General features: G+C 42.3%; 2 protein-coding genes across 8 annotated transcripts; one reads left to right on the top strand and one right to left on the bottom strand.

Annotated features, from left to right (window-relative positions):
• Positions 1–22,668: 22,668 nt before the first annotated feature.
• Positions 22,669–68,738, top strand: LOC106603308 (stAR-related lipid transfer protein 13). 5 transcript variants are annotated; one of them, XM_045717037.1, is made up of 13 exons: positions 22,670–22,976; positions 37,901–37,972; positions 48,222–48,285; positions 48,511–49,838; positions 56,303–56,476; positions 58,221–58,380; positions 60,196–60,394; positions 61,350–61,560; positions 62,078–62,192; positions 64,010–64,231; positions 65,504–65,721; positions 65,968–66,144; positions 66,393–68,738. In XM_045717037.1, the coding sequence occupies exons 3-13, from the start codon at positions 48,253–48,255 to the stop codon at positions 66,508–66,510; spliced, it is 2,955 nt and encodes a 984-aa protein (XP_045572993.1). In that variant the 5' UTR covers positions 22,670–22,976; positions 37,901–37,972; positions 48,222–48,252; the 3' UTR covers positions 66,511–68,738. The 5 variants fall into 5 exon arrangements, 2 of the variants coding, with proteins under 2 accessions (XP_045572994.1, XP_045572993.1); XR_006769628.1 differs by lacking the exon at positions 66,393–68,738 and having other exon boundaries at positions 22,669–22,976; positions 65,504–65,858; positions 65,968–66,099; XM_045717038.1 differs by lacking the exons at positions 65,968–66,144; positions 66,393–68,738 and having other exon boundaries at positions 22,669–22,976; positions 64,335–65,622.
• A 44-nt stretch (positions 68,739–68,782) lies between these two features.
• Positions 68,783–112,641, bottom strand: LOC106603307 (relaxin receptor 1). Of its 3 annotated transcripts, none has more exons than XM_045717039.1 (18): positions 112,465–112,641; positions 106,415–106,567; positions 105,029–105,100; positions 104,617–104,722; positions 85,729–85,800; positions 77,297–77,368; positions 75,298–75,369; positions 74,540–74,611; positions 74,364–74,438; positions 73,454–73,525; positions 72,466–72,537; positions 72,265–72,336; positions 71,906–71,977; positions 71,749–71,820; positions 70,854–71,035; positions 70,272–70,682; positions 69,853–70,065; positions 68,783–69,746 (listed from the first exon to the last, which is right to left on the bottom strand). In XM_045717039.1, the coding sequence occupies exons 1-18, from the start codon at positions 112,631–112,633 to the stop codon at positions 69,550–69,552; spliced, it is 2,226 nt and encodes a 741-aa protein (XP_045572995.1). In that variant the 5' UTR covers positions 112,634–112,641; the 3' UTR covers positions 68,783–69,549. The 3 variants fall into 3 exon arrangements, with proteins under 3 accessions (XP_045572995.1, XP_014052296.2, XP_014052297.1); XM_014196821.2 differs by having other exon boundaries at positions 68,786–69,746; positions 70,854–71,083; XM_014196822.2 differs by lacking the exons at positions 77,297–77,368; positions 85,729–85,800; positions 104,617–104,722; ... (1 more) ...; positions 106,415–106,567; positions 112,465–112,641 and adding an exon at positions 75,565–75,830 and having other exon boundaries at positions 68,794–69,746; positions 70,854–71,083.
• Between the last annotated feature and the right edge of the window lie 23,875 nt (positions 112,642–136,516).

Below are 136,516 nucleotides of genomic sequence, written 5' to 3'. Positions count from 1 at the left end.
ACAACAGCAGCAGTTTAGCTAAAAAGCATTTTTGCATATAATACAGGTAGTTAAATAACCTCTGTGAAACTTCTTACAGCAAACAGCATTTTCCACCACCATCAACAAAACACCAAATGATGGAAATTATCATGTAATAGTGGTATCGCATCCCTCCAATTGAGTTCCAGACACTTGTAGAATCTATGCCAAGGTGCAGTGAAGAAACTTTATGTTGGTGTTTCCTTTATTTGTCAGTTACCTGTAGCTTGTCTGCAAAAACAATCTTAAGCAATGCAAATGTTTCTGCCTGCATCATGAAGTTTGTACTTATATAAGACTGTAACTACACCTAAAATAAGTGAAGGGAAGAAAATGCATGTTCCCTTTTCTGTCAAATTAGTAGTTTTCCGGAAGCTACTTAGGCTACACGGTGCTGAGTTACACTGACTAATCACAGTATTGTACATTTTCATCCACTTGTATTTTGGTAATAAAGTGTGAGATATCCCTCAAGGAGTATTTTCTAAAGTTATCTCAATGACATATTGCATTCAGTGTAGTCTACAGAACATGTTTCAGTTAGATGGGTTTTTCTCTCCACAGTTACTGAAGTTCCCACAAATACCTGAGCCATCCTCTGTTATCTGACACTCATCTAAAGTCCTTGATGGGACTGAATACCATCACCAACAGAACAAAGACAACATAGATCCCACTAAAGTATTTTAATTAAAGTTATTTCCCATCACCATCTCACCACCATTATATAAGTCCACTAAAGCTTTAGAGGGATCTTTGTAAAATTAACTATACTGGCCCAGGAAGCGATAGTTGGATATTCTTGTAGAGGAGAAAAAAGCAGGTAAGATTGCCACTTCCCCTGAATCGAGAATTCAGGCTTAACTGCCTGCCTAGCAGACACTTTTTCTATAGTATCTGTCTATCAAATCACCCACTATGAATCATCATAACAACCTCAACAGTGTTCTAGAAATGTCACTCAAGCAGCACTGTCCTTTTGTTGAGTGGACATGTACATTTAGGCGTAAAGAGAGGTATGTTCAATTACCAATGGGCTTCTCTTATAGCAGACAACACATATACACATTGTATCATTTGTGTAATGGAAACAAAGACATGTAATGAATGCACATATTATAGAACATCTCCAAAAGGCACTGTGATGAATTTCAAGAGCACCTGAGAAATTCTAAGTATGACTGGCATGTAATCCCTACCAGGTCAAGTGTTTTCTGATGAATGACCATGAATATATTGACGATGAATATATCCCCACAATATAGAACAAATCCATTATTGTCATTGTTGACAGTTCATTATTTATTCTGCATTATGCTTGTCAGTCTGCAAGGTGATAGCTTCTCTTTGCGTTCATGATAATGCCACAAACAATAAACTTGTGTTATGTATTCTGTATGTAGTCAAGAGCGAAAACCATCTGATTGAAGGACATTACCAGCCAATTCAAATTCAATCAAATGTATTTTATAAAGCCTGTACATCAGCAGTTCAAGGATTCCATGCGGACTCTATTAAATTGGAACCAAGTTTATGTTATTGTTGTGGATGGAAACACCATATTAGGCAGTCTTTTGAGCTTTGTCGACTTAATATATTGGAAATCTTAAAATACAAAATATTCAGATCTTGTTACTTATCAGCCTGAGACACGTTGATCGGCATGCTTGTCTCCTCATGACAGGCCTTCATGACAATGTTAATTAAAATATGTTGTGTGCTATCCTGGAAAGTAGAAAGCACAGTATTGTTTATGACATGAGGAATAGAAATATAACAATATTCAGTTGTGCCAGCACAGAAGAAAAAAAAGTATGAAATGTATGCATTCACTACTGTAAGTCGCTCTGGATAAGAGCGTCTGCTAAATGACTAAAATGTAAATGTAATGTCAATCATCCCACAGTGTGTGGGTATAGCATGTTTTCAGAGGACATTCCTTGGTCAGCACACATTGGGACCATTGTGCATTCTACGTCAGTCAAGAGATGCTTATGTGTTCACCATCATTGAATTTAGTAAGTTTAGCCTTTTCCATTACTGGGGGCTGGGAGGATTATGGTCTTAAATTGCTTAGAACTGTCATGTAATCCCTTCAATATTTCCGATACACTGTGCTTCCCTTCTTGACCTACAGAGAGAGAGAGAGAGAGAGAGAGAGACATTATACTGTATGATGTTTTTTTGAGGGGCCCTTTTTTCCAGAGCCACTGTCCAGTGATTCAGTCCATTGGTATGCACCAACCATCATTTGGAACAGTGCTACTGCTGTGATTTACTGTCCCAAGCCCTGCCCACTTCCCTCAGCCTGCCTCTTGATATTCTGTCTCCCAGCTACAGCTCTAGAGCTGGCTGTGGTGGACACTGAACAGCCATGCAAGACCCAGCACATATGGCCCCCCTTTAACCCCGCATCCAGGACCTGTGGCCTTTCATAAGACACCTGAACATGGCCTTGTTCAGTTGTTTGTGCTCATTGTTTGGAAGGGCAAAAGTAAGATTTTTTTTTTTTTTTTTTTATGTAAACAATGTTTTGGAATATTGTTTGAAATACATGTACCGGTAAGGACAAGAATGAATGTGATAGAGAGCATCTGTTTTTAAATATACATTTAAGTGTTTATGATACTCCAACTGTGTTTTGTATTTAATGGATTCCTCTGCTCTTTAAGAAGTCATTGAAACATCACTTATTTGAAACATTAGGCAAGAGAATGGTTGTGGACAGGCAAAAAGGTCAAAACCATATCAGAGTCCAGGAGGTACAGAGTGGCAGAGAGGCTCGTGGTCAAGGCAGGCAGAATGGTCAGGCAGGCGGGTACAGAGTCCAGAAACAGGCAAGGGTCAAAACCAGGAGGACTAGAAAAAGGAGAACAGCAAAAAGGAGTATGGGAAAACCACACTGGTTGACTTGACTAAACATACAAGACCAACTGGCACAGAGAGACAGGAAACACAGGGATAAATACACTGGGGAAAATAAGCGACACCTGGAGGGGGTGGAGACAATCACCGGAACAGGTGAAACAGATCAGGGCGTGACAAGTGGTTCCTTTTGTTGAGTATAGATGTCACAGTCCAGTACCTTTCTCAAGTCTTACTTAATTTGTCTAATTTTACTTCAAGAATGTTGGCCCTATGACTAACATAACAAAGTTGTAACCTAAATAATGTTTTCTAGCAATGTATTCCTTTACAAAAAAAGATTGCAGTTTTGAAACTGCAGTAAAAGTGCAGTAATTGCAGTCGACTGTGGTATTTTGGACACAGTAATGGCAGAATAACTGCAGTGTAATGCAAAATTACTACAGTAAAAAAAAAAAACGGTTATTTTGGATGCAGTATCTGCAGCATACTGCACTTGTACTACATTCCGACTGCAATCTTTTTTCGTAAGGGTTTACACCACATTTCAAATGTCATATCATATGTTTGAAAATAAATAAGTAGTTACTGCATTTGATGCTGCAAAACATTACATCTTAACCCAAGTATGGAAAATTAGATGCACTATTTTCTTTCTTTCAGGTGATGTCCTCATCATGGGGCTACAAGAATGGAGGTAAAGATAAGAGACTGACTATCATTCAGATGAAATTGATTTAGGATCTGAGCATTGGGAGCAAAATATGTGCATCTCTTTTGTTGTTGTTGGCCATGTTGTCTAATAGGTTAGACCACACTATCTAGACGTGTATTACCATCAGCTGGTCTTCTGGAAGAAAAACATAGGTATCAATTGCAGGTAGTAGCACTACATATGGTCTCAGAGGAGCATTTCATTTGCACAGTAGTGTGCCCGAGAAAGAGGGGTTGCCACTTGATTTAGAAAGTGCCAGTGACGTGGAGTATAGAAGTATTTCAGAAGATCAATTGTTGTTCATCTTCAAAGTAAACCTACATTGCTGTTTTAAATCCGCTAGGCATCAGGATTTGCAGGACAATTATAGCCAAAAACTTCATATCCCACACTACACCAGAGAGTGGATGTAGGCTACGCATCGTGTGCCATGCCCTTCTTGGAAGGTGTGGGCCTTCATATGTACCTCAGCGGTGTAGGGACAAATTTAAATGTTCAGAGGGAGCGCTTTCGCAGCGGAAAAGAAAGATTGATGAATTTGATTTATCTTCGTTGAATACAGGACATAACTACAAATGACTTCACGGACTATGCCTACATCTCAAAAAGGGCCAAGGTCAAGATGTTTCAAAGTCAAAATAAAGTTGTCATGGACAATGGTTTCTGCTGAGAGTGTATAGTGAAGTTCCCCAACTTTTCCAACTCAAGACTACATGAATAAAGCGAATGCTTTATTGCGAAGGAATTAAGGAACACCTGCATGTTGCAGGTAAATCATAAAATAGGCTATGCCTAAATCTATAATATAATTAGGTTAATCTAGTATTAAAATAGACTACCACTGCAAACTGTGCTGTTTGTTATCCTTATTTAATATACACTATTTAATATATTTAAGCAATAACGCAGGATGGGGTGTGGTATATGGCCAATATATCACGGCTAAGGGCTGTTCTTAGGCACGACGCATCGTGCCCTTAACCGTGGTATATTGGCAATATACCACAAACCCCTTATTGGTATTATAAACTGGTTATCAACCTAATTAGAGCAGTAAAAATACATGTTTTGTCATACCTGTGGTATACAGTCTGATATACCACGGCTGTCAGCCAATCAGCATTCAGGGCTCTAACCACCCACTTTATAAAAATCTATATATAATAGACTCGAAATGTAATCTTTGAAAGGCCACTATGTGGATGATACTGGATGATATTATTTATGTAGCCAATATGTGGGTCATATAGACTCACTGATTTCTGACTTTAGTCTTAAAATGTAGGCTATCAATTGTGTGTTGTTTCAGTATCCTAGATATACTGAAATATGTGTAGAAAAAACATATTATGACTTTTTTTTACTGCCAAGCTCCACTCAACAAGTGGTTGCAAAGCCTGATCCAACCTATTCATTTTAGTTTACTTTAGTTCCTGCGAAGGGATTGTACACCACAGTGTAACCTACAACAGAGGGCTGTTGAAGACAGAGTTATAAACTATATTAAAATATGTTAACATAGTGAAATTGCCTATTAGGCTTCGGATTGAGAGCTTTAAGTTTCTTGGTGACCACATCACCAACAAACCATCATGGCCCAAACACACCAAGACAGCTGTGAAGAGGGCACGACAACGCCAATTCCCACTCAGGAGGAAAAGATTTGGCATGGGTCCTCAGATACTCAAAAAGTTATACAGCTGCACCATCGAGAGCATCCTGACTGGTTGCATTACCGCCTGGTATGGCAACTGCTCGGCCTCCGACCGCAAGGCACTACAGAGGGTAGTGCGTATGGCCCAGTACATCACTGGAGCCAAGATTCCTGCCATCCAGGATCTCTATACCAGGCGGTGTCAGAGGAAGGCCATAAAAATTGCTAAAGACTCCAGCCACCCTAGTCATAAACTGTTCTCTCTGCTACCACACGGCAAGCAGTACCGGAGCGCCAAGTCTTTGTCCAAAAGGCTTCTTAACAGCTTCTACACACAAGCCATATAACTGCTGAACAGCTAATCAAATGGCATTGTCCCCACACCTATTTTTACGCTGCTGCTACTCCCTGTTCATTATCCATGCATAGTCACTTTAACTCGACCTACAGTAAATGTACAGTTGAAGTCGGAAGTTTACATACACCTTAGTCAAATACATTTTAACTCAGTTTTTCACAATTCCTGACATTTAATCCTAGTAAAAATTCCCTGTCTTAGGTCAGTTAGGATCACCAATTTATTTTAAGAATGTGAAATGTCAGAATAATAGTAGAGAGAATTATTTATTTCAGCTTTTATTTCTTTCATCACATTCCCAGTAGGTAAGACGTTTACATACACTCAATTAGTATTTGGTAGCATTGCCTTTAACCTGTCTGGGCTAGGGGGCAGTATTTTCATGGCCAGATAAAAAACGTACCTGATTTAAACTGATTACTACTCTTGCCCAGAAACGAGAATCTGCATATTATTAGTAGATTTGGATAGAAATCACTCTGTAGTTTCCAAAAACTGTTTGAATGGTGTCTGTGAGTTTAACAGAACTCATATGGCAGGCAAAAACCTGAGAAAATTCCAAGCAGGAAGTGGCCTGTCTGAGAATTTGTAGTTCTTCTTTTGATTCTCTATCGAAACTACAGTATCTATGGGGTTACGTAGCACTTTCTAAGGCTTCCATTGGCTCTCTAAAGCCTTCAGAAAGCGGATTCAGGCGTCTCCTGTTCCTGGGCAGAGTATAGTAGCTCAGTTTCTCAGTGGTCTGCCTGGTGACAAAGAGATTGGATATGCACGTTCACGCGACCACGCTGTTTTTTCTTTTCCTCTTTGAATGAATACACTATTGTCCGGTTGGAATATTATCGATATTTTACAAGAAAAATACCATAAAAATTGATTTTAAACAGCGTTTGACATGCTTCTAAGTACGGTAATGGAACATTTGGATTTTTTTTGTCTCGAAATGCGCTCGCGCATTACCCTTTGGATAGTGACCTGAACGTACGAACAAAACGGAGGTATTTGGACATAACTATGGATTATTTGGAAGAAAAACAACATTTATTGTGGAAGTAGCAGCCCTGGGAGTGCATTCTGACGAAGATCAGCAAAGGTAATACAATCTTTCTAATACTAATTCTGAGTTTAGTGTGCTCCGAACTTGGCGGGTGTCAAAATAGCTAGCCGTGATGGCTGAGCTATGTACTCAGAATATTGCAAAATGTGCTTTCGCTGAAAAGCTATTTTAAAATCTGATATAGCGATTGCATAAAGGAGTTCTGTATCTATAATTCTTAAAATAATTGTTATGTATTTTGTCAACGTTTATGATGAGTAATTTAGTAAATTCACCGGAAGTTTTCGGTGGGAATACATTTTCTGAACATCACACGCCAATGTAAAAAGCCGTTTTTTTATATAAATATGAACTTGATTGAACAAAACATGCATGTATTGTATAACATAATGTCCTAGGAGTGTCATCTGATGAAGATCATCAAAGGTTAGTGCTTCATTTAGCTGTGTTTTGGGTTTTTGTGACATATATGCTTGCTTGGAAAATAGCTGGGTATTGTTGTTCCTGATTGGGAGTCATATATTAGGAGTGTGTTTTTCACCTGGGGTTTGTGGGTTGTTGTTTTAGCACTGCTTTATGTTAGCCTGCTAACTGTTCCTGTCGGTCTATTGTTTCTTTGTTTTTTGTGTTTATTTTATTCTAATTAAATAGAAAGATGAGCATTCACATCCCGTCTGCGTTTTGGTCATCCATTCACCACGACAGCCGTTACAGAACAACCCACCAAACAAAGACCAAGCAGCGGAGAAAGGAGCAGCAGACGGAATACATGGACTATAGTGAGAGATGGACTTGGGAGGAGATTCTGGACGGGGCAGGACCTTGGCACCAGGCTGGGGAATACCGTCGCCCAAGGGAAGAGATAGAGGAGGCCAAGGTGGAGAGGTGTCGATATGAGGCTATGTACGCGCTGGCGAGGAAGCCGGAGAGGCACCCCCAATAATTATTTTGGGGGGGCACACGGGTAGTTTGGCTAGGCCAAGGAAGAGCCATAAGCCAGCTACCCATGATTATATGGAGGAGCGTATGGAGTGGAGGGCGCCGTGTTTTTCTGAGGTGCGCACAATCTCGCCCATATGCACGCACAGTTCGGTGCGAGCTATTCCAGCCCCTCGCAGATGCCGTGCTAGAGTGGGCATTCAGCCTGGTAGGAGGATGCCTGCGCAGCGCGTCTGGTCGCCGGTACGCCTCCTAGGACCAGGATACCCTACGCCCGCTCTACGCACGGTAACCATCAAGCCCCTGCACAGCCCAGTTCGCCCTGTACTAGCACCCCGCTCATACAGGGCTGCTAGTTCCACCCAGCCAGGACGGGTTGTGCAGGAGGTGCGAGCAAGACCACCTGTGCACCTCCATGGCCCAGTCTGTCCGGTTTCCGCCTCTCGTGCTGACCCAGAAGTGAGTACCTCCAGTCTGGCACGACCACTACCAGCACCACGGATCAAGCTTCCCATGAGTCAGCCTAGTCCTATTCAGCCTGTTCCCGCTCCTCGCACTAGCCCTGAGGTGCGTGTCTCCAGGCTGGCACGTCCAGTACCAGCCCCACGCATCAGGCTTCTAGTGCGTCAGCCCAGCCTCACCAGTCTGGAGCCGCCAGAGCCGCCCTCCAGTCTGGAGCCGCCAGAGCCACCCGCCAGTCTGGAGCTGCCAGGGTCATCAGCCAGGCGAGCGCAGCAAGAGTCGCCCGCCAGCCGGGCGCAGCCAGGGTCGCCCGCCAGTCCTCCGACATGGCCAGGGGCGCCACCTAAGTGGGCGACGCCGAGGGTGGAGCGGGGTCCACGTCCCGCACCTGAGCCGCCTCCAATATAGGTGATTGGGGAGGGGGGTGTAGCACAGGTGCCGTCGTTGACGGCAGCCACCCTCCCTTCCCTCCCCTTTTTGTTTAGGGGGTATTTCTATTTATTTTTTGTAGTATTGGGGGATTTTTTTTCTTTTTTTCTTTTAAATTGCATTCCGGGGTCTGCACCTTTAGGGGGGGGGTGGTACTGTCACGTCCTGACCAGCAGAGGGAGTAGTTGTTTAGTATTTGGTCAGGAAGTGGCAGAAGTTGTGTGTTGTATGTAGTTTCTAGTTGTTCTGTTTCTGTGTTAGTCTTGTGACTCCTGATCAGGAACAGCTGGGTATTGTTGTTCCTGATTGGGAGTCATATATTAGGAGTGTGTTTTTCACCTGGGGTTTGTGGGTTGTTGTTTTAGCACTGCTTTATGTTAGCCTGCTAACTGTTCCTGTCGGTCTATTGTTTCTTTGTTTTTTGTGTTCATTTTATTCTAATTAAATAGAAAGATGAGCATTCACATCCCGTCTGCGTTTTGGTCATCCATTCACCACGACAGCCGTTACAAACACTCCTGCTGTTTTTCGCCCAGAGACAGGAGAGCTCTCATTCCACTTTCTGGCGCCTTCTTAGAGCCAATGGAAGCCTTAGAAAATGTCACGTTACAGCAGAGATGCTGTATTTTTGATAGAGATGCCCTAGAAGGACAACAAATTGTCAGACAGGGCACTTCCTGCATGGAATCTTCTCAGGTTTTGGCCTGCCATCTGAGAAACTACAGAGTGTTTTCTATCCAAATCTACTAATTATATGCATATTCTCGTTTCTGGGTAAGAGTAGTAACCAGTTTAAATCGGGTACGTTTTTTATCCGGCCGTGAAAATACTGCCCCCTAGCCCCAACAGGTTAAGAGTATGCATCCTAATCTCAGCGTCGTTACCTGTATAAAAGACACCTGGGAGCCAGAAATCTTTCTGATTGAGAGGGGGTCAAATACTTATTCCCTCATTAAAATACAAATCAATTTGTAACATTTTTTACATGCGTTTTCCGGATTTTTTGGTTGTTATTCTGTCTCTCACTGTTCAAATAAACCTACCTTTAAAATTATAGACTGATAATTTCTTTGTCAGTGGGCAAATGTACAAAATCAGCAGGCGATCAAATACTTTTTTCCCTCAATGTATCATCCTGGTTGTCACACCCTGATCTGTCTCACCTGTCTTTGTGATTGTCTCCACCCCCCCCAGGTGTCGCCATCTTCCCCATTATCTCCTGTGTATTTATACCTGTAATGATTTCGTTAGGAGAAGTATCGGAGTCAGGCGCAGGACACAGGGATGAGTGCAAACAAAACGTGTTTACTGAAAACCATAATAAAACTTCTCCCACAGCAATAATACATGGTTGGGAGAAACACCTCCAACAACCGCAAAACAGGAAACAATCACGGACAAGACAAACAGGAAAGCCAGAGGGTTAAATAATGAACAAAATCATGGAATCATAAACAGGTGTGTACAATTAAGACAAAACCAAACGAACAGGGAAACATAGATCGGTGGTGACTAGTAAACCGGTGACGTCGACCGCCGAACGCCGCCCAAACAAGGAGAGGGGCCGACTTCGGCAGAAGTCGTGACAGTACCCCACCTGACGCGCGGCTCCAGCAGCGCGCCGACACTGGCCTCGGGGACGACCCAGAGGACGGGAAGCAGGGCGATCCAGACGGAAGTGGTGAAACTCCTGGATTAATGATGGGTCCAGAATGTCATCCGCCGGTACCCAGCTTCGCTTCTCCGGACCATACCCCTCCCACTCCACGAGGTACTGAAGGCCCCTCGCCCGACGTCTGGAGTCCATAATGGCTCGTACTGTGCGGGATGGAGGAACCTCCTGCACCTCAGACTGCTGGAGCGGACCAGCCACCACCGGCCTGAGGAGAGAAACATGGAACGAGGGGTTAATATGATAATCAGGGGGGAGTTGTAACCTATAACAAACCTCGTTCAGTCTCCTCAGGACTTTGAATGGCCCCACAAACCGCGGGCCCAGCTTCCGGCAGGGCAGGTGAAGGGGCAGGTTTCGGGTCGAGAGCCAGACCCGATCCCCCGGTGCATAATCCAGGGCCTCACTGTGGTGGCTGTCGGCACTTGCCTTTTGCCGCCTGGTGGCTTGTTGAAGTCGTACATGGGCAGCGTTCCATGTCTCTTCCGAGTGCCGAAACCATTCATCCACCGCAGGAGCCTCATTCTGGCTCTGATGCCATGGTGCCAGGATCGGCTGATAACCTAGCACACACTGAAAAGGGGTAAGATTAGTAGACGAGTGGCGTAGGGAATTTTGGGCCATCTCCGCCCAGGGGATAAACGACGCCCACTCCCCCGGCCGGTCCTGGCAATAGGACCGCAGAAACCTACCCACCTCTTGGTTGACTCTTTCCACCTGACCGTTACTCTCAGGGTGAAAACCTGAGGTAAGGCTGACCGAGACCCCCAGGCGTTCCATAAACGCCTTCCAGACTCTAGACGTAAATTGGGGACCCCGATCAGAAACTATGTCCTCAGGCACCCCGTAGTGCCGGAATACATGGGTGAATAGAGCCTCCGCAGTCTGTAGAGCCGTAGGGAGACCGGGCAAAGGAAGGAGACAGCAGGACTTAGAAAACCGATCCACAACAACCAGGATCGTGGTGTTACCCCGTGACGGGGGAAGATCCGTCACGAAATCCACCGATAGGTGTGACCACGGTCGTTGTGCAACGGGAAGGGGTTGTAATTTCCCTCTGGGCAGATGTCTAGGTGCCTTGCACTGTGCGCATACCGAACAGGAAGAGACATAAACCCTCACGTCCTTAGCTAACGTGGGCCACCAGTACTTCCCCGCAAGACAGCGCACCGTCCAACCTATACCAGGATGACCAGAGGAGGGTGATGTGTGGGCCCAACAGATCAAACAATCGCGAACATCAAACGGAACGTACACGCGCCCAACGGGACACTGGGGAGGAGTGGGTTCTGCACGTGACGCCTGTTCGATGTCCGCGTCCACCTCCCATACCACCGGTGCCACCAGGCAAGAAGCTGGAATTATGGGAGTGGGCTCCGTGGACCGCTACTCTGTATCATACAGCCGGGACCGTGCGTCTGCCTTCACGTTCTGGGAACCTGGTTTGTAGGAATAGGGTGAAAACAAAGCGTGTGAAAAACAGGGCCCACCTTGCCTGGCGAGGGTTCAGTCTCCTCGCTGCACGAATGTACTCCAGATTTCGGTGGTCAGTCCAAATGAGGAAAGGGTGTCTAGCCCCCTCAAGCCAATGTCTCCATGCCTTCAGAGCCCCGACAACAGCCAACAACTCCCTATCCCCCACATCATAGTTTCGCTCCGCCGGGCTGAGCTTCTTCGAAAAGAAAGCACAGGGGCGGAGTTTTGGTGGCTTACCCGAGCGCTGAGATAGCACAGCCCCTATTCCAGCCTCGGACGCGTCCACCTCAACTATGAACGCTAAAGAGGGATCAGGATGCGCCAGCACTGGACCCGTGGTAAACAGAGCCTTCAGGTTACCAAAAGCCCTGTCCGCCTCAGCCGACCACCGCAATCGCACCGGTCCCCCCTTCAGCAATGAGGTAATGGGAGCCGCCACCTGGCCAAAACCCCGGATAAACCTCCAGTAGTAGTTGGCAAACCCTAAAAACCGCTGCGCCTCCTTTACCGTGGTTGGAGTCGGCCAATTACGCACGGCTGAAATGCGGTCAGTCTCCATCTCCACCCCTGACGCGGACAAACGGTACCCTAGGAAGGAGATGGATTGTTGAAAGAACAGACATTTCTCCGCCTTGACGTAAAGGTCATGCTCCAACAGTCGACCAAGCACCATGCGTACAAGAGACACATGCTCAGCGCGGGTAGTAGAGTATATTAGAATGTCATCTATATACACCACTACACCCCGCCCGTGCAGGTCCCTGAAGATCTCATCCACAAAGGATTGGAAGACAGATGGAGCATTCATTAACCCATACGGCATGACGAGGTACTCATAGTGCCCAGAAGTGGTGCTAAATGCCGTCTTCCACTCATCCCCTCCCCGGATACGCACCAGGTTGTATGTGCTCCTGAGGTCCAATTTTGTGAAGAAGCGCTCCCCGTGTAATGACTCTGTCATACTAGCGATGAGAGGCAGCCGGTAACTGTATTTTACAGTAATCTGGTTCAAACCTCGATAGTCAATGCACGGGCATAAACCTCCATCTTTCTTCTTCACAAAAAAGAAACTCGAGGAGACAGGTGAAATGGAGGGCCGAATGTATCCCTGTCCCAGAGATTCGGTGACATATGTCTCCATCCTGTGACAGAGGATACACATGACTCCTGGGAAGTGCAGCGCCCACCCGGAGATTTATCGCACAATCCCCAGGTCGATGGGTTGGTAATTGAGTCGCCTTCTTTTTACAGAAGGCGATTGCCAAATCGACATATTCGGGGGGAATGTGCATGGTGGAAACCTGGTTTGGACATTCCACCGTAGTGGCACCTAAGGACACACCTACACACCTCCCTGAACACTGACAGGACCATCCCTTGAGAGCCCTCTGTTTCCACGAAATAGTAGGATAATGAGAAGCCAAACAGGGAAGACCCAACACAACAGGAAACGCAGGAGAGTCGATCAGAAAGAGACTAATTCTCTCCTCATGGCTCCCCTGCGTTACCATAGCAATGGGAGCTGTGACCTCCCTAATTAGCCCCGACCCCAAAGGACGACTATCTAGGGCATGTACAGGGAAGGGAACATCAACGGAAACAATAGGAATCGCTAATCTATAGGCCAAGGACCGATCAATAAAGTTCCCAGCTGCGCCTGAATCTACTAGTGCCTTATGCTGGGAATGCGGGGAAAACCCCGGAAATCCTATCTGGTCTGGGTGAGTCGTGTGTCTACTCACCTGAGATGAACCACCAGTGTTCCGCCTACCACCTCGACTTCCTGGAGAACCTCCCCAGCACCGACCAGCAGTGTGCCCTCTGTGGCCACAGCTAGTGCATGGAATGGTTCCCCCTCCGGAATCCCTCGTACCAGCCCCTCCCAACTCCATCGGTGTTGGGTCTAAGGGGCTGGGGGATGGAACCAACGGACCCCGATCCGGACGTCCGAGGGAGGCCAACAGGTTATCCAGCCGGTTAGATAAGTCCACCAGCTGGTCCAGGTGGAGGGTGGTGTCCCTGCAGGCTAGCTCCCTACGAACGTCCTCTCGCAAACTACACCTGTAGTGGTCGATCAGGGTCCGCTCATTCCATCCCGCACCCGCCGCCAGAGTTCTAAAGTCCAGCGCAAACTCCTGAGCGCTCCTCATCCCCCGTCTTAAATGCAACAAGCGCTCCCCCGCCGCTCTCCCTTCCGGTGCATGATCAAATACTGCCCGAAAGCGGCGGGAGAAGTCCTCGTAGTTATCCAGAGTCGGGCCTTCCCCTCCCCAGATGGCGTTGGCCCACTCCAGGGCTTTACCAGTCAGACAGGAGATGAGGGCACTCACTCTCTCGCGTCCCGAAGGTGCCGGCTGGACAGCCGCCAGGTAGAGCTCCAACTGGAGTAGGAACCCCTGGCACCCGGCAGCTGTTCCGTCATATGCTCCCGGGAGCGAGAGCCGAATCCCACTGGATACTGATGACGGATGGGTGGGCATGGGTGTATGATGAGGTGCGGGAGGCGGTGGAATGGCTGGGTCGAAGGGAAATCCTCTTCTCTCAAATCTCTCCATAGTCTGCAGCAGGCGATCCATGGCTGTCCCGAGATTCTGTAACATTTTCGCGTGCTGCTGGACGCGCTCCTTTACTGGAAGAGGAGGGCTGGCTGCTCCTGCTGACTCCATTATAATGGTCTGTGATTCTGTAATGATTTCGTTAGGAGAAGTATCGGAGTCAGGTGCAGGACACAGGGATGAGTGCAAACAAAACGTGTTTACTGAAAACCATAATAAAACTTCTCCCAGAGCAATAATACATGGTTGGGAGAAACACCTCCAACAACCACAAAACAGGAAACAATCACGGACAAGACAAACAGGAAAGCCAGAGGGTTAAATAATGAACATAATCAGGGAATCATAAACAGGTGTGTACAATTAAGACAAAACCAAACGAACAGGGAAACATAGATCGGTGGTGACTAGTAAGCCGGTGACGTCGACCACCGAACGCCGCCCGAACAAGGAGAGGGGCCGACTTCGGCGGAAGTCGTGACAATACCTGTGTTCTCTGTTTGTCTGTTGCCAGTTTGTTTTGTTCATCCCTGAGCCTGCCTGACCATGTTCGATTGAATAAAATGTTGTTACTTCGACACTGTCTGCACCTGGGTCTTACCTTCAAACCTGATAGTACGAACTGGCCATGACTGACCCAGCAGACCCGGCCAGCGGTGCAACACCATCTCCTCCCAAGGAGCCACCATCGGTAGGCACGAGGAATTACTTCGTGGCCTTATGGAGGGGATCCAAAAGTTGGCTGAACGCCATGACCGGGCGTTGGACATTTTGCTGGAGCAATTTCACGGGTTGTCTGGAAGGCAGCCTACCACGGTGGTAACCTCACAGCCCTTCAGTGACTGAGCTGTTAGCAGCACCATCGCATTGGTCACTCCACCTTCTCGGGAGCCCCACTTACCTCCACGAAACGCTTCAATGGAGAGCCAAGCACCTGTCGTGCGTTTCTAGCTCAGTGTGCCCTCATCTTCGAGCTTCAGCCCTTATCCTTCCCCTCGGATCACTCCAAGATAGCCTACCTCATCACACTGATGTCCAGGAGGGCTCTCACCTGGAATACTGCTGTATGGGAACAACAGCCGGCCATATGCGTTAGCCTTTTAGGGGTTCGTGGGAGAGGTGAAGAAGGTTTTTGATGTCCCGTCCTCCAGGAGAGAAGCTGCCCGGAAGCTAATACAGCTTCGGCAGGGCTCCCGCAGTGTGGCAGACTATGTGATGTATTTCCGCACATTGGCAGCGGCGAGTGCTCGGAACCAGGAAGCGCTGTTCGATATGTTCCTGTCAGAGTGTCAGAGGAGGTCAAGGATGAGCTTGCTGCTCGGGAGTTAACTACGGATCTCGATTCTCTCATCGCTTTGACCATCTGAATCGATGGGCGATTACGGAAATGACAGAGGGAGAGGATAATTGATTTCACTCGCACGTACAGGGAATCCACCTTGCCTCCGAGTCATCCCTGAAGTCCCCGACGGTCCCGTTGCCGAGAGAACCAGAGGCTTCCCGACGTCCCCCGAGAGTCGCCAAAGACGGCTGAGTCACCGCTTCCCGAGCCTATGCAACTAGGCAGAGCTGGGTTGTCGCCAGCGGAACGGCAATACAGGACCAACATGAAGAGTTGTCTGTATTGCGGGACTCTTGGTCATTTTGTGTCCTCTTGTCCTTTAAAAGACCAGGCTCACCGGTTGGAGCGAGTACTCTGGTAGCCCATATGGAGAACTTTTCAGTTTCCCTTGCTCGCAACCCTTTTCATGCCATTCTGCTGTGGGGAAACCAGTCTAAATCTCTCTGGATCCTCATTGACTCTGGGTCCGATGAGAGTTTTTTGGGCGCCACACTGGCTTCCGAGCTGAACATCCCCACTTAGCCCCTCTCCATTCCCATGGATGTTAGAGCGCAGGACGTGCACGCTATAGCCCAGATCACTCATAATACCACTCCCATCAACCTACGGTGTCAGGGAATCACAGCGAGACTATTCAATTTCTGCTCACCAAGTCTCCTCAGATTCCCGTGGTTTTGGGATTCTCCTGGCTCCAGTGACACAATCCTCTCATCAACTGGTCTACTGGTGCAATCATGGGCTGGAGTCCGTTCTGCCACGCCCATTGTCTGAAGTCAGTGCAACCTGCCCCGGGATGTCTTCCTGGGGGCTCGGAAGGTACCCCAAACCTCTCTGCCATTCCCGCAGAGTACCAGGACCTTCGGGAGGTGTTCAACAAGTCCCGGGCCACTTCGCTTCCACTGCACCAACCATATGACTGCGGGATTGACCTTCTCCCTAGCACCACTCCGCCCGGGGACGACTATACTCGCTGTCGGGACTGGAGACCAAGGCTATGGAGACCTACATTGGGGACTCCCTAGCTGCGGGATTTATCTGTCCTTTATCCTCTCCCGCCAGTGCAGGGTTCTTCTTTGTGGAGAAGGACAAGACCCTACCGGGGACTCAATGACATAACGGTGAAGATCCGCAACCTGCTACCACTCATCTCCTCCGAGCTACTCCAGGGGGCCACCATATTTTACAAGGTGGATCTACAGAACGCCTACCACCTGGTGCAGATATGGGAGGGGGAGGAGTGGAAGACCGCCTTCAACATGGCCAGTGGCCACTACGAGTATTTGGTTATGCCATTTGGTCTCACCAATGCCCCTGCTGTGTTCCAGGCTCTGGTAAATGTTCTCCGCGACATGTTGAAACGGTTCGTCTTCGTCTACATTGATAACTTCCTCGTCTTCTCCTGCTCCACCCAAGAACATGTGCTCCATGTCCCACAGGTTCTTCAACACCTCCTGGAGAATCAGCTGTTTGTTAACTTCTCTAGGGGCAAAACATTAGATTATGTCAGCAGAGTACCCAGCCAGAAATAATCAGAATTTACAAAAAATGTACTAAATTACTCACGATAAACGTTCACAAAAAGCATAACAATTATTTTAAGAATTATAGATACAGAACTCCTCTATGCACTCGATATGTCCGATTTTTAAATAGCTTTTCGGTGAAAGCACATTTTGCAATATTCTAAGTAGATAGCCCGGCATCACAGGGCTAGCTATTTAGACACCCAGCAAGTTTAGCACTCACCAAAGTCAGATTTACTATAAGAAAAATATTATTACCTTTGCTGTTCTTCGTCAGAATGCACTCCCAGGGCTTCTACTTCAATAACAAATGTTGGTTTGGTCCCAAATAATCCATTGTTATATTCAAATAGCGGCATTTTGTTCGTGCGTTCAAGACACTATCCGAAAGGGTAAAGAAGGGTGACGAGCATGGCGCATTTCGTGACAAAAAAATTCTAAATATTCCATTACCGTACTTCGAAGCATGTCAACCGCTGTTTAAAATCAATTTTTATGCCATTTTTCTCATAAAAAAGCGATAATATTCCGACCGGGAATCTGCATTTAGGTAGACGAAAGAAAATAAAGCATGGGGTCGACTCGGGCACGCGCCTAAGCCCATTGTCCTCTGATCGGCCACTTGCCAAAAGCGATAATGTGTTTCAGCCTGGGGCTGCCTCGATATCATTCAGCTTTTTCCCGGGCTCTGAGAGCCTATGGGAGCCGTAGGAAGTGTCACGTTACAGCAAAGATCCTCAGTCTTCAATAAAGAGCCAAGATGAACAACAACTTGTCAGACAGGCCACTTCCTGTTCAGAATCCTCTCAGGTTTTTGCCTGCCATATGAGTTCTGTTATACTCACAGACACCATTCAAACAGTTTTAGAAACTTTAGGGTGTTTTCTATCCAAAGCCAATAATTATATGCATATTCTAGTTACTGGGCAGGAGTAGTAACCAGATTAAATCGGGTACGTTTTTTATCCGGCCGTGTCAATACTGCCCCCTACCCCCAACAGGTTAAGGCAGAGAAGTGTGAGTTCCGTCACTCCACCATCCCCTTTCTGGGGTATATCATCTCTGCTGTGAGTGTCCAGATGGATCCCGGGAAGGTGAGAGCGGTGGTGGATTGTCCCCAGCCTACATCCAGGGTGCAGCTGCAATGTTTACTGGGGTTCGCCAACTTTAATCACCGGGGTTACAGCACCCTGGCTTCCCCCCTGTCAGCACTCACCTCTCCCAAGGTTCCGTTCACATGGTCCCCTCTTGCTGACCGGGCATTCCGGGACCTCAAACACCGCTTCACCACTGCTCCCATCTTGGTTCATCCTGGTGGAGGCCGATGCTTCTGATGTAGGAGTGGGGGTGGTCCTGTCCTAGCATTCTGCCCTGGACCAGATAAACGGATGTTTGTGCCTGATGCAGTCTGCTCCTGAAGTGGGCCCGCTCCTCCAGACTGACCTGCCACCCGGGCTCCTGTCGGAGATTGACTTTTGTGCGACAGCGCTTTTGGTGGCCTACCATGGTCCCTGATGTCTCCGCATTCGTTGCTGTTTGCACGGTTTGTGCACAAAACAAGACTCCTCAACAAGCTCCGGCTGGTCTCCTCCAACCTCTGCCCATCCCTTACCGTCCCTGGTCTCACATCTCCCTGGACTTTGTCACGGGTCTTCCCCTATCTGATGGCAACACCGCCATCTTGACGGGTGGTGGATCGGTTTTCCAAAGCCACCACTTCATTCCTCTCCCCAAACTACCCTCTGCCAAAGATACAGCCCAGCTCATGGTGCAGCACGTCTTCTGGATCCATGGACTACCAGTCGACATGGTCTCTGACCGGGCCCTCAGTTCTTGTCCCGGTTCTGGAAGGCGTTCTCCACCCTCATTGGTTTGTCGGCCAGCCTGTCCTCCGGGTTCCACCCCCAGTCCAACGGCCAGTCGGAACGCACCAACTAGGACCTAGAGACTACTCTGCGCTGCCTGGTCTCTGCCAACCCCACCACCTGGAGCGAGCAGCTGGTGTGGGTCAAATATGCCCGCAACACCCTTCCCTGCTCTGTCATCTCCTTTTGAGTGATCCCTGGGGTATCAGCCCCAGCTCTTCCCTGAGCAGGAAGAAGATGTCAGCATACCTTCTGCCCAGATGTTTGTCTGCCGCTGTCGTTGTACCTGGAGGAGAGCCCAGTCGGCCCTCCTCAAGACCACCTCCAGGTATTAACGACAAGTTGATCGCCACTGGACCCCGGCTCCTCGGTATCGTCTCGGGGGAGAAGGTATGGCTGTCCACCCGGGATCTGTCCCTTGGGGTGGAATCCTGAAAACTCTCACCCCGGGTTATCGGCCCGTTTCCCATCTCCAAACTCATTAGCCCCATCTTCTGTTGCCCCGGACCCTTCGTATACATCCTACCTTTCAGGTGTCCAGAGTTAAACCCATGTCTCACAGCCCTTTGTCTCCTATTTCCAGGCCCACCCCGCTTCCCCGTCTCATCGACGGCCAACATGCTTACGCGGTGAGGCGTCTCCTGAAGGTTCGACCTCCGGGCAGGGGATTCCAGTACCTGGTTGACTGGGAGGGTTATGGCCCAGAGGAGAGGTGCTGGGTCCCCACCAGAGACATCCTGGACCCAGGCCTCATCGCAGATTTCCAATGCCGACACCCCGGTCAACCAGGTATGCGCCCAGGTAGGACGCCTTATGGCGCCCCTACTGGGGGGGTGGGGGGCCTTTGCCTGTTGCCAGTTCATTTTGTTCATCAAACCTACCAGCGTTTTTCCCCTTGTTCCTGTCTTGTCTATAGTTCTTGTTTTCTAGTTTTCCCGGTTTTGACCTTTCTGCCTGCTTTTACCCTGAGCCTGCCTGCCGTCCTGTACCTTTGCCCCACTAATCTGGATTACCGACCTCTGCCTGCCCTGACCCTGAGCCTGCCTGCCGTCCTGTACCTTTGCCCCACTAATCTGGATTACCGACCTCTGCCTGCCCTGACCCTGAGCCTGCCTACCTTCCTGTACCTTTGCCTGCCCGTGTTTAATTTAATAAGCATTTGTTACTTTGACACGGTCTGCACCTGGGGCTTACCTTCAAACCTGATACTGGTAGAGGAAGAGACTATAAATAGTGTGTGGTCTGGCGTTTTCTATGATTGATTTGTAGTTATTCATTCTGTTGCATTTATTTTCCAAAATTGAATTTGAGGTGCAGCTGCAGGTTTAGGACATGTGAGCAATGTGACAATTTGTGTGTTTTTTTTTGTGTTTGACTAGTACAGGGTAAAATAGCAGATTTATTTGCACCTATCTAACATATTATGCAATGAAAAAGATCAGTGAAGCAGACACGTGTTTAGGAGGATTATGACATGTTCTAGTCTCCCAGCCTCCACTAACAGCCCATTTCCTGAGAGATCAGCTCTTCTGTACCACACCTTTTCCCTTTGCTGTCTGTGTTACATATTCACTGTAGTTTCCCAGAAGCCCATACTTCCCTCTGAACTCATCTGCCTGTATGTAAGGAAATGTCTGTCATGGATTAATCATATAAATGGAAAATGAAGAGAAAGTTCCAAACTGCTTCTGAACTTTGATCTGATCATGAATATCAGGCACTAATGGCTTTACCTCGGCTAGAACTATCAGATCTGAAAATACTTATGAAGAGTATCCCATCATATAGTGTGCTATTGTGGAGCTTTATGTGGAAGGTTAAACTTTGTTGCTCTACAATATGGTAACAGCGAGGTCCGTTGGCCTTGAGAGCTTGAGCTCGACCGCGTTGCTGTACAGCTATTTTCAGGTCTCTCCAAAGATGTTCGATCGGGTTCAAGTCTGGGTTCTGGCTGGACCACTCAAAGACATTCAGAGTCTTGTCCCGAAGCCACTTCTGCATTGTCTTGGCTTTGTGCGTAGGGTCGTTATCCTGTTAGACGGTGAACCAGAAATGTTTTGGTTCCCTTCCCTAGATCTGTGCCTCGACACAATCTTGTCTCGGAGCTCTAGTGACAATTCCTTCGACCTCATGGCTTGGTTCTTGCTCTGACATGCACTGGCAACTGTGGGAAAGGAAAAGAAAGGGAAAGGGGGATACCTAGTCTATAGATAGGTGTGAAAAATCTTTTAAATCTATTTTAGAATAAGGCTGTAACATAACAAAATGTGGAAAAAGTACTTTCCAAAGGCACTGTATATGTATATGAATGTGTGTATAGACATCATGGACAGTATATGAAAAGAAAAGGTGTGTACAGCAGTAGCTATATAGGATGAGCCTTGACTAGAATACAGTATAGACATATGAAGTGGGTAAAACAGTATGTAAACAGTGTTCAATGACTATGTACATATAGGGCAGCAGTCGCTAAGGTGAGTACCGGATGGTAGCCGGCTAATAACAGTGACTAAAGTTCAGGGCAGGGTACTGGGCGGAGGCCGGCTAGTGGTGACTATTGGAGCCCGGCTAGTGGTGACTATTGGAGCCCGGCTAGTGGTGACTATTTAACAGTCTGATGGCCTGGAGATAAAAGCTGTTTCGGGTGCTTGTTGTGGCCCAACGTCATATTAATACACTTTATGTTGTTGTTTCTTTTATTTTGTCAGTTACCTGTATGTTGTTTACTCTCGTCAAGTTTGGCTTGTTGACTTGTTTCAAAAAGTTGGTTGTCTGAACAGAGGTCACACAGGCCTCTGTGTGACCTCTGTACATAATGTTTGGTTTGAGATAACATTTGTGACAGCTTCAGAGATACAATGAGTGTACAAAACATTAGGAACACCTGCTCTTTCCATAACATAGACTGACCAGGTGAATCCAAGTGATCTCTATATATGTCACTTGTTAAATCAATTTCAATCAGTGTAGATGAAGGGGAGGAGACAAGTTAAAGATGGATTTTTAAGCCTTGAAAATTGAGATATGGATAGTGTGTGTGTGTGTGTGTGTGTGTGTGTGTGTGTGTGTGTGTGTGTGTGTGTGTGTGTGTGTGTGTGTGTGTGTGTGTGTGTGTGTGTGTGTGTGTGTGTGTGTGTGTGTGTGTGTGTGTGTGTGTGTGTGTCATTCAGAGGGTGAATGGGCAAGACAAAAGATTTAAGTGCTTTTGAACAGGGCATGGTAGTTGGTGCCAGGTGCACCGGTTTGAGTGTGTCAAGAACTGCAACACTGCTGGGGTTTTCACACTAACAGTTTCCCGTGTGTATCAAGAATGGTCCACCACCCAAATGATATCCAGCCATACCTTGTAGTGTCCATTCCCTGACGGATTGAGGCTATTCTGAGGGCAAAAGGGGTGCAACGCAATATTAGGAAGGTATTCCTAATGCTTTGTACACTCAGTTTAGTGTTAATAGCTTTTTCAACAGTGTCATGGATTTTATAAGAAAGCTATTTACTGAAGCTCTGAAATCTTGTCGGTGAAGCAGTAGTAGGCCTAAATGTAGGCTAGTTATAACAAATATACAATTGCACCATCAGTTGTAGTTTGAAAGGTAGAAAGGAATTATCCTTCTGTATTAAAGTTGTGGTTGTTAAGGCCATTTTAAGAGTTTGTAATTCATCCCCTCACAAGCTCAAATGGTATGGCCCTCCTGGAAAGGGGTGGGGTGTTTGAGGTGGGACATTTGTTCAAGAGGAACCAGATGGTTTTCAGCATAAAAGGTGTCAGGAAGGCCAGGTTATTTTAGGCTGGTACGGTCGTTCACATATAGAAAAGTGGCCATAACTTTGGAGTTCATGGCTTCTGTTCCCTTAATTAATTTTATTTTGCCTGCTTGAAACGTATTTTTCTTGGATTTGTGTAACTCTAACTCTCAATCACTTCTGGAATCTGTACACTTTTGACCACTACAAGGCTACTGTTGAGTGTTTTGTGCTTCAATGCTCTTTTAATTTGTTAATGAGTGGTCGGATTAAGTTTCAACAACTGCTTGGAAAAAATGGTGCGTATGAGACTCCCCTCTGAATAGCTGATACTATTTTTAGCTAGTTTATTTACACAAGTATATTATGGAGTCCCACTGAGAGAAAAAGAGAGGGACAATTTAGACCATATGATTGATACATTTCTTCTTACAAAAGCTTATGATGTGCTTTGCAAACATCACATGTTCTGTCTTCTAAAGAAATTGTCTACTTTCGTCAGTACTTTCATTAATTTCTAAATAGATTGTATTTATTTTTAAAGCCAATTGTAGTGAATAATGAAACAGCTCTTTACCTTATGTTTGTGGTATATTATAATGCTATAGGCTTAACACTAATGTTAAAGCCATCCACTGCGTAGGGAGAATGAGACCTTTGAACTCTACGTTGTTCCTGATGTCACCACACACGCTCAAGCCTGCTGGAATTTTAATCAAATAGAAATGTACAGTAAGACTTGTTGGTCATGTGGGCTTTGAACCCTTGGTGATCAATGGCTCACATTGTAGTTGCTTGGCCTTCTATTGCAACATTTGGTTTGAAACAATGGCAGCCTTACAGCTCCTGTGAACAAAACAAATTATTTCGGTTTGAACGAGAAATGGGAACGCAGGGATTTGTGGTTACTTGCGAGAATATCCCCTCTCTATCTTGGGACCACAGTGTTATTCTTGTGTCTATGGTAAAGCACTGATTAAAACATTTGCATTAATTCAGTGAATTATTCAAGTTGTCCGAAATGGAAAGTTGGATTTGGTTTTAAAGAGAAGGCATTGTTATAAGTTGTATGAAAAAAGGCACAAGCATTCAATTCTTCTATTTGGAGATTTTGATGTAATATGTTGGGCTCCCGAGTGGCGCAGTGGTCTAAGGCACTGCATCTCAGTGCTAGAGGCGTCACTAGAGATCCTGGTTCAAACCTGGTCTGTATTACAACCGGCTGTGATCGGGAGTCCCATAGGGCAGCGCATAATTGGCCCAGCGTTGTCAGGTTAGGGGAGGGTTTGGCTGGGGTAGGCTGTCATTGTAAAATAACAATTTGTTCTTAACTGACTAAGGTTAAATAAAAACAAAAATGTGGAAATGGAACTTCAAGGCTTTTTAGGCCATACCATGGGCGCAACTTTCACTGGGGACAGGCAGGACATGACCCCCTCCCTCCCACCCCCCACATTCTGAAATTGACACCATAGAGCGTGTGGACAGGCTGTGTGAAGGCAAGCTTTGCTTATAGGACCAGCACGGGAGAGATGAACAGAGGCAGCTGCTTTCTGTGTTGCGTTTTTTCTCTGAGGTGTAAAAGCAAGCAGTGCAGAAACTTGTTACTCTTTAGTTGACGGATCTAGCTGGCAAGGGAACTGCTGTTTGACAGAAAAAGAAAAAAATATTCCCAGTGCTGAGCTAGTAGTGTAACTGACATGTTACGTTTGCTAATGTTTCATCCAATCTTGACTGAAGTTAATAAACTACTAGCAGCTAGCTAGTAGCTACCACAGCCAGGTCAGCTCTAGCTGGCCTCTAGCTGTCTGTCAGGTAGCAGTATCTAACAGCTGTTGTGTGTATGGAAATGTTATGTAGCCTTTGTTTTGTCCCGTTTCAACATAAGTACATTTGATTATGTACCATTAGCTAGAGCCAGCCAAAAGCTGGCTAACATTAGCTAGCTAGCTCAATAACTTTAGCTATTAATTTTCCCTCAATCACACTAGACTTGAATAAAACGATGAAACCAGCGTCCAGACAATTGAAGACCAATATTCTGACATTTTTCATCACAATGTGAGTTTTTATTAGTCAGTATAGCAATGTAACATTATTGATCTCTCAGTTTCCTTAGTTAATTCCCTACTTTTCACACCGACACACAGGGGCGGAAATCCCGGGGGGGACGGGGGGGACATGACCCCCCCATCCTGGGAAAAATATGATTTGTCCCCCCCAATATATCACTGAAACATAACTATGTAATTTAAATAATATTAATAATATGCAATGAAAGCAATTGTGCTGATTATAGACACTTAATAGCGCGTTTTTAAGTTTCAAAAGATTGCGACCCCCCCACCCTTTGCCTCACAATGGTTTGATCCACTGCCAGTTCCTTAGTTGGCAAGGTAACAGAGGGGTGGTATCCACTGTCTGAAAGGCACTCAATGAACGTAACTGACGTGAGGTTAATCCAGTCAATCGCGCACACACACTAGCTGAATATGCAGAGCTAGCGGGCAAATATTAACTATTAAGCTAGCTAGTACCTATTCCATTTATGTGGCCTCGTCAAAGATGGAATCTTTGCTATCGTCAATTTATTCCAAGATCAGCATGCAGATGATGTAAGTTAGGGCTTCAAAGTCCCTGTGATAATGTTAGCGATAAACTGAACAGAACTACACTCTCTTCTACCATTGTCTTAAATATATTTAATGGTCTCGTTGCAAAAGCTAAATTGTCGCAAGGGAACTTTTATTTATTTATTTTATTTCACCTTTATTTAACCCGGGTAGCAAAGATTATAGCAAACACCACTGAAACGGAATTGGTGCTCGCTAGCTTTGCAAATTCAGCTATTGTTGGAAGCCAGCCAATATGAAACAAACTATTAAAATTACAAAAGGTTGCAGCATATGTTGTGTAAATGGTGAACTCATACAGCTGTCAACTCTTGTCATTTTAATCCGTTTCACATTTGCTAGCTACCTTTTAGATCGAAGCCCAAATAGAATGATAAAAGATAAGATTATAGAAGCCCATCTCCTACTGTAAATAACCTACACACACTATGTGTGTGTGTAGCCAGCCAGCCAGGTAGAAAAATGGCAGAAAATTAAAAGACGGACATCAGAGTATTTTTCAGTACACCAAAACGCAAAGTAAGAACCCTAGTAGCCTAATATCTCAAAGACTAGTTGATAAAATGTTCATAAGAAAGAAATGAAATTCTAATGGAAATGTTTCACAATGATGTCATTAGGCAGAGCAGGCAACAGATGGCACACAGACAGCAGAGTTGGGGACAGATATGCAGGGACAGACTGGCAGAGACAGGGAGTCTCAGGTAAGTTTGTTGAGTCTTTGTTTGGCAACATGAAAGGTTCTCAATTTTTTTGACTTGTAAAATAGGAACATAATTGGAAAATGCCATGGATACCCCCACTCTCAACTTAAACTGGTGACTGAACTAAGATTTGTTAAAGGCAATGGTATTGCTGTTGTGATTAGTTGTGTAGTTTTGGGTACCGGTAGTTAGGAGTACGGCAAACACCTTATTTCTTTGGTTCCTCAATATACATTTACCATATTACAATGTAGGCTATGTGTTACAGCACTACTTTTGGTGTCCCCCTCAGGAATTGCTCTTGAGAAAATGTAATGTAATTGTCCCCTCCAAAGTTGATATCAGATTTTCGCCCCTGCCGACACAGTATAAACAGCTCGATAGGCTTCACTGTCATGGTGCACAGTAAGTACACAACACTATGTTCATCATGTCTTAGCAGGATCAGATGGTGACAGGTGTCCCTGCAGGGTCAGACAGCCAGGGAAGACCAGTCTATGGATCTCAGGTGAATTTTTTTATATATTATAACAATCAGTGAATGGATACAAAGTTCCATCTTGAGTTGATGGCTACAGTCTGGGATCTGGGAATAATGGTCATTTCAATTATTGAACCATTTCTATTCTTGGATAATATAATGTATAAATGTACACCAAGGTAATTCTTTGTCATGCATCATCTGAGTAGGATCAGGTGGTGACAGGGGTCTCATCAAGGTCAGGCAGCCAGGGAAGCCAGTCTGTGACAGCGCAGAGGTGAACTTTTTCCAGATACAACACTTCATTCTCTCTGTGCAGCAAACACTGGACAAGCAAGAAGCTTCAAAGATTGAAACTATTTTAAGGCAGTCTGACAAACCTCTAAAGTTGATTTTCAAACTGTATCAAGGGTTGATAGAAGCTTTCCCCACTGATACAAAACATGTAAAACAAAAATGTGAGGAAGACCTGGGAGACGCTATTGGTGATGATGATTATGATGATGATGATGAACGGATACAGATACTGTATGTTAGAATGCCCAGTCATGTGCATATAATCTCAGACATAAATTATTGCAGTTTAAGTGAAACTGAATATCATGCACTCAAAAATTGTCTTATTCTGCTGAAAAAACAAATGGGGACATATTTGCATATGTTATGGTCTTATGAAGGCTGGCTGAATTATGGCAAAGAGTGTGTTATTTTATCTCAGCATGTCATATTCTCCCTTCTCCCTGTTTTTGTTTGCTTGGAAATGTTGATACTGGAGACTGTTATCAGAAGAAACGGTGTATTCTAGCATTTACAGCAGCTAAGAAATGCATTGCCTTTAATTGGAAGGTAGGTTATCCTCCCACAATAGATAGAAGAAATGTCAAGTGATCTATCACTAGATTTGATTTATTACAAGATTAAGGGTATACTGTGCAACTTTCATAAGGTCTGGATGCCTTATGTGGAATACTGTTTAGCAAAAGGAGTCTTGAAAACATGCCCACATCAGGGGAGATACCTATTTAGGCAATCACTAGCTGCTGGGCTGCTCAGACCTGGCCCTGGGGGTCTGCCGATGTGTTGGTTGTCACTCTGACCTTGGCCTAACACACTTGTAACCAATAAAGTTCCCCTATCTGAGTGGGCTGTGTTTGGTTGGGGCGCTGCAGGGCGGTGGACCCCTAGGGGTAGGACGGGGTGACCCAGCTATATTGTGTGCAAGTAAAAAGAGCTCTACAGGGCTATTAGGCCTATGATAGGAACGATATGGAGGATCTACTGTTTCTGTGTGTTAATGTGGAGGTGTATGTGTTTTTATTCAACTTTTGTTTTCCAAAACGCTTCCTTGAGACATAACAAAACAAATAAAAAGATGGGAAGGAAGTTGTTGGGGAGAGAGCTGAGTTATTGGATACACTGGTGGGCGTGCAGGTGGCTCGGCCTGGCTGGGTGGTCTGGCTGAAATTTGACAAGAGGATGTCGAAATCAAATCAAAGTTTATTTGTCACGTGTTACAGTGAAATGCTTACTTATTAACCAATAGTGCAAAAAAGGTATTAGGTGAACAATAGGTAAGTAAAGAAATAAAACAACAGTAAAAAGACAGGCTATATACAGTAGCGAGGCTTTAAAAGTAGCGAGGCTACATACAGACACCGGTTAGTCAGGCTGATTGAGGTAGTATGTACATGTAGATATGGTTAAAGTGACTACGCATATATGATGAACAGAGAGTAGCAGTAGCATAAAAGAGGGGTTGGCGGGTGGTGGGTCTTAAAGATAATCAAAAGTTGTCTTTGTACTTTACTTGTAAGAGTTGTCCATTTGTTAGGCTATTGGTTAAATGTGCAACACAATATTGATAATTGAATTATCCTAGATCTAGTTCAGTCTTATCAATCGCTTAAACATTTTTAATACTGATCTCTTACCTAGCCTGATGCCAATAAGCGTTTTTGCTTACTTTTTGTTGTTCTAAATAGATACCGCTAGAAGGGCCATGGACCATATTAGATTGTGTAGAAATGCAGAAAATGAGCTTTAGATGCCCCCTAAATGGGAGGACCCCACACTTCTAAAACCAAAGGTGTGTCCCTGGGCCATACACAATGTTGTCTATTTTATTTTCTGGTTTCATGGTCCTCAGAAATTCCCTGTGAAGTACAACAGTCAGAGAAGAACATGATCATAAGATAGCACATAAATGATGGGTCATATAGTAATTGATGCTCTCAGCAGCACAGAGAACACACTATCATAAAATATGTAGATCCTCTTATGACACTGTGGTTTAAACGGATTTCCTATAGGCCATTAGCCTCACATCCATCCTACCCCACCCCATTCCACCATGGCTCTGTTTCTCCGTGGTGTCAAACATAGAAGCAACACCTCCAATACCAGAGACAGACACATTTCCTGATCAGTACTCTCTCCCCCAACCCAAAGCAGAACGGCCACCGACCGTTCTGACCATTTTCTCACCTCACACCCAGATGGGAAAACAGCATCTTGCTCTGTGGTTAACTTTCACTTCACTCTAGAAAAAATAAGACCACACTCTGCTCTCTCATAGAGACTCACATCTCCCATGTCTAACCTTCCAGTCAACTTGTGAAAGACAGGCAGGCAGGCCTCCTGCTCACCTCTCACGTCCAGAATGACAGTCCTCCCTTCTGTTCCCCCTGGACTCCTGAAGAGACAGCCACATATACATTCAGACAGTCATAAAATCTAATCAAGCATAGCAACAAGTCTCATAAAAATGCTCAATGACCCGATATATTGGATATTTTTAGATTACTTTGATTATGAAACACAGTTAGGCTAACATAAGCGAAAGCTCCATATGCTGGCAACTAAAAGGATTTGAGCCAGTAACGCCATGATTGACGTAAATTTGCTGATGAACGAAGACTGTGGTTGAAGTGTAATATGATTTATACGAATGCAGCGACCCGTATTTCTTTGTAAAGATCTGCTGCCAATTTAATTACTTCAATCATCACTTGTAGAATTACAATATGGCATCCATATTATACACTTAATTATTGTATGTGTGTAAAGCTTGTGCAATGTAGATAGCGGCAGTGAAGTACATAAGTCAGAGAAGAATATGATCAGTGTTCCCTTGTAAGGAGCTCTGAATGAAGATGTGTTAAGACTCCCCAAGTCTCAGCTGTTCTGGTGTCTGATGGTGTCAAGGTTCAGAAGGTGGTTTTAAGACTCAGCATGAGGGAAGGACTAGACTCCAATTGGCAGGCGGCTCAATTGAACACCGTAGGGAAGGAAAAACAGATGGTAGTGCTGGTCAGGATGCTGCACTTGCCTCAAGGCAAATCTGTTTGATGTTTCAACAGCCTTCCAGCTGCTTCTCGAACTGATCACAGGGAAGAGACAGTGGATGTTTAGAGATGAGAGGCGGGATATGGAATAGTGTACTATTTTGGTGAGGGAGCTTTCTGACATGCCAATGGGAGATTCCTGTAAACGTCAGTCACTGTAGTAATTGTTTTGTTTTTGGATGTCTTAGGTTTTAACTTTCCCTTTGGAAATGAATCATGTTGCTTATTGACTCCACAGCAGACACGATTCTGCTAGTTTGGCTTAAATATGTAATAGAAACCCATGAATCCATTATGAGGACATGAGGCTAACCAAGTCTCAATGGTGGAAGTGTATGTAATGTAGCTATTTTAGTTTCAGTGGGGGGTTTGTACTGGTTTAATCTGTTTCCAATGAGTGATCCCAATGAGTCTGCATTTACAGTACCCCAGACCTTTTCCTGGAGCCAGTTTGCTGTATGGCAGTAAGGAAAAGGAGATCTGCATGGGAAGGAAGCATGGCTTCCCCGGGGACCCACACAGCTAACTCTACAGGGCTTTCAGCTTGAAACTCATTAATTAACTACAGGTTCCTTTCAACTACTCTAATCATCTCAATGATGATATGGGCCACACAGATTTAGTTCATTTCTCCCTTGATATAAATGTTGATGTCCTGAATAACTGAGTAGACTGGTAATTTGGCAGTTGTTCAGATACAGCTCTATTCCTTCTGAAAGTTGGTGTTGTGAAGACGTATTTCACAATTTTCCTGTTACTGCTGGAGTTTCAGGCTTTCCCTGGTGGAGAGCACAGTGAAACAGTATTGGTGCTTGGGAACACAGGCCTCCAGTTATGATATTCAGTCTGAGCTTGGGGAGTAAGGGAGTTAAGGAATGTCGCAAAGAGGTGGAGTCCCTCCGAGAGGAAAAGAGAGGGCCAATTTAGACGACTTACAGTAGACTATAGTACAGTAAACTGATGCTAGAGGTCTTTGTGTGAAAGGCTCACTGGTTACCCATACGGAAATGTAATATATGGCCATATTTGGCCTTATATATAAAATAATGTGACTTAGATTTTAAAATACATTATCATATATTTCAATAATCTATATAAATCTCACAACCCCATACAAAAAATTCTAAAAAGGGTAAGTATTTCATCACGCAAAAGGAACTGAAAACATTCTTTTTTTTGTTCTATGCATTTATTGCTTTGAAATGCATTCCAGAAAATGTAGAGTTGCAAAGAAAAAGACATATCTCAGACTGGCCAATAAAAAGAAAAGATTAAGATGTAGAGGTCGACCGACTATGATTTTTCAGCGCCGATACCGATACCGATCATTGGAGGACCAAAAAAGCCGATGCCGATTAATCGGCCGATTTTTATTTTATTTATTTGTAATAATGACAATTACAACAATACTGAATGAACACTTATTTTAACTTAATATAATACATCAATAAAATCAATTTAGCCTCAAATAAATAATGAAACATGTTCAATTTGGTTTAAATAATGCAAAAACAAAGTGTTGGAGAAGAAAGTAAAAGTGCAACATGTGCCATGTAAGAAAGCTAACATTTAAGTGCCTTGCTCAGAACATGGGAACATATGAAAGCTGGTGGTTCCTTTTAACATGAGTCTTCAATATTCCCAGGTAAGAAGTTTTAGGTTGTAGTTATTATAGGAATTATAGGACTATTTCTCTCTATACGATTTGTATTTCATATACCTTTCACTATTGGATGTTCTTATAGGCATTTTAGTATTGCCAGTGTAACAGTATAGCTTCCGTCCCTTTCCTCGCTCCTACCTGGGCTCGAACCAGGAACACATCGACAACAGCCACCCTCGAAGCAGCGTTACCCATGTAGAGCAAGGGGAACAACTACTCCAAGTCTCAGAGCGAGTGACGTTGAAACGCTATTAGCGCTCACCCGCTAACTAGCTAGCCATTTCACATCAGTTACACCAGCCTAATCTTGGGAGTTGACAGGCTTGAAGTCATAAACAGCGCAATGCATTGCGAAGAGCTGCTGGCAAAACGCACGAAAGTGCTGTTTGAATGAATGCTTACGAGCCTGCTGGTGCCTACCACCGCTCAGTCAGACTGCTCTATCAAATCATAGACTTAATTATAATATAATAAACACACAGAAATACGAGCCTTAGGTCATTAATATGCTCGAATCCAGAAACTATCATCTCGAAAACAAAACTTTTTTTTCTTTCAGTGAAATACAGTACCGGTCTGTATTTTATCTAACGGGTGGCATCCCTAAGTCTAAATATTCCTGTTACATTGCACAACCTTCAATGGTATGTCATAATTACGTAAAATTCTGGCAAATTAGTTCGCAACGAGCCAGGCAATGAACGCAAGAGCAGTGACACAACTTCATGTTAGCAGGCAATATTAACTAAATATGCAGGTTTAAAAATATATACTTGTGTATTGATTTTAAAGAAAGGCATTGATGTTTATGGTTAGGTACATTGGTGCAACGACAGTCCTTTTTCCGCAAATGCGCTTGTTAAATCATCACCTGTTTGTCGAAGTAGGCTGTGATTCGATGAGAAATTAACAGGCACCGCTTCGATTACATGCAACGCAGGACACGTTAGATAAACTAGTAATATCATCAACCATGTGTAGTTAACTAGTGATTATGTTAAGATTGATAGTTTTTTATAAGATAAGTTTAATGCTAGCTATCAACTTACCTTGGCTTCTTGCTGCCCTCGCGTAACAGGTAGTCAGCATGCCATGCGGGCTCCTCGTGGAGTGCAATGTAAGGCAGGTGGTTAGAGCGTTGGACTAGTAACCAGAAGGTTGCAAAAACGAATCCCCGAATCTCCCCATAACAAGGCAGTTAACCCCCATTCCTAGGCCATCATTCAAAATAAGAATGTGTTCTTAATCTGACTTGCCTAGTTAAATAAAGGTGTAAAAAATACAAATAAAATAAAAAATAGGCAAATCGGTGGCCAAAAATAGCGATTACCGATTGATATGAAAACTTGAAATCGGCCCTAATTAATCTGCCATTCCGATTAATCGGTCGACCTCTATTAAGATGGGCAAAAGAACACGTTGAGACTGGTGTTTTGCGGGTACTATTTAATGAAGCTGCCAGTGGAGGACTTGTGAGGCGTCTGTTTCTCAAACTAGACGCTCTAATGTACTTGTCCTCTTGCTCAGTTGTTCACCGGAGCCTCCCACTCCTCTTTCTATTCTGGTTAGAGACATTTTGTGCTGTTCTGTGAAGGGAGTATTACACAGTGTTGTACCAGATCTTCCGTTTCTTGGCAATTTCTCGCATGGAATAGCCTTCATTTCTCAGAACAAGAATAGACAGACACGTTTCAGAAGAAGTTCTTTGTTTCTAGCCATTTTGAGCCTGTAATCGAACTCACAACTTCTGATGCTCCAGATACTCAACCAGACTAAGGAAGGTCAGTTTTATTGCTTTTTTAATCAGGGCAACAGTTTTCAGCTGTGCTAACATAATTGCAAAAGGGTTTTCTAATGATCAATTAGACTTTTAAAATGATAAACTTGGATTAGCTAACACAACGTGCCATTGGAACACAGGAGTGTTGGTTGCTGATAATGGGCCTCTATACGCCTATGTACTGTAGATATTCAATAGAAAATCTGCTGTTTCCAGCTACAAAAGTTATTTACAACATTATCAATGTCTGCACTGTATTTCTGAACAATTTTATGTTATTTTAATGGACCAAATGTGCTTTTCTTTCAAAAACAAGGACGTTTCTAAGTGACCCCAAACTTTTGAACGGTAGTGTATATACTTAAAATCAATGCGTAAATCTCACACGTAGGGATGAATTATTTTCTAGATGCATTTTGTGTTAGGCAACCTTAGGACTACTTAGTTGTTTCTTGTAGATGATACTTGCAATCTCATTTTGAGATTAGATTGAGATGACGTAGACTTGTGTAGGTTTATCATTTGTGATGGCAGGTAGTCTAGCGGTTTAGAGGTTGCTTGTTCTGAATCCCTGAGCCAATAAGGTGAAACATTTGTCAATTTGGCTTGAGCAAGGCACTTAACCCTAATTGCTCCTGTAAATCACTAGACAGAGTTTCTGCTAAGTGGCTAAAATGTGATGTACACATTTTGAGAATGCACAGAACGTATAAGGATGTTTATTTTCGTACACTATAGTTGTGACTGCCCATAAGGTTATGGAATCACATTGTATTCATAAAACATGGTTTAGATATTGTTTTGATCAATATCTGTAGATGGTCGTAATCCACTATTATTTTAGGTTGAGTCCTCCAAGAATTTACTTTGGGAATTCCTTATGCCTGTTGTCACCAGCAGGGGGCAGAGGAGCACAGCGGTTTGCGTCTCCCCTACCCTCAACAACTCTCGAGAAGAAGACGCCTGTGACAACTATAACCTTTTCTTATCCTGTCTCATTTTCTTTGTTCTCGTAAACAGGTATGTGGTGTACTCAAGCATATTAGCTATAGAACATTTTAGAATCAATACGGTTATCTGAGTGATTCTTACCTTTATGTTGAAATTGTCAAGTTTAAATGTGTAAATTGATCGAGTGAAAACTGTTAGCGATCTTGACATAGAGTAGAGATGACTGACTTTGTGGCTATACAAGGCTAGCCCATAGAATAACAAGAAAATATGGCGCCAGATAATTTTTTGTTTTGATCTTATTTATTTATAGCTCCTCTGAGGTAATATTGTGGTTTATTTTCTACGCGTTTACATTTTCTAGGCCCAGACATCTCCCCACACAAGTGTTATATGTTACAGATTTGTATATATATATTTTAAACTATATACGCTACCGCTAAGCTAATTGCGCTAACCCAAGCCTGTCAAGCCCATTGGTGTTGCTATTAGCTTAGCGGCTACCGTTAGGTGGTTTATGGATCATTTAGCTATGTAACGTTAAAGGTTTAAACAGGCGCATTTATATGTGTATTCCTTTTATTGAAACAGTACATGATTTTTAACTTTTATAACATGGTTGTTAACTTTTATATCATCTGCCATCATAACATTAATAATGAGAATGTATACTTTTTAAGTACAAGTCAATGTATTAGCTAATATGACTATTTTAAATACAAAGGATGTATTGTTACTGTACTTACAGTACTAACTTGTCTTATAGCATCTGAGGGAATTATTTATGTTTTGCAGATTGAAATTCACTCAGGCTCAACCGTTACTGTCCCAAAGAACATCTGGAGGGCAAAGTTGTCTTCGTGCTGGCAGGCCTTCTCCAGGAGAAAGAGCAGCTCTGTTTTGTCGCGATCATGGCTAGAAAGGGCTCAGCATTGGGGGTGAGGGAGTAGCTTTCTCAGGCTCAATAGAATTTAGTCTTCAAGTTCGAAGAAGATCCAATAACTTTGGATAATTTAGCACAATTACTGGAAGTCTCCTTCAGTAGCCTGCTCCTCTCAAAACAGGGAAGCAGTCCATCGAACTACTCCAAAGCTGGGTTGTTGGTCATTTATAGTCTTACAAAGCTATACATAGTGATCAATATTTATACATTTGTTAATTTGACTGATAATCATAAACAAGATTCTATCCACTTCCTCATTCTCTGTATAGAGATCGCAGCATTGTATCTGTCTCATCTGTCTCATCACCCATCCAACTACCTCATCCCCATACTGTATTTATTTATTCATCTTGCTCCTTTGCACCCCAGTATCTCTACTTGCACATTCATCTTCTGCACATCTACCATACCAGTGTTTAATTGCTATATTGTAATTACTTCGCCACCATGGCCTATTTATTGCCTTACCTCCCTTATCCTACCTCATATGCACATACTGTATATAGACCTTTTCTACTGTATTATTGACTGTATGTTTGTTTATTCCATGTGTAACTCTGTGTTGTTGTATGTGTCGAACTGCTTTGCTTTATCTTGGCCAGGTCGCAGTTGCAAATGAGAACTTGTTTTCAACCAGCCGACCTGGTTAAATAAATAAATAAAAATGATGGCATCTGTGAGCGCATGGGCAGTGCCATTGAGACAGATACAACATTGTGATCTTCTGGCTACTATACAAGGAGACTTCCAGCAATTGTGCTAAAATAACAATATGCTAACTTCAATAATCTCCAAACTGCACTCAGACATACACATTTTATTCATGAGTTCGTCTGACTGGGTAAGTAAAAAAATTAGCAAAATCTTGAGATCTCGCAGTATACCATTAAAAATTAAGACACCATAACAGGGTTGGGTTTAATTTCAATTCAATAAATTGAAGGATGTTAAAGGGATAGTTAACTTTTTTACACCTTATAGTCAGATGGCTAACCAAAAAACTATGAGGGTGATGGGGGCAATTAGTCTGTTAAATGTTTGTGGCCAAATCCCCTCACGTTAATATTGGCTATTTAAACAACTCTAAATCATGGATTACAGTTTCTCCTGGCCCATGCCCTACTTGCAGGGTAAGGAACCATCTGACTGACTAAGGTGTAAAAAGTGTCCCTTAACTGAATTTACAAATCAATCATTGAAAATATGTCATTACTGGTCAAGGATTTCTTCTTAAACTGAATCTGATAATGTTTTTCACATAAATATATATTTTTCATTATTTTATGACCCCAGCCCCTTACTGTTCTATGTGCTCTTTATCTTAAATGTGTTGCTTTCTCTCCACAGATTCCGTCATAAAGCTCTTCCCGGGCGCAACAAAGGGACAAGTGGGAATGGCTTAAAACAGTAAATTGGCTGAATTGAAAAGCGATGAAAGGAAACAATTAATTAAATTGTTTTGTGTGGTTTGTTCTATTGTTTTATTACTATGACTACACTTATCACTGAAATAATGCTCCAATAACATATACTTAAGCAATAATACATGAGACCATGTGTTATGACATTTTTATCATGGTTCTGGTGTGGTCATGGCCTCCAGTGTATTGTTGCTTGTATTGTTGCTTTTATACAACGGGTTACCAGCATTAAAAATCAAGATTATTTCTCAAACTATTTTTTCTTTTACAAAACATGACGCTACATTCACTAACACTGGTTGTCAAGTGACATTTTAGGGGCTCTTTGGTCGTTAGTTATTTTTGTATTGACTGCCATGTAAAGCAAAACTAAGCGCTGGTTGATAGTTCCAGAACCTTGATTTCTAGAGATGCGGTCCATGGTTCAGAAAACAGCACGTCTGGTCTATGCATAGGAAAATTGAGTGTCAGATCGAAACATTGTATAGAGGCGCTGTCCATGGATCTGAAAACAGCGTTGAAACATTGTAGCAAAGACATTGATAGAGCGGATCAGAATAGAAACCACAATGACAATTTTTTCAGATGGTCACAGAATCGACAGCTATTTGTGATGCACATTAAATTGCACATTTCCATTCAGTGTGCAATTAGTGAAGTAGCTGTCTAACGCCAAGGTCTCAAGAGCAGCTGGGCTCCATTTCTCACGAACAACTGCCTTGTCACACGCAGCTGTTAGGATGTTACTACTGTTTCGGTGGAAGACCATCTCCCATGAACTATTGTTTTTTAAAAGTGACGTTGAGATTCTGTATGAAAAGCGCTGTATAAAAATAAATATTATTTAAACTTTTTTTTGTTACCCGGTGGTTATCTGAACCAACCACATTGCTAAAAGGCCACATTGATAATCTTCCGGAGGAAGAAATGTCGGTTTCACCGCATATCCCACCCAGACTTATTTAGATTGTATGAATTTATTTTAGCTTGTGTCAAGCCAATGTCATGCACCAGCAGTGTCAGTACTGGAAAATGGTAAAGCCAAATAAAATGCTAAACCAACTTTCTAGATAAGCATCTGTATGTGCATTGTGGTTTTTCATTTGGCCGTCACCATTGCCTTCCACCAAGCTCTCCGAATCTGGTTGGAGAAATATGTAAAGCTAAAATTTTGCGGAATTTCTAGCTTTGTGTAACAAGTCAGGTTATAACCACCTAACTCTTAATTTAGAAGTCATTCGGTTGTAACAGTAGTACAATACATTTGTCTGCGTATCTTTGTGTTTTGTTTTTTCCTTTTCAGAACTGGAGGCTAAAGAAGCTTGTAATTGGCTGCGGGCAGCTGGATTTCCACAGTATGCCCAGGTCTATGAAGGTAATAAATAATTCAATAATGACTCAAAAAAATTAAGGCAATCATCCATTGTTATCGCCAGTAAGAAACTGCTAGCCACTGGCTGCTAACAGCTGAGAACTGCTAGCTAACTGTCAATCTCAAAAACGGTCAACAACTTTGGGAGTACAGACCCCCAGAAATCCTCAAACTGCCGAAAATACACAGGATAATAATTATGTCAAGGGACAGTGTTTTTATTTTTTAAATGGCATACTTAGACAAAATAAATGTGACAGAGTGTGTAAATGCTAACACATTAGTGCATGAAATGAAGTTAATTCAAATGCTGGAATGAACTATGCAAATGAGCAAAGGCTGTGTGCTTAAGGAAATGGACGCCTGTCTCTAATAAACTCCTGTTGTGTTAAGTGATTTTAAGCAAATAAACGCACAGGCTAATTATTGAAGTTTTACGAAATGTTCCACCAAGTTAATACGACCACTATGGTCCAGAGAGACTTGTTGTGTTTGGTTAGCTCCTACAGTACAGACAAAGGTTTCCATCATTGAACTTCTAGCTCATCAGTGCATGTACTATAGTGATATGAAACAATCCACATTTGCTGCTATATACATAATGTAATCATCTCCTTTCACCAATTGCTTCACTGGGGGGTTAGAGGGGTTAGAGCCGGTGGTGGAAAAAGTACTCAATTGTCATAGTTGAGTAAAAGTAAAGATACCTTAATAGAAAATGACTAAAGTGAATGTCACCCAGTAAAATACTACTTGAATAAAAGTCTAAAAGTATTTGGTTTTAAATATGTAAGTATCAAAAGTAAATGTAATTGCCAAAATATACTTAAGTATCAAAAGTTTCAAATTCCTTATATTAAGCAAATCAGACGGCACCATTTTCAATTTTTTTATTTATTTCCGAATAGTCAGGGGAACACTCCAACACAGACATCTTTACAAACGAAGCATTTGTGTTTAGTGAGTCCGCCAGATCAGAGGCAGTAGGGATGACCAGGGATGTTCTCTTGATAAGTGAGTGAATTTGAACATCTTCATGTCCTGCTAAGCATTACAAATGTATCTAGTACTTTAGGGTGTCAGGGAAAATGTATGGAGTAAAAAGTACATTCATTTCTTTAGGAATGTAGTGAAGTAAAAGTTGTCAAAAATATGAATAGTAAAGTAAAGTTCAGATACCCCAAAAAACGACTTAAGTAGTACTTTTGTATTTAATTTTTACTTAAGTAATTTACACCACTGGGTAGAGTTGTCTTAAATCGGGGTAGCAGAATATATACCTAATACATAATATAATATACTATACATAATGTTCCGGAACTCCAATTTGAGCAGCAGCAGCTGAAAAATGAGCTCCTACAAATATTGAAATTTACATGGTTTTTAGAGTGAAGTACATCGGAAAAAGCAAAAGAAAACTGCAAGACTGAAGAGGAGAAAAAACAAGCAACAAACAAAGAAGATAGGCTTTTGAAAAATAACTATTTTTCATAAAATTGTAGTTATCTTAGCTAGCTGAATTGTTTACCAGTTGCTAAGCAGTTGCTAGGGACTCTTTTGGAAGAAGCTAGCTAGCTAACGAAGAACAACAAAGAATATCTAGTTAACAGAAGAAAAGAAAGAGAAAATCAGGACAGAAGAAAAAGGATATCAAAGTGAAACAGTTCTCTAAAGACACAAGAGACAATAATACAAGAAACAACACTTCTGTAGCTTGTCAACTATGTGTCTGTCTATCCCTGTTCTCTCCCCTCTGCACAGGCCATACAAACGCTTCACACCGCGTGGCCGCTGCCACTCTAACCTGGTGGTCCCAGCGCGCACGACCCACGTGGAGTTCCAGGTCTCCGGCAGCCTCTGGAACTGCCGGTCTGCAGCCAACAAGGCTGAGTTCATCTCAGCCTATGCTACCCTCCAGTCCCTAGACTTCCTGGCGCTGACGGAAACATGGATTACCACAGATAACACTGCTACTCCTACTGCTCTCTCTTCGTCTGCCCACGTGTTCTCGCATACCCCTAGAGCATCGAGCCAGCGGGGTGGTGGCACTGGAATCCTCATCTCTCCCAAGTGGACATTCTCTCTTTCTCCCCTGACCCATCTGTCTATCTCCTCATTTGAATTCCATGCTGTCACAGTTACCAGCCCTTTCAAGCTTAACATCCTTATCATTTATCGCCCTCCAGGTTCCCTTGGAGAGTTCATCAATGAGCTTGATGCCTTGATAAGTTCCTTTCCTGAAGATGGCTCACCTCTCACAGTTCTGGGTGACTTTAACCTCCCCACGTCTACCTTTGACTCATTCCTCTCTGCCTCCTTCTTTCCACTCCTCTCCTCTTTTGACCTCACCCTCTCACCTTCCCCCCCTACTCACAAGGCAGGCAATACGCTTGACCTCATCTTTACTAGATGCTGTTCTTCCACTAATCTCATTGCAACTCCCCTCCAAATCTCCGACCACTACCTTGTATCCTTTTCCCTCTTGCTCTCATCCAACACTTCTCACTCTGCCCCTACTCGGATGGTATTGCGCCGTCCCAACCTTCGCTCTCTCTCTCCCGCTACTCTCTCCTCTTCCATCCTATCATCTCTTCCCTCTGCTCAAACCTTCTCCAACCTATCTCCTGATTCTGCCTCCTCAACCCTCCTCTCCTCCCTCTCTGCATCCTTTGATTTTCTCTGTCCCCTATCCTCCAGGCCGGCTCGGTCCTCCCCTCCTGCTCCGTGGCTCGACGACTCACTACGAGCTCACAGAACAGGGCTCCGGGCAGCCGAGCGGAAATGGAGGAAAACTCGCCTCCCTGCGGACCTGGCATCCTTTCACTCCCTCCTCTCTACATTCTCCTCTTCTGTCTCTGCTGCTAAAGCCACTTTCTACCACTCTAAATTCCAACATCTGCCTCTAACCCTAGGAATCTCTTTGCTACCTTCTCCTCCCTCCTGAATCCCCCCCCCCCTCCATTTTGAAAAGAAGGTTGACGATATCCGATCCTCGTTTGCTAAGTCAAACGACACCGCTGGTCCTGCTCACACTGCCCTACCCTGTGCTTTGACCTCTTTCTCCCCTCTCTCTCCAGATGAAATCTCGCGTCTTGTGATGGCCGGCCGCCCAACAACCTGCCCACTTGACCCTATCCCCTCCTCTCTTCTCCAGACCATTTCCGTAGACCTTCTCCCCTACCTCACCTCGCTCATCAACTCATCCTTGACCGCTGGCTACGTCCCTTCCGTCTTCAAGAGAGCGAGAGTTGCACCCCTTCTGAAATAACCTATACTCGACTCCCTCCGATGTCAACAACTACAGACCAGTATCCCTTCTTTCTTTTCTCTCCAAAACTCTTGAACGTGCCGTCCTTGGCCAGCTCTCCTGCTATCTCTCTCAGAATGACCTTCTTGATCCTAATCAGTCAGGTTTCAAGACTGGGCATTCAACTGAGACTGCTCTTCTCTGTGTCACGGAGGCTCTCCGCACTGCTAAAGCTAACTCTCTCTCCTCTGCTCTCATCCTTCTAGACCTATCTGCTGCCTTTGATACTGTGAACCATCAGATCCTCCTCTCCACCCTCTCCGAGTTGGGCATCTCCGGCGCGGCCCACGCTTGGATTGCGTCCTACCTGACAGGTCGCTCCTACCAGGTGGCGTGGCGAGAATCTGTCTCCGCACCATGCGCTCTCACCACTGGTGTCCCCCAGGGCTCTGTTCTAGGCCCTCTCCTATTCTCGCTATACACCAAGTCACTTGGCTCTGTCATATCCTCACATGGTCTCTCCTATCATTGCTATGCAGACGACACACAATTAATCTTCTCCTTTCCCCCTTCTGATAACCAGGTGGTGAATCGCATCTCTGCATGTCTGGCAGACATATCAGTGTGGATGACGGATCACCACCTCAAGCTGAACCTCGGCAAGACGGAGCTGCTCTTCCTCCCGGGGAAGGACTGCCCGTTCCATGATCTCGCCATCACGGTTGACAACTCCCTTGTGTCCTCCTCCCAGAGTGCTAAGAACCTTGGCGTGATCCTGGACAACACCCTGTCGTTCTCCACTAACATCAAGGCGGTGACCCGATCCTGTAGGTTCATGCTCTACAACATTCGCAGAGTACGACCCTGCCTCACACAGGAAGCGGCGCAGGTCCTAATCCTCATCTCCCGTCTGGATTACTGCAACTCGCTGTTGGCTGGGCTCCCTGCCTGTGCCATTAAACCCCTACAACTCATCCAGAACGCCGCAGCCCGTCTGGTGTTCAACCTTCCCAAGTTCTCTCACGTCACCCCGCTCCTCCGCTCTCTCCACTGGCTTCCAGTTGAAGCTCGCATCCGCTACAAGACCATGGTGATTGCCTACGGAGCTGTGAAGGGAACGGCACCTCCATACCTTCAGGCTCTGATCAGGCCCTACACCCAAACAAGGGCACTGCGTTCATCCACCTCTGGCCTGCTGGCCCCCCTACCTATGAGGAAGCACAGTTCCCGCTCAGCCCAGTCAAAACTGTTCGCTGCTCTGGCACCCCAATGGTGGAACAAGCTCCCTCACGACGCCAGGACAGCGGAGTCAATCACCACCTTCCAGAGACACCTGAAACCCCACCTCTTTAAGGAATACCTAGGATAGGATAAAGTAATCCTTCTAACCCCCCCCCTTAAAAGATTTAGATGCACTATTGTAAAGTGGTTGTTCCACTGGATATCATAAGGTGAATGCACCAATTTGTAAGTCGCTCTGGTTAAGAGCGTCTGCTAAATGACTTAAATGTAATGTAAATGTAATACCTGACTCTTAAGCTATTTGTCAGTTATGATGCAGAAGCTGCCAATGGGCAATGTTATTTCCCTCAGCTCAGTAGTCTTCTTATCAAGCTATCCCCATGCCTAGCAAACATGATTGAATATGCTGCTTTCATCAGGTTGAAAGCTAATTTAATTGCAATAACTGATTATACTTGTCTGCATCACTTTTAATTTGCTGGTTGTAGCTATTCCCATTCTATGGAGCATGAACTCAACATGTCAATCATAGATCAAAGTCTGGCAAATTTGAAAAGGCCCAATTAGTGATAATTCACATGAATTAGAAATGAAGAAGAAGAAGAAGCTATAGTGAAATAATTCTGATTGAAAGATTTAGTGTTGGTGGTATATGTTAACAAATAATCTCCTTTCGCTACTGAATTTTATTCTCAACCTATCTTAATCGTTTATGAACTTTGTTTAAAATGCTAGGAATTAGTACTCATCAGATGTAACGGGAAGCACCCTCACCTAACAGTATAGCCACTGCAAAGGGAAGTAGAGAGAAACAAAATCTTGAAATGAGAAGACTCAGGAATGTTGTGTGATAAACAGTTTTCTTTCTCTAATATCCCTATGCACACAAAATAACCCCTCGTAGAGCCACACAGAATTAACCAACCAATCACGTTCATTCAACATAACGCACTGCGGCACCGAACCTCCGAGCTCAAGCAGTCCCTCAGCCTAAGTCTCTCAGAAGCTTGCATTAAAGACCGGTTTCATCAAACTGTTGTCAAAAAGATTAGCCAACACCATCCAGAGTCATGGAATATATCTTGATCAGTAATGTGAAGGCTTGTCAAATGTTATTGTTTTGCTGATTTAGTCATAACTATTTAAAACTGTTCAAAATATACAGTTGAAGTTGGAAGTTTGCATACACTTATGTTGGAGTCATTAAAACACATTTTTCAACCACTCCACACATTTCTTGTTAACAAACTATAGTTTTGGCAAGTCGGTTAGGACATCTACTTTGTGCATGACACAAGTAATTTGTCCAACAATTGTTTACAGACAGATTACTTCACTTATAATTCACTGTATCACAATTCCAGTGGGTCAGAAGTTCACATACACTAAGTTGACTGTGCCTTTCAAGAGCTTGGAAAATTCCAGAAAAGGATGTCATGGCTTTGGAAGCTTCTGATAGGCTAATTGACATAATTAGAGTCAATTGGAGGTGTACCTGTGAATGTATTTCAAGGCCTACTTTCAAACTCTGTGCCTCTTTTTTTACTAGGATTAAATGTCAGGAATTGTGAAAAACTGAGTTTAAATGTATTTGACTAAGGTGTATGTAAACGTCCGACTTCAACTGTATGTATTTTTCAGCAAGGAAACAATGTTTCTGCCTTGTATAAATGCTATATAAACAAACAATGTAGCTAGAATAAACCGGGACTTAGGCCTACTAAATCTACCTTGTATTGTGTGGCCAACTGTTCCTATAGAGGCACAGTATACAAGATTTGTCTCCAGCCAAGCTTCAAAACAATTGATTCAAACTAATTAACTAATTATGATCTTCACTCTAGACTGGGGACTTCGTCATTAAGGGACAGTTGTCTACTAGCTGTCTCTTCTTCCTGACCGAGGTGTATAAGGCTTGGGTGAAAGAAAAGCAACATAAAATTGTTTATGCCTAATATGGCAATTATTATTATTTATTCTTTAATTAATTATTCTTAAAATACATTTCAAAGCCATGCATTTGAGATGCCTTGACCTGGTGCACACATATTTCTCTGTCCTCAGTTTGATTGAAGGCCTCAATCAGTGTTTTTGACTTGAAACTGAGTGCTTCTAGAAAGAGAGAAGGAACAAAACATGATCAAGATGAGCTAGTTTAAAACAATGAAAGATTGAATTGTTACAAACAAATAATTAATAGGCAACATTTATGAGAACAATATATGCATTTAATTACCTTATCAAGCTTGAAGATGACACACAAATGTATCACCCCAAAAAATATTGTGTGAGTGGTGCATCACAAATATCTTTCCAGGGTGTTGATGCCTCCTCTTCCCAATGCCTCCTCTTCCCAATGCCAATGCCAAGTCAGCTCATATTGTTGCTACCTTAGCTGTTGTGCTAGCTAATATGCTACTGAACAGTGACACAAGTGTAACCGATGTGAAATGGCTAGTAGTTAGCGGTGGTGTGCGCTAATAGCATTTCAATCAGTGACGTCACTCGCTCTGAGACCTGAAGTAGGGTTTCCCCTTGCGGCTTTTGTGGCGCGATGGGTAACGATGCTTCGTCGGGTGTCAGTTGTTGATGTGTGCAAGGGTCCCTGGTTTGAGCCCGGGTTGGGGCGAAGAGAGGGACGGAACCTACACTGTTACATTGGTGCCGTGACCCGGATCATTGGTTGCTGCGGAAAAGGAGGAGGTCAAAAGGGGGGGTGAGTGTAACCGATGTGAAATGGCTAGTTAGTTAGCGGTGGTGCGCGCTAATAGCATTTCAATCAGTGACGTCACTCGCTCTGAGACCTGAAGTAGGGTTTCCCCTTGCGTTGCAAGGGCCGTGGCTTTTGTGGCGCGATGGGTAACGATGCTTCGTGGGGTGTCAGTTGTTGATGTGTGCAAGGGTCCCTGGTTCGAGCCCGGGTTGGGGCGAAGAGAGGGACGGAACCTACACTGTTACACAAGCATATTGACATGCATATTATTGGTATTAGCTAAAGGACAGCAATGTATATACCTAAAAATATAAGTGTCTAGGCAAATCATTAGTAAGCTTGTGTAAAATCTGATGTTAGGTAGCTAGCTAATCACTAGCTAGCTAGCTAAGCACGTCAGTCAGTGGTTGACAGATTGAAACTGGTAACGTTATCAACAAAATGTGTGTCACTCTATGCCATAAAACATGACATTGCTAACTAGTAATCAATTAGCTAACACAATTTCAAAGTTTATTAAGAAGTTGAACAAGTTAGACACTCACCGGACAACTTCGGAAGGTAGCTAGCTAGATAGCTTGGTTTCCATTTTACAACAGATTTTTATTTTCCCCCAGACTGCTTGTCAATGGTTACTGGTCTTGGAACTCATGTGTCCGCCAGAAACGGCTTCTGGTAAACTGTTTGCCACTAGTGCCAATAAATACTGTTGCCACAGGTTTGCCACAGATTCAAATAGAATCTGGAGAGAAAAAAACCTCTGCCGAACTAGTTACTAGTGGCAATAAATATTATTGTGGCCAAAGGTTTGCCTCAGATTCACCACTAGTGGCAAACTTCTTGCAACATTTTGTGGTACACTATTTCGTTTGCAGCAAAAAAGAATATCCACATTTTTTAAATATATTTTTTTGATATGTTAACGAGTCTCAAAATTCTAAATCAAATTTAAAACAAAATCCTTGGTATGACCATCTTAAAACAATTTAATATGTTATCTTAGAACAGTCATTAACTCGATCATCAGTTGCACAAATCTATGAATAAATTAACTCTGTTGAACAGCATTCTGGTGTGTGGGCAAACAATAATTTCAGTTGATAGGATTTCTCTCTCTCTCTCTCTGTGTGTGTGTGTGTGTGTGTGTGTGTGTGTGTGTGTGTGTGTGTGTGTGTGTGTGTGTGTGTGTGTGTGTGTAAGAGCAGTAGAAATACATGACTGAATTGCCAATTAAATCCCACAATCGCTTAATAAGCTCTGAGAGCCACTACATGCTATCAGGTTCTCCTCAGAGGTGTAGCTATGAATCTATGTTCCCAGAATACAAATATACTTAAAAAAATATAGGACAGCTGGGCATTCTAAAGAATATTGAATTGCGAACATGGCATGTATGACTAATAAAACCGTTCTCAAGATAGCACATTTCTTATGAAAATAAAATGATTGAGTGATACTGTTACATTGATTACCATTAAGCAGCGACATGTTTAAGATAATTATTGGAAAAATATTGTGAATGTCATAGCTTGTCTTCGACACCAGCATAAATAATGAAGGTGAAGAGGGGCCCTTCGATATGATACCATACAATAACGATGAAAAAATAAGATAGACAAACTTTTTTACTGTCTTCAAGTTCCAACTATTGAAACTTTGAGCTGTGCGAGAAAAGTTGAACTGTTGTCTGTCTTCAGCAAAAAGTCATGAATCAAGCAAAATTAAGTTAATGGTATACTTTCTGACTCTTGACATTTTTTGACATATCATTTGACAATGTTTTTCTAAATAAACCTGTTAGTGAAATGCCTCACACATAGACTCATTTAAATCTGTGGTGCAGCAATTTACATGGTGTGAAATTCACTCTGGGGTGGAATGATGTAAAAATAGAACAGCCTGGCTACAAGGCCTTCATGTCTGCATAGTCTTGCACTGAATTATGTTCTGTTCCAAAGATAAGTCATGCATTTTGATCCGTCAAAGATGTTTGAGCCTCCTTGAATTCCAATTTTTGGGGGTGGTGGATTTGCATATGTGTTTTCATTCACTGTCAGGTCCCATCGCATGGGACCTAAAATAACCCCTTTAAAATAGAAATATATGCATGAGATGCAAACTGATCTGGAACACAATTACTAAGGGGAGCCAGGTATGTATGTGGTCCTTAAAAAATACCGGAAATATTATACATTATGTGAGATATGGCGGTAGAAATGCTTTAATGCGCAAATATTGATAGAATAACCCTCACATTGAAGTGTTTTTGGAGTCATGCGATGATATGCTGTGTGGTCCTCCCACTACGACTTGGGAAAGCATACAGTTTAATAGGCTACAGATGAAATGAGTAATATAATGAACTTCACAGGGTGGTGAAAGTGCATGATGATGAGGCTTGATGCTACTTTCCAATAAATATTGAGGGTCTTATTCTGGTGACATGATGATTGATGCTTGGCTGCTGTTTGACAAATAAAAATGATCTCACTCTTTTGTCCGTAATAATTTCATCATGTAGCAAATACCAGGCTGTATCTGTGAGCTGTTGGCTAGAGCGCATGTGCCAATACCAGATTGGGCACATTCGCTATATAACACAACATTTTTTTTAGACAAAACCATCAGCACATCAGCAGAGTTGAAAGTGTGATGGAAACCCATTTAACTTTCATGTGCGCTATGTCATCATGCAAAATTTGATGGAAAAACGTATCTGGTGGGGAAATGCGCATATTTTATTCATGCAGATTTTTTTTTATATTCACCTGAAAATCTGTTGCCAATTGGATGAAACCTAGCTACTGACATGAAAAACAGAATGATTTGTTTTTGTGAATTCAAATTTTTCTTATCAATACCTACGAGTTTAACTACCTATCTAACCAACGATATGTCTCTCTTTCAGGTTGACATTGTTAAGAAATTTGAAACACAAAACAGTTTTTATTGATGGCTAGCTTATTTGGATTGGCACTGCACTTGTAAACAACCCAGAAACATAGATATTTCCCATGTTTATTCATTTGATCTCTTTCTTTTCCACGTAGGAGGCTGTCAACCCTGAACAAATGTTCCTCTATGAGACTGGAGGTCCATTTTCAGTGCAAACGGGTGAATAGTCACTAGATCCACTGCTATTGTTACATGCGTCTGACTTTGACAGTATATCTGAGTTTGCTGGATGGCATTGTATATTATCATTGTTTTATATTCCATTTTACATGCTCAAGTAAGTCTATATTTACTTTGCACGTAGACATAGCCCTTGTCAATGTAAATTATCCATGCATAACCATATTAAAAAATGCACTCTAATTGTTCTCTCATCTGATGCAGAGTGAATATTCTGAGGGGGATGACCTGTGTGCCATCAGTGACCGCTGGGCTTTCCAACGAGAGAGTAAGACGTGGTCGCGACTGCGTACCCTTTCCCCGCACATCTCCCCCAGCGTGGAGGTCCTCTCCTCCACCACCCTGCTCCCCATGAGGGCCTCAGCCAGTAGCGAAAGCATCCTGAGTGACTTCAGTAACCTGGAGGTCACCTCCACCCACAGCAGCAGCAGCCTGAGTGTGGAGAGTGCCAGAGAAACCACGTCCAGCAGGGGAACCCCCTTCAGTCAGGTCACCAGCACGGCAGAGCCCTACACCCTCACCTCCCACCATGAATCCCGTGGCTCCCAATCTCTCAACGGACCCACTCTGAGCAGTGAGGACCAATCTGCATTTCCCAAAGACCTGGTTACTGTTCCTGTCTACAGAGAGAAGACCAAGAGGTGTTCCAAGACCTTCCTGAGGAGAATGGAGTTGTTCAAGAGAAAAGAGAAAGAGAGGGAAGTAACAGATGGCCAAGTTGTGACCACTCAGCTGCAGCTCCCACTAACCCCTGGCAGTATGCATTGCACTCCCAATGAAAGTCTACCTGGTTTAAAAAAGAACACTACAGATAATAGCAGTGTAAATTACAGCGGAAAGGCCCATACGATCTGTCGGATTACAGCCAGTAGGTTCCCAGTTGTGGACAGAGCTAAGGCGAAGAACAGTTGGCTCTATCTAGAGGACTATGAGATGGGAGGGTGGAAGGGATCTAAACAGGTTAGTCAGAAGAGTGGCTATGGAAATGGACTAGATTGTTTGGTTCATCTGCCAATGGACCACAAGTCAGGAACGTTCCCCAAATCCCTATCCATCGAGAGCCTGTGCACTACTTCCAACTTTCACGAGCTGGGTGGATGGCAGATGGAGGACGTCCTCTCCTTGGGCAGCAGTCAGGATTCCCAGGACTTGTTTCCGAGAAGAAGGAACTTGTGTTCCTCCATGGGGAGCATCTATGACAATATGCCTGAGGCTAGTGGCAGTTCAGATGAGTTGAGAGAAAAGGTATTTCAGCATCTGGATGATATCCTTCAACATGTCCATGGCCTTCAGCAGAATATAGACCAGTGGTGTCAGGAGCTCAATGACGGGCATGAGGAGGAGGACAATGGTGAGACCAGAGAAACAGCATGTTCCTCCAGCCTCCATTTTGAGGAGCAGTCTATGTCAGATGTAGGCACAATGGCCAGTGACTACGACAGCACAGGAAACTCATTGAATGAGGTGGAGGATGTTGAGATGAGAGAAAGGAGGGACTCAGGAGTGGGCGCTTCCTTAACCAGGCCAAGCAGGTAAACATACACTCAGCTGCCAGTTTATTAGGTACATAGTACCAGGTCAGACCCTGCTTTGCCTCCAAACAGCCTGAATTCTTTGCGGCATGGAAACGTTGCTTAATTGGTATCAAGGGACCTAACGTGTACCAGAAAAACATTCCCCATATCATTACAACACCAGGTTGACACAAGTCAGGATGGGCCATGGACTCATGGACTCATTCTACTTATGCCAAATCCTGACTCAAATCAATTGTTATTTGTCACATGCTTCATAAACAACAGGTGTAGACTCAGTGAAATGCTTACTTAGAGGCCCTTCCCAACAATGCAGAGAAAAAAGAGAAATAGTAGAAAACAGTAAAAAAAACATTTGAAAAAATTATAACACAAGGAATAAATAAATAGAAAAAGTACCCAATTGTCATACTTACGTAAAAGTAAAGATACCTTCATATAAAATGATTCAAGTAAAAGTCAACCAGTAAAATTCTACTGGAGTAAAAGTCTTAAAGTATTTGGCTTTAAATATACTTAAGTATCAAAAGTAAATGTAATTGCTAAAATATACTTAAGAATCAAAAGTAAAAGTATAAATCATTTTAAATACCTTATATTAAACATACCAGATGGCACCATTTTCTTGAAATTATTATTTATGCATAGCCAGGGGGCAAGCTCCAACACTCAGACATAATTTACAAAAGAAGCACTATGAGTGTGCAAAGCTTTTAATTTGTTTAACACTTTTTTAGTTACTACATGATTCCATATGTGTTATTTCATAGTTTTGATGTCTTCACTATTATTCTACAATGTAGAAAATATTAAAAATAAAGAAAAAACATTGATTCAGTAGGTGTATCCAAACTTTTGACTAGTACTGTAAATGTAGTGTCACTGTGGGGACGACGACGTCCTCAATGCACTTATTAATGAAGCCAGTGACTGATGTGGTAAACTCCTCAATGCCATCAGATGAATCACGGAACATTTTCCAGTTTGTGCTTGCGAAACAGGGCTGTATCTTCATTGGACCATTTCTGTATCGAGTGCGTCACTGGCACACCCTGTTTGAGTTTTTGCTTGTATGCCTGAATCAGGAGGATAGAGTTATGGTCAGATTTGCCAAATGGAGGTTGAGGGAGAGCTTTCTCTCTGTGTGTAGTAAAGGTGATAGAAATGAGGTAAAACGGATTTCAATTTTCATGCATTAATGTCACCGGCCGCTAGGAGTGCCGCCTCTGGGTGAGCATTTTCTTGTTGGCTTATGGTCTGATACAGCTCCTTAAGTGCGGTCTTAGTGCCAGCATTGGTTTGTGGTGATAAATAGACAGCTACAAAAAATATAGATGAAAACTCCATTGGTAAATAGTGTGGTCTACAGCTTATCATGAGGTATTCTAACATTACAGATCACACAGATCACACTTGTTGCTAACAAGGAGACACACACCCCCTCCTCTGAGCTTCCTCGATGCAGCCGTTCTGTCCTGCTGAAGTATAGAAAAAACAGCTAGATTTAAACTGAGTGTACAAAACATTATGGACACCCTCCTAATACACCCCCCCAACGGGAAATTTTTGAGTGTAAAAAAGCCAGCAGCATTGCAGTTTTTGACACAAACTGGTGTTTCCCACCATACCCCGTTGAAAGTCACTTAAATCTTTTGTCTTGCCCATTCACCCTCTGAATGGCACACATACACAATCCATGTATCAATTGTCTCTAGGCTTAGAAATCCTTCTTTAACCTGTCTCCTCCCCTTCATCTACACTGATTTGAAGTGAATTTAACAAGTGACATCAATAACAGATCATAGCTTTCAAGTGGTTTCACCTGGTTTGTCTATGAAATTGAAAAAGCAGGTGTCCTTAACTTCTTTGGGATAGGGGGCATGATAAACGGCCGGATAAAAAACGTACCCGATTTAATCTGGTTACTACTCCTGCCCAGAAACTAGAATATGCATATAATTAGTAGATTTGGATAGAAAACACTCTAACGTTTCTGAAACTGTTTGAATGGTGTCTGTGAGTATAACAGAACTCATATGGCAGGCCAAAACCTGAGAAGATTCCATACAGGAAGTGCCCTGTCTGACAATTTGTTGTCCTTCTGTTGCATCTCTATCAACATTACAGCATCTGTGCTATAACGTGACACTGTCTAAGGCTTCCATTGGCTCTCTAAAGCCGCCAGAAAGTGGAATGGGGTGTCTGCTGTCTCTGGGCAAAGTACAGCAGCAGAGTTTGTAAGTGGTCAGCTTGGGGACAGTGAGACTGAGATGCGCATTCACGAGACTTCTCAATTTTTTTCTTTCAGCCTTTGAATGAATACAACGTTGCCGGTTGGAATATTATCGCTACTTTACGAGAAAAATAGCATAAAAATGAATTTTAAACAGTGTTTGACATGCTTCGAAGTACGGTAATGGAATATTTTGAAATTCTTTGTCACGAAATGCGCTCGCGCGTTACCCTTTGGATAGTGACGTGAACGCACGAACAAAACGGAGGAATTTGGATATAACTATGGATTATTTGGAACCAAAACAACATTTGTTGTTGAAGTAGAAGTCCTGGGAGTGCATTCTGACGAAGAACAGCAAAGGTAATCCAATTTTTCTAATAGTAATTCTGAGTTTAGTGAGCCCCAAACTTGGTGGGTGCCAAATTAGCTAGCCTGTGATGGCCGAGCTATGTACTCAGAATATTGCAAAATGTGCTTTCGCCGAAAAGCTATTTTAAAATCGGACATAGCGATTGCATAAAGGAGTTCTGTATCTATAATTCTTAAAATAATTGTTATATATTTTGTCAACGTTTATCATGAGTAATTTAGTAAATTCACCGGAAGTTTTCGGTGGCTATACTAGTTCTGAACAACACATGCTAATGTAAAAAGCTGTTTTTTGATATAAATATGAACGTTCTTGAACAAAACATGCATGTATTGTATAACATAATGTCCTAGGAGTGTCATCTGATGAAGATCATCAAAGGTTAGTGCTGCATTTAGCTGTGGTTTGGGTTTATGTGACATATATGCTTGCTTGGAAAATGGCTGTGTGATTATTTGTGTCTATGTACTCTCCTAACATAATCTAATGTTTTGCTTTCGCTGTAAAGCCTTTTTGAAATCGGACAATGTGGTTAGATTAACGAGAGTCTTATCTTTAAAATGGTGTAAAATAGTTGATTGTTTGAGAAACTTTAGGGTGTTTTCTATCCAAAGCCAATAATTATATGCATATTCTAGTTACTGGGCAGAAGTAGTAACCAGATTAAATCGGGTACGTTTTTTATTCGGCTGTGCAAATACTGCCCCCTATCCCCAACAGGTTAATATACCATGTCCTTGTTCAGCCACGACTCTGAGAAACATAGGATTTTACAGTTCTTCAGATCACATTGATAGTCTCGAACAGAGCTCATCCAGTTTATTCTCCAGTGATTGCACGTTCGCCAATAGAACGGAGGGTAGAGGCGATTTATCCTCTATCCGATGTAGTCTCGCAAGGTCTCCCACACGTCAGCCTCTATAGCACAGTCTCCACCTTCGAGTGTCAGGGATTTGGGCCTGGTCCGCCATAATCATGTCTTTTAACCAACTCATTGACGTAGAAGTTCTCGTCCAAATGGAGGTTAATGATAGCTGTTCTGATGTCCAGAAGCTTTTTTCAGTCATAGGAAAAGATGGCAGAAACATTATGTACAAAAGAAGTTAAGATAAGCGGGAAAAAATACTCAAAATTTCACAATTGATCAGGAGCCTGTAAAACGTCCGTCATTCCCTCTGGTGCCATCAGCATAATGCAACAGGAACCAGGAATCGTCAGACCAGGCAATGTTTTTCCACTCCTCAATTGCCCAGTGTGTCACATCTGCTCCTGCTGCACCCTCTGGTGTTCGTCCTGTGTCTTCTTGACCTGCAGTTACTCCCCCTGTACACTCTCTCTCTCTCCCTCTCCCTCTCTGTGTGATTGTGTGGTTGGAGACAGGGGTACTGGAGTCAGAGCAGATCCCTACCAGCTGCAACTTGTTCCATAATCAAGACCTCTACAAATACTCAGTCCTGCCACTTCCGCTCTGCCAAATTGTAATCTCTGCTCATTACTGCTCTGTTGCTGGCTCCTGTTCCACATCTCACCACCCAACTACCTTGCTCCTGATTTTACTCACCACCAGTACCTTGGATGGACCTGTTTACCTTGTTCTACTCAGCTAACTCCAACCTCAGTCTCCATATCTGTTTTTTCTGCAACTCATCCGAACTTCCCCGGATCTGCACTCCATATCTCCCTGTGTAACAATAAATATTTGGTTCATTCATGTCACGCCCTGACCTGAGAGAGCTGTTTTTCTCTGTTTAGTTAGGTCAGGTGTGATATGGGGTGGGCATTCTATGTATTTTATTTCTATGTTTTGGCCAGGTATGGTTTCCAATCAGAGGCAGCTGTCTATCGTTGTCTCTGATTGGGAACCATACTTAGGTAGCCCTTTTTCCCTCCTTGAGTTGTGGGATCTTGTTTTTGTGTAGCTGCCTTTGAGCAGCCCCAGAACGTCACGTTTCTTTCTGTTTATCCTGTTTATTGTTTTGTTCGGTTTCACTTCTAAATAAAGGATGTGGAATTACCGGCACGCTGCGCCTTGGCTTATTTTTGACAGGGAGTTCGAGGACAGTGATCGTGACAGAAGATCCCACCACAAGAAAGCCAAGCAGCGTGCGCTTGCTGGGAAGACGAGCTGGACCGGGGAGAACCAACATCAAGGGAAGCACGAGAGGCATCCCCCAAAACATTTTTTGGGGGGGCACACAGGGAGTTTGGCAGAGTCAGGGTGGAGACCAGAGCCAACTCCCCGTGCCAGCTCCCACCGACGCTCTCCAGTCCGGAGCCTCCAGCGACGCTCTCCAGTCCGGAGCCTCCAGTGGCGCTCTCCAGTCCGGAGCCTCCAGCGACGCTCCCCAGTCCGGCGCCTCCAGCGACGCTCCCCAGTCCGGCGCCTCCAGCGACGCTCCCCAGTCCGGAGCCTCCAGCGACGCTCCCCAATCCGGAGACTCCAGCGACGGTCTGCAGCCCGGAGTCTTCAGCGGCGGCCTGCAGCCCGGAGTCTTCAGCGGCGGTCGGCAGTTCAGAGCCTCCGGCGATGATACGCGGTCTGGCTCCACCGGCGACACAGAAGCGGGGGGATCAGCGGGCGGTGTGGGGGCTACGCCTCGAACCAGAGCCGCCGCCAAGTATAGATGCCCAACCGGACCCTCCCCTATAGGTTCAGGTTTGCGGCCGGGAGGGGGGGGTACTGTCACGCCCTGACCTAAGAGAGACGTTTTTCTCTGTTTAGTTAGGTCAGGGTGTGATATGAGGTGGGCATTCTATGTATTTTATTTCTATGTTTTGGCCAGGTATGGTTTCCAATCAGAGGCAGCTGTCTATCGTTGTCTCTGATTGGGAACCATACTTAGGCAGCCCTTTTTCCCTCCTTGAGTTGTGGTATCTTGTTTTTGTGTAGCTGCCTTTGAGCAGCCCCAGAACGTCACGTTTCTTTCTGTTTATCCTGTTTATTGTTTTGTTCGGTTTCACTTCTAAATAAAGGATGTGGAATTACCGGCACGCTGCGCCTTGGATTATTAATGACAGGGAGTTCGAGGACAGTGATCGTGAAAATTCATCCCTGTTTCCTCATCTGAGTCTGCTCTTGGGTTCCACTGTGTCGCTCCGCTTAACACAGTGTTGGTGATCGAGTGCCCACTGCTTCTTCTTATTTTTAGCTAATACGAGTGGAACCCAGTGTGGTCATCTGCTGCAATAGCCCATCTGTGACCAGGACCGACGAGTTGTGCGTTCCGAGATGCAGTTCTACACACCACTGTTGTACTGTCTGTTTGTGCCCCACCTGTTCGCTTGCACAATTCTTGCCATTCTCCTTCGACCTGTCATCAAGAGCTGCTTTCGCCCACTGGACTGCTGCTGACTGAATGTTTTTTTGTTTGTCACGCCATTCTCGGTAAAACCTAGACACTGTCATGCGTGAAAAGCTCAGGAGGCTGGATGTTTCTGAGATACTGGAACCGGCGCGCCTGGCGCTGATGATCATGCCACACTCAAAGTCGCTTAGGTCGCTCATTTTCAATCGAACAGTAACTAAATGCCTCGATGCCTGCTTTATATAGCAAGCCACAACCACGTGACTCACTGTCTGCAGGAGTGAACCATTTTTGTGAACGGGGTGGTGTACCTTATAAACTGGTCACTGAGTATACATTATTATACATATTATGTTATAAACATGAAGATAACATGTTCAGGTTCATCCATATTTTACATTTTAAATAGCTCTTGAAGTTTAGACAGAGTATAATAGACACATGAATGAAACAATTTAACCGTCTCTAAGAAATACCACAAATGGATGCTCATAGCATCTCTATCAATCAACATTCATCTTTATTCCCATTACATTTCCCCTCTCTCTAGGAAGCTACGGTGGTATAGTTTCCAGAACTCTCACAAGCCGAGCCTGACTTCAGCCTCCCAGGAGATTAACCGGCAGTCAGCCGCTCAGCTTAACCTGCTGCAGAAGTTCTCTCTGCTCCGGCTCACTGCTATCGTGGAGAAGTACTGCGAACCCAACAAACATGGCTGGAGCTGGTGAGTGGAGGGCCCTTGGGAACTGGAGAGTGGAGACTGAAATTGAGATAAAGGCCAATACGTAGGGAAGTGCACTCTATGCACTCTATTATACTGACCTTTGATATGCATTTAACCAGGGAATGAAAGGTTCATTTCAAGAGATTCATGTTTCCAATTTCTCAGAAGCAAGTATTGCTTTGTTTGTGGTCAGGATGTTGCTTTTTAAAATTAATTGTATTCAGTGTTCCATATGGCAAAGCCTTTGATCTACATGTCTGCAGCTAATGTATAGTATTATAACAGTTAAATCTGCTTTTCATAAAGATGGCTGTTAAAAAGTTTGATTTGTACAATTTCACAATCATCTCTCGTTCAGGCTCTTATTTCCTATTCGGATGACTCATGCTTCTCCAAAATAAATCACATTTTCCAACATAAAGAAACTAGGTAGCCTGGCGGGTAGGAGCGTTGTGCAGTAACCAAAAGGTTACTGGATCGAATTCCTAAGCTGACAAGGTAAAAACCTGTCATTCTGCCCCTGAACAAGGCACTTAACCCACTGTTCCCCAGGCGCAGATGATGTGGATGTCGATTAAGCCAGCCCCCCACACCTCCCTGATTCAAATGCGGAAGACACATTTAAATTGAATGCATTCAGATGAACAACTGACTAGTTATCCCCCTTTTCTTTGCAATGGCCATTTTAGGACACGCTCAGTTGTCAGCAGTGAATTAGCAGGTTTTATTCTCCATACTAAAAGGTTCCAACTTTAATTTATCTCCCCTCTTGTACTGTCACCCAATTAAGCTTCATCCCTCAGCTGAAAAAGCATTTTTTGAATATTCATCAGACAAAATGGAAACCGTTAGACCAAACAGTTTTCATTAAAAAAAGACATCAGATGTCCAGGGAAAATATCTAATGTTACCTGTGGTCAGGCACGTGCACTGATAGTCTACCTGTGCTTGAGCACCTACCCCTTGCCCTCCCACTCGCCAAATGCAGTTTTGGGAGGGGATATAGTTTTTTGTATACAGTTTTTGTCGTTGTTGTTCTGATCCAACTGCCCGCAAGTTGACGTCACGTCATCAAGTTTGCCACCCCCGCCCCGGACCCCGTCCGTTGATTGCGCCTGTTGGTCTTGATAACACTTGATAACACTTGATTTAAATCATCATCAATATTCGTTCTGGTTGGCTGATATGTGCAGCAGAGAGAGGCAGAAAGACATAAAGAGGAGCTGCACCTATGACCCAACTCCCTCCTTTCTTCAGTTGGGAGTTGCACATGTGTGTCAGCAGCAGCCACAGAGGTAGTCGACTTTAGCTAACCACCATATACTAAAATATTCACACAGGCTACTAGCCAGCCAGCCATATATCAGGAGTTGAAATATTATGAATATTATATTATTAAGTTATTATTTAGGAGCACTGAAGATGAATCACAATCAATAAAAAAGTTATTGAGCTAGCTAACTAGCAGATGTACATCAATCATCAACATTATGATCAGCGATAGCCCACCCTTTTTGCCCGATGTCATTCATGTCTTTAGGAGGTAACTAGCTTGATTACAATTTGTGATGAGTGAGTGTGTTGTTGCGGAAATAAATAGGAATATGCAACAAAAAAATACATCGCTACAGTATGCTATGAATTTCGAGATATGAATTATTACATGTATTTCAGCTAACAACCTATATGCTGATATCTACATGAAAAGATTAAATCTAATCACCCCTTTCCTCCGTTTTGGCAGGTCAATTCCTAAGTTTATGAATAGAAGTAAGGTCCCTGACTACAGGGACAAGCAGGTTTTTGGTGTCCCACCAATCATCAATGTCAAAAGGAGTGGGCAACCCCTACCCCAGGGCATTCAGCAGGCCATGCGCTACCTCCGCAGCCAATGTCTGGAAAAGGTACAGTCACTCTCATCCCCTCAAAGTGATCATATGTTCCCTCATGCTACATTGTGTGTATGACCTTATAACTTTAGTATGTGTTCCACTCTAGATATATTATGTTATTTCCATTGTAGTGAGATTTCATGTAATTGGTGATACATTATATATACACTGCTCAAAAAAATAAAGGGAACACTTAAACAACACAATGTAACTCCAAGTCAATCACACTTCTGTGAAATCAAACTGTCCACTTAGGAAGCAACACTGATTGACAATACATTTCACATGCTGTTGTGCAAATGGAATAGACAACAGGTGGAAATTATAGGCAATTAGCAAGACACCCCCAATAAAGGAGTGGTTCTGCAGGTGGGGACCACAGACCACGTCTCAGTTCCTATGCTTCCTGGCTGATGTTTTGGTCACTTTTGAATGCTGGCGGTGCTTTCACTCTAGTGGTAGCATGAGACAGCGTCTACAACCCACACAAGTGGCTCAGGTAGTGCAGCTCATCCAGGATGGCACATCAATGCGAGCTGTGGCAAGAAGGTTTGCTGTGTCTGTCAGCGTAGTGTCCAGAGCATGGAGGCGCTACCAGGAGACAGGCCAGTACATCAGGAGACGTGGAGGAGGCCGTAGGAGGGCAACAACCCAGCAGCAGGACCGCTACCTCCGCCTTTGTGCAAGGAGGAGCAGGAGGAGCACTGCCAGAGCCCTCCACAATGACCTCCAGCAGGCCACAAATGTGCATCTGTCTGCTCAAACGGTCAGAAACAGACTCCATGAGGGTGGTATGAGGGCCCGACGTCCACAGGTGGGGGTTGTGCTTACAGCCCAACACCGTGCAGGACGTTTGGCATTTGCCAGAGAACACCAAGATTGGCAAATTCGCCACTGGCGCCCTGTGCTCTTCACAGAAGAAAGCAGGTTCACACTGAACACGTGACAGACGTGACAGAGTCTGGAGACGCCGTGGAGAACGTTCTGCTGCCTGCAACATCCTCCAGCATGACCGGTTTGGCGGTGGGTCAGTCATGGTGTTGGGTGGCATTTCTTTGGGGGGCCGCACAGCCCTCCATGTGCTCGCCAGAGGTAGCCTGACTGCCATTAGGTACCGAGATGAGATCCTCAGACCCCTTGTGAGACCATATGCTGGTGCGGTTGGCCCTGGGTTCCTCCTAATGCAAGACAATGCTAGACCTCATGTGGCTGGAGTGTGTCAGCAGTTCCTGCAAGAGGAAGGCATTGATGCTATGGACTGGCCCGCCCGTTCCCCAGACCTGAATCCAATTGAGCACATCTGGGACATCATGTCTCGCTCCATCCACCAACGCCACGTTGCACCACAGACTGTCCAGGAGTTGGCGGATGCTTTAGTCCAGGTCTGGGAGGAGATCCCTCAGGAGACCATCTGCCACCTCATCAGGAGCATGCCCAGGCGTTGTAGGGAGGTCATACAGGCACGTGGAGGCCACACACAATACTGAGCCTCATTTTGACTTGTTTTAAGGACATTACATCAAAGTTGGATCAGCCTGTAGTGTGGTTTTCCACTTTAATTTTGAGTGTGACTCCAAATCCAGACCTCCATGGGTTGATAAATTGGATTTCCATTGATTATTTTTGTGTGATTTTGTTGTCAGCACATTCACCTATGTAAAGAAAAAAGTATTTAATAAGATTATTTCATTCATTCAGATCTAGGATGTGTTATTTTAGTGTTCCCTTTATTTTTTTGAGCAGTGTATGATAATGCATTGAAGTTTATGAATTATGCTAATACACCAGTGACATTAATAACAGTTTTTCTCTACTTTTCCTGTCAAGGTTGGCATTTTCCGTAAGTCTGGGGTGAAGTCTAGGATCCAGACTCTGCGGAAGCTGAATGAAAATTCTCCAGACCATGTGAGCTACCAGGGCCAATCAGCCTATGACGTGGCTGACCTGCTGAAACAGTACTTCAGAGACCTGCCTGAGCCCGTCCTCACCACCAAGCTCACTGATACCTTCCTGCAGATCTACCATTGTGAGTCAGTGGCTCTAAGCCAGGGAGGGTAACTGGCGGCCTGTGGGCAACCCCCCCCCCCCCGTTTTGTAGGCCCATGGATAAATTTACAAAAACGCCCCCCCCACAAAAAAACCGTTACTCTTGAGAGTTAGAATAGTGCAATTTTGAAAGGTAGTTGTGCATCAGTAGTTTTTGTCTTGTTATGTCAGTCACTGAAAGTCACTGGGGCCCCTCATGAGGAGTTCAAATTTTTTGTAGTCCCTAAGTTGCCCATCCCTGCACTAAGCGCTCCCCACCCACTCTGGAAAGCACTGAACTCCTGTGTCTACTTCAGATTACCCCTCAGCACATAATTCTCAGATTTAAATCATTGACTAGATAGTCTCCTCTGAGAAGTCAATCAGCTTATTGAGAGGCATAATAATGATACAGTACTCTATGATGTCCCCCAGCTAGGATTTTACAGCTGCAGTTAGGATTTATAGAGGTTTTACAAACATGGCATTAAGTCATCATCTAGATTTGATGTCTGGTTGTAATCTATATGGAATGTCTACTGCTATAATTACCAGGTTCATTCAGATGTCATCAGTTTCTTCATTATCATGCTAAGATCTTAAAACGTAAAAAAATAAAGGAGAGCTGCACACTCTAGGATCTCAGATGCAAAAATGTAATGTCCAACGTTTCGACAGACAAGCTGTCTTCATCAGGATATAATGACAAACACTGCGGGGTGACTCATTTATATAGTGTCAAAAGACACACACAGGTGTCTGTAATCATGACCAGGTATCATGACCTGATATCATTGGTTAATTCTCATATTTTAAAATAGCATCTTAAAATGAACATAACAATTGACGTTCAGACACCAGCTTTGGTCTGTGTTCTCAGTCAAATTACCATCTTACACATCAGAACATCAGAGATTCCAAAGATGGTGATGGTATCTGTCATGTGTATTTCTCAGGTGTCCCTAAGGACATGCGTCTTCAGGCAGCCCAGGCTGCAGTCATCCTGCTGCCTGATGAGAACCGGGAGGTCCTGCAGACCCTGCTCTACTTCCTCAGTGACATCGCTTCTGCTGAGGAGAACCAGATGACAGCTGGGAACCTGGCCGTGTGCCTGGCCCCCTCCATCCTGCACCTCAACGTCTCCAAGAAGGAGGGCACCTCCCCTAGGTATGTACTGGTATGCGTGTGTCTGTATATGTGTGTATCGTGGCATGTATTGATTTGTTTTGGCATGTGCTGCATGGCACTTAATGCCTTTGCAGCTGGATCATTGTTTTTAAATGACGCCCAGAGCTCCCTCTGGTGTATTCTCTTGCACTCCTACATTCATCACCATTAGGAAACATGAGTGCTTTAGTGGCTCCGCTATACCCATTCTGATTGATGATTCAAGTCAACATTTTGTACAAACAAAATTACCTAGGACTGACAGTGTTGGACCAGTTGTTTTCCTCTGGGTTAAAGAAATGCCCCAACATTCTGCTTATTATCATCCTCATGGATGTGTCATGTCAAAATGGACCCTAAACAAAACTACAGAGGTCAGACAGTGTTGGACCATTCATTTTCCTCTTGACTATTTCCTCATCAAAATGCTGCATATTGACAACATTGTACTGTGATTGAACTCAAAGCTTAGAGGATGATTGTGATGTGTGTTGACAGTGTTCCATCTTTCTGCCAGGTTAATCCACCGAAAGGGGGCAGGTGGAAAACCAGACCACAAGGACCTGAGTGAGAACATGGCTGCCAGTCAAGGACTCAGCCACATGATTGTGGAATGCAAGAAATTATTCCAGGTATAATACAGAATAGTGAATCTATAGTCCTTGAAGTAAATTATCTCTGTTCTGAATAGCATGATCCTTCCGGACAATCAGTCTCTAACAAAACACCATCCAGCTGCATTGACTATTGTTAAAAAAAATGTGACCCATTTAAATACTGGTTTATTTTTAACCTCTTACATCTAGACGTTCCGCTAGCGGAACACCTGCTCCAATATCCAATGATAGGCGTGGCGTGAATTACAAATTCCTCAAAAATACAAATTTTTTTCAAACATATGACTATTTCACAGCATTTTAAAGACAAGACTCTCCTTTATCTAACCACACTGTCCGATTTCAAAAAGGCTTTACAGCGAAAGCAAAACATTAGATTATGTCAGCAGAGTACCCAGCCAGAAATAATCAGACACCCATTTTTCAAGCTAGCATATAATGTCACAAAAACCCAGAAGACAGCTAAATGCAGCACTAACCTTTGATGATCTTCATCAGATGACACACCTAGGACATTATGTTATACAATACATGCATGTTTTGTTCAATCAAGTTCATATTTATATCAAAAAACAGCTTTTTACATTAGCATGTGACGTTCAGAACTAGCATACCCCCCGCAAACTTCCAGGGAATTTACTAACAATTTACTAAATTACTCACGATAAACGTTGACAAAAAGCATAACAATTATTTTAAGAATTATAGATACAGAACTCCTCTATGCACTCGTATGTCCGATTTTAAAATAACTTTTTGGTGAAAGCACATTTTGCAATATTCTAAGTACATAGCCCAGCCATCACGGGCTAGCTATTTAGACACCCGGCAAGTTTAGCCTTCACCAAAATCAGATTTACTATTACAAAAGTTTGATTACCTTTTGTTGTCTTTGTCAGAATGCACTCCCAGGACTGCTACTTCAATAACAAATGTTGGTTTGGTCCAAAATAATCCATCGTTATATCCGAATAGCGGCGTTTTGTTCGTGCGTTCCAGAAACTATCCGAAATGGTAAATCAGGGTCGCGCGCATGGCACATTTCGTGACAATTATTTTTTAAATATTCCATTACCGTACTTCGAAGCATGTCAACCGCTGTTTAAAATCAATTTTTATGCAATTTATCTTGTAAAAAAGCGATAATATTCCGACCGGGAATCTCATTTTCTGCAAACAGAGGAAAAAACACAAAGACGGGGGTGGCCAGTGCACGCGCCTAAGCCCACAGTCCCTTGATCGGCCACTTGAGAAAGGCGATAATGTGTTTCAGCCTGGGGCTGGAATGACGACATTCAGGTTTTTCCCGGGCTCTGAGAGCCTATTGGAGCCGTGGGAAGTGTCACGTTACCGCAAAGATCCTTAGTTTTAGAAAGAGATGTCAAAGAAAGACAATAAATGGTCAGACAGGCCACTTCCTGTAAAGGAATCTCTCAGGTTTTGACCTGCCATTTGAGTTCTGTTATACTCACAGACACCATTCAAACAGTTTTAGAAACTTTGGAGTGTTTTCTATCCAAAGCCAATAATTATATGCATATGCTAGTTACTGGGCAGGAGTAGTAACCAGATTAAATCGGGTACATTTTTTATCCAGCCGTGAAAATACTGCCCCCTAGCCATAACAGGTTTTAAGAAAGATTTGTTTTAGAATGACTGAAATAATCATGTTATCACAGTGTACCGTACATAGAATAAATGTGATATCGGATATGAACTTGATGTACTTTCAGAGGAATTCAGTAGGCTACACTATACGTACATGAAAACCGCTATATACATCTCTGTAATTCATTAAAAAAATAACCCAATTTCCTTATTTGGTGTGACAGATCCCTCATGAGATGATGTTGCTGTCGCGGAACTCCTACGTCGCAGCAGACGCCCAGCCACTCCCTCTCTACGGCCTGGGCCTGAACATGAAGGGCAATCCTGTGGATTACAGAGCCTACCTGGAGGATAACATCCAAGCTGTATTGAGGGAGGCCATAGCAAAGAGCAAAGGATGGCACAGTGCCCCAGGCCCAGAGAACATAGAGCTGACCTACAAGAAGGTACAGCTCAGTGACTCTGCTGCATGCTGATACTAATGCTGTCTGTTCTCATACAAGAGCAGAATTTACTGCTCAATCATACTAATATTAGTTTTTCCTGCAGGCAGAAGCGCGTCTATCCTTTTGAGGGTCCTAAGCGAGATTTGGTTGGGGGGGCCCCTCCACCTCACGGGCAAAACATTTTAGTGCATTTCAGTGTTAAAGTTCATTTCCTGCAATTCTACTCATTTTGCCATGGGGTGTAACGAACATTTTGCAGTTTTAAAACAAATTTCATGCAATTTTACAAATCTTTCCATGGGCGGAGAGAAAATGTTGCAGTTTCAAAGGTAATGTCCTGCAATTCTACACATTTTGCCATTGGGTGGTGAGAAATATTTGCAGTTTCTAAGCTAATTTTCTGCAATTCTACACATTTTTTCATAAGATATTCGAGTGGGAGTGACTAACAAAATCAATGGGGGCCCCCTGGAGGTCAGGGCTCCTGGGCACATGCCCTGCGTGCCCGGTCGGTCATTTGGTGATGTTTACTACAAGGTTTAGATAGCTGACTAGACTACCTTAGCAATCAAAAAAAAAAATGTTGACATAGGCTAACTGAGTGACTGTCAGTGACTGACATAACGAGTGGAAAACTGCTAATTCACTTCCACATTTCAAAATTGCACCTTGCACCTTGTATTCTTCTTTTCTAACTCTTAACAGTAAGTTGAGACCCTGACTGAGTTCCATTAAAAAATAACTACAAATAATAATAATCAGGCCCCCGCCCCCTGATTCAGAGAGATTGGGTTAATTGCAGAAGACACATTTAATTTGAAGGCATTCAGTTGTACAATTGACTAGGTATCCTCCTTTCCCTTTCCATAATAATAATAATAATTATAAATAGATGGCTAATTATATATATATTTATGAAAATTTTTCAGCGTCATAAAATATATTAAATATTTTATTTCTAAATGTTTTGGGTTGGGGCCCCCTAGCGGTCATTCAATCACAGGAGCATGTTTGCCAAAAATTTTATTTTGAAGAGAAAATGAGTTTGAATTTTGCCCTACATTGTCACGACAGTATGGCCTTTAATCTTTGTATGACTGGAAAATGAATTTACCATTTGGCATAGCTTCTTTTGCTGTTGGAATGAATGAATCCTGGATGGAATGAATCCTGTCCACTTTGAAGAGTGAAGGCATGTTAGCTAGCTTGTTAAAGCTACAGTATACGGTTCAGTCCTGAACCATAAAATCACAATCCATTTGTTCTCTTCAGGTAGGGGACGGCCATCCCATCCGTCTTTGGAAAGTGACCACAGAGATTGAGGCCCCGCCCCAGACGGTGTTGCACAGAGTTCTACGTGAGCGCCACCTGTGGGATGACGACCTACTACACAGCCGTGTAATCGAGGCTCTAGAGGACAACACAGAGGTGTATCACTTTGTGACAGACAGCATGGCACCTCATCCCCGCAGGGACTTCGTAGTGCTGAGGTACGCATGACGGACGAGAATAGCTGTTTAATAACTGTCTGTCTTGCCAGGTGCTCTATCCAAGGCCTCATTGGGAGACATGGACTGAAGGGCAGTGGCCAGAGACCAATCATTCTTATGTCTTCCCTTTTCTCAGGGTTAGTCAACAAGTTGTTGATTTAGTAAGGTGAATTGTTAAATCTTCAGGCTGTTGATTGAAACCAAAGATGAGAGCAATGACCCTTGCTCTATTTGTCTCCTGATTAGGCGGTGGTGTAGAGACCTTCCTCGGGGCCTATGTCTGCTAGTGTCCTCCTCTGTGGACCGTGACAACGTTCACCTGGAAGCGGGGCTACGGGCAGTGCTGCTAACCTCACGGTTCCTGATTGAGCCCTCTGGGATGGGCCGGTCCAGGCTGACGCACTACTGCAGAGCGGACCTCCGGTAGGAACCAGCTATGCATTCATCTCTATTGGACACCATGCTTTTTGTGATGATTTAAATGGCTAATTGATGCCTTCGCACAACATGTTGACCTCGAGTTCATGCAAATAATTTGCACCTTGCCATTTAAAAACAGTCATAATGTGAATGCTATTGATATGTCTTTCTGAGTGGGTGAACCTCCACTGTTATTGAAGTATGTAATTGGATCAGAATGTCTTATTTGACCTTGTGTTGTCATTTTTCAGGGGACGATCACCTGAGTGGTACTGCAAAGTGTTTGGCCATCTCTGTGCAGTGGAAGTTGCTAGGATACGGGGCTCCTTCCCTGTGCTCACAGCGAGAGGAACAGAGACAAAGCTTTGAGCTCTGAGATGGCCATACAGCCCACCTCAGACACGTGCTGCCTACGGCTCACAATTACTCACATTTAGAGTGCCAATCTGTAGCATTATGTTACATCTACCTGACAAACTCTCCACAGTGTCATCGACATAGGACTGTCAGGATGTGGACACTCAGATTGTACTGATTTCCCATTATGAGCCACTGTGGAATTGGTAGCAATATTCTAAACAAGTCTATGCATTAACTCACGATAACATATTCAAAAGTAATCTGAAGTAAATAAAATAGTTTATATATGCAAAATCCATTCTTGTGAAAGACTAGGTTAGATTAGGACAATTGTGTTGATAGCTTTACTTATGATACTTACATATCAGTTCCCATTTTAATGCTGCTGTGAAAGGAGCAAGACTAAAGGCGAGAATGCTAAAATGCCATGGAATAATTCAGGAGAGCTCTTTAGCAGCCATTCCTGTTTGTTCTGTATGCTATGCAATTTCTTCATGATAAATTCACAGAGCTAATATATTTTACTACTGTGATTCGCTGCGTCTCAAACATAAGAATGGCACCTTACCTTGCTATTTGAATATGATCCATGGTAGGACCATCTTAAAACAATTCCATATGTTAGCTTAGTAGACCCCCCTCCCAGGCCTTGCTTCGGCTGTACATTCTCATCAACTGCTTGTATTACTCAAGTGTTTATCATCACACACTGTATGTTAAACATCTCAAGAGGGGGCTCTACTCTGGACTTCCTGTTATGTCTCTTCCTTTTACTCCTATCTTTATAAGTCTAACTGGTTAAACTCCTCTCACTTTAATTTAGCTGCAGAGCTCTAGGGATCAGTCTTCTTCCCCAGATCTTCAGAAGTTTAAAAATAGGAACAGAGACATTTTTTAAATGGGCAAATATCTGTTCACCAAGGCCCAAACTATAAGATATAAGCGCGGAGGTCAAACGTTAGAATAAATCAAACTTTGATGTCAGTTAAATATTTATTCATGGGTAATTTGCTATCACAATGAGAAGGGGAAAGGATTGTAGCATGCTCCACGGTGGACAGACAGCCCGAGCTTTTGGAAACGTTAGTGTAGCTTGCTGATTGACTGTAAGTGTGGCAGGTAGCCTAGTGGTTAGCGCGTTGGGCCAGTAACCGGAAGGTTTCTGGATCGAATCCCTGAGCTGACAAGGTAAACATCTGTTGTTCTGCCCCTGAGCAAGGCAGTTAACCCACTGTTCCCTGGGTGATGTGGATGTTGATTAAGGCACCCCCCTGCACTGCTCTGATTCAAAGGGTTTGGGTTAAATGTGGAAGACACATTTCAGTTGAAGGCATTCAGTTGTACAACTGACTCGATATCTTCCCTATCTATTGTGTCTCAGTAATCAGTGTTTTATTTATGTCTGTATTATTGAGTCCTTGTTTGAGTCGTATGAATGTGACTACCAGTATGTAAGTGACTATAAGTGTCTCTACAGAATGTAACCATGGTCCATGGTCATATTTTTCTGTTGGGCATTATGTACAGGGATGATGTTTTGTTTGATCTAATCTTAATCCGAGTTATGCAATGACTGAATGCTTTTAACCTTTTTCAGTGTTGTCTTATGCCATATGCTTTACATACAGTACATACACTAGTAACCAGTGCTCCTAACTGGAATTACGCCCATTGAATAATTTAAACAATTGTGTGGAAACAATAACCATAAACACAGTTCTGTGAACTACAGTGTATTTTTAACTTAATCATTTTTTTGTAACACATAACAGGCTGTTGTAATTATCATTGAAGCAGTAGTAAATAATTTAACATCTTAGCCCACAAAGTCATTATCTAATTCGTCTCATCTATTACTCTTTATTCTCCATTTACTAACTATTTGTATTATACGGCTCTGACTGTAAACATATTACAAAAGCAATAGATGTTGTGAAAAGTGTATTCTCTCCCTAAATCCCCCGGCCCCTTTTTCACCCCCATAATTTGTTTTCTTGTTTATTTTCTTGTCACAGTTGAGCTTGAAGCAAGCCGTATCACTGCATCAGAATGTGACATTTACCAAATGTCACACACTAAAACCTGAAACATATCACTAATTTACACTGTTTCAATTCCATATTTGTTGATTTTTTTTATTATACATTTCTACAATGCATGTGCAATGAGTATACAAATCATTAAGAACAGTTGCTCTTTCCATGACAGACTGACCAGATGAATCCAGGTGAAAGCTATGATCCCTTATTGATGTTACTTGCTAAATCCACTTCAATCAGTGTAGATGAAGGGGAGGAGACTGGTTTAAGAAGGATTTTTAAGCCTTGAGACAATTGAGGTGTGGAATGTGTATGTGTGCCTTTCAGAGGGTGAATGGGCAAGACAAATGAAAGATTAAAGCACCTTTGAATGGGGTACGGTAGTAGATGCCTTGCTCTGATACCTGTTCCGAGGGCAAAGGGGGGGGGGGGGTGCAAATCAATATTAGGAAGGTGTTCCTAATGTTTGGTGTACTCAGTGTAATTTGGGTAGGGAAAATATGTTGATTCTGCACATCTGTGTTTACAGTAACTGTACATTATGTATTCACACAAAATATTTCACAATAAATTGGTTCCCAGAGAATTTGTTCTCATTTTTACATTTTAGTCATTTAGCAGACGCTCTTATCCAGAGCGACTTACAGTAGTGAATGCATACATTTCATAATTTTTATTTCCCGTACTGGTTCCCCGTGGGAATCGAACCCACAACCCTGGTGTTGCAAACACCATGCTCTACCAACTGAGCCACACGGTTCTCTTGCTGGTAAAGAATGATTACATCACTCCCCATATCAAATACATAAGAGCATGGATAGCCAACCCTCCTCCTGGAGAGCTACTCGGAATGCAGGCTTTGCTCAAGCCCTGCTCAAACACACTGATCCTATTAATCAGATGATCTGCAAGATCTTGATCTGAATCAGGTGTGTTCCAGAAGGACTGGAATAAAAGCCTGCATACCCAGGAGGGTTGGCCAGCTCCCTGACTGAGAGGTTCCTTTTTGTTAAGGAGGAGGGCTGGGGTTCTCGTAGACTTCAGATACTTTTTGGGAAGTTTCCCTGAGCCCAGTTTGTCTGCACTTGGCCTTTAGGCAGAGTTTCAGTCTCTCCTGGAAGGAGCTGGTGGTGATGGTGTACAGGATGGGGTTTAGGGCACTATTGATGGGCAGGATGAAGATCACCACCCATAGAACGATCGTTCCTGGAGGAAAGGGAGGATGAGGAGGAAGGGGATGAGGCCACAAAGATTAAACAAAATTATAGCCATTTAATAGTAGTAATCATACAACCACATGTATCTGGTTTACCTGCTATTTCCACTTGTAAAAGAGAGAGGATCTTTAGGAGAAATATAGGTGTCCAACACATGGCATCTGTGAAAACGATGAAGAAAAACCTCTTGGCTATAGAGACCTCCTTGTTGTAGACGGACTGTCTTGCTGTCTTAGCAGTTTTCTGTACAGAGTAAAACATGCTGGTGTAGGAGAAGACGATCATGACGAATGCAAAGAGATTCAACCCTGAAAGACAAAATGTGAAATACATACACTATAATATACTGTCCTGATATAAGCATTGAATAAAACAGAATTATGTCAGCAAAACCATAATCAGTGTAAAGCTATTGCAAAATCCAAGGCCTGTGGAATTGCATCCTCATTGTTATATTGTCCTCATTATCTTGCAGAATCCCCACCATCAGGGCTGATTCCTATGTTCCTCTTACCCAGAAATATTCCAGTGGAGTAGCATCGGGCACCTGGTTTCTCCATCTCGTCTGAGTGAAGTGGAAAACACACTCCATTCCTGCCGTAGTAATTCCCAAACGTCTGCTTGTCCCAAAGGGGAATGACGGCGATTATGAAACCCAGGACCCAGATGAAGATGAGGTAGCAGAGTGTCTGTTTCCGTCCGGCTCTGTAGTTGTGGAAGGGGAACACAATGCACAGGTACTTCTCCATAGTCATGTAGGTCAGAAGCATGACTGACACCTCAGTGGACAGCATGGCCAGAGAGCCAATCAACTGGCACTGCATGCTCTCCATCCACAGCTGGGCGTGTCTGTTGTACTCTCCACAGTATTTGATGTCGAATGCACCAATGAAGAACAGGTATACTCCCATCAAGCAGTCAGCACCTAACAGATGTGATGGATTTCAGAGCAATTAGTTCGTATGCATAGCTTTTCATGAGATTAGTTGTTTATGCACTGTCTGCTGCTCAATGTATCTCAAAAAATAATTAGTTGGCTAAGTACAAGTTATGTGAAGTAATTGCTGCCCTCATTGCGTTGAGGTAGTCTACTCACAGCACAGTGATATGATGGCCATGGTGTGGTGCTGGTTTTCGGATGCAATGCAAGACCGCAGGCATATCACAAAGACGTTGCCAAAGCAGATGATGAAGGCCACCACCCACACAAAAACGCGAAGGATGATGTTCGCAAGAAGATTCTCAAATGTTGAAATCCCGTCAGTGTTTGGCTTGCAACTTCGCACATTAGGAGAGTAGCCACAGTATTCAAATTTCTTAAAATAACTGGGTCAATAAGAAAACGATGACAATATCACAATTAATCACTTTTGAACAAACTTCCTTCTGAAGTTTTATTGATCATGTTGACAGTTTCACTTTTATATTGATATGGTTGACAGGTAGGTTTAGGGTATACAGTATGCTTTATCAGAGAATAATTAGCTGACAAATGGATGTAGTTAAATACAGTGCTGAATTGGCCTCTAACCAGGCTTTGGTACTTTGTATGCAGTGTGGACCTGACCTGTGCTGATTAAACATTGTTGATTAAACATTATTTGCAGTAACAAGACCTCACTACACGCCAAGAAAGATAGCTGTTCATTTTAGGCATCAATTTGCTGTATAGTGGCCTAATTAAGCTTGTATAAGCTGCTAATAAGTAAGTAGCTTATCAGACACTTTTAAATAGTCCTGTATTATGCATGCATACGAAGCCATGAATTCATTAGTTGTTGGTAGGTAATTGGCAACAAATGTTTAGACATTTACTCATACTATATTTAGCCCGTTTTTACCCTTTACAGTAAGCTACTTAAAAATTATGAAATTCCATTAGCAGCTTCTACAGGCTTAGTGCCTTGCTGTTTATACAGTATGGACACATGAAATTAAATGTTGATGTCATAAGAATAATAAATGAAGACATAAGATATACCGGTACTCACATATGGGCCAAGTTCCTAAGAGAGCGAAACATCTGAATACTGATGTTTGGTATGTCGATCTCCTCTATACTCCTGAGGGGAAACAGAAAAGTCACTATTTCTCAAATTCCCTAAAACTAGTAAACCATGTTACATAAGTATGAAATACGTTACTTACAGAGATTGCAAATTGACAAACATGTCAAACTGATCATCATAGATATGAGTCAGAGGGTTATTTGAGATGTTCCTGAGAGAAGAGGGGGGGGACGGGGGGGGGGGGGACGGGACATCAATACAGGGCAGGTTATATCACTTTGATTTATTTCCCCTCCACTCTGAGGTCAACATGTCCTCAATGCCAGATCGACGAAAAGTAAAGTTAATCAACTGAAACTCAACAATATAAAGTTATCATTTGGCCTACTTGATCGTACAAAGCGGATCAAACGCTTTCAGTAAATCCATAACGAGAACATCTTTCAAAACAATAAATATATCAGGGCTAGGATGCAAATAGTCATTGGATATACTTACAACTGTTTTAGGTTTTGAAGATTTGTAAATATAGTTGGTGAGAACTCCTCAATTTTGTTTAAAGATACGTCCCTGGAATGACAAAGTTTAAATTTAAATGAAGTTTAAAAATATTTTCAACAATGAAATACATTACTGCATTTGGACATATTACTACATTATTTGACCCATGTAATGTTGTGTGAAGTAGAGTTAACTCACAAGTCTATCAGGTTAGGCATGCCAGAAAATATTCCCTCCTCAATAGTTTGTATTCTGTTTTTTCGAAGAGCCCTGCAAAATAAATGTTTCTATAAGTGATCATTATTATTCAAGAACAGTCCCTACAAGACCAATGACATTACTTGAATAGTAGTAGGCCCACAGTCATTTGGATACACTGCTTGTTAGATTTGACTTGGAATTGTAATTTGATAGTAACGTTACTGTAAGTATTTCTTAAAGGAATGTACTATTTATACAGTATAAAAGCAAAACAAATGCTCTACTCCCACTAATACCTATCAAACTCGATTTGTGTTACCTGTTTGTTCAAATTTGAATTATTGATTTTACTCATTCCTCACCAGATGAAGTCCAGCCCTGCCTCAATAATTCAATACACTTAAGCTGACATCACAGGATACATATTTAACACTCAGGGTTGGATGAGTCAAAGAGCCAGAGGATTTCCAGGCTCTCAACCACCCATGGCCTCCCCTATCACCTTCAATTGAGAGAGCTAATGCACCCCATGTATATCAGATTGGAATTTTGCTTTCCTGACTACTCATTATTCTCACCATCACACATGGCCTTAGAAGCAATCGCCAGTGATAGAAACTGCCAACTTAATTTGTGTAGGCTCCAATGTTTTCTCTCCCTCAGACTGAATTTCATTACCAGCTGCAGTAGTGCAGATGCTCCAGACTGAAGTATATAGCTTTAACATAAGCACCATTTACCAGTCTTGGTTTTACACCAGAAAATGTCTCCTTAGAGTATGGCAGAATTTAATTTGAAATATAAATCCTATGAAAACCGAGCATGTGTCTTCTTTCATTGCGTTCATCTCTCTAGTGCAGATGGAATTGTTTCAAATGCAATTATTGACAGTAAGGCATTCTATCCAATTGGATTTGGTACAAAGATGAACAAATATTGTAAAGAAATTGAGGAAACGATATAATTTAAATTCAACAAAACTCACAATACTGTCAGAGTGGTGCAGTTTTGAAAGCTGGAAACCCACAAAGATGATATCTTGTTCCCCTCCAGTTCTCTGTGAAAAAGATGTGTCAGATCATTCTGGCATTAATGAATGATATCTGCATCGGTATCCGGTAGTTGGTAAACTACATGAAAAACTACATGAATTTCACTTCTGATCTCATGTGAAGTTAATGTAATAAAGTGTGGTCACAAGTAAAAGCAACATGTGACAACATAAAACTACATGTGAAAACATTTAAGCACATGTGAAAACCTGATCTCGTGAAATAAATGTAACATGGGGATGCAAAATTTCAACATATGATAACATGAAACTACACGTGACAACATTAGAACATTTTTTACATGTGAAAGTGCAAATGAAATTTTCACGTGAGAGATTTTCACGTAAAAAATGTTCATGTGTTCATATGTTTTTCACATGTGAAGCTGCAAACTCCACATGTGAACCTGCAGTTCACATATGAGGTGAAAGCATGTTATTCTCCTCATGTGAAAAGGTGGTAACATATGGTTTCAGATGTGAAGAACTGACCTCATTTGTCTTTTGTTATCACATGTGAACATCACATGTGAAAACAGAATGTATTTCAGATGAAAATCCATATGTGAAACTTCATGTAAAATATCATCATGTGAAGTGTTCCAAAACCACATGGTTTCACATGATTTCACATGTGAAATCGAGATTTTCATTGAGAAGTCATGTGGTTTTTCCGTATGGGTAATAATGAGTTTGTGAAAACAGATACTGTTGCAGAGTGATTATGGCAAACAGAGTCATAAATAATACACCTGATTATGAGAAAACAGGATTTAGAGTTGTCAAATACAATCAAATATATTATCCATCATAATGGGTTAGATGTTATTCTGTTGTTACTTACAGCCAGTTTAATCTAGGCATTTCCTGGCAGACAGATTTCTTGGGGATAGATTCTAGGGAATTGTTCAGCAAAGACCTGCAGCCAAATTAAATTACATTTAAAGAGCGTGTTGGTTAAATGATGTGTATCTCATGAGATCTTAATTAAAGTAATAAGCACAGTGGCATGATACTTACAGGAAAAATAACGATTTCAGCCCCTCAAACGATTTCTGTCTCAGAGATGCTATTCTATTTTCATCAAGAATCCTACACCCATACAGACCAGAGGAAAATATATCAATTTATTTGTCACACTAAACCCTATAATTGGCACATTACTTTAGAAAAAAATCTATAGAAAGCTTCTGCAGCTATACATGAGCTGTAATTACTGTGGTCAAAGAGAACAACGTTAATGAGCATTAGTTCATGGGCCATGATATACCATCATGTATCATACCTGAGGATTGTTAGCTACACCATAAATGTCACACTGTATCATACTTTATGCTCATTGCTTTCTTGGGAAAATAGAGTAGCACAAACAAGATTGAGGCATTTCATAATGAAGGTGGCTTTAAAGGGATAGTTCAAGATTTTAGCAATTCATCTGATCCCATAGACTTCCAGTCATTACGCTATTCCTCGTTAGCAATTGCACCAGAAACTACCTCCAACTTCCTTCAAACTACACACAGAGACATAAAAATGGTATCCATCAGTTTCCTGATTCTGGATAAGTAGAAAAAAGAACTATCCCTCGAACTATCCCTTTAAGGTCACTGAAAACAACCGCCCAGTGTAGCACATTTTCCAACAAGATATACACGTGTTTTTGTATCAATTAAATAAATACTGTCTACAATCTCATGAATCCCACTGAGGCACTGAAGGATTTCCTAATGAAGGTATCTTAAGGTCACTGAAAACTTCCTCCCCCCCAGCTGACTTACAGCCACTCCAGGTTCCAAAGGTCTTCAAAAATGCCGGTCTTCAACAACGTAATCCGATTCTGACTGAGAAATCTTATCACAGCAGGCCAGTTTTAAAGGGAGGGGAAAACACATCAAAAGAGATAAGGAGGTAAATGTAAAGATAAAAAGCCATATATTAATATTTGATATGGGACAACATAGAGTAAATAATTTAACAATATTGTCAAAGTGCCGATATTCAACTGCTTGCAAATGTGGAATGAGGTAAGGTAGGGTAACATCCACCTGTTCCTCATACAAATTCTATCTGAGTGTATAGGGACAGAGCACTGACACATTTTCCATGTCGTTGTTTGTTTCCCCAGCCCTACAACCTACACCAATAATCAGGAATGCAGAGGAGATACACTAACATCAAGCTGGATGTGAAAAGTAGGAGTTGATTTCCTGTCAACTATCCAAGGCTAGCTGTCAGAAAAAATGGAATACACTGAGTGTACAAACATTAGGAACACCTGCTCTTTCTATGACATAGACTGACCTGGTGAATCCAGGTGAAAGCTATGATCCCTTATTGATGTCACCTGTTAACTCAACTTTAATCAGTGTAGATGAAGGGGAGGAGACAGGTTGAAGAAGGATTTTTAAGCCTTGATATAATTGAGACATGGATTGTGTATGTGTGCCATTCAGAGGGTGAAAGGGCAAGACAAAATATTTAAGTACCTTCGAACGGGGTATGGTAGTGTCCCCCCCCACATTCTGAAATGGCCTTTTTGTCCCCCCCCCCAGTTTGATAATTGGAATGTGATACAAAACTAGGAAATGGTGTGCTTTAGGACCATGCGGACACCTCCGAGCAGTTAGGTAGGCTATTTGGAGTGTTTATCCGACTGGATAAAAAATATCAGATAAAAAAATATATATAAAGATATATATATTATGTGGTGCTGGTTATATATTATGTGGTGCTATATATATTATGTCCCCCCCCACTTCTAAAACCAACGTTGTAGTAGGTACCAGGTGCACCGGTTTGAGCATGCTGGTTGTATTTTTTTAATTTTATTTTTACCTCCCTTTTTCTCCCCAATTTCGATCTTGTCTCATCGCTGCAACTCCCCAATGGATTCGCTAGAGGCGAAAATGGAGTCATGTATCCTCCGAAACATGACCCGCCTAACTCGCTCCTTAATACCCGCCAGCTTAACCAGGAAGCCAGCCGCATCAGAGGAAACACCGTTCAACTGGTAACCGAGGCCGCCTGCAAGGCCTGCCGACCATAAGGAGTCGCTAGAGCGCGATGAGCCAAGTAATGCCCCTCTGGCCAAACCATCCCCTAACTGGGACGACTCGGGAGGCCCGCTGCTGGGTTTCTCACACTCAACAGTTTCCCGTGTGTATCAAGAATGATGCACCACCCAAAGGACATCCAGCCAACTCGACACAACTGTGGGAAGCATTGGAGTCAACATGGGAAAGCATCCCTGTGGAACGCATTCAACACCTCGTAGTCCATACCCCGACTAATTGAGGCTGTTCTGAGGGCAATAGGGGGCGGAACTCAATATTAGGACTGTTTTCCTAATGTGTTGTACACTCAGTGTATAATCTCCAGGATGCCCTGATTCATAATGACTGTCCTCTGTGTGAATCCTGAAGGAAGTGGATGAAGGGGTTTCATGTGTTCCCTTAATCACAGACCAGACGGATTTATGTCCACTAGACCTGGGCACTTCACACGTCTCAGGTTTGTATAACGGAGGACAACTACAGTATCTGAATCTGAATGTATTAAAATTTCTCAAGGAAGCGCCAGTAAAAGGGTCAGTGTATTCACTGATTGGTTTTTGATTTCAAGGAGCTAAACACACATACTACAGTACTACATTCTACATAATATTCAATAAAAAATTGCATGAAGTATGATGTATCCAGGACAACAATTTGTGGTGATGTAGGGATAAACACGTGGTACCACAGGTCAGATGGTGGCCCATAATGAATTAGGACATACAGTCTTCTTAGTGAGTAGAGTCCTGAGAATGCCTGCTTGGAGATTCTTTTGATCCTGTTGTCTTCCAGGTGTCTGTGGAATATAAATATATTGTTAAAGGTTTTAATGACAAAGGCCTGGTTTAATGAGAAAGAAAATAAGATCTCATCAATAATCTTACACCTGTTGTATTCGGCAAATGTGACAAATAATTTAATTTGATTTGTAGTCTATGAAACAAAACTACATGATGATTGTCAGAGTGAGGATAAATATATTGAGGATTATTATTATGTTAGTATAAGACAAACACAACTTTTTTAATGAACAACTTAAATGTAAAAGTACGGCTGTATCCTGCCTTTTCATAAGTATGGATGAATAGAAAAATGTACTGAATGAATACGTTTTTTCAAACTGTAATTTTATTGCTGATTTTTAATCTGATTTATGTCTACTAAACCTGGACGCTTCACACGATTTCATTTGCCTGCATTCACATTAGACATACAACTTGAAATGCATACATTTAAAGGTCCTGAATAGTCATCTTTTCCCCAAGAAAAATAGAATCTGAGTTAACTAAACATCACCCATAATATTTGTTCCTGTTTAAGAAATAGACCAGTTCAAATAACACAAAATGTAAAACAGCATATTTAGATTTTTGGTGGGTGAGTAAAAAATGGAAAAACAACTGGATGCATAAGGTAGGTTAAATATAAAATACTAGATCAACTCCAGCAGAATGGAAACACTTAACATACTCAAAACAAGGAAGCCATGCCTAAACACAGCTATATCAACACCCTTCTTGTCAATTTAACAGGTAAATTGTGAGGAGAACATTTACCACTGCATTCAGTCGGTACCCCAGAAAAAGAACCCATTCATGCTTGATCCGAAAATGTGGTCAGAGGCGCCATATGGATGGTGTGACGCAATTGCGAAGCCTCCGGCCATGCAGCGCCTTTAAGCAGGAGGACGACAAAAAAAGGTAGCAAAAACAGTACACGACAACACTTTTAAGGTGCTTACAGACAGGCCACGGCAAGGGCGGAGGTCTCATAGACTTCAATAGGGCGGCAGGGAAGTTCTGCAAGGTGGTGCTCGCTCCTGTGAGTGGCGCCAAAAGATGAAATAAGCTGAAGTCTTGAGCGGCCGCTGCGCATGATTGACCAATGAGCAAAGTTAATCTTGTTAACCAATCAAACAATGTTTTAATGACAACATTCGACCTGTCACCAACCCGGGACCGCTGGTCTCACGGTTCATTTGTCGTTTACCATGGCCCATGTGTAAGCACCTTTAAATGTGTTACTGAGTCTAGATATGATCAAATCAGGAGAAGAACAAGTGAAGGAAGCAGCATAGAGAAAATGGTTGAAGGTAGGGTGGGTTTATAGAGATGGCGAGTTCCAAAGTGTCCGAAGTTGAGGGACCGTGCAATTGGCATTCTGACTGCAGGAATGTCCACCGGAGCTGTTGACAGATAATGTAATGTTCATTTCTTTATCAAAATGTTGTTTTAGAGAATTTGGCAGTACGTCCAACCGGCCTCACTACTGCAGACCACGTATAACCATGCCAGCCCAGGACATTCACATCCGGCTTCTTCACCTGCGGGATTGGCTGAGACCAGCCACCCGGACAGGTGTTGAAACTGTGGGGGCACAACTGAACAACGTCTGCACAAACTGTCAGAAACCGTCTCAGGGACGATCATCTCCATCCTCGTCGTTCTCACCAGGGTCTTGAGCTGACTGCAGTTCGACATTGTAACCGGCTTCAGTGGGCAAATGCTCACCTTTGATAGCCACTGGGATGCTGGAGAAGTGTGCTCATCCCACGGATGAATCCAGGTTTCATGGCGTTGTGTGAGCGAACGGTTTGCTGATGTCAACGTTGTGAACAGAATGCCCCATGGTGGCGGTGGGGTTATGGTATGGGCAGCAATAAGCTTCGGACCACGAACGCAATTGCTTCAGCATGTTTCAGCATGATAATGCACAGCCAGCCCCGTGTCGCAAGGATCGTACACTATAGCTGTGGCTGCCCAAAAGGTTATGGAATCTCATTGTATTTGTGGTTTAGATATTGTTGTAATAAATGACTGTATATGGTTGGTTCAGGTTCTTGGTCACCTCCCTGACCAAGGCCCTTCTCCCCCGATTGCTCAGTTTGGCCGGGCGGCCAGCTCTAGGAAGAGTCTTGGTGGTTCCAAACTTCTTCCATTAAAGAATGATGGAGGCCACTGTGTTCTTGGGGACCTTCAATGCTGCAGACAGTTTTTGGTACCCTACCTCAGATCTGTGCCTCGACACAATCCTGTCTCGGAGCTCTTGCGCTGTCAACTTTGGGACCTTATATAGACAGGTTTGTGCCTTTCCAAATCATGTCCAATCAATTGAATTTACCACAGGTTGACTCAAATCAAGTTGTAGAAACATCTCAAGGATGGTCAATGGAAACAGGATGCACCTGAGCTCAATTTCGAGTATCATAGCAAAGGGTCTGAATACTTATGTAAATAAGGTTTTTCTGCGTCCTATTTTTAATACATTTGCAAAAATTTCTAAAAAACAGTTTTTGTCATTATGGGGTATTGATGACGCCTTTAAGCAGGAGGACGACAAAAAAGGTTGCAAGAACAGTACACCACAACACTTTTAAGGTGCTTACAGACAGGCCATGGTAAGCGGCGGAGGCTCATAGACTACACTGGGAGTAGGGCGGCAGGGCAGTTCTGCAAGGTGGTGCTCGCTCCTGTGAGTGGCACCAAAATATTAAATTAACTGAAGTCTTGAGCGGCTGCTGCACATGGTAGATGTTTTTTTTATCGTTTTTTTTATTTAATCCATTTTAGAATAAGGCTGTAAGGTAACAAAATGTGGAAAAAGGGAAGGGGTCTAAATACTTTCCAAATGCACTGTATATGCCCAAATAAAACACATAAGTAATATACATATATGTGTAACACATATAACTTTTCTGAATGGGTCCATGGGGCATAGAAGGCATAGTGTGGAATTAGGGGTAGCTACTCGGATGGTTAGCCATGGAATAAACATAAAATGGGGTGCTGGTGTGCTTCTGCACCCCTTTTAGTTCGTTGTCACAAATATCCAGCCCATGTCCAGTCCTACTCAGTGTCTCAGTGTGTGTCCCTCAACGTCATTCTGTCTCAGTTGCAGCATTCAAATCGTGGTCATCGTGTGTCTGGGAATCACAACATTAAAGACGATGAGTGATCACAGCATTTCCACAGAGCCATACACAATACAACTTCAGCATTAAGGACAGCATTTCGTTAACAGCATGGTGGTTTACACTCTCTACTGTGTGTGAATGATGGAAGAATCTTACCCCAGCTGTAGGTCCATTTGAGTGTGTGTGGCAGTGGTGGAAAATTACCCAATCGTTATACTTGAGTAAAAGTACAGATACCTTGACAGAAAATGACTCAAGTAAAAGTGAAAGTCAGCCAGTAAAATGCTTCTTGAATGAAAGTCTAAAAGTATTTGGTTTTAAATATACGTAAGTATCAAAAGTAAATTTAATTGCTCAAATTATACTTAAGTATCAAAAGTAACAATAATTTCCAATTCCATTTTTTTTTTTTTTGTATTTATTTACTGATAGCCAGGGGCACACTCTAACACTCAGAAATAATTTACAAACAAAGTATGTGTGTTTAGTGAGTCTGCCAGATCAGAGGCAATAGGGATGACCAGGGATGTTATCTTGATAAGTGCATGAATTGGACCATTTTCCTGTCGTAAGAATTCCAAATTTAATGAGTACTTTTGGGTGTCAGGGGAAATGTATGGAGTAAAAAGTACATTATTTTTTTAGGAATGTAGTGAAGTAAAAGTTGTCAAAAATATGTAAAGTAAAGTACAGTAAACACAAAAAATGTACTTAAGTAGTACTTTAAAGTATTTTTACTTAAGTACTTTACACCCCTGATGTGTGGTTACTTAGGCCTGCACATCAACCAGTACTATTTGAATGTCTTCAGAGTGAAGCATGCGTTATATAACAATACCATCTAAATGAATCCCTCCCACAATTGTACCCATAGTACAGAATAATAACTTCAAAGAATGGACAGCTCCAGATCTCAATGGCAGGAGTGTGTATAAGCTTTTGTTCCAGCCTAGCTCATACCTGATTACAAATCATAGCTTATCGCCGTGATTCGTTATGTTGATTGTGGTCAATAGATTATGTTGATCAAGTGTTAGAGCTGGGCTGAGACAAAACCCTACACACTCCTGCTCTCCAGGACTTCCTGCAATGACTGAAATAGACCAAAGAAGGAGAATAGTGTTCCAGGTAGAAACAGCTTACCTAGTTGAAAGGTCATAAGACTCAGGCAGAACCATTGGTTCTGGAAAAGAGAAGGTGCAAATAAGGTTTGTAATTTGGCATCAATAACATGACAGTAATTCTATCTCAAAAACAAAAAATACACTTAAAACTCACCATAGCAGGTAGGACTAAATAAGGTTACGTAACCTTGCCTACTAGGGCTGGGAATTGCCAGGGACCTCACAATAAAATATTATCACGATACGTAGGTGCCAATACGATATGTATTGCGATTCTATAGAGGGCTTGCAGTTGCATCACCTAGCAACCGCACCAGACACCATGTTAGAAGATCAGTCAGTCCTCCAATCGTCCACATGGCTGGCCGCGTTTTGCTATCACCGGAAACTTCGGGACGATTGCCCATATTTCATTTTTCTAAGGACCCAGAAAACAGAGACAGTGGGAGAACCTATTCAAGTAAGAAAATATATTTTGAAAATGATAGCTACAGGAACTGTGTGTGCAGGCTAAGTCAAATGAGCTGCTAACGTAATGTTCGCTAGCTAGCGAACTTTACATTCTGTATAGCTAGCCAAGTGAATTAAACATCATTAATATCATTAATTAAATATCTAGTTAACTTCATATTAGTTAGTTAGCTACCTATGTTGATGTATTTATTGTTCTAACTCTAAATGCATTTGTAGCTAAGTAGCTAGCTAGCTAACAGCCATGTAAGAAGGTGAAAAGATTAGCCAGAAGTTCCAGCTGTCAGAGAGAGTAGGTTACTCTGGATAGGGCAAGTACCTTTGTGGGAGGACATTATGAAGTTCCAGTCCCTAGCAAGAAAAACTGAGGACAGAGAGATACAGTGCATTCGGAAAGTATTCAGACCCCTTCATCTACATTTTGTTACGTTACGGGGGGCACAAGTGATGGGTGCACACAAATTATGTATACCGTATACAAATCATTGGTGCCCACCAGTGGAGGCTGCTGAGGGGAGGACGGCTCATAATAATGGCTGGAACAGAACAAATGGAATGGCATCAAGAACATGGAAATCATGTGTTTGGTGTATTTGATACCATTCCACTAATTCTGCTCCAGCCATTACCACGAGCCCGTCATCCCCAATGAAGGTGCCACCAACCTCCTGTGGTGAACACACATGCAACAGCCGGCGAACAGACAATCTGACAACACTCTGAATTTTCAAACAACGCGGAGCGCACTCACACTGGTGGCAATGCACCCTAAAAGCCAATTTATGCTTGATCTGGAAATGTGGTCCGGCTAAAAGCCAATTTATGCTTGCTTTGCAAATGTGATTCGAAAGCTCAGTTTGGAGGATTTGAGCAATTGCGGAGGCCCTGGAGTCTTGCGAAGGCCAAATCGAGCTACATACCGCATCGCTGTGCGCCGCCCAAATTTTGTAATTATACAGAGTTATATGGAGCCCTCCGCATTGACATAATTGATTGACGGTAGGTGGGGGGGAGGGGGGGGGTTCTGTATAAACACTAACTCACTTCCTTGACAGCTTCCTTCACAACAGCTCTGCTCTGCTCCGTGAAGTGCAAGAAGGTTGAATGCTCTGACTTTTGCAGGCCGCATCACAGTAAATGCTGTATGGCCGCTGGAGACAACAGATTGACCATGCAGAGCCTTTCAGTATAGAAAGTGTGAGGCAATTTCTGAACCTTCCGAAGGCTTGAGAATGCCAAATCGAGCTCAGTACCGCATCGCTGTGCGCCTCCCACATTTTGTAACAATGTGCTGTCATGCCTGCTCCTGCTCTCCCTCTCTGGCACTCGAGGGCGCCAGACTGCCTTTCATTACGTGCACATGGCCCCTTCGTTACGCACACCTGCGCCTCATTGGACCCACCTGAACCTGAACGCTGTTCCTGTCCTGTTTTATGTCCGTTATTCATTAAATGGTCTCCCTGTACCTGTTTCCTGTCTCCAGCGTTGATCCTCACAGATATGTACGTATGGTCACTGTAGGGACAACGTCGTCGATGCACTTATTAATGAAGCCGGTGACTGATGTCGTAAACTCCTCCATGACATCGGATGAATCCCGAAACAGTCTGTGCTAGCGAAACAATCCTGTTTTTAGCATCCGCTTCATCGGACCACTTCCATATTGACGCATCATAGGTACTTACTGTTTGAGTTTTTGCTTGTAAGCAGGAATCAGGAGGATAGTTATGGTCAGATTTGTGGAGGGCGGGGAAGAGCTTTGTTAGCATCTCTGTGTGTGGACTGAAGGTGATCTAGAGTTTTTATCCCTCTAGTTGCACAGGTGACATGCTGGTAGAAATAAGGAAAAACGGATTTCAGTTTTCCTGCATTAAAATCAATCTGTCCACTAGGAACCCTGCCTCTGGATGAGCATTTTAGTCTTTGCTTATGGCCCTATACAGCTCGTTGAGTGCAGGCTTATTGCCAACATCGGTTTGTGGTGGTAAATAGACAGCTACAAAAATACAGATGAAAATTCTCTTGGTAAATAGTATGGTCTACTGCCGTCAAACTCAGCTCTGGACATTGAAGCCAGTTCCACTGCATTTTTCATTGTTCCCCTCTAATCAGGGACTAACCAGGTGTGTGAAATTCATTATCAGGTAGAACAGAAAACCAGCAGGCTCCAGACCTCGTAGGGCAAGAGTTGAGTACCGCTGGTCTATAGCTTATCATGAGGTATTATTCTAACTCAGGCAAACAGAACCTCGAGACTTTCTTAATATTAGAAGTCGCACACCAGATGCACACCCTGGTCTAACCAGACTCTGCCATTCTGTCCTGCCGATGCATAGAAAAAACAGCTAGATGTATATTATCCATGTCTTTGTTCAGCCATGACACAACTCCGATGTAAAGTGTTTTTTTCTCCAAGTTGCCAGAATGTCACGTGTCCTATTTGTATCAGTACACTCATAACAACCTAATCCTTACGAAACTTCTATTCGATCAAACAAGCCACATGTAGAAAATAAGCCTTTCCATTTTTTGTTAACCAAATTGGACACTCATTGAACGCCATACAAAAACCCCTCGCTTGCTGAGCGACAAAAACGAAGAAAACAGGTTTGGAGAAAACAGATTTTGGACCCAGTTATCCCTCTCGCTTTGTCTCATCCTCTCTGTTGAAAGTCAATGCTGCCACCAGGAGGTGCCTCACCTCCACTGGACCTGAAGGTTTCTTACAACTTTGACAGTGCTCTGTCATTGAGATCAGGACAACAACATTAACCCTATCAGTCCATAGATTCCAGCAAAAATGTACTTTTATTTATCTGATTTTGCTATTAGGATTGCTATTTTAGATATGCTCCCAATAGCTATAATGATTAGCTAGCTAGCTAGCTAGATAGATGGATAGATAGCTAACTACATAGCTAGATATTTTCATTAGGTATCTGTTTCTGTGATATGTCATGATTCCTAGAAATAGTAGCTAAGCCTGCTGGCTGTTGATTGCAGTAAGTAATGTTGACTAAGCCTGAAGCCTAACCCTTATGTTGATAACTAGCTAGCCTCTCAGCCAAGCTTTTTGACTTGAAGGTAACTGTCAATGATGTTATGTACTATTAATGCACGCATAGGTCATGGGCTCAGTAAATTCAGGAATTACATAACTTTCCTGCCAGTGATGCAACAATGCCAATATGGTGATTTAGAGTTACAGTTAGCTGATGTTCTAAAGCCTAGTGTTTCCATTCCCCTTTAACCATGCCCCTCTGCAAACAGGTCTTCTGCAATGATTATTACAAGGCGGTTCTTATTTAAGAGAAGAAGACGTTACCATTTGTCTATTAAAATGACTGGCTAAATGTGATGTTGCATACATCCCCAATAATCTGGCTTCCTGAATTCAAGTTTTTGATGAACCAAACTTTATCAATGTACAAGCAACAGTCATTTTTCATGCTTTGGTCATCCTACTTTACTTTGATCTGGTTCCTTCCATATATCATCCGATTTGAAGAAAATGATGGTTTTGACTATTCAGGTCCTTTAAACAGATTGAACACAAACTTAACAATTAAATAAATACTTGTCACTTTACAATGTAGAGTTAAGTGCAGAGAAAGAAGGAAAGGTCAAAAAGAGGGGGGTCACACTTACAGTCTCTCAAGGTGTTTGTAGCGGATGAACTGGTCTGGTTGGAGAGCTGTGATCTGGTTGCTGTTCAGCTCACTGAAGGTAAAGATAGCTGCTAGTTTGACTGTGCATAAACCACGTTTCCATCCACAGTTTTTATGCGAGTAAATTCATACCGTATTAAAAAACGAATCATGACAGCTGTGTTGGAAACAGGACGATTCCAGCATAGAGAAACCTGTCATTAGGATCTGGCTCTGTGGAGCATTCGGAGATGAGGCCTACTCCAAACTATTCAATCAAATTCTACACTGCTCAAAAAAATAAAGGGAACACTTAAACAACACAATGTAACTCCAAGTCAATCACACTTTTGTGAAATCAAACTGTCCACTTAGGAAGCAACACTGATTGACAATACATTTCACATGCTGTTGTGCAAATGGAATAGACAACAGGTGGAAATGATAGGCAATTAGCAAGACACCCCCAATGAAGGAGTGGTTCTGCAGGTGGGGACCAAAGACCACTTCTCAGTTCCTATGCTTCCTGGCTGATGTTTTGGTCACTTTTGAATGCTGGCGGTGCTTTCACTCTAGTGGTAGCATGAGACGGAGTCTACAACACAACACAAGTGGCTCAGGTAGTGCAGCTCATCCAGGATGGCACATCAATGCGAGCTGTGGCAAGAAGGTTTGCTGTGTCTGTCAGCGTAGTGTCCAGAGCATGGAGGCGCTACCAGGAGACAGGCCAGTACATCAGGAGACGTGGATTCCTATGCTTCCTGGCTGATGTTTTGGTCACTTTTGAATGCTGGCGGTGCTTTCACTCTAGTGGTAGCATGAGACGGAGTCTACAACCCACACAAGTGGCTCAGGTAGTGCAGCTCATCCAGGATGGCACATCAATGCGAGCTGTGGCAAGAAGGTTTGCTGTGTCTGTCAGCGTAGTGTCCAGAGCATGGAGGCGCTACCAGGAGACAGGCCAGTACATCAGGAGACGTGGAGGAGGCCGTAGGAGGGCAACAACCCAGCAGCAGGACCGCTACCTCCGCCTTTGTGCAAGGAGGAGCAGGAAAAGCACTACCAGAGCCCTGCAAAATGACCTCCAGCAGGCCACAAATGTGCATGTGTCTGCTCAAACAGTCAGAAACAGACTCCATGAGGGTGGTATGAGGGCCCGACGTCCACAGGTGGGGGTTGTGCTTACAGCCCAACACCGTGCAGGACGTTTGGCATTTGCCAGAGAACACCAAGATTGGCAAATTCGCCACTGGCGCCCTGTGCTCTTCACAGATGAAAGCAGGTTCACACTGAGCACGTGACAGACGTGACAGAGTCTGGAGATGCCGTGGAGAACGTTCTGCTGCCTGCAACATCCTCCAGCATGACCGGTTTGGCGGTGGGTCAGTCATGGTGTGGGGTGGCATTTCTTTGGGGGGCCGCACAGCCCTCCATGTGCTCGCCAGAGGTAGCCTGACTGCCATTAGGTACCGAGATGAGATCCTCAGACCCCTTGTGAGACCATATGCTGGTGCGGTTGGCCATGGGTTCCTCCTAATGCAAGACAATGCTAGACCTCATGTGGCTGGAGTGTGTCAGCAGTTCCTGCAAGAGGAAGGCATTGATGCTATGGACTGGCCCGCCCGTTCCCCAGACCTGAATCCAATTGAGCACATCTGGGACATCATGTCTCGCTCCATCCACCAACGCCACGTTGCACCACAGACTGTCCAGGAGTTGGCGGATGCTTTAGTCCAGGTCTGGGAGGAGATCCCTCAGGAGACCATCCGCCACCTCATCAGGAGCATGCCCAGGTGTTGTAGGGAGGTCATACAGGCACGTGGAAGCCACACACACCACTGAGCCTAATTTTGACTTGTTTTAAGGACATTACATCAAAGTTGGATCAGCCTGTAGTGTGGTTTTCCACTTTAATTTTCAGTGTGACTCCAAATCCAGACCTCCATGAGTTGATAAATTGGATTTCCATTGATTATTTATGTGTGATTTTGTTGTCAGCACATTCACCTATGTAAAAAAAAAGTATTTAATAAGATTATTTCTTTCATTCAGATCTAGGATGTGTTGTTTAAGTGTTCCCTTTATTTTTTTGAGCAGTATATATTGCATGTTATCATTCGGTTACAGTGCATTTGGAAAGTATTCAGACCCCTTGACTTTTTCCACATTTTGTTACGTTACAGCCTTATTTTAAAATGTATTAAATAAAAAATCCTCATCGATCTACACACAAAACCCTATAATGACAAAGCAAAAACAGTTTTTTAGAAATTTTTGCAAATGTGTTACAAATAGAAAACAGAAATAACTTATTTACATAAGTATTCAGACCCTTTGCTATGAGACTCGAAATTGAGCTCAGGTGCATCCTGTTTCCATTGACCATCCTTGAGATGTTTTTAGAACTTGATTGGAGTCTACCTGTGGTAAATTCAATTGATTGGACATGATTTGAAAGGCACACACCTGTCTATATAAGGTCCCACAGTTGACAGTGCATGTCAGAGCAAAAACCAAGCCATTGGTTCGAATGAATTGTCCGCAGAGATCTGAGACAGGATTGTGTCGAGGCACAGATCTGGGGAAGGGTACCAAAAAATGTCTGCAGCATTGATGGTCGCCAAGAACACAGTGGCCTCAATCATTCTTAAATGGAAGAAGTTTGGAACCACCAAGACTCTTTCAAGAGCTGGCCGCCCCGCCAAACTGACTAATCGGGGGAGAAGGGCCATTGTCAGGGTGGTGACCAAGAAGCCGATGGTCACGCTGACAGAGCACTAGAGTTTCTCTGTACAGTAGAGATGGGATAACCTTCCAGAAGGACAACCATCTCTGCAGCACTCCACAAATCAGGCCTTTATGTTAGAGTGGCCAGACTGAAGCCACTCATCAGTAAAAGGCACATGACAGTCCGCTTGGAGTTTGCCCAAAGGCACCTTTAGACTCTCAGACCATGAGAAACAAGATTCTCTGGTCTGATGAAACCAAGATTGAACTCTTTGGCCTGAATGACAAGCATCACGTCTGGAGGAAACCTGGCACCATCCCTACGGTGAAGCATGGTTGTGGGAGCATCATGCTGTGGGAATGTTTTTCAGCGGCAGGGACTGGGAGACTAGTCAGCATCGAGGGAAAGATGAACGGAGAAAAGTACAGAGAGATCCTTGATGAAAACCTGCTCCAGAGCACTCAGGACCTCAGACTGGGGCGAAGGTTCACCTTCCAACAGGACAACGACCCTAAGCACTGTCATGACAGGCCTGTTCGGGTCAGGTTACCGTGGACCACACTCCTACAAGAGACATTTGTCACACATTTGCCAGAGGGGGAGAGATCGAGAGGTATGGAGGTGTTTTTTTTTATGACACCTCCTGCCCATTGTAAATCTTAAGGCAGCAGACTAAATCCCTTTGTCCTCTCAGTATGGAGGAATGAGGTCTATGATGGGCCTATGTAGAACCTACCTCAGAACAGTAACATGCAATAAATGGACTTTGGGACAATATGTTTTGCCAGCGAAAATGGTAGTATGAATGAAAACGAATGTTGTTTTCCTTATGTTATTAAAAGTTAAATGATGACGTTATAACGAAAACATTGTAACGTGAAGAGTTTTCCCAATATGTACCTGATGTTTGCATAATGTACGTTGTGTGGAAAATGTCCAGATCAAAGAGAATGTTTTTGTAAAGATGAAATGTGAAGTTAGTTGTCTAAATTGGATCTGAGTAAAATCCAGACTTTGCCTCGTAACTAGTTATGCCCAGAGAACTTGCCCTCAAGATGGAAACGCCCATTTCTGACCCGAGGGTATAAAACATGTGAGTTAAAAATTAACATTATGACCACGAGCTGCAGCCAAGGTCTGATTAGTTGTAACGCCAAAACGCAACATGAGGTTGAAGAAGACAAAGGAACCTTTTAATAATCTGCTACGGATGAGTAGTTGTGTCTAAGAGGGTGAATTCAAGCAGCACCACCCGGTTATTCTCTCCAAGGAATCGTGTATCTACACTGCTTCCATTCCCACGCTGGAACCACCTATATGGCTGATTAGCCATCCTCAGAAGACCCCTCTTTTGGAACAAGGACGAGGAAACAGACCACTAAGAGAAAGGGCACTGACACCGTGTGGACAATCAGAGAGTTACAATCAGTAACAACAGAAGTGTTGCCATCAGAGGAGAAGTCGGAACACGGTCCATGAAGCGATACCCCATCGGAGACCTTCAACACGTAATTACATCATTATATTCTGACCCATAAGAGCAGCAGTTCGGGGCAAGGATAGGGCTAAACTAAGCATAGTTTACAAATGTACCCAAGTGTGCTTTTCTCTCGTGCACTCTCTCTTTCTCTCACTTTTGAAATCCCCATTTTGTGTAACACATGTAATATTGTGTTGGCCCGCTAGGTACCTGTTTCATTGTACAAAATTCTAATCAATAGCCCAGACTGTGTGTATGTGTATCTTATATTAAAATTTTTGCTTGTTAGTAAATAAATAATCAACTCAATTGGTGTGGTACGGACTTATTTAGTGGGACTCGGGTTTGTGCAGATTCCCGGATAATGCGATGTTCAGAATGAGACTGTAGAGGAAATGAATTAATTAGCGACTGTTGTGAAATCGATATTCAGATATTCTTTGAGTTCATTTGGGAAATAGAAACTCAATAAAGCCAAACTTTCCCGTGGTGCCCCAGGTTACTGAGTTAATAATTACCTGATTAATTTAATAAAGTAATTTTAAACAGTTAATCATTAGATGAACAGCAGTCGTCACATTAATCAATCCAATGTCATGACATATATGGCGCCCCCTGTGAGGAGTCTAAGATAAAACTAGGCTGCACTTTTGGGTTAATTTCATATTAATTGTGTAGCAAGATACATATATAACAATAATAGCTATAGGCAGGATTAATGTTGAGAGGTGCGTGTGTGTGTGGTTTTCATTTTCACCCAGATACTTGTAGGGAGAGAACCACCCGTGTTGTATTTTTGACGAAGGTCAGTGTGTGTTGTATTTTTATGCCATTTTTCTTGTAAAAAAGCGATAATATTCCGACCGGGAATCTGCGTTTAGGTAAACAGACGAAAGAAAATAAAGCATGGGGTCGACTCGGGCACGCGCCTAAGCCCATAGTACTCTGATCGGCCACTTGCCAAACGCGATAATGTGTTTCAGCCAGAGGCTGCCTCGATATCATTCCGCTTTTTCCCGGGCTCTGAGAGCCTATGGGAGCCGTAGGAAGTGTCACATTATAGCAAAGATCCTCAGTCTTCAATAAAAAGAGCCAAGATGAACAACAACTTGTCAGACAGGCCACTTCCTGCATGGAATCTTCTCAGGTTTTGGCCTGCCATATGAGTTCTGTTATACTCACAGACACCATTCAAACAGTTTTAGAAACTTTAGGGTGTTTTCTATCCAAAGCCAATAATTATATGCATATTCTAGTTACTGGGCAGGAGTAGTAACCAGATTAAATCGGGTACGTTTTTTATCCGGCCGTGTCAATACTGCCCCCTAGCCCTAACAGGTTAACGAGAGTCTTGTCTTTAAAATGGTGTAAAATAGTCATGTGTTTGAGAAATTGAAGTAATAGCATTTCTAAGGTATTTGAATATCGCGCCACGGGATTCCACTGGCTGTTGAGTAGGTGGGACGCAAGCGTCCCACCTAGCCCATAGAGGTTAATACATAAGTTAAAATTGCCATATTACCTTTTCAGGTCATTTATTGGGATAGTACACAAACGGATATGTTCCAACCAATGAGACATTGTTAAACTTTTCCACATTAACTTAGATACAGCAACACTTTCAGGTTAATTCAAGTTTAATTCCCAAACTGCCTATACAGGTTTAATTTATCATAAAAATGTATTAAATCAATGAAATCTGCTTTTGCAAGTTCATTAATAGCCCAACTTCCACATTACTGTCCCAGTCTTGATGAATCATTGATGTTTATAAACTGATTTAAATTGTGTTTGCAGCTTCCAACTCAAAACCCCAATTTTACATAAATTGAAATAACTGATAATCATAATAATGAGCAAGCTATCAGATGGGTTTCCACCCATTCCCCTTCTAATAAGTGAACCTTCACCCCCGGAAAGATTGATCGCTGACCTCAGCAGCAATGGAAATACAAACTATGCCGAGGGGCTAAAAACGCTAGATTTCGATGCCATAAGCGAAAAAAATGCAGACATTGCAACAGATGCTCTCCAAATAGACCATCTGGGGCAGGCCTTGTGAAGGTTCTCTCCAGTTTAGCCCTCAACTATGCTCACCAGCAGAAATGGACAGTGGTCCAATACCTCAGTGCCCAGCAGAGGCACGAGCAGGAAGCTATGGAGTTCAAGGGACAGCTAGAGAAAATCAGAAAATTGGCGTTGAAAGCCGAAAAAGACAAACTACTGCTAGCCGAGGAACTGTGTGTGAGAACAGATCAATTGGAAGATCTGACTAACACTTATGACAAAGAACGCAAACAAACTCTTGACCAAGTCCGTATTCTAAAGGAACAACTTGTTTTAGCCAAAACGAAATACAATGAAGTCCACGCAAAACTAGATGAATCTGACGAGTTAGCGAAAAACAGGGGCGAGCAACTTGATGCCCTGCAAACTGTTTTGAATGAAACCACTCAAAGCAATAATGTTCTATTCCAAAAGCTGCAGACCAAATACGATCAGCTAATGAACACAATGACCAAGTTGGATGACAAAACAGCATAACTCCTTGAAGTCGCTGATTTAATGAAGGATGAGAAAGACAGGTGAGAAAATTGGAAAACCTGACCTCTAAGCAAAAGGAGGACACCTCAGCACTGGATCTCTCACTCCACACTCGAGACCTCTCCCTGCAAACCATGACAGATAAGTATGAGGCTGAGCAGAGCAAGTGCGACACCTACGTGTCTAAAATAAACACCCTCAACTCCCAGGTGGACTCTGTGATGCAGCAGGATACCACCCTTAGGTATCATCTGGAGGAACTCCAGAACAGTCACACTCTATCCCGGGACAACCGAATCAAGCAAACTAGCTCACATCCGGAGCTCAGGGAATGAGGGAATGTCGACGAAAGGAGATTTCAGCCTTTCTTTCTTGGCCATTCGGCCCACAGTGACATGACGCCTCCTCGCCAACACAACCACAGCTTGACTTTTCCTTTTGGCCTTTCGGCCCACAATTCCCCATGCAGATGCTCCCCGTGCACTTGGCAGGGATCATCTTGACAAAATCATCAAAAACTTCTGCCTCTTTGACCCTGTTCAAGGAAAGCCAAATGACACTGAGACATTCTTAGTAGACATTGAGGACACCTTGAATGGCTACCCAAACGCTACGAATGCTGACAGGCTCTACCTGTTGAAGCGAACGTCCAACAGATACGTGACAAGGTTCATCCGTCTACAAGAGCAACACGTGCAAAAGGACTATGCTAAACTTGCTACGGTTTTGAAAATAGAATTCAGTGGTTCTTCGACTCGCAAACCCGACAGCTCGTTGGCTAACAATATCAAAAAAGCTTGAAATGAACACCCACAAGCCTACTTTCATAGGCTTCGTTCAGCTTACATTGTTATGCTCACTGAAACAGGAATGGAAGACCTATTACCATTCAAACAACTGTTTCTGTCAATCATGTCTCCCAACTTCATCAACTACTTGGGCCCTACTGCCCACATTGGTTTGCCGATCTCGACACTCCGAGAGCTTGCAAGCACCGCTTTTGAAGCATCAAAAGGAAGCAGGACTAAGAGCCCGGACAGCTTGAATTTCGAGCTTGGGCAGGAACCATCACTCCAATTGGAAGCTGCGGCATCAGGGACAGGTGCGGTAAAAGATGACACACAAAGGGGGCGGCTACCAAGTAACCACCACACCGATAACCACCTCAGTAACAATAGCTATGATGAACGTCCCCAACCTAACAGGTCCTGTAGAGATCGACCTGGCCGCTACGTCCCTGCACCTAACCCTCACAAAGGTTCAGGACACAAGGGTAACAAGTGTAACAAGGGCAACAAAGTGTTCAACAATGATCTAAACTCTAACCGAAATGATATAGAAGCTCTGATAAGAGATGTACTGCAACGGAAGAAATTTGAGAAAGAGGACAAGGTTAAGTCACCATGACTAGGTGTAAAATTGTTGGAGACCAAGTCCACCGAAATTCACACAATTCGTAAGGACGTCAACATTCCCATTACCCCCGCCCTCACTCAAATCCCTGTCCAGGGACTGCTCATTCTATACACAAGCCCGCAGGTTTGTCTACAGACTTTGATATGGATGTGGAGACGCACAAGGTAAGCAGCGTTTCAACAGATGATTGCCCTCCCATTCTGATAGAGGACCCACTGGGTCATGAAGGTGGGTTATCTGTTTTGAAAATCGACACAGATAACAAACCACTCCATTCTTCCAATCCACTCCACTTTGTTAGGGATATGGTGAGAAAAAACAACTCGAACAGGCCATACCTTAGAGTAGTCTTGGAGGACTGTTTGACCTGTGGTGCTCTGATGGGTTTGACTATTTCCCTCATATCTGAAACTTTGCTGGATTAACTAAAAAGGGCAGTGGACCCAGCAAAAAGTTGGTTGAAAACGAAACGTTGAGACACGAATCTTCGAAGTTTCACTCAAGCTACCTCGCCCCTAACCAGGCGTCTCCTACTTTAACTTCGAAAGCATGTCACTGATCCACCCTGTGTACGTGGCTAGCATTGACACCAAAAGGATGCTGATTGGGAAAGATTTAGTTGACCATTTGGTACCCCAAACAGCTTCACCGCATTCTTCCAAGGCTACATGCAATACATTGAGCAACTACGTGGGTTCGATGTCAGCAACTGACGCAACCCCGGTGAACTTGGTCATGAGTCCGCTATTGGTGGCAAATGACAAGGTGACAAGTTCAACTCAGAACTTTCCTGTGTGGCTTGGGTGATTCACCAGTCGACACTTACCGCCCTCCTCTGATAGGGGCCTAAACGACACTATGGTTGAGGATGCCATACTGGCAACCTGGTCGGAAAAATCCACAATCATTTTGGAAATGCTCAACACAATTTCGAAAATGGCTAACTGCCATCCCCTTGTTCTGAAAACATTCAGATTTCCACTGGGAACAACTCCCCAGACGAAACTCACCGCTATAGGGGTGTGTGTGCTATCAATCCCCATTGGAACCAAATAAGTATCTCACTACCTATTGGTTGTCGTGGACCTCCCACATACAGTCTATGTGGGAGCGGACATTTTGGTAAGATTGGGTGTTAAACTCGATCCCATACACCAAGTTCTTTGGTCTTTGGCGCAGCCAGACCAACATGCCTTGTCTTTCGACCCAGTGTGAATGGTATCCGGGCAGACTATTCCTGAAGCTTGCAAGGTTATAACTGAGTCCGCCATGGGGATTACGGCAAGAACCACAGAGGTTTCTGAAAGACTTGAACCTGGTGCCCGGAAACCGGATGGAAGGCACCACTGCATTCTTCCAACCTTCTCCACAACTATTCGACTTGGGGCTTACTATCAATGGCAACCTGCTGTTGGATTAAACACTAGATCCACTTACCTCCTGGTACAGAATCTGACTCAAGCGGATATTTCCATTCCTTGGCACACTCAGCTAGGAACATTGATTGATTACTCCTTCCATGATTTTGAACTTGCTGTTCCCGTGATTGGGCCTCTTCCGTCCTCCCTAGACCTAGGTGGCGAGGGAGGTACGCTGTTTACTTGTCTGTCAAAAGCAATTGCAATAACTCCCGTGTTGCCACTTGACAACACATCAACGTTCAGACTGGATGTCGATTCTGACAACAACCTGTTAATATACTCCATCGTCACGGAGGACGATATCGCATATCCTCCTGCATGTAAGGCACACTCTTGTGAGGTAACAACCGAGGATTCTCCCACCATTCACATGCCTTCACCACCCGATGAAGACCTGTACAATGTCGCCGAACCATATCTTGGTTTCCATGCACAGGTCGTACAACTATGGTCTGAGGCTGATGCACTTGTCAATGACACTGAACGGCATCAGTTGAGAGAATTGTTTAACAAATACATTGAGTTCTGGTCGACAGACTCGCTGGATTGCTGTGTTACGGGCATTCATGTGGTATGTATTCCTATGCCACCCAGAGCTGTGAGACAATATAAAATTCTGCTTGCAGCGTATGCAGCGGTACAAGAGATTATCGACTCCCTATTCGCTAAATGGATAATCAGGGAATGTAACAGTATGTACAGCGCTCCCGTGTGGTCTGTTCGGAAACCAACGAGTAAATGCTGTCTTACCTTTGACTACAGACAACTCAACAAGTTGGTTCCGTTGTCTCGTTGGCCAATGACACAGCTTGACCAAGAGCTGCCAAAGGTGGACCATGATAGTCGACCCTCGTGACCAACACAAGTTGGCTTTCTCTTTCTCGAAAAAGCTCTTCCCGTTCAATTGTTGCCCGTTTGGGTATGCAAACTCCCCCTCAGAATTCAACGTCTTCCTGCACAAGGCAATGCCAGATGCAGCCTCCAGGGGTACGATAATGTTCTCATGAGAAGTGAGACTTGGTCACATCACCTCAACGAGATGGACCACGTTCTTACCCAACTCAGGACGGCAGGGGCTAAGTTGGCCATCATGAAAAGACAATGGTGCAGGACCAAGGTAAACTACGTTGGGCTTCTGGTGGGTGCTGAGGGCATCCTGCCACAGTCTAACAGAATCCAAGCAGTCCGCAACATCAAAACACCTACAAACCTTCATGAGGTGCGCAGTTTCTTGGGAGTATGTAATTACTCCCGTCAATTCATCGAAAACTACGCCGACTTGTCAAAGTCTTTGACCCGTCTTCTTCATAAAGACACCCCATTTGTTTGGGAGGGCACTCACAGCGAAGCTGTGGCTTCCTTGAAAAACCTACTTTGAGAGGCCTGGTATACCCCACCAAAGACAATATGTTATTTTTGGGAGTCGGTTTCTCATAACACTGCCTTAGTGCTGGGTTGTACCAAAAATACGACCAAGACAAATGTGTGGTTGCTTACTCGAGCAAAACACTCAACCCTGCTGAACACAAGTACTCAAACTGCGAAAAGGCGCTGCTGTCGACAGTCTGGGCGGTCAAACACTTCACCAGTTATGTCGGCAGACAAAAGGTGATCATAGAAACATGTCACCAGCCTGTGACTTTTCTGAAAAGCCAACAAATCCGTGAGGGTGCTGTACACAACTGCAGAATAGCGGCTTGGCTGATGATGCTGCAGAGCCATGATGTAGTAGTCAACTATGCAAAAGTGAAAAACTTGCCTTTGGGTGGGACTTTAGCGTTGTGGTGATGATGAAACTGACTTTCCACCACCCCCGCGTGACGTAGCTCCGCCTTGGCCTTCGAACCATCACTACTTTGAAGAGAACGAGTTTCTTGGCATGTGGATGGCATTTGTGGATGGCTGTTCTTACCGCCATCTAGTCCACTTGCAAGCTGGTGTGGGATTGATATGGCACAATGACATTCCATGCAAATCACTTTAATTTCAGCTAGGCAACAAGACCAGCCAGTTCGCAGAAGTGGCGGGCGTGCTTATCACACTGCAAACAGCGGTGAAACACGACTTATCAGAACTCGCAATCTGCATCGACTCAGACTACGCCAGACTCACCTTCTTTTATGCCACTTACCGTTTTGGAAACAAAAGCACATGACTACTTCAAGTGGCAAAGAAGTGAAAAACGAAGAGCTCATTCTAGCTTGCGATGACCTCATCACCAAACACGACATACAGGTGTATTGGAAAAAAGTCAAGGGACACTCCAAATCACCTGGCCGTGACAAAATTGGCAATGACCATGCCAACAGCATGGCGAAATCTGGTGCAATTCACGGCACCCCTTGGGTGTTCGATGCTCGAGATGCAAAAATCACTGAGGCGGCCATGGTGTCTGTGGTAACGTGTTGCCATGTAGTACCGCGGGAAACGTCTTTGCATGAACATTATGTGTTGCTAACTTATTCATTCATGAATGGTGACCTGGTAGCAATGCAACACCAAGATGAGTCCCTCGCCACTTTGATGGCTTTCCTGTTGATCCTGTCAATCACCCAGTGTCCGAACTGTCTTTGCCAGGTTTACATGACTTGCGTTCGCTGTACACAACTAAACAGCACCTCACACTTGTAGATGACCTACTGGTTTATGTTTCAGAAACTGACGCCACTCGAAGGTGGGTGGTTCCTAAAACACAGAGGGGGATAATTCTAAATATTCCATTACCGTACTTCCAAGCATGTCAACCGCTGTTTAAAATAAATTTTTATGCCATTTTTCTTGTAAAAAAGCGATAATATTCCGACTGGGAATCTGCGTTTAGGTAAAAAGAGGAAAGAAAATAAAGCACGTGGTCGACTCGTGCACGTGCCTAAGCCCATTGTCCTCTGATCGGCCACTTGCCAAACGCGATAATGTGTTTCAGCCAGAGGCTGCCTCGATATCATTCGGCTTTTTCCCGGGCTCTGAGAGCCTATGGGAGCCGTAGGAAGTGTCACGTTACAGCAAAGATCCTCAGTCTTCAATAAAAAGAGCCAAGATGAACAACAACTTGTCAGACAGGCCACTTCCTGTTCAGAATCTTCTCAGGTTTTTGCCTGCCATATGAGTTCTGTTATACTCACAGACACCATTCAAACAGTTTTAGAAACTTTAGGGTGTTTTCTATCCAAAGCCAATAATTATATGCATATTCTAGTTACTGGGCAGGAGTAGTAACCAGATTAAATCGGGTATGTTTTTTATCCGGCCGTGTCAATACTGCCCCCTAGCCCTAACAGGTTAAGTACCCTCAGCTGATCCCTTCCAGGAGGTCAGTACGTTCCACCAATCATCTTTTCTTCTCTTCCCATCTACAAGATATATACGTGTTGTAACTATTGATATTGTCCTGCGCTGTGCTGTCCAAAATAGGAAAATCTGAAAAATTGTTGTCAAAACATTTTTGTTTACAAAAGCAAATAACTAAAATAATCAAACAATATCTCTGATTATGCATTTCTGTAGAATGGAGTTCCTTTGGCTGATCCTGACACTCTGTGTCCTGGTCAAAACCAACCCAGCAAACGTAACCACGAGCGGACTCCCTAAGGGAATTGTTCTCCGCGATGATCCAGGACTCCTTTTAACTAACTGCAGAGTACACACGCAGAGGGTGTACGTCCGCCTAGATGCAGAGAACGTGTACCGCCAACACATTCCACCTGCAGCGCATTTGAGTTGGGCCGGGGCTGACTGGACCAACCAGACAGTTAAGCATGCCCAGCTGGGCACTGCCCGTATGTTGGCCCAACTCCAAAAGTTCACAGTCACCCAGTCAGAACTAGCAGAGCCCAGGCGAAAAAAATGATTTGTCGGGGTGTTACTCTCGATAGGTGACCCGACTGACTACAAGCCAAAAGATTCGTCTCTCACCTGCTCTCGGAAGGTGCCGGACAGTATCCTGTTACCATGATCCTTGGTCATATTTCCCTTGGCGTGTGCACCTACTACAGTACGTACACAGGCGCACACGTGCAATGGAAGACCTAATGAGGTCTTTTACTAGGATCAACCGTGGGACGGAAGCGATCCCAATTTTCGGAAGGTTGGCAATAGATCCTGAAACCCCATCAGGGGTTCTATCCAGAGCATCCCCAGGCTCCTCTCCTGAATTCGCTAGGTCAGCCCTGTAATGTCCCCAATGTAAGCTTTGTCATTCAGGGTGCCATTTTTCCAAGTGACTTAACTACCCACCTTCAAGTAGGATTGCCCCAGATATGACATTAGAGACAATGCCATGATAGAGTAATTTAGCCAAGACCTTAGACATACGTAGAACATAGTCCAAATTAGATGATTAACTTCTATGGGCTAGGTGAGACGCTAGCGTTCCACCTGCGGGACACAGCCAGTGAAATATCAGGGTGGCAAATTCAAAAACAACAAAATGTCATAATTCAACTTTCTCAAACACAACTATTTTACACCATTTTAAAAATACACTTCTCCTTGATGTAACCACATTGTCCGATTTCAAAAAGGCTCTACAGCGAAAGCAAAACATTAGATTATGTTAGGAGAGTACATAGACAAAAATAATCACACAGCCATTTTCCAAGCAAGGACATGTGTCAATAAAACCCAAAACACAGCTAAATGAAGCACTAACCTTTGACGATCTTCATCAGATGACACTCCTAGGACATTATGTTACACAATACATGTATGTTTTGTTCGATAAAGTTCATATTTATATCCAAAAACAGCATTTTACATTGGCACGTGATGTTCAGAAAATGTATTCCCACCAAAATGGCCGGTGAATGTGCACATCAATTAACAAAAATACTCATCATAAACGTTGACAAAATATATAACAATTATTTAAAGAACTATAGATAGACTACCCCTGGATGCAACCGCTGTGTCAGATTTTAAAATAGCTTTACGGAGAAAGCACATTTTTCAATATTCTGAGTACATAGCTCAGCCATCACGGTGAGCTATTCAGACACCCGCCAAGTTCGTGGCAACCTAAACTCAGAATTAGTGTTAGAAATATTCTCTTATCTTTGCTGATCTTTGTCAGAATGCACTCCCAGGACTGCTACTTCCACAAGAAATGTTGTTTTTGTTCGAAATAATCCATATTTATGTCCAAATACCTCCGTTTTGTTCATGCGTACAGATCACTTATCCAAAGGCATAACGCGCGAGTGCGGAACGAGAGACGAAAAGTCAAAATGTTCCATTGCCGTACTTAGAAGCATGTCAAACGCTGTTTAAAATCAATCTTTATGGTATTTTTAACGTAGAATTGCGATAATATTCCAACCGGACAATAGCATATTCATTCAAGAAGAAAAAGAAGGAACGGCGTGACCGCGCATATACAATCCCTTTGTTGCCAGGCAGACCACTCATTAACTGAGCTCCTATTATCTGCTCAGTGACAGGAGAAGGCTCAAACCACTTTATGAAGGCTTTAGACAGCCAATGGAAGCCTTAGGAAGTGGAACGTCACCCCACAGACACTGTAGCTTTGATAGAGAATCAAAAGAAGAACTACAATTCTCAGACTTTCCACTTCCTGCTTGAATTTTTCTCAGGTTTTTGCCTGCCACATGAGTTCTGTTATACTCACAGACAGCATTCAAACAGTTTTAGAAACGTCAGAGTGTTTTTTTATCCAAATCTACTAATAATATGCATATTCTAGTTTTTGGGCTAGAGTAGTAACCTGTTTAAATTGGGTACGTTTTTCATCCGGCCGTGAAAATACTGCCCCCTAGCCCAGACAGGTTAAGGTGTGGTAGATACATTTTGTATCTCTTGTTTATGTTTTTATTCATTTTGTTTCATTTCCTTTGATGCTTAGGAAGTGACAGAGCCATAAACAAGGTCCCCATACAAACATCAGTTAGAAAAACAACGCCACAATATAGTAACATGCAATAAATGGACTTTGGGACAATATGTTTTGTCAGCCAAAATGGTAGTAATGACGATAGATGGAATATGAAAATGAATGTCATTTTCGTTATGTTATTAAAAGTTAAATGACAATGTTATAACGAAAACATTGTAATGTGAAGAGTTTTCACAATATGTACCTGATGTTTGCATAATGTACGTTGTGTGGAAAATGTCCAGATCAAAGAGAATGTCTTTGTAAAGATGAAATGTGAAGTTAGTTGTCTAAATTGGATCTGAGTCAAATCCAGACTTTGCCTCGTAACTAGTTACGCCCAGAGAACTTGCCCTAAAGGCGAAAATGCCCATTTCTGACCCGAGAGTATAAAACATGTGAGTTAAGAATTAACATTATGACCATGAGCTGCAGCCAAGGTCCGATTAGTTGTAACCCCAAAACGCAACATGAGGTTGAAGAAGACAAAGGAACCTTAATCAATCTATGCTACGGATGTGTAGTTGTGTCTAAGAGGGTGAATTCAAGCAGGACCACCTGGTTATTCTCTCCAAGGAATCGTGTATCTACACTGCTTTCATTCCCACGCTGGAACCACCTATATGGCTGATTAGCCATCCTCAGAAGACCCCTCTTTTGGTTTGTGCAGATTCCCGGATTATGTGATGTTCAGAATGAGACTGTAGAGGAAATTAATTAATTAGCGACTGTTGTGAAATCGATATTCTGATATTCGAGAGTTCATTTGGGAAATAGAAACTCAATAAAGCCAAACTTTCCCATGTTGTCACAGGTTACTGAGTTAATATTTACCTGATTCATTTAGTCACGTAATTATAAACAGTTAATCATTCGATGAACAGCAGTCATCACATTTTAATCAATCCAACATCACGATAGCACACAGCCAAGACAATGCAGGACTGGCTTTGGGACAAGTTTCTGATTGTCCTTGAGTGGCCCGCTAGAGACCGGACTTGAATCCGATCGAACATCTCTGGACAGACCTAAAAATAGCTGTGCAGAAACACTCCCCATCCAACCTGACAACCTGAAACTCCCCAAATACAGTTGTGCCAAGCTTGTAGCATCGTACCCAAGAAGACTCGAGGCTGTAATCGCTGCCAAAGATGCTTCAACAAAGTCCTGAGTTAAGGGTCTGCATACTTATGTAAATGTCATATTTCAGTTTTGTATTTGTAATACATTTGCAAACATTTCTAAAAACCCGTTTTTGCTTTTTCATTATGGGGTATTGTGTAGATTGATCAGGGGAAAAAAATGAAAGAATCAATTTTAGAATAAGACTTTAATGTAAGAAAATGTGGAAAAAGTCAAGGGGTCTGAATACTTTCCGAATGCCCTGTTAGACTGTAGTTGATTGAACTTCACAATGTGGTGAAATTGCACGTGATGAGCTTGGTGCTCTTTTCCAATAAATATTGACGGTCTTATTCTGGTGACATGATGATCCATGGTTGATTACCCTTTGACAAATAAAAGTATTCTCACTCTTATCCATTATAATCTCATCATGTAGACTAGCCTACCCACACAGTCTAACCGCACTGTATCTGTGAGCTGTTGGCTAGAGCACACGTGCCAAGACCAGATTAGGCACATTTACTATTTAACGCAACATCTTTTGTTACAAAACTATTGGGAGAGTTGAAAATGCGATGGAAACACATTGAACTATTCGGTACATGAATACTTAAGCGAAAAAGTACATTTTATTTGCACTATGTCATTACAAACAGATTTTTATCTGCAACAGGTCAGTTTGGTGGAATCACACCACTGGTGGGAAAATGCACATATTTTCTTTATGCAGATTTTGAATGTTCTCATGAAAATCTGTCGCCAATTGGATGGAAACCTAGCTATAGATGTACACATTTTGTCCTGATATACAGTACCAGTCAAAAGTTTGGACACATCTAATCATTCCAGGGCTTCTCTTTATTTTTACTATATTCTTTGTAGAATAATAGTGTAGACATCAAAACTATGAAATAACACTTGGAATCATGTCGTAACCAATTTTTTTTTAAAACAAATCAAAATATATTTTATATTTGTGGTTCTTCAAAATAGCCAGCCTTTGCCTTGATGACAGCTTTGTACGCTCTTGGCATTCTCTCAACCAGCTTTATGAGGTAGTCACCTGGAATGCATTTCAATTAACAGGTGTGCCTTGTTAAAAGTTAATTTGTGGAACTTCTGTCCTTCCAAATGTGTTTGAGCCAATCAGTTGTGTTGTGACAAGGTAGGGTTGGTATACAGAAGATAGCCCTGTTTGGTAAAAGACCAAGTCAATATTATGGCAAGAACAGCTCAAATAAGCAAAGAGAAACGACAGTCCATCATTACTTTAAGACATGAAGGTCAGTCAATGTGGAAAATGTCAAGAACTTTGTGTTGCAAAAACCATCAAGTGCTATGATGAAACTGGCTCTCATGGAAAGGAAGACCCAGAGTTACCTCTGCTGCAGAGGATAAGTTCATTAGAGGTACCAGCCTCATAAATCGGCAATTAACAACACCTCAGATTGCAGCCCAAATAAATACTTCACAGAGTTCAAGTAATAGACACATCTCAACATCAACTGTTCAGAGGAGACTGTCACGATCACTGTCTTCAAACTCCCTGTCATAAATGAGCCAAGGCGCAGCATGCATGTAATTCCACATCTTTAATGGAAGTGAAACCTTTCACAAAAACCAGGTAAACAGAAATCAACCGTGACGCAACTGTGGCGCACACAAACACTCACAGAAAATAATAATTACCCACAAACACAGGTGGGAAAATGGCTGCCTAAGTATGGTCCCCAATCAGAGACAACGATAAACAGCTGCCTCTGATTGGGAACCCTACTAGGCCAACAAAGAAATAGAAACATAGATATGCCCACCCAAGTCACACCCTGACCTAATCAAATAGAGAATAAAAAAGGCTCTCTAAGGTCAGGGCGTGACAGAGACTGCATGAATCAGGCCTTCATGGTCGAATTACTGAAAAGAAACCACTACTAAAGGACACCATTAATAAGAAAGACTTGCGGGACTATCATTTGTTTTTCAACAGGATAATGACCCAAAACACACCTCCAGGCTGTTTAAGGGCTATTTGACGAAGGAGAGTGATGAGTGATAAACACTTTTTTGGTTACTACATGATTCCATATGTGTTATTTCATAGTTTTGACGTCTTCACTATTATTCTACAATGTAGAAAACAGTACAAATAAAGAAAAACCCTTTGAGTAGGTGTGTCCAAACTTTTGACTGGTGCTGTATATGTATATACAATATACTATAGCCATCCCAATACCAATCGCTGTGCTCTAGGGTTAGACTTCCCAAGGGCAGGAATCCAATATACTCACAGAGCTGTTATATTGGAAGACACAGCTGGGACACTTAGTAGACCCTTTTTGTTACAGTTTATTCTCCTGCCCTCACAGAAACATACCTCTGGGAACACGTCCAGTACTGCAGGACAGAAGCACAGAAGACATGCACAGACACGCAGTTGCCCCACATACCATTTCCTGAAATTACTGTTTGATATAATTCCTAAAAGTTTCTTAGAATTGCTTAAATTATTTATGTTATTGACAGTAACAGATGGATGTGAATGGATGACCTCAAAGCATGATTTCATATTTAAAATGGGTTGACACATTTTTTGCTTTAGTTCAGGTTTAGCTAATGTATTATTAATTCAAAGCATTGCAACATTAGTTAGGCTAGGTAAATAGTTGCATTTGCATCAGAAAATTTTACTCATCAACTCACTGCATTCCTTGGAATCTTCAACATTTTTCTTCATAAAGGCATCAAAAAGATGTGGCCACCCGCTGTTATCCACTGTACAGGGAAACATGTGAATGTTTTTATTTTTGTGCATACATTATGTGTGTGTTTTTGTGTGCAACTAAAATGTGTGAAGTTATAGACATACAGGTAACTGCCAAAAGAAACACTAGCATAAAACGTTGGACCACCACGAGCCGCCAGAACATAGATTCTACAAGTGTCTGGAACTCTATTGGAGGGATGCGACACCATTCTTCCACGAGAAATTGAAAAAAGTCTATACTTTACCCCAGGATACCCATTATGGGTGGTAACTATAGAAACAAGGTAGCTGTATTCACGTCAGGGGAATTTAGCGAAACAAGATTGCTATATTCATGTCAGCAGAATTTAGTGAAAAGTGTCAGCCTATTTGCAACACACCTTGTTATTGCGTTTCCATTTTAGTTGTTGTGTGTTGCACTTTCATTCAGTAGTGTCTATGAATCACATGATTATGAAGGCCTAAATATATGAAAGCATGTATTCTTATTTTTTATTTATGTAGCTCTGGCCTTGTGATGTACTTGTCTATTAATGATATGTATTATGTCATGTTTTATGTTTTATGTGGACCCCAGGAAGAGTATCTGCTGCATTAGCTAATTGGGGATCCTAATAAAATGCTAAATACCATAATTTAGTGTTTTGTTGATTACTTACTTAACTCAGGAGCCACACCTGTGTGGAAGCACCTGCTTTCAATATACTTTGGATCTTTATTTACACAAGTGTTTCCTTTATTTTGTCAGTTACCTATATGTTTGTTCATATTTGATGTGACTAGATCCCTCAAACTTAACTCTGTACCTCGAAGCCAGTTCTCCTGCTTTTTTCATTGTTCCCCTCTAATCAAGGACTAATTTAGACCTGTGACACCAGGTGGGTGCAATTAATTATCAAGTAGAACAGAAAACCTGCAGGCTCTGGACCTCGTAGTGTAAGAGTTGAATACCCCTGGACTAGATGCTTGATGACTATCTCAGAGCAGATGCATTGCAGCAGAAATAATTGTCTTCTAAATGCTATCTTATTTCCACCACCCCTGCCCTCCCTCCCACTTCAACTAGGGAGGCAGGTACCCTAGTGGTTAGAGCCAGTAATTGAGAGGTTGCTGGTTCGAATACCTGAGCCGACAAGGTGAGACATTTGTTGATGTGCCCTTGAGCAAGGAACTTAACCCTAATTTGCTCCAGGGACGCTGTACTACTAAGGCTGACCCTGTAAAACAACACATTTCACTGCACCTATCTGGTGTGTGACAAAAACATACTGCACAATAACCATCTGTTTATACTCTTGTAGCTGCTGTTGTACAAGGCTCACCGCAGTTCTCCTCATCAGCTCCGTTAGCACAGTCCTGGACCCCATTGCAGTGGTAAAGCTGGGGCAGGCATACAGACAGGTTGCCACAGGGGAACTGGCCCAGTGGACAGACAGGGTTGAGGCTGCTGTCTGTGGAGGATTCTAAAGGAGACACTAAAACATCTCTTGATTCAATCCAAAAATACGTTAAAAGCCTTTTCGAGTAGCATGGACATATTTCTAGTATCAATGGATAGAAGTAATGAAAAACAAGATAATGAAGTCAAATAGAAAATAGAGAAATCAAGACATATGAAATGAAAAATGTATGATAAATTGAAACATTGTATGAGCACAATGGCTTTGTAAATGGCCTGCTTGGAGGTAAACAAGTACAGCTAAGTGCACTTATTTGTCACTGTCATATTTCATGTAGAGACCATAGGTTTATTCTAAATTATGCAAGATATTTATTAGCTGAGTACCTATGGTTAAATATAGTGATTAAATAAAAACAAATGAATATGCTTTTTGAAATATAACAAATACACAGTCCTACATTAAAGACTTTGAGTTAATAGATTATACATGACATCTATGATGATAGTTTTGCCTCCTTTCCAAGATGTCTGAGTTCGTGATGCTGTCAGGTCACATGACTGATGGAAGCTGTGCTTAGAACTCTGACTGATCTGCCACCACTCGTGTGACCTCACATCCTCAAGACGTCACGCAGGTTCCCCTGTGTTCCCCCACATTCCCCATGGTGGCAGTGGAACAGCTCCGGAGTTGGATGAAGTTTTTTTTCTTAATTATTACAACATTTTTCCACATTTCATCTGTATCTAAAAAACAAGACATTATAAAAGTCCACTTTACAGTTCATTGGTTTGAATTTGTACATTTGAACTGAGTTACCCAAGGGAATGAAGCCATTAGACAGTTTCACACTTTTACTACTGTACATTTAATTTTACACAATGTACACTGCTCAAAAAAATAAAGGGAACACTAAAATAACACGTCCTAGATCTGAATGAATGAAATAATCGTATTAAATACTTTTTTCTTTACATAGTTGAATGTGCTGACAACAAAATCACAAAAAATAATCAATGGAAATCAAATTTATCAACCCATGGAGGTCTGGATTTGGAGTCACACTCAAAATTAAAGTGGAAAACCACACTACAGGCTGATCCAACTTTGATGTAATGTCCTTAAAACAAGTCAAAATGAGGCTCAGTAGTGTGTGTGGCCTCCACGTGCCTGTATGACCTCCCTACAACGCCTGGGCATGCTCCTGATGAGGTGGCGGATGGTCTCCTGAGGGATCTCCTCCCAGACCTGGACTAAAGCATCCGCCAACTCCTGGACAGTCTGTGGTGCAACGTGGCGTTGGTGGATGGAGCGAGACATGATGTCCCAGATGTGCTCAATTGGATTCAGGTCTGGGGAACGGGCGGGCCAGTCCATAGCATCAATGCCTTCCTCTTGCAGGAACTGCTGACACACTCCAGCCACATGAGGTCTAGCATTGTCTTGCATTAGGAGGAACCCAGGGCCAACCGCACCAGCATATGGTCTCACAAGGGGTCTGAGGATCTCATCTCGGTACCTAATGGCAGTCAGGCTACCTCTGGCGAGCACATAGAGGGCTGTGCGGCCCCCCAAAGAAATGCCACCCCACACCATGACTGACCCACCGCCAAACCGGTCATGCTGGAGGATGTTGCAGGCAGCAGAACGTTCTCCACGGGCGTCTCCAGACTCTGTCACGTCTGTCACATGTGCTCAGTGTGAACCTGCTTTCATCTGTGAAGAGCACAGGGCGCCAGTGGCGAATTTGCCAATCTTGGTGTTCTCTGGCAAATGCCAAACGTCCTGCACGGTGTTGGGCTGTAAGCACAACCCCCACCTGTGGACTTCGGGCCCTCATACCACCCTCATGGAGTCTGTTTCTGACCGTTTGAGCAGACACATGCACATTTGTGGCCTGCTGGAGGTCATTTTGCAGGGCTCTGGCAGTGCTCCTCCTGCTCCTCCTTGCACAAAGGCGGAGGTAGCGGTCCTGCTGCTGGGTTGTTGCCCTCCTACGGCCTCCTCCACGTCTCCTGATGTACTGGCCTGTCTCCTGGTAGCGCCTCCATGCTCTGGACACTACGCTGACAGACACAGCAAACCTTCTTGCCACAGCTCGCATTGATGTGCCATCCTGGATGAGCTGCACTACCTGAGCCACTTGTGTGGGTTGTAGACTGCGTCTCATGCTACCACTAGAGTGAAAGCACCGCCAGCATTCAAAAGTGACCAAAACATCAGCCAGGAAGCATAGGAACTGAGAAGTGGTCTGTGGTCCCCACCGGCAGAACCACTCCTTTATTGGGGGTGTCTTGCTAATTGCCTATAATTTCCACCTGTTGTCTATTCCATTTGCACAACAGCATGTGAAATGTATTGTCAATCAGTGTTGCATCCTAAGTGGACAGTTTGATTTCATAGAAGTGTGATTGACTTGGAGTTACATTGTGTTGTTTAAGTGTTCCCTTTATTTTTTTGAGCAGTATACATCCTACATGTGATGCTCTGCATAATCACAAGCAAAACACCACTCCATGGGGTAACTCTTTCAACTGTTTAATTTCCCTCATGCTCAAAGGGTTAGTTCAAATGCTGACTTGAATATTTAAATATACACTTAGCATTAAAATGTGCTGATAATAAATCTTGCATTTTAATTTTGTATCTTTGAAATTAAGACCAACAGTCTCAGCTCATTTGAATAGTCTTGTAAACTGTAATTGTATGTGGAGAATTTGTGATCTGTCTCAGTGTTCAAAGATTGTGGTTCGTTCTATCATACATTGCTTCTGTTCAGTGCAGTTACTAAATGTGGGTCTTACATAAGTGCTTGTCATAAAACAACAGCAAGTCATTCCATGTTTAACACTGTTTCACAATCTGGAAACAAACACAGCAAAATGTGCAACAAGGTTAATCTAAACCAAACAGATGTAGCAAATAAATTGCTACAAAAAAGCAAACATTGCAACAAATGGCTGCTTGCTTGTAATCACACTGTGAAAATCTCTACCCACCTGCTGCTTGGGTGAACCACCACCAATGAATATGTGTATGATATTTGAATCTGTATCTAAATTAGTTTACGTCTACTCTAGAGAGACCCTATTGTGTTCAGGAATGCTATGTGGCATTTTGTGGGAGATGTCATATTTAAAATAAATAATAATAATTTAAAAAATTACAATAATAAATATATACTGTACCAGTCAAAAGTTTGGACACACCTACTCATTGAAGGGTTTTTATTTATTAGTACTCTTTTATACATTGTAGAATAATAGTGAAGACATCAAAACTATCAAATAACACATATGGAATCATGTAATAACCAAAAAAGTGATAAAACAAATCAACATTTATTTTAGATTTTAGATTCTTGAAAGTAGCCACCCTTGGCCTTGATGACAGCTTTGCACACTCTTGGCATTCTCTCATCCAGCTTCAAGAGGAATGCTTTTCCAACAGTCTTGAAGGAGTTCCCACATATGCTGAGTACTTGTTGGCTGCTTTTCCTTCACTCTGTGATCCAAATCGTCCCAAACCATCTCAATTGGGTTGACGTTGGGTGATTGTGGAGGCCAGGTCATCTGATGCATCACCATCACTCTCCTTCTTGGTCAAATAGAAAAACAAATGATAGTCCCACTAAGCGCAAACCAGATGGGATGGTGTATCGCTGCAGAATCCTGTGGTAGCCATGCTGGTTAAGTGTGCCTTGAATTCTAAATAAAACACAGACGGTCACCAGCAAAGCACCCCCACACCATCACACCTCCTCCTCCATGCTTCACGGTGGGAACCACAAATGTGGAGATTATCCGTTCACCTACTCTGACTCACAAAGACACGGCGTTTGGAACCAAAAATCTCAAATTTGGACTCATCCAACCAAAGGACATATTTCCACCGGTCTAATGTCCATTGCTCGTGTTTCTTGGCCCAAGCAAGTCTCTTCTTATTATTGGTGTCCTTTAGTAGTGGTTTCTTTGCAGCAAATTGACTACCAAGGCCTGATTCACACAGTCTCCTCTGAACAGTTGATGTTGAGATGTGTCTGTGACTTGAACTCTGTGAGGTGCAATCTGAGGTGCATTTAATTGCCGATTTCTGAGGCTGGTACCTCTAATGAACTTATCCTCTGCAGCTAAGGTAACTCTGGGTCTTCCTGTCCTGGGGTGGTCCTCATGAGAGCCAGTTTCATCATAGCACTTGATGGTTTTTGCGACTGCACTTGAAGAAACTTTCAAAGTTTCTTGAAATGTTCCACATTGACTGACCTTCATGTCTTAAAGTAATGATGGACTGTCATTTCTCTTTCCTTATTTGAGCTGTTCTTGCCATAATATGGACTTGGTCTTTTACCAAATAGTGCTATCTTCTGTTTATCATCCCTACCTGACAGACTGTCTCAAACGCATTAAGGACAGAAATTACACAAATGAACTTAACAAGGCACACCTGTTAATTGAAATGCATTCCAGGTGACTACCTCATGAAGCTGGTTGAGAGAATGCCAAGAGTGTGCAAAGCTGTCATCAAGGCAAAGGGTGGCTACTTGAAGAATCTCAAATATAAAATGTAATAGTTTTCATGTCTTCACTATTATTCTACATAGAAAAATAAAGAGAAACCCTGGAATGAGTAGGTGTGTCCCAACTTTTGACTGGTACTGTGTATAATCTTTATTTCAACAGAGAGTCATGCTTAGACCCAGGTCTCTTTCACAGATAAGCCCTGCATACACATTAATATAGATCAATACACATCAATATAAACTACACACATCACTATACACATCAATATACACTTAAATATTCACATCAATACAAAAAAAGCAAAACACATTCATAGAAAACAAACACATTTTTCAGTAACAATGTGCTCAATGAGCTTTTTGAATTTCCCTAGAGAAACCAATTCATCCAACTTTAGAGAGCCTTGGAGACCATTCCACAAGCAAGGTGCAAAAAAACGAAAAGTGGAGACTGGGCCTGGTATCTCATACGTCTATAACAATGGCGTAAGGTACGGTGGAAGTTCATGCTCGAGGGCTTTTGAAACAAAAAGAGTGCAATGCATCGATCTACGACACTTCAAAGAGGGCCAGCCTACTTTCTGATATAGAATACAATGCTGTACTGAACCTATCGTCCGTAATAAAGCGTAGTGCGTTATGATAAACTGCGTCCAATGGCTTCAATACAGTGGCAGCTGCATTTATATATTTCAACAATATCGCTATAACCAGTCTATAACCAATACGTTTACTGCTATTTAATGAAAAGCATGGCCTATTCCAATAAAAGAAGCCCATTTAAATTCTTAATTTCTTAACTCAACAAATTTCTTAACAAATGTCTTAATTGAGTCTATTGACGTACCCGTGCGTCAATCTAAGTAACAGAATAAAACATTCCCCATCCAAATATGTCAGTTTAAGCTAAATATATAAAAGAATTTGCATGGGCTGCATCTCAAATCCACCACATCTACATATGTCAGATTTCCGCATCTCCGGTGGAAGGTGGCAGAATTACAGCCAATGACATACATAAACCCTGGATTGCTGAAACTATGTCTTGGCCATTGAGAGGCTTTGAAGCCACTTGTCTGTTATACTGGAACTCTTCATTTCTTAACTAATTCATCAAATTTCTTAACTAATTTGTTAACTAACTCACTTATTGGACTAATGCAAAAAATATATAATGTAATGTTATGGGTCAATTCCCCCATTCTACTCAGGAGGGATATTCATATATTATTTAGTAGACTTAACAGGCAATTCAAACCTGTGTATGTTAGCACAAATAAGCTGTACTTTCAGTGTCATCCAATAGCACTTTGATTCCCTTTCCTCATTTTCACTAACGAGAATGAAGTGCACATGATTCATAGAAGCAGGATAATCACTGATTTTGTCAATGTCTGAATCCCAGTCTATACAGTTATTATCCTATTATTGATACCAAAATTAAATGACTTACCTATGACAGCTGTCAGAGAAAGATAACCGAAGATGCATAGAGGGTGCATTATAGGAGTAGTAACGAGATGCATCTCTTTCTGTAATCCTGATCCAAGTGATCGCAAGTGAGGATGAGGCTCCACTGCGCTGACTCCACCAGCTTTTGGTGTCAGATCTCTCAAACACATAGCCTCTTGCATTTAAGTGTGTGCTGCATACACACACTCTGTATCTCTCATTTTACTCTCTCTCACTCACTCATTTACTCATTCTCTGTCTCACACACACACACACACACACACACACACACACACACACACACACACACACACACACACGGCTGAACATTTGCTTATACAATAACTCTGCCAATGTGCAAAAAAAAGAGAACAATACAACAATAGCCATTATTGGTTATTGATCATCTCTTGACTACGTCCTGCCTGGGTACTGTACATTGCATCTGTCTGATCAATCACTTTTTATACCTTGGATTGGTGCTGAGATTTCAGGTGCAGCTCATACAGAAAATTGTTTCATTTATTGTTTGGATGAAATCCAATATCTAATTCAAAAACTAAGTGAGGTGATCACGGTGTGTCATCATAGAAAAGAAAGGAGTGCAATGAAACCTTACAATTCTCTCTCAACTGAGAAACAATTGATAATATCAATAACATTTTTTTTTAAACTAAACTAAATCTATATTTTTGATGGAATCATATTATTCACCAGATGCAAGAATGAGAAACCATGCCTCTTGTATCAGGTGAAATTCTGTTTCAGATTCAACACAAATATACTGTACAGTATTTCAAACGGAACCTACAGAGTGTTTTGTATTGCTGTAGTTTTGAGCTACTTTATTACAAAATCTGACATTACATTTGGGTTTACAATGATTTTTTACTGTAGTTATTTTACTTAAACACCACCACCTATCAGGAGTGCTGGGCAGGGCACATTTTTACACGCCTTCAGATATGACATCGGTTATGTCTACGTAATCATTCATCGACAAGCTAACTAGCAGCATGCTAAAGAAGTAAACCAAAACGTTCCCTTGTATTTTTAGTAAATATTGAGCTTTCATTTACCCCATTTTAATTATCTAGCTTACTTTAGGAACAATGCCAAAGATGCCAATGCCAACGTCTCACAAAGTGCTGTTTGTTCAGACACCGGAGATCGAGAGGAATATGATGATGGAGAAAAGCCTCTTCATTATTATTGTTTGTGTGGGCAAATGGTGTTGGTTCGAGGTGAGTAGCTAGCTAACTATTTAGCAGCTATCCAACTAGCTAGCAAAGTTGGCTAGCTAGCTAACGCTCATATTCAATCATTCATAAATAACGTTTAATCAATGTGTGTAGTAGCATTATGCATAGAAATTTCTGTATTTTGTCTGTAATCAAGAATAAATTGGCAGAGAGCTAGCTAGCTAGCTTTAAACACACTAACGTCCTGGGCCCGGTTTCCCAATAGCAATGGAATTTAGGATTATGAGTGGTTTAACAATGCATTTTTCCTACAACAGCTGAAGATATAACATACATTTCCCAAAACACCATGCATAGAAAATGTTTGCACTTCTTTGAGGCATGTGTCGATACTGATGTTTTATTTTTTTCGAAAGAAAGGTAACACTTCTCTCAGATCAGCTTTCTCCATTCAAATCTTACCTTAACATTACAATTATTCCACAATACTGTCGATGGATCAGCTCCTACAAAGTCATTATTACCTATGGCTTCAAATATTGAGGAGCTTATTCTAATGCTTATCCTATAAGAATTCATTAGATCAAGATTGTTAAAGCCAATTTATGCTTGATCTGGCAGGGCGGTCCAGAGGCTCCGTACAGAGGGTGTGACCCAATTGCAGAGCTCCCGGAGGCTTGTGGAGATCAAATCGAGCTCTATACAAGCCAATTTATGCTTACTCCAGCAATGTGATCTGGAGGCTCCGTATGGAGGGTTTGACACAATTGCAGAAGCTTGCGGAGGCAAAATCGAGCGCCGTACCTCATTGTAGTGCGCCTCTCAAATTTTGTAACAATGCGGAGGGCTCCGTATAACTTCACATTGACATGATTGGTTGACAGTAGGTGGGGGCTGTACATCCTGTATAAACACAAACATGGAGAACTTTGACGAAAGGCTATCAGAACAAGTTCACAAATAAAAAACATATTTATGGTACTTTAGCAGGGATTTCAAAGACAAACATTTGTTTGAACTCCTGAAAAGAGATCAGGGAGGTTATGGGGATAGATGCGGTTAAGAGGTCAATGGAATTGTCATAAATGTTGCTGTGTTGAATTGACCAAAACGCAGCAGGAATGTGGATACTCATCCTTTTAATATTTTAGAGCAAAGTATATACAGAAAACAATAAACACGAATGACTCCAGACAGGCTACTTACAAAATCATAGCAGTGTTAACACAACCATCCACAAACCCAAGTGACAAACATACTCCTAAATATATGACTCCCAATCAGGAACAACGATAACCAGCTGTCCCTGATCGGGAGCCACACAGACCAACATAGAAACACAACACCCAGAACAAACATACACAGACATCTTCTGCCACGTCCTGACCAAAATACTACACAACTACACCCTCTGCTGGTCAGGACATGACAGGAATGCAGACCGTGGGGGTAGGATGCTGGATTGGCACACATTCACAAATCTGATCTAACAATGTTGATATTTGTCAAATCCGACAGGATTTATGTATTGTAACTCACCCACGATGTGGTTACTAAAATCCGATTAGGATATATTTGCTTGTTTTTGCTGCATAACATTTAGAAGTTGACTGCTAAAAGCTAACTACGATTTCTAAAAGCTGGTAGCATAGTTAGTATACAGAAGTAGGTTGTGGTAGTCAAAGTGGTTTTTAACTGTAATGCAGTTGATTTATGACAGTGACATGAATATGTATTGGGGTTGACATCCATACAAGTTTTATACTCAGATTGTTACCACAACATAGTGGGAAATACATGTATAAACAATAGCCTAAATGTAGGCAAATTTTGCTGGGGAGATTTGGGATGGAGATGCAGGTGGGAAAAAAGGTGCAGTCTTTTTACTTCTTGCTATCTTGGCTGAGCTCCTATGTCAAGAACTGGGAAACGGGCTCTAACATCTCAGAAGAGTAAAGGTCTTGTCTTTTCATTCAGACAGTTGCTTGTAACTAGCTGGATAGCTATAGAGATTAGCCCTGAATCACTACTGTAGGAGTGGTGCGGTGCAGACCAATGTATTGGCTGCGTATGACAGCTCTCCGAAACGCAAGAAGTATGAATGCTCTGATTTCTGTTGAGTTCATATCTCAGTAAATGCTGTATGGCCACTGCCATTGTCGGATTGACCATGCAGAGCCTTTTATGCACATTAGGCTACACATGAAATGCACGGAAAGGCTTGTACAGCATTTACTGTGATACTGGCCTCTGCAGTGGTCAGGCTTCACGGAGCAGAGCTGTTGTGACGGAAGTTGTCAACAGGACCTCCCGCCCACAACTACCATCAACCAATCTTGTAACGCAGAGCTATAAAGAGTCCTCCTCATTGTTCAAACATATGGGAGGCGCAAAGTGATGCGGTACAGAGCTCAATTTGGCCTCTGCACGCCTCTTGAGGCTCCACAATTGCATCAAACCCTCCACACGACGCCTCCAGATAGCATTTCCAGAGCAAGCATAAATTGGCTTTGAGTGTACAAAACATTAGGAACACCTGCTTTTTCTGTGACAGACTGACCAGGTGAATCCAGGTGAAAGCTATGATCCCTTATTGATGTCACCTTGTCAAGCTTGAATCAACTTTAATCAGTGTCGATGAAGGGGAGGAGACAGAAAGATTAAGCCTTGAGACAATTGAGATATGGATTGTGTACTGTATGTGTCCCATTCAGAGGGTGAATGGGAAAGACAAAATATTTTTTGCCAAAACTGAGATACAGAAAATATGTTTTTGGCCGTGCTACAGATGTCCATATCTGTCTCCTAATACTAGTAAAGGCCCCATACACTACTTTTGTAAAAAAAATATATCATATTTTAATATAAATATATATTTTTTATTCTGATTTCTCAGGGGGTGCTGCAGCACCCTCAGCAACCCTACTTACCGCGACTAAACTGACAAATACTGTTGGGTGCAACTGTGATAAAGCCGGTTAAAATAGTGTACAGTACACTGTACAGTAAGTGTATATTTTGCATTTATGAAATTATTTTGATGTGATATGAAAGTAAAGGGCTTTATGTTTCTAGAACCACATCGCAATTGAGAATCGATTCACGTTTAGATTGAGTATTAGGCTGTCAGAGTCAGTCTACCTCTGAAAATAACAATAAGTATTCTGAATCAGGGGAGGATGGAAAACAATCCAGACCTTTTTTATGCATGTTTTTATTTTATTTTTTATTATTCAGATTTCGATCTTTAAAAAAAATTCTAAAATAATTGTTTTAAAGTGTGGATTGTTATCCATTCTCCCCTGATTGAAAATAAAACAAATGTATTGCCATGGTATGCTTGGCTCAATAGCTATTTATGAGATAAATCCATATCCAATACAAAACAAATTTTACCTCAGTGCCGAACAGAACCATATACCTACCGTCTCTCTGAAAACTTGGTTAAACAATGGACAGATTTGATTAATCTGGCCCAGGGTACACCGGGCTATGGCCCTTCCTATGACGTACAGTATATAAACCCTGGATTGCTGATGCTATGTTTTGGCCATGGAGAGGCTTTGAAGCCAACAGTTAGCCATAATGGTAATACTCAGAAACGAACTCTTCCATAGGAATGAATGGAATTCTACAGTATTTCATTTAAAGTTTCAAGGACAGAATTACATGTATTCAAGTATTTTGTATTGTAGTGGGGACAGTAACTTTCCAAAAATTATACTTTAAAGAAAATGTTTTTATATCTTTTATTGTTTTTATGTTTAGCTCACATAATTTAAAAGTATGCACTAAAGTGTCTGTTAGAATAAATTTGACAAAAACAAATGTATACATTAATAAATGCATTTCTATAGCTTCCAAAATATATTTTTTGGGGGAGAGCCATAATGGAGGTGCGGTGGCTTCAACACAGCACACCCTGTCTGTCATCTAGTGTATATATAAATCATTGGGCCCGTCATGTCATCGGGCGAAAGCGGAGAGGGAGGAGTGCCCTTCTCAAATCGACCAGTAATCTGCCCTGCTTGGTATGTTGTTATCAAGGCAGCATGGTGCATCGTCCATAAAATAAATGTTTTAATTTTCAAACAAGTTTTCGTTGGGAAGGCAGATAAAGCGTTTTTATCAAAAGCAATCACTTTTGCATGTGAAAACACAGAATCATACTCAAAAAACAGTTTCACTCTTTCTGTCTATTTGTGTGCGTGTTAGAGATTTAACTTTGAGTTGTTTAATTTAATCTCCAGCCTTGATGTCTATGCAAGTCATTTACCCAACCCTGAAGTGATTATGTTGCTGGCTGGATGAACAGGTGCTCAGAAACAATGTGGATGATTATACATTGTCTGTTTAATTTTCTTCAGAGAGAAATTGCTGACTCATATGCCCAGATTGCTAAAGTGATTGAGAAGCAGAGCTGGTGAGGATTCCAATCCCACTTCTGCCAAATGATTGAGTATTTCAGACACAGTTGCTCAGTGTACACACCAACAGAAAACTGTATTCTGTGTTGGTCATACACGTCAAGGTTATACATGTAACGTTTCAACCTGCAACTAGTGTCAAATGTCAATTTCTGGTGAAGGTGCTGCTCTGTTTGAAACATTTGATGGCCTCTTGCCAGGTAGAGTAGCTTGCTTTTGACTGACTCAAACTTTTGTCTGTCTCTACGGTGAGCAATAGCACCTGGAGCATCCCTCCTGAGATAGACATTGATTCTCCTTCAAATGTTTGTTAATCCCGTGAGGTTATCCATCGATCAAATGTTGCATGTTGTTAAGGACCATGTGGCTCTGGTCTTGTATGAAAGCAGCATTGAAGAATCTAAAGTTCACTGCACAAAGACTCCAGGTGGTGCATGATAATGTATGCTGTGCAGTAGACACCAGTTATCAGCCTTTCACTTACAGCATTTTCCAGAGACAAATGTTGGATGAATTTCTGATGTTCTCTGTTTCATCCCTCAGCAGCAGTGGCAGTTAACAGCTTCATATCTCACATCAAACTGTTAACAGTTTGATTTCATTTGGTTTGATATGATGAAAAGTATTTTAATATTCATTTAAACTATGCAAGAGAAATTGGTGACTTGGGAGATGTATGTCCACCTGACACATCAAGACATTTGTGACACTGACAGGCACCACTGAACTTTACCACACTGCCAGATTAATTCAGAATGCTATAAAAGGTTTTCATGATGTATCTTACTGATGCTGTACAATAAGACAACTGAGATCAGCCTGCAAGTGGTTTCCAAACATGTCTATTAATGAGCATAAGGCAAATACAACCAATCATAATCCCCAGACAGGATTATACCAAGAGGATGGCATGAATTTTAAGTACCCTCTCTCTGCATGAGAGGAAGCAACCCTTGTTGAGCAGCCTATTGTTAATGGAAAAGGTTATCCCTACTCCAGCTGGGTTGGACTGGGACTCTTTTAAAAAGCAATGAGGATGTGACGCTCAGGAAGCCAGTCATGCACAGGTAATGAGAGCTGAGGAGGGCGGCTTCTCATTGTAAGTCTGAAACTCGGAGGGATCAAGTCTAAATTACTACTCTGCAATTGTGTATTAATAAGGAGTTTATACATTTAATCAATCTTATGTTTTTGATTAATCCCTGAAACCACTTCAGATTGTCTGGCTGTGTAAACTAATGCAGTAGGATAGGACTCATAGAAAAATAATTGCTTCAGGGTTATCCAGAGTTTGTATGGATGAAGGAAATTCACAAGTGACCTCACCCAATTAATGTAGAAAGATGATTGTTTAAAAGAATATTGCTTTTGAAAACAGACCTTATCCACTATTTACAGAACAGCCACATGTTTAGTCATAGACTGTATTGTGTGCCAATTTACAGGACATAGTTACAGTACATGCATGAACTTACAATAGGCTTATAAAAAGTATCCCCATAGTATAAAAACCTACAATGTTACAATACATGTGATTATGATTGACAAAATAATAAAACATATATTGACAGATTTATAAACTTTATTTTGCAAACATGTGCATTTAGATTTTTTCATTCAGTAATTAATGGGATTGGAGTGTTCAGGTAGCAGCCTGTTTCCATCATTGGTAGGATGTTTTCGAAGAGGAAATATGAGTTTCTACACATGGTAAGACTTGACATGGCAGAAACAGATGAAGAATTTACAGAGCTGGATTGCCACCTGGTGGTGTAAAGAAGTACATCCATCCCTGTAATATATATATATATATATATATATATGCTTTAACTTTATTTAACTAGGCAAGTCAGTTAAGAACAAATTCTTATTTTCAATGAGGGCCTAGGAACAGTGGGTTAACTGCCTTGTTCAGGGGCAGAACGACAGATTTTTACCTTGTCAGCTCAGGGATTCAATCTTGCAACCTTTCTGTTACTAGTCCAATGCTCTAACACTCTAACCACTAGGCTACCTGCCACCCCAATATGAGCAATGTGTAGATCAGTATTTAACATGGAACCAAACTACAGTAAGATTGTTTTATCCTCAGCCAAAATGTTAAGTACATTTAGCAGCATATTTGTACTGTAGGCCTATACCCTTCTTGTCTCCATATATCTACCAGCAGCAGACACCTCCTAAGCATATCCCAAATTATGAAACATTAATCATAGAACGAAAGCAGTCTGGGGAATTCCATGTTGACAGAGTGACACTGAGACTCCAGTTTTTCACTTTAAAATGTATGTCAAACAAAAAACATTCATTGCAAATTTAAAGCATACAACTAAACCCTTTTTCAGGACCCTGTCTTTCAAAGATAATTAGTAAAAATCAAAATAACTTCACAGATCTTCATTGTAAAGGGTTTAAACACTGTTTCCCATGCTTGTTCAATGAACCATAAACAATTAATGAACATGCACCTGTGAAACGGTCGTTAAGACACTAACAGCTTACAGACGGTAGGCAATTAAGGTCCCAATTATGAAAACTGAGGACACTAAAGAGGCCTTTCTACTGACTCTGAAAAACACCAAAAGAAAGATGCCAAGGGTCCCTTCTCATCTGCGTGAACGTGCCTTAGGCATGCTGCAAGGAGGCATGAGGACTGCAGATGTGGCCAGGGCAATAAATTGCAATGTCCGTACTGTGAGACGCCTAAGACAGCGCTACAGGGAGACAGGACGAACAGCTGATTGTCCTCGCAGTGGCAGACCACGTGTAACAACATCTGCACAGGATTGGTACATCCAAACTTAACACCTGCGGGACAGGTACAGGATGGCAACAACAACTGCCCGAGTTACACCAGGAATGCACAATCCCTCCATCAGAGCTCAGACTGTCCGCAATTGGCTGAGAGAGGCTGGACTGAGGGCTTGTAGGCCTGTTGTAAGGCAGGTCCTCACCAGACATCACCGGCAACAACATTACCTATGGGCACAAACCCACCGTCGCTGGACCAGACAGGACTGGAAAAAAGTGCTCTTCACTGACCAGTTGCGGTTTTGTCTCACCAGGGGTGATGGTCGGACTCGCGCTTATCGTCGAAGGAGTGAGTGTTACACCGAGGCCTGTACTCTGGAGCGGGATCGATTTGGAGGTGGAGGGTCCATCATGGTCTGGGGCGGTGTGTCACAGCATCATCAGACTGAGCTTGTTGTCATTGCAGGCAATCTCAACTCTGTGCGTTACAGGGAAGACATCCTCCTCCCTCATGTGGTACCCTTCCTGCAGGCTCATCCTGACATGACCCTCCAGCATGACAATGCCACCAGCCATACTGCTCATTCTGTGTATGATTTCCTGCAAGACAGGAATGTCAGTGTTCTGCCATGGCCAGCGAATAGCCCGGATCTCAATCCCATTGAGCACGTCTGGGACCTGTTGGATCGGAGGGTGAGGGCTAGGGCCATTCCCCCCAGAAATGTCCGGGAACTTGCAGGTGCCTTGGTGGAAGACTGGGGTAACATCTCACAGCAAGAACTGGCAAATCTGGTGCAGTCAATGAGGAGGAGATGCACTGCAGTACTTAATGCAGCTGGTGGCCACACCAGATACTGACTGTTACTTTTGATTTTGACTCCCCCTTTGTTCAGGGACACATTATTCAATTTCTGTTACTCACATGTCTGTGAAACGTGTTCAATTTATGTCTCAGTTGTTGAATCTTGTTATGTTTATACAAATATTTACACATGTTAAGTTTGCTGAAAATAAACGCAGCTGACAGTGAGAGGACGCTTCTTTTTTTTGCTGAGTTTATATGCACAAGAACTACTTTTAACAATTTCCACTGAAAATTTTACAAAAACACATTTACTTGAAGAACAGTGCAGATGCTCAGTTTTGGAAGAGGATGAAGGTTTGTGCTGTTTGTGCTGTCATTCTGTTACCAACCTTAGAGTTGTATGTTTTGTTCAACTTTTATTAGTTTACATTTTATTATAATTATTTTATTTTGTACAAATATGTGAAATAACTCAGTTCTGCCTAGAATAGATAAATATCCCAGCAAATATGTGAGTCCAAGAACTGTCAGCTGTATAAGGAGGAACAGGGGTATGTTGAAATAAGAACTGTGTGGTGTTCAATACTGACAAGCTGTCATTCCTGGCTTAATGGGGTATGTTAAATTGATCTGTTTTTATAGAACATGGGCTTGCCGAGGGGAGGAGAATGCATTATTGTCACCTTATAGCCACCCCAGCTGTAGTGACCAAGCTGGACATCCAAATTAGGTCATCACGATTGAATTACGTTCTACATTTTGGAGACTTGTTTTACCATTGTGCTTTTAGTTCTGTAATGGTTTAATTTATTTATTGTCTTTGTGGGGTTTTACTATCCTACTGTGTTGTTACCTGTGGCAGTTGATGATACTTTGATACTATGATGATCCTACTTTTCTTTACAACTGCTCAGCAGCATGTAATTAAATGTAAGATTTTTATCTCACAATTCCCCTTGGTGGCAGCATTAAGTCAAAGTTGTGTTCTGGATATTGATGAGCCTGTTCAAGGTTGAGCTGAAATTCTCACTCAGTTTAGTTTGTGTTTAGTGTTCAAAGTGTTATCCAACCAAATAACTATACTGTACATTGAAAAACTAGTTACAGAATCTTTGCAATGAAGTAAAACAAAATATAATTATGTTGGAATAGAAAACTCTACACATTATGAAAGAACATCAGGGCTAACCAACAGTGTTGTCAATCCTAAATGGCAGGATTTTTTTTTTTGCAACATTCGGTACTCAGCAGGATTTCCTATTTACGTACCCATAATTGGCATGCCTGCAAATTCCAAACACAAGTAAGTTTTCAACTACATTTAAGCTTGAATGTGCACTAATTTGTCTTGATTAGAGTGGCAAAAATATGGTATCTTTCCTAAAATGTATGGCTTTTCCAAAAATCCCGGTTAGAAGATTCCCAGAATCAGGGGGGAAAAGAAGGAACCTCCAACCAGGATTTCTGGAAAACCTAGGAATTTTGGAAAAATTACTGGAGTTTTGCAACCTTATTCTTGTTTGCTTGGGTAAAAGCACCCGGGCCTTTGTAAAGTAACTTTGCCAATTCTCTGAATAAACAAGTAAAGGGGAAACATCATTTTTGGATCTGCGTATTCAATTTAAGCAAATGTATTTTGCATCGATTCTAAATAACTGCTTCATTTGACAATGTATACTTGGAGTTGATACATAATTCTACATTTACATTTTAGTCATTTAGCAGACGCTTTCCAGAGTGACTTACAGTACTGAATGCATACATATTTTTTTTAATATATTTTTTTTTGTTGTACTGCCCCCCCGTGGGAATTGAACCCACAACCCTGGCGTTGCAAACACCATGCTCTACCAACTGAGCCACAGGGAAGATTCTACACAATCTGATGATATGCAAATCACAAGGTTTCATACACTATAGGTTGCTTTTTACAGTATATAGTGTTATAGTGTGGTTTTGGTGATAGTTCTGTCTAATGGCAACTAGCACTACTACAACACCATTAGCTCTATGACCGTTTCAGTCAGTAATTCTCTGCTCTGCTGACTTTCATGCGTTTGTTATTTACTTTCTCTCCCTCCATTATTCTCCTCATCAATGGGGAAGATCAGCTCTTATTCTATCTATCCTGCATTACAGGAAATAGTCATATCATCTATGTGGAGCGATGCTGCAGTGTATTAGTTGTGGGGATGATACTTCAGAGAAATATGACACGACGTCATTTTGCCATTATTGGCATGCATTACAAATCAGCACCAGGACATATTGACGAGATTACATGTAGGCTACACTGCATGACCTACAGGTTGAATGTCAGATCAATTCAACAGCGACTTGTGATGTGGGTTAGGCAATTTATATAATGGCTGTTAAACTGTGAAGAAAATACTGAAATCATGCCATAGTGTTAAATTGATGTACATTGATGTGTGACTGCCTCCAAATTTATCCAGTCCAGGTGTATGAGTCCTGCAGTTTTCCACTTTGTGTTCAAATGATTACGATTGTAGAAAACAGTTAAATTAAGATACAGTATATTTGGAGTGTCAATCAGAATCACCTTTATTCACCAGGTATATTTACACATACCCAGAATTTGGCTTGGTGATATGGTGCTGCTAGTGATAGACAACATTTAGAGACAGAAAGCAGTCAGCAAAGTTTAAACAAAGTTTACATACATTATATACAACTAGGTAGAGTGAGCATAAAGCTACAAGAGAATGAGCAGATATACAAATATACAGTGGGTATACGGTTGATATACAGTGGATGTACCAATTTACAGTATCAGTATGAATATATACAGTTGAAGTCGGAAGTTTACATGCACTTATGTTGGAGTCATTAAAACTCCACAAATTTCTTGTTAACAAACTATAGTTTTGGCAAGTCGGTTCGGACATCTACTTTGTGCATGACACAAGTCATTTGTCCAACATTTGTTTACAGACAGATTTTTTTCACTTATAATTCACAGTATCACAATTCCAGTGGGTCAGAAGTTTACATACACTAAGTTGACTGTGCCATTAAACAGCTTGGAAAATTCCAGAAAATTATGTCATAGCTTTAGAAGCTTCTGATAGGCCAATTGACATAATTTGAGTCAATTAGAGGTGTACCTGTGGATGTATTTCAAGGCCTACCTTCAAACTCAGTGCCTCTTTGCTTGACATCATGGGAAAATCAAAAGAAATCAGTCGAGACATCAGAAAACTTTTTGTAGACCTTCACAAGTCTGGTTCATCCTTGGGAGCAATTTCCAAATGCCTAAAGGTACCACGTTCATCTGTACAAACAATAGTATGCAAGTATAAACACCATGGAACCACACAGCCGTCATACCGCTCAGGAAGGAGACACGTTCTGTCTCCTAGAGTTGAACGTACTTTGGTGCGTAAAGTGCAAATCAATCCCAGAACAACAGCAAAGGACCTTGTGAAGATGCTGGAGGAAACAGGTACAAAAGTATCTATATCCACAGTAAAACGAGTCCTATGTCGACATAACCTGAAAGGCCACTTAGCAAGGAAGAAGCCACTGCTCCAAAACCGCCATAAAAAAGCCAGACTGCAGTTTGCAACTGCACATGGGGACAAAGATGGTACTTTTTGGAGAAATGCCCTCTGATCTGATGAAATAAAAATAGAACTGTTTGGCCATAATGACCATCGTTATGTTTGAAGGAAAAAGGGGAGGCTTGCAAGCTGAAGAACACCATCCCAACCGTAAAGCACGGGGGTGGCAGCATCATGTTGTGGGGGGTGCTTTGCTGCAGGAGGGACTGGTGCACTTCACAAAATAGATGGCATCATGAGGCAGGAAAATTATGTGAATATATTGAAGCAATATCTCAAGACATCAGTCTGGAAGTTAAAGCTTAGTCGAAAATGGGTCTTCCAAATGGACAATGACCCCAAGCATACTTCCAAAGTTGTGCCAATAATGGCTTAAGGACAACAAAGTCAAGTTATTGGAGTGGGCATCACAAAGCCCTGACCTCAACCCTACAGACAATTTGTGGGCAGAACTGAAAAAGCGTGTGCGAGCAAGGAGGCCTGCAAACCTGACACAGTTACACCAGGAATTGTCCAAAATTCACCCAACTTATTGTGGGAAGCTTGTGGAAGGCTACCCAAAAAGTTTGACCCAAGTTCAACAATTTAACGGCAATGCTACCAAATACTCTGAGTGTATGTAAACTTCTGACCCACTGGGAATGTGATGAAAGAAATAAAATCTGAAATAAATAATTCTCTCTACTATTATTCTGACATTTCACATTCTTAAAATGAAGTGGTGATCCTAACTGACCTAAAACAGGGAATTTTTACTAGGATTAAATGTCAGGAATTGTGAAAAACTGAGTTGAAATGTATTTGTATGTAAACTTCTGACTTCAATTGTATAAATGCAGAGAGATGGGCAGAGTGTAATGCAGTATAGTGCAGTTATATTGTGTACAGCATAGAGTGCATAGTCATTTAGTCTCTATGGGCCAGATGGGCGGTTGGTGAGGGCCAAAGCCCGTGGGAAGACACTTTTCAGGAGGTAGGAGGTTTTGGTCATGAGTGACCTGACCTACCTGCAAGAGGTGCATTTTTGGAGGAGGGGGTGTCCGGGGTGGGAGTTGTTGTCAATGATCTTTCCTGCATGCTTCCTTGCTCTGGAGTTGTGCAGGACCTTGATGAGGGGCAGATGGCAGCCGATGATCCTCTCTGCAGACCGGACAATGCGTTTCAGTTTGCCCTTGCAGCGGGTAGACGCAGACCCAAGCCAGACAGTGAAGGAGGAGTTGAGGATGGACTCAACGGTTGATGCGTAAAACTGGATCAGGATGGATTTTCTGAAGAAAACCACAATTTCCAAGGTTTTGTCTGTGTTGAGTTTCAGGTTATTGCTACTGCACCAGGCCACAAGCCGGATGGCCTCACCACAGTACATGGACTCATCGCCGTAGGTGACAGTGATGTAAATGTCTGTTAGAAATTTAGAAAGGAGTTCTAAAGGTGCAACAACACAGGAGGTTGGTGGCACCTTAATTGGGCAGGACTGGCACGTGTAATGGCTGGAGCGGAATAAGTGGAAAGGTATCAACAACATCAAAGAATACCATGCTATTGTTTGAGGAGAGTGCACAATTATGAACTTGAAAATGTATTAATAAACCAATTAGGCACATTTGGGCAGTCGAGATACAAAACTTTGAACAGATATACAATGGTTCCCTGGATCAGCCTAAAACTGTGCACATGCCCTGCTGCCATCTAGTGGCCAAAATCTAAATTGCGCCTGGGTTAGAATAAAACATTATGGCCTTTCTCTTGCATTTCAAACATGATGGTACAAAAAAGAACGCATGTTTTTTTCTTTGTATTATCTTTTACCAGATCTAATGTGTTATATTCTCCTACAATAATTTCACATTTCCACAAACTTCAAAGTGTTTCCTTTCAAATGGTATCAAGAATATGCATATCCTTGCTTCAGGTCCTGAGTTACAGGCAGTTAGATTTGGGTATGTCATTTTAGGTGACAATTGAAAAAAAGGGTCCCACCCTTAAGAGGTTGGCAGAGCAGTGCTTTATTATGGACAGACTTCTCCCCATCTTAGCTACTGTTGTATCAATATGTTTTGACCATGACAGTTTACAGTCCAGGGTTACTCCAGGCAGTTTAGTTACCTCAAAGCTCAATTTCCACATTATTTATTACAAGAGTTAGTTGAGGTTTAGGCTTTACTCAAATCCAGTGGCATGTCGTTAGTAAAGATTGAAAAAAGTAAGGGGCCTTGACAGCTGCCCTGGGCAATTCCTGATTCTACTTGGATTATGTTGGAAAAGCTTCTATTAAAGAACTCCCTCTGTGTTCTGTTAGACAGGTAACTCTTTCCCACAATATAGCAGGGGGTGTAAAGCCATAACACATACGTTTTACCAGCAGCAGTCTATAATCGAGAATTTTAAAAGCCGCACCGAAGTCTAACAAAACAGCTCCCACAATCTTTATATCATCAATTTCACTCAGCCAATCATCAGTCATTTGTGTAAGTGCTGTGCTTGTTGAATGTCCTTCCCTTTAAGTGTTCTGAAAGTCTGTTGTCAATTTGTTTACTGTAAAATAGCATTGTATCTGGTCAAACACAATTTTTTCTAAAAGTTAACTAAGGGTTGGTAACAGGCTGATTGGTCGGCTATTTGAGCGAGTAAAGGGTGCTTTACTATTCTTAGGTAGAGGATTTACTTTTGCTACCCTCCAGGCCTGAGGGCACACACTTTCTAGTAGGCTTAAATTGAAAATCTGGCAAATATGAGTGGCAATATCGTCAGCTATTATCCTCAGTAATTTTCCATCTAAGTTGTCAGACCCCAGTGGCTTGTCATTGTTGATAGACAATAATACTTTTTTCACCTCTTCCACACTCACTTTACGGAATTCAAAATTACAATGCTCGTCTTTCATAATTTGGTCAGATATACTTGGATGTGTAGTGTCAGCGTTTGTTGCTGGCATGTCATGCCTAAGTTTGCTAATCTTGCCAATAAAAAAATTATTAAAGTAGTTGGCAATATCAGTCCGTTTTGTAATGAATAAGCCATCTGATTCAATGAATGATGGAGCTGAGTTTGCCTTTTTCCCAAAATTTAATTGAAGGTGCTCCAAAGCTTTTTACTGTTATTCTTTATGTAATTTATCTTTGTTTCATAGTGTAGTTTATTTTTATTTTTATTCAGTTTAGTCTCGATTTCTCAATTTGCAGTACGTTTGCCAATCAGTTGTGCAGCCACACTTATTGGTCATTCCTTTTGCCTCATCCCTCTCAACCATCTCAACCACATGAGGAAGTCTTTATAAAATAATTGCCTCCACGTTTGAACCAAGGTAAAAAATTAAGGAACAGGAAAATATTGAGATGCTAATGATAGGCCCAACTGTCTTCTGGTAGATGGAAAAGCTTGCCCATAACGTTCTCAATTTAATGTTAACTAGCTATAAAGTAGCCTATGCCTCCCTAGCATAATGATATAATGATTGTTTGCATCAATCCAGTGGCCATTTGTTTTGCAAACTTCATCTCATATGCTACATAAACACCACTAACCAAACAGTGCTAGGTGCCTGTGCACTTGAATTAAAGGGTAACTTCACTCAAACTATTTCCTAATGTGATTTAAGCATTGTTATGGACATAAGAACATCCAATTGAGTTGTTTTCTATTAAAAAAGTGTGACTTTGAGAGCAAAGACCTTTATAACTCAGTTGACAGCCTCATTTATCTTTTTCAATATTAGGCCTACTATTAGCCTACTTGCACAGTGCAGCTTGGGTTGGCCTGACTGTGAAAGACCAAGATGGGATTTATAATTTTAGGTAATTCACAGTGTATGTCTCTTTTTCTCATAGTATTTTTTTACAGTGGGCACCTTTACTTCGCCGGGCGGGCAGTTTGGGAAATCTTTGGCAAAATTAGAGTATGCCCTCTTCTCCAGGCACCACCACTCAAGGTCCTAAATGATATCATAACCTCCATCGACAAAAGACAATACTGTGCAGCAGTATTCATCGACCTGGCCAAGGATTTCGACTCTGTCAATCACCACATTCTTATCGGCAGACTCAACAGCCTTGGTTTCTCAAAAGACTGCCTCGCCTGATTCATCAACTACTTCTCAGATAGAGTTCAGTGTGTCAAATTGGAGGGCCTGTTGTCCGGACCTCTGGCAGTCTCTATGGGAGTGCCACAGGGTTCAATTCTCGGGCCGACTCTTTTCTCTGTATATATCAATGATGTCATTCTTGCTGCTGGTGATTCTCTGATCCACCTCTACGCAGACGACATCATTCTGTATACTTCTGGCCCTTTTTTGGACACTGTGTTAACTAACCTCCAGACAAGCTTCAATGCCATACAACTCTCCTTCTGTGGCCTCCAACTGCTCTTAAATGCAAGTAAAACTAAGTGCATGCTCTTCAACCGATCGCTGCCCACACCCGCATCACTACTCTGGACGGTTCTGACTTAGAATATGTGGACAACTACAAATACCTAGGTGTCTGGCTAGACTGTAAACTCTCCTTCCAGACTCACATTAAGCATCTCCAATGCAAAATTAAATCTAGACTCGGCTTCCTATTTTGCAACAAAACATTACATTTTTTACATTTAGCAGACGCTCTTATCCAGAGCAACCTACAGTAGTGAATGGATACATTTCATTTCATACATTTTTTTCCCATACTGGTCCCCCATGGGAATCAAACCCACAACCCTGGTGTTGCAAACACCATGCTCTACCAACTGAGCCACACGGGACCATCCTTCACATCCTTCACTCATGCTGCCAAACATACCTGACCATCCTACCGATCCTTGACTTCGGCGATGTCATTTACAAAATAGCCTCCAAAACTCTACTCAACAAATTGGATCCAGTCTATCACAGTGCCATCCGTTTTGTCACCAAAGCCCCATATACTACCCACCACTGCGACCTGTACGCTCTCCTTGGCTGGCCCTCACTTCATACTCGTCGCCAAACCCGCTGGCTCCAGGTCATCTACAAGTCTTTGCTAGGTAAAGCCCCGCCTTATCTCAGCTCACTGGTCATCAGAGCAGCACCCACCCGTAGCACGCACTCCAGCAGGTATATCTCACTGGTCACTCCCAAAGCCAATTCCTCTTTGGCCGCCTTTCCTTCCAGTTCTCTGCTGCCAATGACTGGAACGAACTGCAAAAATCACTGAAGCTGGAGACATATATCTCCCTCACTAGCTTTAAGCACCAGCTGTCAGAGCAGCTCACAGATCACATAGCCCATCTGTAAATAGCCCATCCAACTACCTCATCCACATACTGTATTTATTTATTTATCTTGCTCATTTGCACCCCAGTAACTCTACTTGCACATTCATCTTCTGCACATCTACCATTCCAGTGTTAATTGCTATATTGTAATTACTTCGCCACCATGGCCTATTTATTGCCTTACCTCCCTTATCTTACCTCATTTGCACACACTGTATATAAACTTTCTTTTGTACTGTATTATTGACTGAATATTTGTTTATTCCATGTGTAACTCTGTGTTGTTGTATGTGTCGAACTGCTTTGCTTTTTCTTGGCCAGGTCGCAGTTGTAAATGAGAACTTGTTCTCAACTAGCCTACCTGGTTAAATAAAGGTGAAATAAAAAAATATAAAAAATACACCACTGTGCCCATTTGATAATCGGCCATTCTAAATCAAAACTAATTTAGCATATTAGTAAAGACAAGATTAAATTGAGAATAGTCTGATGGGTGAAAATATGATCACTTGATGAGAGAACAGCGTGTGCAGCCTGAGGCAAGGAACAGAGCCTATAATCAATAGCCTATAATTGCATCATGCAGACCATAAATCTTTTGATTTCTAAGGCATTCTTAAGTTGCCAAATAATTCTAAATCTAGCATATAGGACCAGTTTCAAATGATCACTTTTACACTCAACATAGCCACTTCATATGCCCTCTAGAATGTGAAAAATATCCTTTCTATTTTATTCAGCTAAGTTCAATTATATTCTTCTTACTATAAAATAATATAAAATAATGGAACGGGACATATAAGAATTTCTTGTCTGCTAAATGAACAAGTCTACAGTCCATGGCATGGTGCATAGCCAGATAACATGGAGTAGGCCAGGGTTTCCCAAACTCGGTCCTTGGGACCCCAAATTGTGTATGTTTTGGTTTTTGCCCTAGCACTACACAGCTGATTCAAATAAACAAATCATCAAGCTTTGATCATTTGAATCAGAATTTGGGAAATGCTAGAGTAGGCCAACTCATATTCTGTTCTTCTGAAATACATTTTCTTCATACAATGTTTCTTTAGACCTGCCTAAAATAAATTAAGGATCCATTGTGATGGTGTATATTCAACTGATTTATTAGACTTTTTAAAATGTAGATGTTCCGAAGGCGCGCATCAGATGCTTGTATGCGGCTTGTATGCGTGGAGGCCTGGAGATGCGAAACATGTTTAGGTTAATTAACGGTTAAGTACAGTGAGACTGGCAGACTTTTGCATGACAATAACCGGCTGACAGAATTTCATGACCGCCACAGCCCTAGGACAATGAGCAGTCAGATGAGCTTCCCTGAGACAGTTTCTGACAGTTTGTAGGTGAAGATGCCGGAAGTGGAGGTCCTGGGCTTGCGTGGTTACACGTGGTCTGTGGTTGTGAGGCCAGTTTGACGTAATGCCAAATTTTCTAAAAAGACGTTCGAGGAAATGAACATTCAATTCTCTGGCAACAACTCTGGTGGACATTCTTGAAGTCAGCATGCCAATTGCACTCTCCCTCAAAACTTGAGACATCTCTAGCATTGGGTTGTGTGACAAAACTGCACATTTTAGAGTGGCCTTTTATTGTCCCCAGCACAAGGTAATGTAATGATCATGCTGCTTAATCAGCTTCTTGATATGCCACACTTGTCAAGTGGATAGGTGGATGGATTATCTTGGCTCACTAACAGGGATGTAAACAAATATGTGCACACAATTTGAAAAAAATAAGCTTTTTGTGGATATAGAACATTTCTGGGATCTTTTATTTCAGCTCATGAAACATGGGACAACCACTTTATATGTTGCGTTTATATTTTCGTTCAGTGTATACTACAATTATCTTGTACCACCCATATAGTAAAACACAATAAGGGAACGTAACAATTTTCTGTAGAGATGTCCTTCGCGTTGGCAGGTGATTGAGAGGACAGGAACAGTGGGGTTCTCTCTCATGATGCCCTGTGGAAATAATGGTTCACTGATGTGGTTAATACAGACGGGCACCAGTCTGCTGCCTCAGTGACAAATGGCCATTTCAGATGGTGGAGCCGTCCGGGTCTGAGCGCATCCCAATCAAGCGAGAAGGGCACCTTGTTGTGATACACAATTAATCCTCTCATTACTTGTGTGATCAGGCCTGCCCCACCGAGGGGCCACACATTATGATCTGATTAGAGAGCAGTAATTGGGGGAAGGGATCACATGCTCCTTTTGTTTTTATGGGAGGGTGAGTTCCTGGTTAACACTATTACACACCATCTATCAGAACAGTGAGTCTTAGGAAACAGACATATACACTCGGTCGGTTACATGGTACAAATTAATGTATATAATGCTGTTGCAGTAAAATTTGATCAATTAATGTTGATTATTGTTAGAATAGGCCTACATAGAATGTATAGAATAGGCAGGCCTACAGTAGGCTACTTCGTCTGAATACGAAAATGTATTAGTATGGCTATATGAAAATGAAGGGAACAATTGCAGTCAAAGACAACTGCTGTTATTGCATGCAGTATGTGCACTGTACTGTCTTTTGACAGTTATTTTGTCTGTCTCTATATATTTTGCCCTTAATGCAAGCACATTTATCATGTCTCTTGTCAAGTATAATTAACATTTCTATGACGTGTGTAGGTATATAAAACAACAAACAATTATGGAAATCAAAACATTATGCGCTTCCATTTCTAAACTGCCATGAATATGTCATATCAAAAGATAAGAAAGCCTTTGAGAAAAAAACAGAGACTCGACAGATCTAACAACATATGACTGTCAGACATGGCAGATGTCTCTACAATCCCAACGGACCATTTACTCTTCATTGATTTACAACCTATGTTCAAAAGGGCTTTCTGTTATAAGAAGATGAGTATCATGTAATTGCTTATAGAGTATGTTTCTGGCACTAAGTTAACCCCTCAGCCCTCATGAATAGTCCAACGTGATGGGAGGTTTCCCTGATATTACAAATAAGACATTTTTCTCTACTCACAACTAAATTAAGGCATCGAATAGCTTGTTTGCCATGTCTTATGATATTCGGCTCGCTACTGAGATCCCCATAGTCCTATAAAAACTGCCTTCTAGCACCCCAGGACATTGACTGAGCTACAGCTTATGGGAGGTTTGAATGGTGGACTGGATGCCCACAACACCATCAATTATCTGCCCATGTAATTAATTAGCCTGCAGTGGATTCTCTACGCCATAAAATAACTCTGAAATTAAATTTGAATGCCTGTCTGCTGCATCCCTGCCTCCTGATTGTGTTCACTCTGCAGAACAGATAAGTTAATCAAATAAATAATTATCTTTAAAAGTGAGCACAGGTCAACTGCAAAACACTGAGTAAACAATAGCCGACTAGGCCTTCAACTGTATAAAAACAACAACTGATTCAAATGATCATTTGCTAGTAATTTTTAATCTACCAAACTTTAAACATTTGGTCAGATTTCTGAGCTAAGTTGCTTCTATGTATCTGAGTGAAACTGCCAATGAAACAAAAAACATCAGAGAGGAACCTTGCTCGGACCCCTTGCGTAAGCAAACTGTTTATTTTGAAGTAAATGGACATGCAAGTTTTGGATTACAAGTTGAAGCGGCAGGCCTTTTGTGCTTTCCGTTGAGGAGCATTTGTGTGGAAGTGATACTTCCTGACATTGGGCCCACATGAACTAAGTTATGTGAAATGGACCTCATCAGCACCAATCATATCAGCTCCTCTGAGACAGTGGGAATGCAAGCTCTGCTAGCAACCTAGTTGGGCACTTAAAGAGACAAAGGCACATTTTGTTTAGGAAAAACATTTAAGAGACCTTACGCTAATAAGGTGCCCTTATTAATTCATAAAGCCTTTATAACAGCTATATAATACATACTATTTGACATAAGCTGTCATAAGTAATTTTAAATAATTATGAATAATGACATAAGATGTTATAAAAACTAGTTATAATGGGTTTTATAGATGTTCATCCTGTTGTCCTATACTCTAATGTCAACTGTTTTTAATAACAATTGCTATTACACAGTCTGCATGACAACTTATGTCATATGTTATTACATGCTACATAAGAATCGACATACCAAATTATATTACAGGGTGTTATGTCATTTACCAACTTCTGTGTCACATTATTATATTGAATGGAATAATGGACATCATAACCATGTCACATGCCATTATAGAGTGTGCGCAGACACCTTACAGTGCATTCATTTGAGGTGTTATAGAACAGTTATGAATGTGCTTATACCACACGATGAGTTGAGAGCATCATAACAATTGACCATTCAAAGGATAAAAAACCAAAAACATGGGCAAATGGGAGCACAGATGTACTTAGGATTTTTTTATATGGACAAGACAAACTGCTCTGAGTTGTACAAATTAGACCACGTCCATATACAGTGAGGGGAAAAAGTATTTGATCCCTTGCTGATTTTGTACGTTTGCCCACTGACAAAGAAATTATCAGTCTATCATTTTAATGGTAGGTTTATTTGAACAGTGAGAGACAGAATAACAAAATCCAGAAAAACACGTCAAAAATGTTATATATTGATTTGCATTTTAATGAGGGAAATAAGTATTTGACCCCTCTGCAAAACATGACTTAGTACTTGGTAGCAAAACCCTTGTTGGCAATCACATAGGTCAGACGTTTCTTGTAGTTGGTTTGCACACATCTCAGGAGGGATTTTGTCCCACTCCTCTTTGCAGATCTTCTCCAAGACATTAACCTGTTAGGGCTAGGGGGCAGTATTGACACGGCCGGATAAAAAACATACCCGATTTAATCTGGTTACTACTCCTGCCCAGTAACTAGAATATGCATATAATTATTGGCTTTGGATAGAAAACACCCTAAAGTTTCTAAAACTGTTTGAATGGTGTCTGTGAGTATAACAGAACTCATATGGCAGGCAAAAACCTGAGAAGATTCCAAACAGGAAGCGCCCTCTCTGACAAGTTGTTGTTCATCTTGGCTCTTTTTATTGAAGACTGAGGATCTTTGCCGTAACGTGACACTTCCTACGGCTCCCATAGGCTCTCAGAGCCCGGGAAAAAGCTGAATGATATCGAGGCAGCCCCAGGCTGAAACACATTATCGCGTTTGGATAGTGGCTGGTCAGAGTACTCTGAGACTCAGGCTCGTGCACGAGGGCACGAGATGTTTTTATTTTCTCTCTCTTTGTACGTATACACGCTTTCCCGGTCGGAATATTATCGCTTTTTTACGAGAAAAATGGCATAAAAATTGATTTTAAACAGCGGTTGACATGCTTCGAAGTACGGTAATGGAATATTTAGAATTTTTTGGTCACGAAATGCGCCATGCTCGTCACCCTTATTTACCCTTTCGGATAGTGTCTTGAACGCACGAACAAAACGCCGCTATTTGGATATAACAATGGATTATTTGGGACCAAACCAACATTTGTTATTGAAGTAGAAGTCCTGGGAGTGCATTCTGACGAAGAACAGCAAAGGTAATAACATTTTTCTTATAGTAAATCTGACTTTGGTGAGTGCTAAACTTGCTGGGTGTCTAAATAGCTAGCCCTGTGATGCCGGGCTATCTACTTAGAATATTGCAAAATGTGCTTTCACCGAAAAGCTATTTTAAAATCGGACATATCGAGTGCATAGAGGAGTTCTGTATCAATCATTCTTAAAATAATTGTTATGTTTTTTGTGAACGTTTATCGTGAGTAAATTCGTAAATTCACCGGCAGTGTTCGGTCGGAATACTAGTCACATGCTAATGTAAAAAGCTGTTTTTTGATATAAATATGACCTTGATTGAACAAAACATGCATGTATTGTATAACATAATGTCCTAGGGTTGTCATCTGATGAAGATCATCAAAGGTTAGTGCTACATTTAGCTGTGGTTTGGGTTTATGTGACATTATATGCTAGCTTGAAAAATGGGTGTCTGATTATTTCTGGCTGGGTACTCTGCTGACATAATCTAATGTTTTGCTTTCGTTGTAAAGCCTTTTTGAAATCGGAC

Source organism: Salmo salar, chromosome ssa04, assembly GCF_905237065.1.
Source record: "Salmo salar chromosome ssa04, Ssal_v3.1, whole genome shotgun sequence".
Lineage (NCBI taxonomy): Eukaryota > Metazoa > Chordata > Actinopteri > Salmoniformes > Salmonidae > Salmo > Salmo salar.
The sequence above is the reverse complement of the archived record's forward strand: the minus strand, read 5'-3'. Positions and strand labels throughout refer to the sequence as shown.

Coding starts and splice junctions, on each gene's coding strand:
- LOC106603308 (XM_045717037.1), top strand. CDS start 48,253: ATGAGACTGGAGGTCCATTTTCAGTGCAAACGG. Junction 48,286..48,510: donor TCCATTTTCAGTGCAAACGG/GTGAATAGTCAC, acceptor CATCTGATGCAG/AGTGAATATTCTGAGGGGGA. Junction 60,395..61,349: donor CTTCCTGCAGATCTACCATT/GTGAGTCAGTGG, acceptor TGTATTTCTCAG/GTGTCCCTAAGGACATGCGT.
- LOC106603307 (XM_014196821.2), bottom strand. CDS start 112,633: ATGTGTTTGAGAGATCTGACACCAAAAGCTGGTGGAGTCAGCGCAGTG. Junction 74,612..75,297: donor CTTTGGAACCTGGAGTGGCT/GTAAGTCAGCTG, acceptor GTATGGGTGTAG/GATTCTTGATGAAAATAGAA. Junction 71,084..71,748: donor CTTAGGAACTTGGCCCATAT/GTGAGTACCGGT, acceptor TTATTGACCCAG/TTATTTTAAGAAATTTGAAT.